The following is a 104,945-nucleotide window of genomic DNA, read 5'->3' as shown; positions in this document are numbered from 1 at the left end:
GCTTTTCTAAGTGTCGTTTTAATAAACTATTTGATAACTACGCACCATAATTTGAATGTTTGTACGTTTGTTATTCTTGTTTTTGTTTGTTTTTTTAAACTAGCTATAAAGTATAAATATCATCTACTTAATATTCATAACAAAGCAAAGCAACTATCCTCTACATGAGCAGTACCTTGCCCTAGAATACATTGATTTACGCAGTTTTGGAACTGTTGGGCTTCTTTAGAATGTTCCCTTCGTTACAGAGAACCAGAACTTTATTGAGAACGACTAATATCCAGTAATGTTGGAATCAAATAATTAATAAAAGAACAAAGTTTGTGTTTCTAGTTTTTCTAACTCCCAGTAATTTTCTTTTATAGACGTTTTCTGGCAAAAGTGCAGCAATGATGCAATCAAGCCATGCCTACCGAGTGTGAGAGCCCATTGTTCTAATAACATTCATCACGTTAATTTAATTATAATAGTTACTGGAGTTTAATGTCTTCTAACCTACGTCGGTAGATGTTCTTCAAAAGGTAGTTTCTGTGACGGGGGTTTCTATGTTGAACTTTCCATTAAAGTGCTTAGAAAATAGGTGATAATAAGCTGTAAATAATTGTGAAAAACAACTCCTATACTGCCAATATTCTGAGTTTAAGAGACCTACATACTTCTGTACTCTTCGGTACTGCAACTGTTTTGTTTTCTGTTCTTTTCTACTTCACTACAAAATCAACCATATTATCAAGCAGTGGGGGATCTCCTAACCACATTTCAGGTTGCATTGAACATTGATGTTAACTTAAAGAATCAAGGCCGACGTAAGCGTTTACGGGGCCAGTTCAGTTATAAAATGGAGGTTCTCCACCTTAAAGTTGTATTACTTAGTTTACACGATTAGAGATAAAATTGTACTCTTAAACAATAACTAAAATGATTATTTTTCTTTCTTCTAGACAAGAGAGAGTATTGCGTTCGTGTCCAATTTTTGTTTCAAGTTTGTCCGGAACTGCTCGATTTGATATTCCTTAAAAATAAACTATACACACAGAATTAAAGATATTGAGATGGTTGTATTACAAGTGATGTAGAATCAGTCGGAGGTACACAACACTATATCCAATTTTAATTTTTTTACAGGAGAGCAAATGAAAGATCTTTTTCGCGGTTTTTTCTTACTTATAAGCCGACAGGAGTTATCTTTGGTGATAATAAGTAACATAGATGCACGTTATGGTTATGCAATAAAAAATTTTTTTTTGGTTTTAGAAACATTAACAAAAATTTTTTGAAAAAGTGGGCTTCGTGCTGAGGTACTGAAATATTTTAGAGATGACAATTCAAAATTTTAAAACCGAACTAAAAAACAAGGCATATTTCGAATTATTTATATTGTTATGAAATAGTAAAAGGTTACAAGATAGGATCAATTAAATTAAAAAGCGAACTATAAATAATCAACATGTATATGTGATATGTGTTTGTGTGTAGATCACGCTACCTCAAAACCGAAGCATAACCATAATATTTCGTCTAGGTATATTTGATATCAAGTTAGCGGCAAAAATCCTTCACCGGAAATAACACTTTAATGAAGAAATTTTCACTTTTTTAAGAATTTATTCGAAATGATTGCAATGATTGTCTTAAAACAATGTAAACGCACTCTTAGCACTCATTTAGGTTTTATTGACTTTGTTAAAGCATTTGACTGTTTAAAACACTATGGTAATGTAAAAGTATTTATTCAGATGCGAGTTGGGAAAAAAGATATTGCGGAGAATTATACAAAAGCAATATTCTACATTTTGGATTTTAAATAAATGGTCCCGAGTTTCGGATTGAAAGAGGAATCAAACCATCTTACATTGTTAATCTCTTCATTAAACAATGAAAGAAGTAATCAGAGATTTGATTCGGAATTAATGATTCCATGCCAGGCTTAATAATCTTAAATTAGGAGAAAGTAAGAACTATTATTAAAGAAAAGCAGGATGAGAGGCTTGCCAAATTACAATAAAGCTAAGACAAAATGTGGTAAATAAAGAAGAAGAGGAAGAAATATTAGTCGAATGACATGATGATCTTTAAATTGAATATGTTGAAGAGTTTAGCACAACCTAATGATGTTGGTATCTTTCAATAATCGGCTACCCAAATAGGTATCCAAAAAAGATTAGCCTAGGCATGGGTCTTTCAAAAAAAAAAACAAAAAAAAAACGAATTGAAATAGAATTTAAGTGGCAAGCTATAGGATTAGAACATTTGCATCTTACTAGTGCTTACAAACGGGAGAAAATTGCACAAAATCGAGCAAACTGGAGGAAGCTAATTCAGGAGGCAGGCTCAATAAATGATGTCTACTTTATGCAATTACAATTATGCAATTTATGCAATTACGGCTCACTTATATCGCATCGAAAGAAAATTATCCGGAGATCGGAGCCATGTTTATCAATAACCTCAGATATTCCGCTTTATAAACTAAAACTTTAGCTCTTAACCAGCGATGCGAGATTTTATTTGTGCCTGGATCATTTCCTTCAGTTTCTTTGTGTTTAATAAAAATGAAATCAATCCTTAACAAAAACTTACAGTTTAAAATGTTAAGTATAAGGGTTGATTAAACGCCAAAAGGTACACAAATCAGCGAGTACCCAACATTTCATTAATACTTCATTAATAGTCAAGTAATTCTACTGCATTAATTTTCATTAATAAGTTATTTTTTAGAATTTATTAGATGTCATAGACCCTTATGCTGGCCATTTTCGTCTACAAAATATATGTTCAAGTAGCACTGTAGATTGACTGTAATATCTAGTTATTTATAATAATCAAACTATTAATTTACAGGTTAAAAAGAAAAAAAAATATGAGGCTAAAAAATTCAAAACTTTTTTTATAAAAAACTTACATTAATGATTTTATTTTATTTATTTATTTTTATTTTTAAATAAAAATCGTCGGTTTAAGTTCATTCTTCGATTAAAGTAATTGTTATTGTATGAAGTAGTCAAACGTTTATAATAATAGGTAATAATTATCTGGCTTTATCGCAAATAATATAGTTTTCTTCAATTACATTCTCAATCTAGGTATTCATACCACAATGTTGTATATGTGTAATATAAAGTAAATAAGATATGCATATTTTTAGGACAGCTAATTATTCCAGGATTTTACTACAAGGAAAATTAGGGGGACTAAATTAAATTACAATTGAGAAATGAATAATTGTTGTTGAATAATCTACATGTTATTATCTGTGTATTATTTGTGCTCACGAATATTTCGGTAAGACGAATTCAAGACAGTAGCCTACTCTAACTTAGTCTTTTTCTACTTTAACATGCATGTACGTATATATGTGATTTATCATAATTATAACAAAAAAATATTATAAATGAAGTGGCCAGCATAAGGGTCTGTGACATCTAATAAATTCTAAAAAATAACTTATTAATGAAAATTAATGCTGTAGAATTACTTGACTATTAATGAAGTATTAATGAAATGTTGGGTACTCGCTGATTTGTGTACCTTTTGGCGTTTAATCAACCCTTATACTTAACATTTTAAACTGTAAGTTTTTGTTAAGGAGATTTTTGTACCTTTTGGATAGATTTTCCTTTTTCTCTATTTTACAAAGTTACATATCTTCTTTACAGATTCTTTTAAAATTTGGAATAAGCAATTCTATCATTATAATCTGATAAGGTGTTAAGTCGGAACCGTAACTACCACTGGAGAGATCTTTTTATAGAATGATTATAGTTGCGTTCCCCCAAACCATCCTCAATAACAATTTTTTTGAAAAAGCGTTTTGAATAACATAGGAAGGTATTTGTACGTAAATAGCAAAATTAAACTGCGATTTCAGTACTTCCTTTTAAGAGGAGTAAGAAAAATAAACTACGATTGCAGTACTTCTCCCTAAAAGGCAAAGAGGAAAGATTTTTTAATCGAACGACAATTCATTGATTTAAACCGGTTCACTCATTGATAATTTAAACGATTGCAGTACTTCCTCTTAGTAGGTGTAAGAGCAAGATGGCACTTCACAGCCACGTAGAGGAGCTTTAACCACTTATTCGGGCTGAATTTTATCAAAATCGGACTAAGCGTTATAGAAATATTGGTAATAATAGTTTTAGAAAGGGTCTTATTTGGGTGGGGCAAACTCCCCTCCTTATGAGGCACGGCGTCGAGACTTTTAAAGTGCAAATCTGTACAAAATTTCGATTCGAATGACACTTCATTCATGAAAATCGGTTCACGTGTCGATAATTTGCAACGATTGCTATACTTCCCCTTAAAAAGTGTTAGAGCTGATCGTCGCTTTAATGTTACGTAGGGGAGCCCTAACCCTATCACCCTACCAAATTTTATCAAAATCGGGCTAAGATTTACAGAGTAATTAGTAATAATAATTTTGGAGGGGGCTTTACATAAAGGGGGCTAACTCCTCTCCCATTCGATGTTCAGCATCGAGACCCCCAAAAGGCACATCTACATAAAATTCCGAATCGAATGACACCTCATTCATGAAAATTGGTTCACGCGTTTAGGCGCTACGTTGTTTACAAAAAAGGTAACAACAACAACAAGAACAAGAACATTTTTTGAAAAAGCCGTTTTTGCTCATTTTCGGCAACTTTTTTCTCGAAACCTATTAGATCTGGGTGGTTGCAAAAAAATTACAGTTATAAAGGAGGGTTTGGAGTAAGATTTAAAGAAAATTTGGGAATTTTATCTTTTATAGAAAAAGAGAAAAAAATTGTCAAAGTTGGGTGTTTTTCAACGTTACGCTTTTTCGTGCAGTTTTTGATGGTCAACCCTTATACAACTGTCCTACCGGACAGTTTTAATCCACTGCAGTATAAATTCCAACTTTTTGATCGATAGTAATTGGACTAAAATAGTTAACTAAAATTACATCAACTTTCTTTTGGGAAACCAATGAAGCCACAATTCCTAAAATCGTTCCCTTTGTTCAATTTTTGTACTTCAATTTTGTTTTTTAAGTTAATATAACTTGAATGATGTTACTTATCTGATTACTAAAGTGAACAAACACTGATAATAGATAACGGTGACATCTACATGTTTTATCTCTCTCTGACACATAATGAGAATACTGCCTTCAAACACTCGAACTACAATAATAAAGCTATTCTGCTCTTTGCAGTGAGAGCAAATAGGCGATAAGGGTAAAAAGTAATCGACAATGTTTGCTATGATAATCGCTATAAAGATACGCTAGATTGGTAGTGAAGGGTGAAATTCGCACGAAAAACAAGCGTGCACGTTGCGCAACTTGATAGAGTACGCCAAAGTCCTCAGATATACCAAGCGATAAAATTAACTGCCTTTCTGAAAATTTCCCTCTCTCCTCAGTTGTGTATTAAGGACTAAATGTCGTCAATTTTATCCCCAGTTACGATGCTAATCCAATTGCTTTGATCAAAAATAATATCAATTACTAACTGGCTAAAATGTTTTGGAGCAAGAAATTCATTTAAACATAACGCCAAGAATTCTGTGACGTGGAGGGAATTATTTCAATTCCACAATGTTGACTTATTCGGCCAGCATTACAAAAGTGTCAATATTTTAATCATGCAAACTCCCTAAGGCAGTTTTATAACATCCACAATTGCGATGATCTCTTTTTGTGCGAAGTAAATGTGTGTTAGATTTAGATGATTGTTTTGCCTTAACAAATTAGATGGATGCACTGCATTGATCGCTTATATTGGTACTTAATACCAGATTCTCTTGAATGAATTTAAAAAAAAATGTATTCTGCATGGCCAAAGCTGATTTTGAATCAACTTTTATTTAAGTTTCAAGGAAGAAGGGCCCTTCTTCTGATGGATGAAAATTATTAATTACAAGATCAATAGTCTCACTTTTTTCTTCTTTTTTTTCAGGTTCTTAAATTCTTTAATTCTTTTTTATTTTTATTTAATTAATAACAAGTTTTGAATACACAATGTACTTATTGTAGATTCCTTGTTTATTAGAAATCATCGTTCAAATGAATTGGGTATCACGTTTTTGGTATTTGAACACTTTCTCTAAACCCATCAATTCATTCCTGTGAGCAAATTAATTTAATAATTTATATTTTCTTGAATAAAGCATAGCAAGCGGGAAAGTACTTTATTTAGTTAATGAAGTTTCATTTCTTTGTACAAAAAAAAACTTTTTTTAATAAATAAAATTATGTTAACAAAAATTGTTTCTTAATTACTAATTTTGTTTCTAAAGTCAAGAATTCTTCATTTTCCAGATAAATTTGCTGGGAGAATGATGGGTCCCAACATTCTGGAAGTACTTAGGTCAGTAACATTGGTGTGGTCTCTGAAAAAAAATGAGCAAAAAATGGACTTTTAAAATAAAATGACTCTCTTAGGTATTATTATATTTAATCAGAAAAATATTTATAAGTATTGTCTTATTCTTTTATGACTTCTTATTACATAGATTTTTTGATTGTTCTTTAAATAAGGCGAGTCATCATGTGACCGGCCTCCGAACTGTTTTCTCGAATTCAGACGACACTATCCATTATCGGAACGACAGTGTTTTGTGAGTAAGGACAAATATTTGGGCAGGCTACTGGAATCGAACTCAAGATCCCTTCCTATGAGACCAGCACATTTACCCTAAATGTGCATTTGCACTAAACTAATGAAAATCTTCCCTCTGATGTCAATTGTTGAGGAATTTACTACGGTTTCACAATATGTTCATGTAAATCAACCATACTAGATAAACGTTTCGTCAGGTTATTAAGACATCAACAAGCACAAAAACATATAAACACCACTGATATGGAACAAAACATTCTTTAGTTTTAATAACATTCATTAATCCTCTTCTTTTTCTTTTGTAAGATTATCTGCAGATGACATTAGTTTAAAAATTTATTTTTTGGGCTAAATTTTTCAAGAATCCTCCAACAGAGCTTTGCATAGAAATGAATTTTTATACTTAATAATTTAAATATCATTCAAAACTCTCTTTCCATCTCTCTTTTTCCAATTTTGTTAAAAAGAAGTAGCCAGATTTTGGTATGCCTGTAATATTTTCTGTTCTGTACTTCTGATATGTCTAAAAAATTAGACAGACCTATGATCTAGATGTTATAGTATCGTAAGGAATTTTCTCATCTACCAACTTTTGTTTTTTAAAAATATACACTTATAGCCATGTAGATTGTACAATCGTAGGTTTTGGAGTGACTATAGCGGGGATTATAATTGCACCGGATCTGAAAAACAAAAATGAGTAGGGAATTTTTAAATGGACATTTATACAATTCAATAAATCCTGAAAAAACTTCTGCGCAAACGTAATGATATCAGGGATATTTCACTTCATTCAAAATAAGTCCCCGATAGCATACGGTTATGAACTTAGAAAAATTAAGACAATTACAATAATTTGACCAGAAATTTGAATGTTAGGTTCTACTTTTCAAATGAAAGGATCACAAAGCAAGTGAAGGTTCCATACCCGGGCTGGGTCATGGTTGGATTTGATTTAATGGATTAATAAGAAAAATTAGTAGCATAAAGTACGTTTAGTTAAATAAGTTAGTTATTCGCTTCCATCCATGCACATGATCAGAACATAAAAGTATAGTCTACCAGAAAAATGACTACTCTACACTTAAGAAAAAAAAAAAAAAAAAATTATAAACACTGGCTCTGCACAGAAACAGCATCCAGCGATCCAAGGTTATATTTTGAGTTATTTTTTTTAAGTTTAATCAAAATTTATATTGAACACAAACCAATAAAATCCGCCTCATAAAATCGTTAAGCCCTAAAATGGTCATACACAATTTTATAAAAACCAATCGGCTTACACTCCCACTTTATTTCATTTTATTGTTCATTTTTTAAACCTAACGCAAGTCGATATCAATGACTGAACTGAATACTGAAGTGTACGAAGATAGATAATTTCGAACATTAACATGTTCCCTTTTTGAAAAGACAATAACCTCTCTTAAAAGTACATATATTATCAGTGTTAAATATACTATAGTCAAAATAAGAAATAAAAATATAGCCCATTCTAAAAAACTACCATCTTCACAAATACTTTCAGGAAGAACAGTCTTTTTAAAGACCTACGCGGAGAGGCTCCTCGAAGTGTGTCTATTAAGTTAATTAATACCTCTAATATTAAGCTACTTTTGTTATAGAATTCCTATTTAATAAAATATATTTCAGAATCCAAAAACTTAATTTCAATTTCAAGAATAAAATAGAAGCAATTAAACTTGTTTAAAAGAATGTCTAATATTGATTTAAATTTTTTATTTAAGGTTTTCTTACGGGTTTATATAAAGAAATCGCTTAATTATTTTGGGAATATCTCAAATAAATAAATTTCAGATCTAAAAAAACATTTTATCTTCTATCATAATTTTGAAGTTTATGTTAACAAATTTTGGACATTTTTACAGATGCATTTTAGGATAAAAATAAACAATATTCTACTATTAAAATTAAAGAAAAAATTAAGGTTCTCACAGAAAAAGTTCTCAGTAAAATGCAAGTTTTCTTAAAAATATAAATGTATGCGTAATACGTTAAAAGAAATAGATTTAAGTTTAAAGTATCTACTTAATATTTTAGTATATTTGTTATATAGTATTTTTGTTTTAAAATATGTTTTCAAATTTTGCATAATTTAGTATTTTTGAAACAGTGATCCCAATTTTTCTCGTTATTAATAAAAACTAAGGATTAATTTATCAACTTTAAAAACATTCAATTCCAAATCAAGTTTAAAAGTCAATGTTAATTTAAATCACTTTTATTTTGGACTTCAACTTGAAGTAAATTTTGTTTTATATAATCTCTGTTTTTTTGTTTGTTTCCCTAAAATTATTATTATGTATTGCACTTAATTTAAAAGTGAAAAGAATTTAACCCAAATGGATCAAGCCCACTTGTGATACATTCACAAAATATTTTAAAAATAAATAGTATTACAGAAAGAACTCAGATTCCATTTCTGGTCGCCCAGTCCTCCACCTAGTTCTTAACTCGACTAAAAGTAATATATACAAACCGTTATTTACAAATTGAGTTTTGCGGCTCTTGTAATAGGAAACTTGGATCCATCGCAGATACCCCTGGAGTCATCTAGTGCTAAGTCCAATAAAGCAACACCACCTAAGCCCTTCGCTTTAGAGTAGGCAGCGTGATATCCTGCAGTCTCTGGTTCTACAAAGCTCACCCACAATCCTTCAGATTCACCTGCCCTTCTGTCAGGCAATCTGAAAGCATATGTTCCCAACCTCTTGGAAGGGTCAGTCATACGACGTATCATACCAGCTGGTGCGCTAGGGTTGGTAGGTGAAACTAATTTCACGCAAGTCTCATAATATGAAAGAAGACCTGAAATGAAAATAGAGTTGTTAAATTATGGGAGTTTATTATTTAATTAATCAATAATAAAAATCAACAATTACTACGAATACTAGTTAGTATTATTGCTATTTCACTATTATATTCAAATAGAAATATCATTTATGATACCATCAGTCTTGGTGTGGGGTCCTGCAGGACCTGGTCCGTCAGCAACAAGTGGAGGAACACCAGATAATCCTGAATCTGTAGTTAATTTCCAAGATCTTCCCCATGTAGCAATGCCAAGATTCAGTTTCTGGCCTGTAAATAGCGTAATAAAAATTAATTTTTAAGCAGTGCAAAAGAAATTCTGCTTTTCCAATTATTAGCGTATTAAATAATAATAATAATAATAATAATACATGGTCGAATAAGCAACGGAAAACAATATTTTGTCATTTGTTTCACAAATATAAAACTCAAGAAATTATTTTGTCCTCACTTAAAGCAGACATAAAACAATCATAACAAAAGTAGTAGTGCTAAAGTAGAGTGCTACGTTGCAGTTATCACTTTCTTCAAGAAGCGCAGCGGAATCTCCACGTAGCTAAGGGAAGTAACTGTAATTACAATACATACTACTAGTAATCTCGTTTTTTCTGCTTTCCTGTAGGAAGTATGAGATATATAAATCATTATGAGCTCAAGAAAGAGATCAGATCCCGCTGAGAAAATAGGACTGGAGATGTATAGAAATAAGGACGTGGAGCCCTTTCAGGTCCCGGTAGAAAGCCGAAATAAAGGATGAAACGGCATTCCTCGAATACACCAAACATCCCTCGAAAAAAAAATTACAGCCAATCATCTCAAAATGTGGTTGCGACCAAAAAGTAGGGAAGAAACAGAATTAGAGTCGAATGTATCAACAAACTTTAGAGCTTAAAGTGAAAGAATTCAAAGCCTATAGTTCTAATCATTTGCTCCAAATAAGGGCTGCGGTCATGGGTGTGGACATAGACCTGCCCGAGAAAGAGATGAAACAGCTTATAGTCGGGGGCGAAAACAAATAGGGTGAAGGGACCAGTAATTGACTGGGCACCAGTAATAAAATAATTGACATACCAGAAATAAACTGGTATTATAAGGGATATGAGCCGTTTTTAGTGGTGATTCTTTCAATTTCGTTGTTGAGAAGCCTTTGGGCAGGAGTTCCAGAAAAATATTAATTATTGGAAGGTTCCTTGGTACCAGTGGAAGGTTATTTGTGTTAAAAGTTCAAAATCAAGGAAAAAACAAGCCGTTGCTAAGGAGGATTGATAAGAAAATAATTTTTCTTTTTTCTTATTTTTCGTTTATTTGTTCATATATTCGTGTGGTTATCAATGTTCTGTTATAATTAGTATTACTTGTAGATTTCATTTATGGAGTTTTTTTTTAACTATAAGAAGCATTGAGGATTAAAATGGGGCTGTCAATCACTGGTCCTTGAAACGGCAATCTGCCCAGTAATTGACATGTATGTCAATTACTAGTCCTACAGCTTTTTTGTTTGAGACCAGTGATTGACTTCCTGGGAAAATGATAAGATAGGTTGATAAATTTTATTATAATTAAAAATTCAATACATTGTAAAATAAAATCATTGATAAAAATCGGCAACATAAAATAAACAGTAAAACTTCCAACAAAATATGTTTAAATTAATGAATTAGCAAATGTACGCCTTATTTCAAGAGGGCTTGCAGAATGATTATTCAACAGAGAACAACAATGTATGAACAACAAACTGGAATAATCGTGATCGCCGAACAGCTTCCGAGGCCTACGTGATTGATAAAAAAGACGCCCACTTATCGGAGTTGGAAAATCTCTCATTCTCCCTCAGTTTTGGGTCCTAGCCACATGACAAAGAAGAAAGGGAGGAAATGGCTGAACCATAGAATTCCATCAAATAAAACGGCCAGGGGGAAAATGAAGCTCCCTCAAGAGAAGTACCAGGTGCGAAATCAAACATACGTGGAGAGTTGGTGACTTTGTGATGTTACACATTAATAACATAAAAAAGATTGTAAGATCTATTATATTTACCAATTGACAGACATGTTGACCGAAGACGAATATATAGCATCCCATAGGCTAAATAGGCTAAACTGTATTTAAAAAAAATGAAATCGGTATGAAAACCATTTTTAATTCCCAAAGACGTGAAGGTTGGATCGCCCTGTACTACTTTATGGAGAACGTTACCAATTTAATAAAACCGTTGATGTGTGAGGTTTTCAAATGGCTTGTAATTTCAAGTGGCTAATTATCAATTACATAAGATATATTATGATGTTCATTTCCTATGGATTCCGAAAGAATATTTTGTTTTTTCATTCATTTTTTCTTTTATGGTGTGCCTATTTTAATAACACATATTTTTGTCAATTGGTTACCTAGTTATGTGAATATCAGTGGTTTATTTGTAGGTATGTGTATATTAATACCTATCCTTTCCAAGTTAAAGAGTCAATAACAGATATATATTTTTTAATCTAGTGTTTTTTTCATTGACGTTTCATTTATTTATTACTGTTATAAGTGCGAATGCTTACAACCTGTGGCGGGACGCGATATACGTGCACACAATGTATAATATACATGTGCCCAAGAGGTAACTCAGTAATAATAAACAATAAAATACTGAATAGATGCAGAAAGTAAGAATGAATTACATTCAGATAGTTTGGTTTCGAAGCAAATGACACTGGCAGCACAGATTGTGGAAAATATTAGCGAAGCGCTCAAAAAGAAGGGAAGCGTAGGAGAAATTTGGTTCACTAGAAAGCACCAACAAATCGAACCCAAGGCGCGTAGATGCCATCGGTAGCAGCGTTATAGGCGGAATGAATGAAACAAGGATGTGACCACATAGTCTAATCGGAAGTAGAGAGGGTAGTTTGGTAAAGTGAGAACCAAAAAAGTTCCCCAAAAAAGGTTTAAGTAACAAAATACTTAGCGGAAACTTGAAAGGATAAGAGAGCGAAAGAGTTGAGAGAAAGAGATAAAAGCGAGCCGACAGACATTGTGTACGATCTAACAAGCATGTTAGCTAATATCTCCTTGGTACTGTTGAAAGTAAGGGCTGTTCTTCAAATTACCTGTCTGGGTTTGGACTTAATTAAAACTGTCCGGTAAGACAGTTGTGTAAGGGTTGATCGTCAAAAACTGCATAAAAAAGGGTAAAGTTGAAAAAATATTAGATTATTTAGGTTTGCCTATTTAAAAACTGATTGTAATTAATTACGGATAAGACTAATTTTTGTTATAAATCCAATTGAAAAAGTGATTTAGGTGATTTATTTAGATTTAAAAGTGATTTTGAATGCATACCTTATGTCATTTCATGAATATATTTGTATGTCAATTACTGGTCCCACACCATGTCAAACACTGGTTCCACCGAAAATTCGGTATGTCAATTACTGGGTCATTGACATACTTACAAAAAAAATCATTTTTGGTTGACATAAAGATCGAATTTACTGCTTTTAAAATATTAATAAAATAAAATACATCCTACTGGAGCGGTACAATTTTACAATCTACACCTGGAGCCAAAATAACGGAAGTTATTCTATCTTAAACTCGAATTTTTTCTTAAGCAGTCAATTACTGGTCCCTTCACCCTACTATGTATTCACATTAATTTAAACACACATATGAAGTTTACAAACATTTACGACCACAAGTCCTTTTAGAAAACTTCGTTACGAAAATTTCAAGAAGAGAAAGTGTGATTTTTCGCGCGATTTTTTAAAAAATCATTTAGTTTATTTTAATATAACTAAATAGATAATCTCAGTGTAATTTATTTATTTTATTCACCATTATTCATGAGTGCATTTTTTAAATTAAAAATAATAAATAGTAATTCTTTGATAAAATAACAGTAAGCAAGTTTGATTTTTGACACATAAAAAAATACTGACCGTCAGCTCCATGTTCCAACCAATATCGAACAGTGTAATCAGTGTTCTGAAAATCCAGTCTGGGGTATTCAAAGTACAGGGGAGTGGCAAAATCGGCCTTCTCTGGCGATCTTTCTGGGGTTCTGTAATCCGTCGTCCATAGGTTAACCATATCCACATAAGGCATTAGTTGTCTGACATCCATATAAGCTGAAAATTGTAATTTAACTAATTAGAATAGAATATTATTTGATTTGATGCGACAGATGTTTATTTATTATTTATTTTATTTGAGAGTCAAGTCTCTCTTTTTCAAGGAGTTGACATATTAACAATTTTTACAAACATTGTGCGTACAATTTACATACAAATTTAACTTCTAAGAATCATAAAATAAGAAAATGGCAAATTAAGGAAATTGCCTTCTTGCTTGTTGTAAATAAATAAATGAAAATTAAGAAAATAAAAAATACTAAACAAAGAAGAACGCAGAAATAAAAGAAAAAATAATAAGAAGAAAGGAATGCATAGATTATCATTAAATTAATCATTAGTTATGTTTACATTAAAATAGATCAGCCCAGTAATAAACCCTATGTAAATGATTATAAGTCTTCCAAAAATTCTAGTCTTTTTAAACAATTGGCAATGTAATAATAAATATCATTGAGTTTATCAATACTTGCAATTTGTAATTTGTTCACAATATTCTCTTCATCATTAAAATTATGAGCAATATATTTCCCTTAATATTTAAACCTAGCTTCTTTATGAAGAGGACATTTAAAGAATAAATGATATACATATATTATTAGGGTCTTTCAAGTTACAAAGAGAACATAGATTTTCTTCAAAAAAATAAGATACTCTTTCCTTTAAAATGTATTTTTAAATGTCCAAGTGGCTACAACCTTAGCTGGCTGATCATTCTTAATTTCCAAAAACTAACATGAAACGATTGGTAATATTCTCCCAAATTTAGATTACACATATTTCGGAAAAGGGAGTTATATCTGGACTGGCAGTACCGCTTCAATATCAAGGCAGAAATTATTATTTTTGACCTTCTCCACTAAATTTCGAATTATTGCTTTATGATATTCAATACATTCAATACTGGTTATATCAGATATTCCTACCACTAACAATTTTCTGCTCATCTAGGAGAACCAATTATAAGCATAATTAATCTTAAACTTTGGGAAGTCGCGTTGATAAGATAGATGAAGGGTTCCCTTTTCCGAAATATATGTAATCTAACTTTGGGAGAATATTACCAGTCGTTTCATGTTAGTTTTTGGAAATTAAGAATGATCAGCCAGCTAAGGTTAACGCCACTTGGACATTTAAAAATATATTTTAAAGGAAAGAGTATCTTATTTTTTGAAGAAAATCTATGTTCTCTTTGTAACTTGAAAGACCCATTAGAACTTCTTATCTTCTTACCACAAGTTAATTTGATAATTTATTTAAATAACGGGTTTAATGAAGTAGTTTTTTTTTTAGAAAAATAAGTATTAAGATATAAGAGCCAGTAAAATTGTAGGTAATAAGTTGAATAAATTACCGGTAGAATTGACATGAGGTAATAAAGCTATAGAAAGTAACTTTCCGTCCGCTCTCAAAACAGCTTTTAATTCTCTCACAAGCGCCACAAACTGGTCTTTGTGTTCGGCAGCCTTGCTGTCAACTCCAGCTCCAAAAGTCTTTTTAATTTTATGCCAAATAGAACCTGAGACAAACAAACAAAATCCTTATTTATAAAAATACACTCGAAATTCTTTACATGGGTGACCAGTACATGAAAATAATCAAGAGACAAAATAAAATAATTTTTATATTAACTCTATGTATCTTTTAACATAAAAAGATTCAATAGAAATTACTAACTTAAACTAGTTGTTTCATATTTTTCGTGCTGCGGTGGGAATTGCCAAGCCAAGTCAATACCATCAAAGCCGTACTGCTTTAGGGTCGTTGAAACAGAATTGATGAATTTAGTTCTTCTTTCAGCTTTCTCTAACTGTAACAGACAATTATCTAATTCAGAAAAATAATAATAATTAAATGTAAACTAGTTTAGTAAGAAAATATTTAATTTTACAATGTTTTTTTTTATAACTTCCATTTTTTTTTATTTGAATGTACGATCCTCTGAATTGAAGATGGCAACTGTAATCAGAACAATGTCCTGCCCACATTTTTATTTAAAACTATAATGGTCGAAATCATTGGACTTCTAGGACACACCGCAGTTATTGCAGGTTGCAGCCTGTAAAGGATTATAACACAAGGGTGTTATATAAGTTTATGAAATATGGCATGCAACCGAGTAGTTACAATGGGACTTCACTATGAAGTTTCAAGCTTTTAAAAGTTTCGTAAAAACTATATGGTGCCAGAGTTTAAAACTACGAATAAGTACAAAAAAAAAGAGTTCATGCCGCTTTAAATACACATCAGTAGGATGAATATTTATTCCCTTTTGCTCTAAGTCTTCGATCAAATTCTTGTCAATAATTCCAGTAATTGTGAGAATGATTAGTTTGCCACCCGGGAGAGTGATAGTCCTACTAATCGTCAATAAATCTGACCGCTCGCAAATTGCCAATATCAAAGTATGTTGCAGCAATATTGTCAGAGTATGGTTCGCTTACCATCCCGGATTGCACCCTTCCAAAACCAAAGTTTTGGATATGCCACTACTCATGTTGGATTTCTGCAACAGCTTTTAATTCTAGTTAATTACATGAACTCTTATAAAATATATATTTCCCTTCTTATTTGTTAAAAATTAATTTTAACTAGCTTTAATTCATAAAAATCACATTGGTCATAAAAAACTTACTACTTCAAAGTATTTCTCTGGATCATCATTGTCCTCATAGCCACCCACGGAGAGCATAACAGAGAGTCCTGGAAATGCTCTTTTAAGTTCAGCAACTGCTCTGTACTGACCTTTACCTTTTTCAAGATCTAATTTTTTGTCCACAGGTTCTAAATGATAATCATCATCATCAATTGCAGTAAACCCGTACAGTAAGTGAGTGCAATAAGACAGTCCTGGTTTCATTTCCTCAGTAGTCACTTTTGCAGTACCTAAAAACAAAAATTGGAAATAAAATATAAACTTACTGGATAAGCAAACTCTTTGGTGAGAAATGGTAAATTAATTATTTTAGAATTATAAATAAGGTGACCAATCGTCCTCCTTTTGTAGGTTCTGTCCTCCCTCGAAAAATGTCCTCCTACCTGTCCTCCTTTTCGATATGTTAATCTCTGTATTCAGAAATTGTGTTGAGTTTTTATCGAAAGAAATGCCTGATATTAAAATCGATGACAATTGTCTGTTTGAAGAAATTAGAAGACTGAATATATATTTAAATTCTGATAAATTAGAACAATGGGAAAATCAACATGTTGAAATTGATAAAAGATGGGTGGAAATATTTATCCATTTCAAAAATGAACACATTCCCTATGAAAATTTAGTAATTCCTGTTGAATTTACGTTGTGCTGCCCTGGAACAAATGCAGCAGTTCAAAGAGTTTTTTCAATGAGTAATGATTTTTGGCTAAGTGAGAAATCAAGATTGAATGTTGATACTCTAGCTGCAGCACTTACTGTAAAGTTCAATATGAAGGATATTTCTTGCTCCGAAATTTCCAATATACTGTTAAAAAATAATATATTGACAAAAAATATCCATTCAATGGAAAAATACTCGTTTAATTAAATAATTATAGTAAGCATAATTTGTAAATTATTGAATTAATAAAATGTTTAACTTATTTACGTTTACTTTTTTCTTAAATTTTTTTGTCCTCCTTTTCATTGTAAAAAAATTGGTCACCTTATTATAAAGGCACGGCAAGAGTAAATCCTGAAATCTTAATGCCAGAGTGGTGTTCTTTATAATTCTGTTACAGCAATACAGAAAGACTTTTAAAGAGATTTTCATCTTAATTTTTGTGACCCTTTGATACCAAGCACAATAGGATTAATAGAACTTTATTTGAAAGAATAGAAAATTGTATTAGCCTTAAACGTTACAAATGTAAATAATATTTATAACGATGAAACGTGTACAGTATTTTAAACTATCTTAATTTCAAAGATGTATTGTTCAAATAACTTCCTGCCTTTAACAATGACTGTTGGAAGCATTCTACATCATTCGTTAACCTTGGTACTGAATCACATATGATGGTAGAAACTTTAAGAAAGCTGAATTGCTTAATATTTGTTAATGTGTATATTTAACATTAATTAATAAAAATTGCCTTCTCTCTATATCTGACGTCATTAGCTGTGAAACGAAATAATTCAACATACTTCTACAGTGTTAATTAGTTAGGTAAGAGCTGTTAACGTCGCAAAAAGGCCGGTTTGCTGATCTGGCCATTTTTTTTACGGAGGGGATCTAAATCTCTCTGCATTATTGAAAGTAAAAATAATTTTGTAAATCCTACAAGCACTCTTTCTTGGCACAGCTGCACTGTCTGTTTAATAATCATTCTTTATTTACATATACCCACAAAAGAATAAATAAATATAAGAAAAGATCCAGTATTTAACGACTTGAATATCAGTACGTCTATCAGTCTGACGGACAGAATATCTTTAATAAGTAAAGGAAAATAAGAGAGAATGTCTTTAATAAGTACAGGAAAATAAAGTTTGCACAATTAGATCATAATTAAAACTGTCCGGTAGGACAGTTGTATAAGGGTTGACCATCAAAAACTGCACGAAAAAGTGTAACGTTGAAAAACACCCAACTTTGACAATTTTTTTCTATTTTTCTATAAAAGATAAAATTCCCAAATTTTCTTTAAATCTTACTCCAAATTCTCCTTTATAACTATAATTTTTTTGCAACCACCCAGATCTAATAGGTTTCGAGAAAAAAGTTGCCGAAAATGAGCAAAAACGGCTTTTTCAAAAAATGTTCTTGTTCTTGTTCTTCTTCTTCTTGTTGTTCTTGTTGTTGTTCTTGTTACCTTTTTTGTAAACAACGTAGCGCCTAAACGCGTGAACCGATTTTCATGAATGAGGTGTCATTCGATTCGGAACTTTATGTAGATGTGCCTTTTGGGGGTCTCGGCCCTGTACATCGAATGGGAGAGGAGTTAGCCCCCTTTATGTAAGGCCCCCTCCAAAATTATTATTACTAATTACTCTGTAAATCTTGGCCCTATTTTGATAAAATTTGGTAGGATGATAGGGTTAGGGCTCCCCTACCTAACAATAAAGCGACGATCTGCTCTTACACTTATTAAGGGGAAGTATAGCAATCGTTTCAAATTATCGACACGTGAACCGATTTTCATGAATGAATCGAAATTTTGTACAGATTTGTACTTTAAAAGTCTCGACGCTATGCCTCATAAGGAGGGGAGTTTGCCCCACCCAAATAAGGCCCTTTCTAAAACTATTATTACCAATATTTCTACAAAGCTTAACCCGATTTTGATAAAATTTAGCACGAAGAAGTGATTAAAGCTCCTCTACGTGGCTGTGAAGTGCCATCATGCTCTTACACCTACTAAGAGGAAGTACTGCAATCGTTAAAATTATCAATGAGTGAACCGATTTACATCAATGAATTGTCGTTCGATTCAAAATCTTTGCCTTTTAGAAAGAAGTACTGTAATCGCAGTTTATTTTTCTTGCTCCTCTTAAAAGGAAGTACTGAAATCGCAGTTTAATTTTGCTATTTACGTACAAATACCTTCCTATTTTATATAAAAAGGCTTTCTCAAAAAAATTGTTATTGAGGATGGTTTGGGGACCGCAACTATAACCATTCTTTAAAAAGATCTCTCCAGTGGTAGTTACGGTTCCGATTTAACACCTTATCAGGTTATAATGATAGAATAGCTTATTCCAAATTTTAAAAAAATCCAATCTGTAAAGCAGATATGTAACTTTGCTAATAGACAAAAAGGAAAATCTGTCCAAAAGGTACAAAAATCTCCTTAACAAAAACTTACAGTTTAAAAAGTTAAGTATAAGGGTTGATTAAACGCCAAAAGGTACACAAATCAGCAAGTACCCAACATTTCATTAATACTTCATTGATATTATTTAAGTAATTTTACCGCATTAATTTTCATTAATATTTTTTAAGAATTTATTAGATGTCACATACCCTTATGCTGGCCAGTTCATTCATGATAGTTATAATTGTGATAAAATGTATATTATATCTTCGTATAAATAGGTACTTTATTTTAACTCTATTCCAAATTATTCTTCTGATTCTGAAGTTGTCACATATACATGCATGTTAAATTAGAAAAAGACAAATTTAGAGCCGGCTACTGTTTAAATTTGAATCACGGAGGATTTAAAGCAATATTTCAGTCTTGAATTCGTCTTACCGAAATATTCGTGAGGACAAATAACACACAGTTAATAACAAGTAGATTATTCAACAACAATTATTCATTTCTCAATTGTAATTTAATTTAGTTCCCCTAATTTTACTTATGGTAAAATACTGGAATAATTAGCTGTCCTAAAAATATGCATATCTTATTTATTTTATATTACATATACACAACATTGTGGGAAGAACACCTAGATGGAGAATGTAATTGAAGAAAACTATATTATTTACGATAAAGCCAGATTGACTACTTCATAAAATAACAATGACTTTATCGAAGAATGAACTTAAACCGACGATTTTTATTTAAAAATAAAAATAAATAAAATCATTGATGTAAGTTGGTGTAAGCAATTTTTAAAAAAGTTTATGAATTTTTTAGCCTCATATTTTTTTATTTTTTATAACGTTTTCTTTTTCACCAGTGATTAATAGTTTGATTATTATAGATAAATAGATATTACAGTCAATCTAAGTTAAATGGTGTGCTACTTGAACAAATATTTTGTAGATGAAAATGGCCAGCATAAGGGTATGTGACATCTAATAAATTCTTAAAAAATATTAATGAAAATTAATGCGGTAAAATTACTTAAATAATATCAATGAAGTATTAATGAAATGTTGGGTACTTGCTGATTTGTGTACCTTTTGGCGTTTAATCAACCCTTATACTTAACTTTTTAAACTGTAAGTTTTTGTTAAGGAGTTGAAACAGAAATTCACTGAACAAATAATTAAGTAAATATGTTTCAAAGGTTACACAAAAATAAGACCTTAAACGGATACTTCAGAATCAAAGTGGTACTTAGAAATGAAACCTTTGACGTTACAGATGGAGAATTGCCTGTAAAAATTTGCAGATTGAGATATTTAATAATGGGAATTCAAATTGGAATTTTCGTAAAGGGAATTAACTAATCTCTGCATAAAGTTCAACTGTCTCGTTACAAATCAGTTAAGATAGAACAATCGGCTAGAATGTGCACAACTCAGTGCTGTTATTGAGCAAGGGTGAGAAATTAGGACACAATAATTCACCAAATAAATTGAACAGCCATTGCAGTGGAGACATATTTTAAGACCTGCAGAATATCATTTTATCAAATTAATAAAACTACTACTATTGTCCACAGTTTTATATAATAAAGACAATTCTCTGTGTTACCTTACTTCCAGATTAAACATAAATTCAGAATATTGGGCTTAACAAAAGAGAACGCTACAATGAGGTAAAACCTCGGTAATACAGCTAAGAAAATCGGTTTTAATAAATTATTAACATTGAATTGAAATTTTAGTTAAGGATTTTCTATCAGATTTAGTCATGTAGGGTAAATACTGAGACCTCAGTGGGTTATAATAAATCATTATTATTCCATCATCTGCAACTGATTGAAATAATATTTTCAACTAAATATTTTATCTGTCGTTTCGTTTGTGCTCTGAACCAAACCCTTTTCCAATTTAAAGAAAAAAAAATATTATTTATAATTTATCCTAAGAAAATAAATATTTATAGGAGATAATGTTTAATGAAGTAAATTAATAGCCTCTGCAGATGATAACCATAAATTTTTGACCTGATTAGGATAACATTAGATAAATGTTTCTACAAGTAAGCAACATACATATCTAATCAATTTATTCTGCCCTCTATAATAACGTTATTTAATAGATGGTTGTAATCTTCTTTTTCCAGGATCTATCTATTTTCTTTAAATATTTACCAGAGTTTAGGCTTTATTAAAATAATTTATTTAATTCATAAATAAAAACAAAATTGTACTGTTTTTCTTCGGGCATAAGAAGAATCAGTAATTACCTTGTTATTGAGAAACATGCACTTTGAATTTTAAAACTTGGGTAATAATTTATTTTATTTATTCCTAATTTAGAAACAGCTTCATTATAGATAATATCTATCTATATTTGAATATTTTGTGCCTCTTTGAAATGTAATGTTTTTGTTTATAAGGGTGATTACTAAATTTTTGAGATTTTAATCCTAGACATAATTAACTAGGAAAATAATGTCGAAGGAATACGAGGGTCGTTTGAAAAGTCCGTGCAAAGTCAAAGAGATAGCACTACTGGCGCGAATCGAGGTTATGTTTAGTTAGTAGCATCTCTTGGAAGAACACACACCGAGTTTCAGCCAGATCGGTCTATTTCTTTGTGCTTGGCATTCGTTTGAATCGAGGAGGTCGATTGATTTTCAAAAAATGGACGAAAAAGAATTTCGTGTGTTGATTAAACACTACTTTATGAAAGGCAAAACGCCTCAGGAGACTAAAGAGAAGCTTGATAAACATTATGGTGACTCTGCACCTTCGATTAGAACAGTTTATAAGTGGTTTCAAAATTTTCGGAGTGGCCATATGGGCACAAGTGACGCTGAACGTTCTGGACGCCCTGTTGAGGTTACTACTCCAGAAATCATTGATAAAATCCATGATATGGCGATGGATGACAGAAGAGTGAAGGTGCGTGAGATTGCTAGTGCTGTGGGCATCTCGAATGAACGGGTACATAATATTTTGCATCAACATTTGGACATGACAAAGCTATCCGCAAGATGGGTGCCGCGATTGCTCACGCTTGACCAAAAACGAAATCGTGTGAAGTGTTGCAAGGACGGTTTGCAGCTGTTCCAGAAGAATCCGCAGGACTTTAAGCGTCGTTTCGTCACTGTGGATGAAACATGGATACATCACTACACTCCTGAGACCAAAGAACAATCTAAATAATGGGTTACCAAGGGGGAATCTGCGCCAAAAAAGGCGAAGACTGTTCCTTCGGCCGGAAAGATTATGGCGACTGTCTTTTGGGATTCGCAAGGAATAATCCTCATCGACTATCTGGAAAAGGGTAAAACTATTACAGGTGCATATTATTCATCGTTATTGGACCGTTTGAAAACCGAGCTGCAAGAAAAACGCCCACGATTGGCCCACAAAAAAGTCCTTTTCCATCACGACAACGCACCAGCTCACACCTCAGCAGTTGTGGTCGCAAAATTAATGGAAATAGGGTTCCAACACGTTTCACTTCCCTCCTATTCTCCAGACTTGGCTCCCCTACTATTTGTTCCCCAATATGAAGAAATGGCTGGCATGAAAAAGATTTTATTCAAACGAGGAGGTGATTGCAGGAACGAATGGCTATTTTTCAGACTTGGACAAATCCTATTATTCGGAAGGGATCAACAAACTAGAGCAGCGTTGGACGAAGTGTATAAGCCTAAAAGAAGATTATGTTGAAAAATAAAAAAGGTTTACCCCAAAAAATTAAGTAGTTTTTATTTTTGCACGGACTTTTCAAACGACCCTCGTAAAGTTAAAAACAAAAAACCAGACCGAAAACTAATAATAAACAACATTTGTCTTTGTCCATCTAATTTATTCTTCACCAGCTAATTCTAAAATTACTTTAAGAATTTTGGCAATTTCTAAGTTTTTGAGCACTAGCTTTAGTAATTTTAGAGCTTTTTTTAAAAAGTTTAATCGAACATAAGATTTTAAACGTTTTGAGTTCCATGCAATTATGACATGTACGTTTTTATTTCATTATCTTCTTCGCACTGTTAATTACTTTTTCGAACCGAGATTCTAGTTTACTATTACAGTTTCCAATAAAACTAATAATGAACTGTTTACAATTCCATATCGAATTATTGTTTAATTAAGACAAAAACAAATCATTATGAACACATTAACAAATTTCCGGAAACTTTCTATTATGCAAACATAATGCATAAACATTTCTATTTATATTTATAGATTTTGTAGGAATCTGACAATTACATCGTTCATTACAACGTTATTAACCTTATTGTCACTGTTTTTGTTGAAATCGGGTGCGCATTTAACGTAAATGCTTGTGCCGAAATAGTTTTACAAAGAAATGGTTATTGTAACTTTTTAATTGTAAGAACAGGGTCCCACGAAGTCTTTTCCCAATACCTTGAGCCTGGAGACGGTTTAGCATCGAGCTTACTCACTCTTTCGTGATACTATTTTGATTTGTCGGGACCTAATTCCTATAAAACTAATTTTTTAGACGACAGACAAGGAACTTTATAAACTATTCCGTCGGCTTCACGCACGAGTCAAGGCGCACACTTGGACCTTCCGTTGCTAACTAGTTAAAACTATTTACTGTACCATTTCTGAAGACCCTTCACCACATCAATAGCCAAATTCATCCTAATTAGTGAAGCAACAAATACTTACACTCCGTCTTGCGTCTTCTCCAATTTTTTCACCAAACTAAACATGAAAAAATCCCAATCCAATAATCAAATACTAAAATATCCACACCATCCTTCTTCTTCCGCCATCTCCTTCGCGTCCCAGTCGAGCCCTTCCATTGGTCTCTGACTGGTCTGTTCTCCCATCCTTGCACGAAATTCAATTCTCCTCTTATTTGGAAATATCTTTCAATGTTTTAAATGAATTGCGCAATATGAGAGCGTTCTCTTGCCAAAGGTCAAGAATTTAGATCTGTTCGTCCTTGCATCTGCTCCGCAAATACGCAGAAGCAATATTAAGGCAGCTATTGGTCACCAATATTGTTCGTGGTGATTAATCAAAGTTCTTCTCTGTCTATCGCATTTCAAACACAAACTTATGTTTTTACCTAGAGTATTTATTGTGTTGGCTTATGTATCTAATACCTCCAACGTTCAACTCTGCATAAAAACATAGCAGTAATACAAACTTATACTGCACCAGCTAAAATCAAGGGCGGCTTTTCTGTAATCTGTAGTACAAATTTTTTATTTCTTCCTCTTCCAACGCCCTCTGACTTTTGTCTAAGCAAACAGCTTACAAACTCCTCCAACAATAGTAATCACCCATAATCCATTTTTTTATCCGCTCTGTCGACCTTTCAGCTTACACTCTTGAATAACTCTGAATTGAAACCTTTCTTCCTCACATATGCAGCTGCATCACAGTTTAAGCCACTTTCTTTTAAAATCCCCATTCTAATTATCATTATCATTTACCATGATCTGACTCCATACAAACTGATACTGTATAGTCATACTTGGCTACCTCTACCTGTTTCCTAGTACCCAGGCAGGGGTACATTTCGATAGGTTTTCTCTTACCAAGGGCCTCCTTGCACCTTTGTCTGGCAAGAGTATGCTTCTTAAGGCCGACCTTTTTCAACTTAAAATTAATATTTCCTCCAAAAATAATACAAACAAATTTTCCGAGCCATTACTTTTCTAAGCGACGTCGTCAACTTCGAAACTTCTTCTATTTTTACACCGAACGTAAAAGTACTAGTACTTGTGAATTGAATTCATGAAAGAGAGTTTTAAGCGAGCCAACCACTTCTTCAGTACAATTAACCTGCAGATTAAACTAAATATGGTTGAAAAATTTGGTTGGATTAACAATGATCGTTAATATTATGATTGTCTTTCATGTGTCGTGTAATAACTACAATAAAGAACAGTCATTTGATGGTTATTCATACCACGTCTTGTTTTTTCTTTTTTTTTTGCAAAATTTCAAAAACTGGTTTAACCGGTTCTCTAATTGTAAAACATTTTTTTCATGAGACATTTTTGTATGCAAAATATTATTTTCAACTATTTGAAAGTATTCTAGGGAGTTGAATAGGATTATCTCCTATAACTTCAATGAAGCTAGTGTTTGTACTTTTGAAGCAACTCAATTTGACTTAAATTCAGACTCTTCAAGAGATATTTTCTCAAATCTCATATCGCTATGGCGAAGGAGTAAGTAAACTAAGCTTTTTAGTCTGCAATTAGGTTTCTTGGTACCGCGATTACACTACTACTAGAAATATATATATATATTTTTAATATACCAATATATTTGTACAAAAGGAGTTAGTAACTTCTTCTAATTTTTTTTTTTAACCATTCAAATCAACTGAATAGTTTTTCGGAGCATCGATTGCAGAGTGTCCCCTATTCATAAAATTTTCGCCTTTTATTTGAACAGTTATAATGAAAACTATTGGAAATATAAAGAATATTAGTATTACTATGTAATTGATAAAAACTGTTAGAATTTATTTTTCTAATTACAATCATAAATAACTTTCTCATATAAAGATTATTTATTTAAATTAAGATTATTTGATGAATCATTTGTTTATTTCAATTCAGGTAAGTTCGAAGGTCAATATGATTCCCTCTTTTTATTAATAGACCTTGAATCTAATTAGTTGCAAAAATTACTTAAGGAAAATAAGATTATTTTTAGTACACTTCTCTAGAAGGAAAATTTACGAAGAAATTGTTCTACACAGATAATTATGCTGAACAGAATTAATTCATCTATCCTCTTTCACTTTCCTGATACCAGTGTTAGATGTTAGCTATTACATTTCAAGGGCATATTATAATTTGAGAGCGAAATTATTTATTCTATCTTGAAATTAAATATCTTATTCCTGTATTATTCTTACATACTCCAGAAAATCGGGTTACTTTATCTCATTTTATCATCTGTCAGTGTACTTATTGCTGATCTCCATGTAACATAGCTCTGTCAACGAGTGTCAGTAATTGGGCAACCCAATTTGGTCAATTCAACGACCTAATGCGAATAAATTCCTTCTCTTAATTATTGTTCAGATAAATGAGCAGATTTTTTTTTTTTTGTATATTTTAAAAATAAAGTGTTTCTCTAATCCCAAACTTAAAGAAATTGTTTAGTGTAATTGAAGTGTTCACATTACTGCCTTTTACCTGTAATGAGAAAAGTAAGTACTACATATTATTCTAAAAAAAGTAGGATAATATTCAAGAAAATGTGCTGCAACAATTCACCAGGTTTAGCTTATTTATTCCTCATTATCTAACCATACGAAATGGTCTCGTAACAGTTCCATGCTTGGCTCCATACGGCTAATTGTGTCTTGCTTCAGGACATTTCATTTCATTTTCCTTTAGCCAAAGAAATCTTAGTGTTCAGTGCAGGTTGTTAGCATATTCAGTAATTTATTGCATATTATTAGAGGGGAGGCGATTCAGTGTCTAACACGCCACAAAAGAGAGTGCCAATCATTAGGCAACATCCTACTTTACAAGAGAAATCCATTCTTTAGTGAAATTAAGCAAGTTTAGCATATCTAAAAAAAAAAAAATTACATAGTAAAGAGCTTTTTTCTTCAACTCAAGGAATAAAATATCAGCTTCTGACAAAATATTGCAGGTTACCCAAAAAAAAATATCTGAACAAGTTACGCTAGTCTGAAGACTTCACATTTTTGGACATTTGAATGAAAAAAAAAAAAAAAATAGAGGTTTCAATTAATGGTAAAAAAAGCAAAATAATAACGATAACAATGTCAATAATTTCTTGGAGTGTTAGTCATTTTGTTGCTAAGAGATGGTTGAAAAAAAAGTCAAATTTAAGATTAAAAAAGGTAAAAATTAAATAAATAAAAACATTGAAATTGAAAAGACATGCTTTGTCTCATTGCTTGCGAAGGTAGGAGAAATCACATTTTTCTATTGAATGAGAATATATAATTGGCAGTGCTCATCATTTACTTTAACGGGTAAAATAAAACAAGGAGATGCACCAATAAAAACTATTGCTAAGAATCATTTAGTGGCATCTATCTCACTTTTAGGGACGAAAAGCAGGGTATCAGTTCTCACAAGGTGAAGAATGGTAGTTTACTATTTATTCAGGAGTGGAAGCAGTTTTGAAGTCGTTAAATGCATCTATAAAATTGAGGAAGTCACACATTAATTGCAGTATCAAGAACCATTTACGTTAAACAATGGATATAAAAGCAGCAATGAAGATTTATAGCACTTGATACGTTAAATAATGGACGATGTTCGTTAAAAAAAAAAAAAAAAGTCAGCCCGAACTTATCGTCACATTATAAACAGCTTATAGTAACGTAGGAATTTCAATGCCAAATTATGCAAAATTATTTGGAAGCAGCCAGCTGATATCAGGGAAACGAGATCTACATTATTGTAAGAGCTAAGAGTAGTTTGATGTACCTCTTTAATTTTGCCTGTTTGATAATATTGCTGTGAACATATACATGCACTTTGGTCGTACTTTGTTTATTTATGTAATAATTGCAAAAAAAAAGGGTGCAGTAGACCTTTTTCATAAATAAATTAATAAGATTAAGTAAAAAAATAACAGAAGAAAATGAGAAAATGTGCGATGATTAGGTTACATTGCTGAAATCCTATCGAAAACACTTTCGAGAAACAAAAAATAAAAAAGTTATAAAAATGTTATACGCTTACATTCATAAAAAACAAACGATGAAATTCTTTGACTAAATGGGAGAAGTAACGAAGAGATGAAAGAAGTATTAAAAGGATTTAGGACATCATACTGATGACGAAGTGCAACTGCAGACAATATTGAAAGTAGGGAAAACAAGAGACATACCAAAATGATATCAATGGGATAAGTGAAAATCATGCAATCACAAATAGCAAAAACTTCTGCCCATTTTTGGAATTCCAAGCAAAGGACCTACTCCAAGGTATTAGAAGACAGATTGAGGCTAAGCTGGCTGAAGTGTGGGGGTTCAAATGTTAGAGGACATTTACAATTGCTTTCATTTCTGAAGTTGTAAACAATCAAGCATTTGAAATAAACAACTAAAAGTAAAAAATTGCTGTTAAATTGAACAAAAATAAGTATATTTATACAAACGTAATAAATTATTTCATGATGGCCGAGCTCGGCAACAATCTTAAATAATTTTGAAGACGGGCAATCCTCTTTAAACCATTAGTTTTCGATTTCTTTTAATCATTGGATACGGATTCGGGCAGTAAACTATCCACATAATTTATAACTGCCAAAAAAGACAATGTTTAATTTTTTTTCAAATTAGCTTTCATTAGAAATACGGTATTGGACAAAAACTTCTAACATCTTACATTAAGTATAGTGCATACGGTGCACAAACTAAAAAGGACTGCTACGTGAATCGGGAAGAGATCTAGAAAGAGTCAGAAATGTGGGGATTAGAACATCCTTCAAATGAACTGCTTAAATGCTTTTCTATTTTTTTGAGGAAGGGTACCGAAAATGTGTATTAATACGGAAATCCTAAAACCGGTTGGAATGTGCAGTTTAGAAGTTAGAAACTTCTCTGAAGAAGATCGAAGGTCCGAGAAGTGAGGAAAAGAAAGTTTTTGTACAGAAATAAATTTAGAAGGCAGATATCTAAAAAGATTTTTACATAAGTAATTAATTGTTGAAGTTTGTAAGGATCTTGTAGTAAATATACCTAAAATTTCCACTATACTTTAAACGGTAGACGAGGAAATACATACGAAGAAGGAGTTATACAAATAATTGCGAGTATACATTTTAAAAAATGTGCATAAATGTCAGCCAGACTCCATTTTGCAGTTTCAATTTTCCCTAATCATATCATAAATCAATTTATTAAAAATCAGTGAATTTAGAAATCTATAACATTATCTAAAGTTGCAAATAAGGAAAATCAAATTACTGTGGAGAGGATAGCTTGAAATAAATCATTTATACCTAGTGACAGTAGTGACATACTGTTCAACTTCTTCCAAAGTGACCAGAGAAAAAATTATTTATTAAATTTATTTATAATGAGAGAAGCATACTTTTTGTGGGGCTAAGTATAAAATAGTCACATTACTGCTGTTTATCTTTCTGATAAAATCATTGTAAGGACTGAAATTCATGTTCTTTGAAAGAGACTTAAATAAAAGCTAATACCATTTTGATACAAATTCTCAAAGCAAAATGGTTTTACGTTTTACTTATTACTTTTAAAATAAACCACCAATATCTAATTCCACATAAATTTTAAAGCAATAAATTAAAACCAACCTTCTCTCCAATATGATTTTCCATTCCAGTAACAGACTACTCGAGCTGCTTGCAAGTAAGCTACACAGCAGAGCAGCAGGCATGCGGTTAGTCTCAGCAACATTGCTCTCACAGTCTGGCTAACACAAACGACTGGATTTACTTCGTACGCAACTAATTTATAATGTTATCCCCACTCCTAAAGATGCAAAAGATTTCTATTCTACTACTGTCATCCTCTCCCTAACTTTGTACCTCGCTCTTTTGTCATTCCTTGGATTTATTAAAGCTATAAAACAGCTCTTAGGACATAACAAGTACTCTTCATTTATATATAAGTATTCACTAACATTGTTAAAATAATGTATGAAAAAGTGGTAAAAAATTAATGAGTTAAATTTCAATTCAATGAGTTAAATTGATTTGGATTTCACATAATCATTTATTCCATTTCTTTATTTTCAAATTCTTAAGTGAATAATTTTAGTTTAAATTGCTCCTCGATGGGTTTAAGTCTATTCAATTCCTAGAAGAAGAAGATATCTCTAGATCTTCTGTAATTTTATCATTTTTAGTAGTCATTAAAAATATATATTGAATTTATGTTTGTAGTATTACAGCAACATGTGTCAAAATCTGAAATTACATTGTTGATTTCATCTTTGAGAGCGTGTTTTCCTCTTTAAATATGACTGACTTTCTAATCATCAACTAGTTTGGACTTTCACGGACATTCGTTCTTCGTAACAGTTTTGAATTTATAAATTTTTCTAAATTTCAATAAAACTTGTCAATTTATTAATCATATGAGATCAATGAGACTAAGAGCCTTTTTTTAGTGCACTACCGGCCTCTATGCATTTGCTCCCTCATTAGAGACAACACTGCCTATCATTTGACACAGAGCTATAAACAGGTACTAACTTAATATTAATTATTTTGCTTTAGATTTAAGTAGCTTGAAATCCCTTGAAAGAATTGTTGTTCAACTAATTAAAAGTGTTGCTCACTAGCGAATATAAGTTTTCCGAAAAGATAAATTTTGTTTACTCCCTAATTCTTAAGTTATTAAGCAAAAAGAGCCAACTGAAAGCATTTATATTGTAGAATTATCTGGCGATGAAACCTTGATAGCAAGTTGTAAAATTTAATAAATATTAATCAATAATAAGGCCAAATTTAAAATTCAATTTTTTTACTAGAGAGAAGAGAATCGGAATCTTGATTGATAGCTGATCCTCTGGTGCTGAATCTCAAATGAAAGAAACTGGAACTTTTTAAACTATTCTGCTAAAGTGCTGTCTTTACAAATGCACCATTTTTATTATTTATAAAAATAGACTGTCAAACTCGCTTTATTGTGCTCTAAATTTTTTTTTTTCTATTTTTATATAGTTATATTTTATTCAGAAACTTATTGGATAGTCCTTGTAACTTCTCTGCAATAAAATGATCCAAATAGTAATAATTGTAAAAATTCTTTAAGTGTTCTATCTCACATCCATGGTCAGACTCCATTCTATAAACAAGTTCCATTTGCGCGGTGAAAAACCACAATACAAACAATTTTAAAACCTCATCTCGAATAATAATCTTTTCAAGTATGAAAAGAATTGTTCTGAAAGTAGACTTGCAAAATCTCTCGATGCTAAAAACCGCTTGAATTCCGTATTACTTGTTCTTGAAACTTATCCTATTTGTCCGGGAGAATTGATATAACTGAGTCACATGACTTGTTTGCTCTAAGTCGAGGGCTAATTAAGGAGAAAGAATCAGTGTGTTCTAAGATAATGAAAACGACAATATTATTGAACAGAATTTTAATTTAATTACTAAGGCTGAGACGTATCTTACCTTTAAAACCACGATATTGACAAAATCAATAAGTTAATAATGTTGTGCGGGACAATATAAAAAAACTCTGTAAAAAGTACTCGCTAATAACTTAAACATTAATTTAAAAAAAGTGATAGCTTAGCCAATAACTTTGTTCAATGAAGGAGCGAAGATATTCTCAAGCCAACATTATTATCCATTGTTAAGTTTTCTTCTAAACTTCCAGATATTAGTTGCTGAAAATTCTGACTTTACCAATAATGTTTAGGCTTCACTTTAACCTATTTTAGATCTTGTAGGTATCATCAGAAGTGATTCTTAATGGTCATTACTTAAGGCTTAAGGTATCGAGGAATCCCTTAAGACATCAGGTAGCTTAACTTAAGAAGCAAAGTTCTTATGATCTGAAAAGGATACCAAAATTTGTATGAAATTTGAGAGGAACTTAACTGTTATGCAGTACGATGCAACAAAAATGTTTGTGTTTTTGCAGTATAATACCCTTCTTCTGTACCCATAATAACGGATTGGTTCTCTCACATCTGAATTCTATTCTGCTCATTTGGAAAGGACTCCTGCTGTTCCAGAGGAAAATTAACACTCTTATGTCTACAGAAATAAACATATACGTTACACATTTCGCGTCAGACTGCAAAAAAATAAAATAAAATGAACTTCTTCACTATGTTCCTTCGGCGTGCCATTTATTCCACTCCATGGCTCATTTTTTTGTGGAATAAACTTTCACAGGAGAAGATGAAAGCCAATTGTATTGAATACATTGCCTCTAAAAAACCTTTGAGGTACCAAGGACAAATTGATTTACTAATACAAAGATAGGTTGAAGTGATTAATAACAAATGGATTATACTTGAAAGTATTGAAATTAAAGTAAATAAAGTATAATAGCAAATAAAAAGAAGACTTACTTTTCGCCCTGGTGAACATTCTAGCATTGAACAAAATCAGTAAATAATAAGAGAATTGCCTTAAAAGAGGACCACAATCAGATTTTTTCTCTACCATTTGTGGGAATAACTGTTCTGGATATTTATTTACAGTTTAGATCACAATTGAATCCTTAGTAAATTAAATTTACATTCAACTTTAACACACTTTAAAAAGCATTAAACAAAATTTTTAAGGCGGATAAGTTAGCATTTAAATTTAATTTTTGATGAATGTGAATTCGGTCATTTTCCAGTAGGCCTAGCAATTAATGTGTATTTACTTATATTTTAAAAACAAAGTTTAAATTAGCAGTGTATACGAGTTTATCAGTAATTTTTACGACCTAAAACTGCATCACATTCACAAAATGAGTAACAACTTGAAATGTAAGACTTTTTTTTAAATGTTTATTTGTATTGAGTTTTTAACATTGAAATCAATTGGAGACTATTATTGGACGACTGCCAAATCGTTGTTAGCAATATTAAGTTGCCTGCTTGAGTAAAGTAATAGCTTCATTAAAAAGGTCTCTAAGATTATTTAAACTAGATATTCCTGTTTTTAAAAGTTTATTAAAAATTATACTGTCCTGAATTAGACAAACTTAATGAAAAATGGAATTTATATTTCATTACAATTTTGCGCTAGGGAAAAAATTAAGGCCGAAACAGAAAGATAAAGGGTTTATAAAACCATGAAACAAATCTGGCAAACCTAAAAGTTTCTCAGAACTTAACGCAATTACTCCTCTTTGTGAAAACTTTTCTTTTTAAATATTTTCAGTTTTTGCACTGGAAACTTTTTCAGTACTCTTACACTTTCAGTTTTTGGCTTACATTAAAGTATTAACCAAAGATGTATCCATTAGCTGCGTTGCAAAAATACTGTAGTTTTAAATTAGGATAATGGTCAGCAAACTTTGGCAACTGTATTTATTCATCTAGAAAAGTATTTTCACTTAAGTAATGTTCAAAAAGAACTCCAAAATCCAAAGTGGTACTTTCTCGTTAATAAACACAAACAAAAATAAAATAATTCATGATGATAGGTCAAATCTCTAGTTTGGTGAGGGATATTGGAACAACAGAGGATAGGTAACCAGCAAGTATTTGTGATCATTCAAGTAAAGCATTTATTTCGAGTGTGATGCAGATAAAAAATAATTAAAGAGAGAACTTCTGTTATTCGAGCAATTTGGCAGCCAATAATATAAGATGCACAATAATTATTCGTGTCTTTTACAATTTGCGCGGTTTCATTAGAGCTAGTGTATGAGGGGCAAGGCGATCGTTTGGTTTACTGCTAAAATACAGCTTCAACGTCTGGGGCCACGATCTGGACTTACAAAAAATTATTCATCATCTATCTGAGGGAAGTTAGAAATTGTAAGCTAACTCATGGTCTAGTGGGCAAAATGGCATTGTAAGTTATACGAACATAAACGAGAATTACCGTAGCAAGTTTCCCAGCACCCAAACAATAAATAAATAAAAATGGGAAGAATTATTTAAACAGACTCAATTTGGCTCGAGAATCGGGTCGTACATGTATACCAGAGCATAGAATTGAATTGAGTTATGAATATATCAGAGAAAAGAAGAAATGATAAGAAACTCCTTTTCTGTCCGTTATTAAAACATGTTTCCCATTCAGCTGATTCCACTTCAGTTTAAATGCCAAAATTCACTAATTCGCTTGCTTGCTACTCCTGAAATTTGGAACCAATCAGTGATAATAATAATAATGAAAGATTACAATATAAAATGTGCATCGCACAGTTCATCGTCTGTCACTAAATGTAACCGAATGCGGATTCAACTGTATACTGCCGAAATATGCTAGTTGAGGAGATGCATAAGTAGCATAGAATACACAATAAGTCATCTTAAACCAAATCAATGAAAGACAGTTATTCTGATACGAACTTTGGTCACTCAAATCGAGAAACGACTTCAAAAAAAAAAAAAATGTTCTTAACTGGCAACACGTCTGGGCTGTGGAATAAAGGGCGATCTACAGAGTTTGGTTTTTGAGAAAGTTTATTATGAGAGCACCTGGAAAAATCTAATGGTTTAACAAAATATGTATGAAATATATTCTGCAGATCACTTCTGTTTTAATAGTTGTAAAACTCTTTGTGGTACCACGTTTACTTATTAAGCCTGCATCACGCTTCAGATAAGATTTTGATTATTTTTCTTTCTTTTATTCTTTCAGAAGAATTAAATGTTGAAAACAAATAATTGGATTTCATAAAATTGATATTATTATAAACACTTCTATCTCCATTAAAATCGTCTATTTTCAATAAATGGAAATAGTTTATTTTTATGATATTTTTTAAGAATATATCTCCAATACAGTAATAAAAACACAATATTTCAACAATGTCCCTGAGTGATTAATTTTTATTAATAAAACTGACATAACTATAACACAATTAAAGGTCAGAGAACAATTCTTAAGAACTTCAATGATGTTCACCCAATTTTATTTATTTTCATTTAAATAAATAATTTAATCATTCCATAAAGATTGTAGTATCTTTTTTAACAATAATTCACTTGATTATTGTAATTCTATGAAATTCGTGTATTAATTTTAATAGATCGTAAAATTTGTTATATAATGTAAAAAATAAAAATTATCGCTTAGGTCGATTAGATTAACATTATTAAGCAAAAAGAAAAGTAAATAAAAGGGGCCACATTATTTCTGACCGCTTTTGGCCTAAATGCCTGTTTTCATTTTTTTCTAATAATTTTTTTTTTCAGCTTTGAATTACGATGTTTATTTTTTTCTTTCTAAACATAACAGGATGATAAAGTTCATGGCAATTATATTGAGGAAGAAGTTATAAAATTTCTTTTATTAACCATAGTTCACTAGCCAGGTCGAAAACATTCTTAAATATTTTTTTAAAATATAATTTGGTCTGAACACTCACACTACCATCACTCATCAAAATTTAAGTTATTTAAGGTAAGTTACAATTTTTACCAAGAAGTAGTTGAATTCAATGTTAAACATATTCACTTTAAAGGGTAGCATTTTTGAAAAAATTGATTAAACTATACATATAAATATAATGAAATGCTCTTCTGGTAGCTAAATTTTCTTCATATTTGAAATAAATTTATACATACGAGTATTTAGTAGGCCATACAAATCGCTTTTTAAGGAATCTTGCTTACCCTTACGAAGATGGCTAAGATTAATCAAATTTTCCCAAGAAAAAAGATTTTTAAAAAGTTGTAGATGTACTTATAGGCAGTGAGTGTTCCAGTTTAATGAAAACTGTAAAAGAGGATTTTGGAAAAATCTAAAAAAACTGAAAAATCCAAACAAAATTTCTGATGCAAAACGAAAATTAGACAGACCGCAGTACTTTCTCTTATCTAGTGTAGTAAGATAAAATAGAAAAATAGTAAAAAGAAATTATAAATAAGTAAAAGCAGTGAAGTAATTATCAATTATTTTTTAGGCAGGACAACGTCCAGCTACCAAATTTGTGGACAAGGCCAAAGCACATATATTCTTTACTTTTAACTCGTCTTTTAAGTCCGTTGTCTTGGAGGACAGCTAAACGCAGGATTCGAACTTGGGATCTCCCTTTTACAAATCAACGCTTAATAACCAGCACTACACCAACATCCGCCCCAAAAAAAATGTTAATAAAATAACATTAATTATTAATTTTTGAAAGACAAAAAAAAATTCAATGCATATATCAATGTAGATAGACAGTTGGTGAATTTGATATTTGAATAATATGTTTTGTCGTGGGAACAACTCTCTCGGACGTTCTTTCGCCCTCAGTTTTTCTCATAAAAGAACATTTAAGTCATATTTAATCCATATCAACATTATAAAGTTTCTAAAACCGTAAATCATACTGAAACCTTAAATAGTTAGGACGTACCCTAAAACCTCCTTGAGAGCTGTTCTAAAACTAATTTTTCTAAAAAAAAAATTATTTAAGTTCAACTTTTGAGTCTATGTTCATGTCTATGATGTCATCAAATTTGGAAGTTTAGATCCACAATTATTTCTTATTATTATTACAATTATGGTAATATGTAATGGGAGGGTGTTGGTTCAGTGGTCAAGAGCGTGGCTTTATATGTGGGAGATCCCCAGATCGAATCCTGCGTATGACTACTTTTTATTTGTTAAAAAAAAAAATTGGTAATAGTAAAGTATGAGCTTCTGCCCCCGTTCACGACACCTAATTGTTAGTTGGACGTAAAGCGCCGCCTGAAAAAAATAGGCGATTAATAGAGGGCAGCTTAACCCCAACCATTGCCACAAAAGTGTCCTTAATTAAATTTATCTGGATAAATGTTTTAAATAAAGTTAAAATTTTACACTAGTAAAATTTGAATAAAAGTTTAAAGAAAATCGTTGGAGCCGTTTTTAAGAAAAACTGAAAACGTTTCAACTAAGTGGCACTTACCGATTGACCGATTTTAGCCTTAAACCTTGTAGTGGCATTTTTTGGTGGTATCTAAAAGAAATGTCTAATTTCAATTTCATGCGTCTTTTCGTTCTAGAGTTATGGTACAAGAACGCAGACATAGAGACGGCGAGTGATTGAAAAAGAGACAAATTTTTGAAAACAACTTTTTCGTCCCCAAAACGGATATTTCCCTAAAAATCTCAAAATCAAATCTACACAATTACCAGCTTCTCTTATTTACGATTAAACTTCTCTTTCTAGCAGATAAGATAAAGTAAAAATATATGTATATAAAGTCGTGAGTACAAGATTTGATTGAATTTGAATTTGAAAATGTTTATTTACAATTTAAAATTTTTTATACAAATATATATAAAAGGAGGTTTCAGGCTGCATGCCTATATCCTCTCCACAACATATCAACATTTACATTGGGTACAAGTCCAACTTAATGCTAAGGCAAAAAATTTAAAAAAAAAACCTTACTACATAAGATTAATTAAAGCAAGATATGCTTTAGCCTTTTGTGTTTGTATTTTCTATAATTAAGAGAACTTAAGTTGTAGTCCATAATACTTTTTATATGCGGGTAGGGACTATGTGTACAGGAAGTTACAAAGTTTTCCGTAGCGTTGTAGATAAATGTGGACACGCTGGCAACATCAAGTGCTGCATGCATGTAATCTATGGGTGTCCACCGGGGTTTGATTAAATATTTTCTATTTCAAAAGATTAGAATTTTCTCAGAGAATGAAAATTATAAAGTGACACTGAGGTTGATGAAAGAAGATCTTATATTTCGGAAGTTTTTAAGAGGTTTGTTGCTAATTTATATTGCCTACTATTGCAATAAATGCTTTAAAAAAAATAATAATAATATGTAATGAAAGAAAACAGAGGCTTACAAATTCACATACATTTTGAACGGCCCAAAAATAGTAAAGTTACAAAGTATACTTTAACAACCTTGTGCTAAGATCATGTGGAACACCTTGAAATGATATAATCTTGAGGATGACCTCCAAACAATTTTGATAAAATAGAACTTTCTGAAATAGGCATAAGGTTATTGTCACCACTCTTATTCTCAATGTGTGTTCTATTAAAACAATAAATATTATTCCAGCAAAAAATTTCCTTTTAACTACAAATTGTCATTACTTTAGTAGAATAAGTTTTTTTTTATTTATTTAACCAGCCAATTAAGTATTACGGAATCGCATCATTACCAAAATTATCAAATATTAGTTGTCATTCAGTAGTAGAGAATACAATTAGTATACCATCAATTAAAACTTTACAGTCATAAACAAATAAATCTTATTGTGCGATTATTGTTCGTAAATGAAAAGTAAAAATGGCAAAATATTTTCTTTTATATTTTGTGAGGTGTCTCGCCTGTTGCTATCTTCTGGTGATGAATAATAAAATATATGAAGCATGTTCAAGGCTGAAGTAATTTATTTAACTTTTCCCAGAATTGCTTCTTCCTTATTTAAAAGTGAGCAATGTCCTGTGTTTTACATTATAATTCTCAGCGCAGTAATTCGGTCTAAAAGTGAATTTTGATTTTATAAGATTTTTTCCATACACACAATGTATGATGCTTGAATACCATTCGGTAAGAATATTCTACTTCTTTTGACAGAAAGCAGGAATAGATTTTCTGAAGTTACAATTGCAAAAACTATTTCTCTCTTTATTTTTCTGCAATAATTGCACAAAAAATTGGTGTTTATTGAAATTACAATGCTCACTACCCATCTTTTTTTGTCAAAGCCCTACTTGCTAGGTTCAATAAAAGTCGGTTTTATTCAATTAAAACTTCAATGTTGACCCAAAGTTTCCTATTAAATTATTCAGTAATCTACAGTTCATGCTTGTATCAGCGTTTGAAAAACACCACAGAGATTATTAATCTGAGTTGCTAATTTTTTTAACAAAAAGTTATAAATCCACAAACGCAGCATCCGTTCTGTTAAGAATCTTTTTCCAATAATTTAGCAAGGATAATATGAATCTGAAAAAAAACTTCGCCTAGAGCTCTCAATTTATCTCTTTTTAAAGCAATAGTAGAAGCATAGAAGCGCCAGTAAATATTTAGATGGATAAAACGGGTTTCATTCAAGCATAAACCTGCAAACAGCAGACAGTATTTAGACGGAAAGTTAGATTTTTTTTTCTGTAAAGATAATTCCCGTTCGAATAATTGTTAGAGGAGTTGGACTTAAAGAAAATGATGGCGTATATTTCGAGCTGTAAGCTTACATAGGATGTGCATTATGGTCTAAGGGCCATAATTTGTACGAATGTTTTGATGAAGAACGTAACATTTCATATTCTAACTGGCCTGTATAAGCCGGGAATTGTAATTATCTTAAACTACTTGGTTATTATAATATAAACAATGGATACAAAAATTAATGAATTATTTTTAGGGTCAAATGGTGTTAGATTCAAAGTGTCTACTTACTTCTTTCCTTCTTGAACTTGTTAAACTACTCCATCCTTCTTATCCAACACCGAACTTCCTAGTACCTTTCCCAAAAATAATTTTTCCATAAGAATTTTTGAAATACTATTGCAGATTCAGAATCTGAGCACTCATTATAACAAGTAAAAAAAAAAAGAAAAAAGTAAAGTAGAACCATAGAAATGAGGTTGAGGCACTTAATAGAGGGAACTTATGTACTTCCGTAAGTACCACCAAAAAACAAATTTTCTTGGGGAAAATATTCAAATAAAGAATTAATATTCCAAAATACATTGAGTTAAAAAGTCATATTTAATTACTGTTAAGAAAATCCCTCGTACCTTAGACGAATTTTGGCTGAAGCGGTAGTGCCGTAAGCGACAATAGGACCAATACAATACAGAAAATAAAATTGGTACTCATTTTAATTTTTTACTTTTTCTCACTAGGAAATCATTGTGACCGTGACAAATTTCTAACTTTAAGTTTTCAAAGGAAATATCGGTTTTGAGGTCCGTTGAGTTTAAAAAAATGGTTTTTAGGAAATGGACTGGATATGCGTGTGTATGAACATAAATCTCAAAAACTAAAAATCGGATGAAGCTTAATATTTTTATAAGTCCCGCCAGAGGACCTGGATGTAACGGAGTGATAATCCTTCAATCGGAAGTATCACTTTATTGAATGTTTTTTTCATGTTTCTGAAGTTTTTGCGAAAATGCTAACAAGATTTTCTCTAGAACTAGATTTAGTATATAAATCGATAGATTTTATTGGAATAATGTTTCGATAAAATTCGTTGTGACATTCTGAGGAGTGAGTTATTGGGCTCAGCAATACTTCGAAATTTATGTAAGAGAAGTTCATGGACATTCACATCAGATTTTTTGAAATTGTTTCACAAACATTCACAGACCATGCATCAAATCATTATTTTCGGTAAAAATCAACATCGAAATTTTGAATATATCGCGAAGTGTTAAATACTTTTACAGTATCTTTTGAAGTAAATACGATTTTGGTAGTCAATACAGGATCGCAGAGAATATGGCTTGATGTAGTGTGCAGCTGGTGTTAACAATGCCGACTTTTGATGCACCCTAATAATTTACGTAAAAAATTATTCTAAGACTTATTAATGTTAAAGGCAATAAAGATAAAATGGATAGGTGGCTCTCTTCTGTCTACTTCAAAGTGCGTCCTGCATTCAGAAATTCCAGCGGAATTTACCAGTAATCAATCCATAGTCTAACGGATTTTTCAACAACTAAAATTAACTGGCGGTTAAATTGTGGTAAGGTTATATAGTATATACTATTATACACATGCATGCACAGTAAGTACTAGACAAATACAAATGAGATTGCTGTGAAAACTGTTGGACAAGATTGACGTGGCAATTTAAAACAATGCCTGCAGATCAGATTACTTATTCGGATAGATATTCTGATGCTGTTTATGAGTACAGGTAATATAATAATAAAGATTTGAACTTTTGTAAATGTGAAAAGGAATTACTGACCTAAGTATCAGAAGCTTAATTTAAAATTCATTTAAATAAATTAAATGTTAATTTAACATTTCAAAAGTCGGCATGTTCTTCACGTATATCTTTCTAATCGTTTAATGTGCTGTCCATAGCTTTGCACCGGAATGATCTTTTGTAGTTGTGTGTAGACAGAAGGAAATTCTTATTGGAGTTAATCACTGAAATAAATAAATTCCATTCCTGCCTAATGTATTCATTTCAATTTAGTCTTCTCTAGGACAAAAGAGTGGTTTGATTTTTATTAAGTTGTTTATTTTTTAGTTGAGATGATTTTTCGAGTTTCATGCAATGCAATCAAATTTTCCACGAGATACCTTTCTAAATGGGAATTAACCTTCTCCATCAGGTGGAAAGTAGCTACTATCTTCATACTCAAGCTTTGCCCTTCATGTTCGTGATTTCGGTGCTTTCATAAAGAGAACAGAGGTACTTCAGTCAAGAGTTGCTACCTAATTTTGGATCCGTATGGGTTCCGAAGAAGATTTACTCGGTACAAGTAACGAAGGCTTAGCAGTTGTTCCAATGGTCACTCATCCTGGAGCTTCTGGTAAGGATAGGGCCAGTCTGCGACTCACCAGGTCCCCATCTCTAAAGCAAACGGCACAACTAGCTCCCACCGGTAACCGCTTGCGGATCTTTACCCAAATCAAACATCTGAAAAATATCTAAAGAAATCTTAGATGTTTCTCAAGTTTCTATCCTAGGTGGAGAATACACTATTCTAACCTACTCACTTTACAAATGGAGAAACTGCCTTCGAAGATTACATTTCTTCCCATTATCCGGGCTCATATCGTTTATTTACAGATGGGTCCAAAATCAATAATAAAGTCGGAAGTGCTGTGTATGATCCGGTTCGGAACTATTTTACGACAATTAAATTAGAAGATGAGGCGTCCATCTATACAGCGGAGCTAATTGCTATTTTAACGGCTTTAAAATATATTTATTCGTTGTCGGAGAAAAAATATACCATTATTAGTGACAGCCAGAGTGCGTTGTGTAAATTATCACATATACACAACCAGTCTGCAGGAATGAATCACATTATCGCAGAGATTGTAGAAACTATTGCCATTTTTAAAGAGAAGGGAGTCTGCATTAATTTTTTGTGGGCAAGAGGTCATTGTGGTATAAAAGAGAATGAAATTGTTGATACACTTGCAAAGGAAGCCACCAATAGTGGGGAAATGGCTAATTATAAATTACCACACACCGATATCAAGCGTATAATTGCAAAAGCAGCACTACAAAAATGGCAGACAGATTACAATAATGGTGATAAAGGTAGATTCTATAAAACTATGGCAGATCAGTTACCTAGACAACCGTGGTTTAAGGGAACTGGCACTAATAAATGGGTTGTTACGACAATAAGCAGGCTGAGAGCGAACCACGCGGTGTGCGGATCGTATCTACACAGGATCAACAAAAGGTCCTCTCCTCTTTGCGTAGATTGCAATGAGGAGGAAGATTTCAAACATGTAATAATGATATGTCCACGTTATGTGGTAGAAAGGAAACGAATGTTTGACGATATATACAGGTATTTAGATGCACCATTTCGCTACGAAGACATTATATTCTCCACCAACAGTTATGTGCTTAAGTCGATAGCAGAGCTAGCAATGAAATATGAATGTATTTAGAAGCTATAGCCGAATTAGAATGAATGGAAGAAAATGCTTAGAGAAGGATTACGTGATTTTAATTTTGGTTAAGCGAGAAGGATGGCAGGAGCACAGAGTGCTGCTCCATCCATTAGCAGTAGTTTATGTAAATAGCGGTATATAGTAGAATGATGAATGTGTGAAGCGAATGTATTTGTAGGTAAGAACGGAGAGTAAGTGATATTCTAGTGATAAGCACCTAGACGATGCTGGCTGTATGGCGGAAGCCAATTCCAAAAAAAAACAACAAAAAACAAAAACAAACTGCTGAAATACTGCACTTAGTGAAAAATTAAAATAAACTATGAAAAAACTACCCTTCTTACTAAACGATGACCCATTATCGACAAGCAGTTAAACACAACACTTTGATCCCTCGGACTAATCACGTCAAGAACCTTTCTTAATTTTGGACAAAAATTTGACTTTTTCTACCCACAACCGGGACAAAATTAACTCCCATAAAATGACTACCAGAATACTTGTTCTAGTACTCTACTCAATACGAAAATGACTGCACAAACAAACTTCTTTCCTCAAAATGGTCATTAGACCAATGTTAGCCATTTTGCCTGGAGTGTGACCTGTTGTAGTAATATCAATTACTCTTGAAAATTCCTCAGATTTGCGATGATTCTCCACTCCTAGATCTCCACTAAAAATTTCCACGATCCCAGTACACTCTTCTATCCAAACCATCTACTAAATACAACCCTCCAGATTTTTTATCCTAAACTATTCTATCCTAGACGAAATGTCAACTATTCTTCCATTTATTACAGACAAACTAGCCTTTAAAATATCCTTCTTTAACATTCTACTATTAATTTTACAATAAACTGGAGGTGGGAATCTTCATCTAACATATAAATACAATAGTGATGTTCAATGTGTAGTGAATGGATCAGTGAAGGCAAGGATTCTTCTGGCTGTAGAATTAAGAATGTATGAGGAGAACTTCTCATTAGTTTTGCTGCAGTGGAATTAAAGATAACAAATACTTCCAGCTTTAGATGGAAGTGAATGAATTGGCACTTTCCAAAGAAATTTCAAAGTAGTCAACTACTAATTATTTAAGAAAGTTACAAATGCGAGAGTAGAAACATATTTTCCCTATAATTCGGACCTTACCTTGTAAATTATAAATTTAATTTAGAAAGTTGTCGTTCCGAATAACAACAGAACAAAGAACTATTCCCAATATAGATCTTATTCAAGAACCTTACTATTGTCGAACAGGAATTGAATACACAGAAGTCGTAAAAAAGAATTATGGATCTGCAAACTTTTGAAGCTACAATTTTAAAAACATTATTGGAAGAAGAGCGATAGAGATATGGAGTATAAATAAGTTTTTGCTAGGAACGCTAGTTGTATGAAAGTGCAGATAAAGAACAAAAATGAGAAAATATTGCAGCTTGTAGCGAAGACTTCGATAAAGGGAACCTCTATTATTAGTTTGGGCCAATTGAAATACGAGTATAACGAAGGAGTAAATAGAGAAGAATATGAGGAATCTTTCTTACCAATATAACAAAAATTCGAGAAGTAGTAACCCAATACCTGCCCTAGAGTCAAGCCATGTGACCCGAATGAAAGGTAATATATATATGGCTAGAAGCAGTTTAACGTAGTTACCGAGGACCGTAAGAAGAGGATGGAAATGCAATGGAATGAGGAGTCAGCATCAAAAGCGGTAGACTGTAGTAATGGCTAAGTATTTTGAGTTTGTCAGGTTTGTATGCTCTGCAGTTTTTTGTAGAATAATATTACTTTCTTTGCTTTTTCTTTAGCTTTTATGTTTTTATTTGGTTTCATTTAATAGTATTTCCTTTAATAATTATGTTTGGTTCCTCTTCCCCATTTTTTGTATTTATTTAGTGTTCAAACTAGACAATTAGAACTTGAAACATCCTAATTGAAGAGGATTTTGTATGTAAAAGGTGCATATGCCAAACGGTTGCTTTAAGTATAACAAATATAATTTTACATGTCGTTAAGTCCACGCCTTAATTAAATTAATGAACGATGACATGAATGAATACATTTAGGGTATTTTTAAGCTTTTTCTAAGGGTAACAATATAAGTTTTATTTTATTTTTTAATAAAAGAAGAACTCTGATAATGACTGTACTCTTTTCTTATTGCTTACAGTTTTTAAGTTTCACACTTTGCCATTTTATACTTCAATTTTTTAGCATTTAGAATTAATGTTTACTTTAAAATGCAATTACATTTTTTAAGGCACGTTATACTACCTCCAGAAATGGTCAAATATGTACCTAGGAATCACAGAATGACCGAAACGGAATGGAGAAATATAGGGATTCAACAGTCTACTGGATGGGTTCATTTTATGACTCATAACCCAGGTCGGTGATAATCTTATAACTAAAGAGTCAAGAAGTACGTACAATACTAAAATATTTCAATAAATTTTTTATTTTATTTTTTTCCAGAACCACACGTCATTTGTTTTCGAATGAAGAAAAATGAAGGCAGACAAGAAAATGGAAATTACATTTGATTTCTTTAAACATTTCTGTACATCCAGTTTTAAAGTTTTTAATATCGTTTAATTATATCAACATTATGTACATTTTTTTTTCCTTTCAGACAATATAAAAATAAATATATCCTTTTATATAAATAATTTAGTGAAAACAAGTTTTTGAAAGGAATGAATATCCACAGACAATTATTCTTGACGTATATATCAAGCAGTGGATTGATTATACACATTTCTACGAAGTTTTAAAATGACTTGTGTAGGAATGTTTTTTTATGTTTCAGAACTAGAGATTTTTTCTACATTTTCCTTTTTGCAAACAATTTCTTCTGTACTGTTGCAGGAATGATGAAGATCTTACCACTATTATATTGCATACTCGCAATTTTATTGCACCTCAAATTTTAATCGTAACATCTAAAAGTTAAAAAATATCTTTGTACATTTAATATACACATTATCTATGTACAAGTGATCCGGACCAATAACAAATGCAAAATTCTTCATGACAAATAAAATATTACATCTACTAAAACTTCAACTTCCATTGTGGAATGCACTTAAGTAATCGCATGTTATCAGATTTGCTACGAAATAAGAAACCAAAAGTTTTCTTTAATGTGCATTGGTTATGCAATTAAAAATAACCCAAAAAGTAAGCATAGTGCACAATTCAGGAAGTTATGTTTCATTGTAATATTTATATGTAGATAATAAATAAAGCAAGTTGGCGTAATCAAGATAAATTGGTTTTATTTACCCGTACATTTATTTGTGGCAGTGTACTCTATTATTTTATTTTTTCATTGTTTCATTGATCAAAAAGGGTCGGAAAAATTCAGTTGGGAAGCATCTATTTTAAATAACTTACTCTGCTAAAATAAATATGTTAGTATTATTTAAAAGATTTCAAAAGTTTTTAATATTACATAAATAAATAATTACTGTAACAAAAATGTCCCACGGTTATCAAAAATTTGTAAAAGAAATGAGAACTGCATGAATATGTTTCATAAAATTCTTAAGCTCAACACAATGGAAAAAAAATGGCACTAACATTTAAAAAAGTGTTAACCTAAAATGATCTCACTTTTGGATTGTTATTAACTAAAAAAGCTCGTACAAATATCTAATCAGTCTTCGTGGGAGGGCTATCATAAAACAGGACCACGTGGTACTTTACATTTTTTTTTAAACTTCCAAGAATTTTCCTTTTTTGTAATTTTAAAAGAGGAACTGGTTAAAAGAGCGAACTGAGTAAACATTAATTATTTTAGACACGTTCTTCACATATTTTTAACCGCTGTGAGTGGTTGGTGGTGGTAAAAATGATTAAAACAGTTTTTTTTTTTTTTTTTTTTTTTTTTTTTATAATATTAAAAGAAGGTAATCGACTAATTTGCAAAAATTTGGCTGATAGTTTGGTAAAGTGATCCTTAATTATTGCCCTTCAATGCCAGAATTTTTCAATTGTATAAATGCATTTATGCATCAAAGGTTTAGAGGCTGCTTTTGCGCAGGTGGATTTCGAGGAGATTGCGCCATCTGATACTTTAGTCCCTCAATAAACTTAAGCGATCCTTAAACACCTTGCTTTACTCAGGAAATATTTTGGTAAAAATAATAAACCCATCAAAGAATATATCAGAATAGAAACATACTAAAAACTTGGACGAAAGGTTTTTTATTTCCTTTCTTGTTCATGTACATGAATTCTCCCTCAAAAAAACAATTTTTGTTAAGATAATAGAATTCAAATAGGGACATCCCGCCTTCTCAACCTAACAGGATAGAAAAGAATATGTGTATACATAATAATATGATTCACATAATTTAGTGAATTTAACTTAATTTAATTTAATTAACTAAGTCAAAGCTTAGATAATTACAACCAACGCGGGTCCATTAACTTGGAAGTATTCATTACCCTAATTAATGTATTTTTCACATAACACTAAAGTAGTAAGCTATAGTGAAAACAGACTACACTAGATTTAGAACTAGTTTCAGTCTAGTACGGCCTTAAAATATGAAGAAGTTTACAATATCCTCGAATTTGTTATATTTCGCGTGATTTCCTAGATGTACTTAAGGAGCCTTTAACGTGTTTTTTTTTAAATGAATATGGTAAAGTTATGGTACGAAGTAAAGTAAAAATAAACTTACATCTTTCTGAAGAACACTGATTTTTTTCTGAAATGATTTTAAAAATTAATTACTATGTGTCTGGCTTTTTTTTTTTTCCTAAAGATTGTTATTTATTTTGGACAATGGCTAGTTTAATTTCGTGCACTATACTTAATTAGGGAATCCGTAGCTGCTGTTTAAAACGAAGGAGAATTCGCGATTTCGTGTACTAATCTGTTTTTAGATATAAAATGTGCTATCACATATAATACAAATGTCAAATGCGCAAACGCTATCATGTAGCACCTCCTCCTCCTTTTCTAACAGGGCACGATTGATGATGAACTGCTTTACTAGGCCCCGAGATATTGTTTCCTACCATTCCAGATTGGTAAGACACTGCACTTGCATGGCCTGACCTGGCTGAGGTCATTGATACACCATCAATCCATTGATCTGCGCTAGGATCGTAAATCTCTACTGTCGGAACAAATTCTTGCCCATCGTATCCTCCTGAAATTTTTTTAAATCATATTACTTTAAAAAAAAACAATCTATAATTCAATACGCAGTTTCACAGATGGACAAAATGAGAAAAACATTCGTTAAGAATGATGTTATCTGTTAGGTTGATTCCTCTAAGTTTCCTTTTTTTAGAAATGTTATTTTAGGGCATTGAACTGCACTATCTGGTTACTTTTTTCTCACTATTACTATGAGCGATAGAAAATCCAAATTAGCAGGCAATCAGCTAATAAATACTTTTAATTACATAATAAATTTAATAATTACATAATAAGACAGTTTAATTAATTCAAAATTCAATCATTCTAACAATTTTTGAACAATTAGTAAAATATACAAACCTAGTGCATATATTTTGTTGTCAATGACAGAAACGGATAAAGCAGAACGAGCTTTCGAGAGTGGAGCCATAAACTGCCAAATTTGCTTTTCTGTATCGTATCGTTCAACTGTTTCAAGTTGTCTAGTGCCATCGTATCCTCCAACTACATAAATGTATTGCCCAATAGATGCAACTCCTGCAGAAAAGTTACAATTTATTTCTTATCTTGAATGTTAATAACAGAATAATAGAGAATATAAGAAGACAATTTACCTGCTCCACTTCTTGGTACAGCCATGTCTGGGATGTCCCACCAAGTGTCTGTTTCCGGATGATAACATTCAACGGATTTCAACCTTATTTCACCATCAAAGCCTCCAACAGCATATAGTAGTCTGTTAACTACAGCGACTCCGACTCCTGAAAATTACGATTTATGGAAACATAAGAAAAAGTGCACTTTCGAACATCTTCAATTGCAAAATAACAAGAAAATTGATGTGAATCATATGTGAAGCTTAAAAAAAACAAAAATGATGCTAATAATCTCGAATTAGTTTTCTGGTCAGAGTAGTTAAACGAATTTAACTTCTTTTGTTACTAATCTCAACTTCTGCTAAAGAATATCAATACTTTTATTATCTAACTGAAGGATAAGTTTATTTAAATAGAGAGATTAAGTTTAGCCAAATATAGGCAGCTTCTAGCAAAGGAGGCAGAAGGAAAGATTGGCCCAAGTCTCTGGAGCCATTATGCGAATTCCCAGCATTTGCTCCACAACTCCACTTCAGGACGAGATTATCTGCAGAAGCATCCGAATTTTCTAAATACAATACACCACAAAAAGAAAAATATGATGCCTCGGTTGCACGACATAAAAGATAATAGAGATATGCATCGTATCGACATATCGGGCTGCAAAAACTCGTGTTGCTGAGTCGAATTACATAAATCTCTTTTTCAAAACACAGTAAGTAAACATTTCAATTTTATTTTTCAACTTATTTTATTTCAAAATATTTTAATTTGTACGTTGTTTTTCCCCCTACCAAAACTTACCTAATCTTTTTTGATTCATAGGTTTAACATTGTACCAACGATCTTCTTCAGGATTATATCTGAAAAGAAAATTTTACTAATTAATAGTTTCTTAGAATAATTTTTTTTAATTATGAAATTTTATTTTACGTTTAATGTTTTTAATTTTATCGTCTTTGAAGAGTGACTCAGACAAACTCTTTAAGCCTCCAGGACCCGTTTCTTTTGGGTTTACTTCGGAATATACATAGCTTTAAAAAATTATTTATTCCTCCATATGAAACGAAAGTTAAAGTTAAGCAAAGCTAAAATTAATTCTCTAAGAATAATAACTACAGCAATAATGGTAGTGGTAATGGTAATAATAATAATAATAATAATAATAATAATAATAATAATTTTGGGCGCTAATAATCTTGGCTATGATGCGCCAAAATTAAAAAGTAAATAAATAAATAAATATTGGTAAAGGCAGGTCATCTTGTTTTTTTCAGCCCGGCAACTGCCTATCAATGCGTAAAAAATTTTAAAAAAGTAATTAATATACTTGTCCAAATTCGAACTCCACTACTGTTACAATTTTTTGTTGTTTACTATTTTGTTGTTCTTCAAATTTGATTTTCTTAATTAACATTTTAGATATTTATAAATAATTGTGTATATTTTTACAAGAAAAGTGCCAAATATGACCAATCACTTCCATTCAAAACATTAACATCCATTCCTGATAATACGAAATTTCAACCTTATTTCACTCAGTCTTTAACAGACGGCAAAAAAGTGATATGTTCGGTAGATTATTAAAATTCATACTAGGAATAACCATCCAACCGTAGTTGGAAGCGCTTTCATAATCCAACTCATCTGGTCCTTATTGAGCTTATCACTTAAATAGTGGCGGCCCCCGAAGTCAAATATTAATTCCCTAATCACCGTGTATCGAAAACAATCACCAATTTTGTGTTTTAAATTATTCCAAAATTTCTCCAGGACACGCGTCTGTATGCTGTGAAAGAGGACCCTCATATATTAATATTTTCCAAACCCATCATAGTACCTTAATTTGTATTTTGCAATATTTTTATTGTATTTACTTCTTCTGCCCAATAAATATTTTTCCTTAATATTTCCATGGCAACCAGTATAGGAAGCCTGACGTCTTATATGTTAAACACTTCAATTAAGTACTTGTAGTGAAGTATAACTGTATGCAAAACAATGGGTAGAAAGTCCGTTCACCATAAATGAAAAGCGACGCGGAGTAAACACTGGCAGAGTAAACAATTTTTTGATGAAAAACCGAAAAAAACTGTTCCAACTCATTATAACAGGCACCTTCCCAGATTAGAGCTCCATAGCAAACTTCAGATCTACTAACGGCATTAAATAGTTTAAGTTTTGCAAAAAAGATACATCAGGATTCCTAACAAACCTATTCCATAATATGTTAAGGCTTAACTTTGCCTTAGAAACTTTTGAGTCAATCTTCTTTTGCATACATTACTTGATAGTAAGTTTTATTCCGAGATAGTTGTACAGGTACACATACATTCTAAATTTCCTCACCATTAAAAAACATTTTTCATTTTTAAACTGTCTACTTCCAATCTTAAAAATGATCATCTTGGATTTATCCATATTAACCTTAAGATTCCAAATCTGAACATATTTACAAAAAGAGTTTATCATAATTTGCATGGATTGGGGTTCGGAGGAGAGAAGCACCAGATCGTCTGCATAGGCTAATAACTTTATTCTTTTTGAAGCGATTAGCACAAATAATCCTCTAAATAATTAATATAAAATGCAAAGAAGAGCGGATTTAACAGGCAGCCTTGCTTTACTCCCAAGCTCGGCGCTTCTTCCCTCCTTACACCACACACTTGCAACAGTATCTGACAACAAATTACTCACAGACGCAATCAAAAGTTGTCTTCAAATTAAAGTAATTAATAATAATAAAGAAACAAATAAAAAACAAAGAAAGCTATAAATTCGCATTAGTCTCACAAAATAATTTTGTAAAATGAGATTTGCTAGCAAACAAAACTAAGGAAAATACCTCAAAGTAATAAAATTTTGTTATAAGGCTATCTATCAAAGTTAGAAAAAAAAACCATACTTTTCGACGGTATTGTAGTACTCAGCGGCTGCGGACCCTCCTACTGCATAAATCATTCCGTCTACAATTCCAACACCTACTCTATTCCTAAGAACGGACATCGGACTGCACGGCCTCCATACATTTCTTGCGGGGTCGTACCTGCAATATGAATTTGGCTCTATGTTTAAAGAAAAATAGCAAATTAGACAAAGCAATTGAAACATAACTGTTATTTTGAAAAGGTTATTTATCCACTAAAAACTGATTTTTTTACAAACCTGTCGACCCAGTCCGAATCATAACTACAACCAGGAGAATTGTTCCTACCCCCAACTGCGTAGAAGACACCCTAAAAATATATGATCAAACACTTACATTATTTGATTTAAATAAGAAAAATTATGTAATATGGGTGTACAAAATTAAAAATGTATAAAACAATTCATTAGAATAGGTAGGTCGGTCTCAAAGACCTACGCCACCGCGACCCTATGGATCTATTGTGACTAAAAAAAATCATTAAAAAGTATTAATAAATAAATTTTAACTAGTGAAATGATAACAACAAAGCCGTCAGGTGTGGAACATCCTAATGGCCCTTGTTCTCCACCAACAAATCTAACACTGTAAGTTATTTAATAAAATTCGGAGGTCTCGATGCTCTCTCTAACATTTACACAACCACAAATTTAACTATCAACTATATACCTTAAGGAATGCTCCACCCAGACCTGATCTTGGTATTGAAAGAGTAGCCAAAGTTGTCCACCGACCTGTGTCTACATTAAAAGATTCGACCGTATCTAGCGATTGCCTATAATAACCGCCTGCTACATAGATAACCCTGGGAGTGTTTGGAGTCCTTTCTTTAACGCTGGGCTTCTTATGTAGAGTTAGATCCTGCAAAAAATTTTTTACATTTTTTCCCACACAGATTTTTGACAACTTTCAGAAAAATAAATCATATTTGGCTAGCTTAGCTTAGAAAACAAAATGTTTGTCCAATTTTCTGCGATACTAAAATGGAAAATCAAAATGCATGGTAGATTTTAGCAAAAATCTCTCTTTACTAATCAATTACAGGATAAAGCAAAAGTTTGTGCATTTTGAAAAGTTTGATCTTTCATCAATTTCTGGTTTGTTTAACAAAAAAATTTTTTCAGAAGTCCGTTCTATTGTACTTTCAGTTATTGCATGCATCCATTTTATAAAAAGACTCACACGACCAAAAAAAAAAATTGTAATACCTAGAAAATAGACGATTTGAGTCACAACTTTAAAAAAAAAATGCAGGGTAACAATACGAGGGTCGTTTGAAAAGTCCGTGCAAAGTCAGAGAGATAGCACCTCTGGCGCGTATCGAGGTTATGTTTAGTTAGTAGCATCTCTTGGAAGAACACACACCAAGTTTCAGCCAGATCGGTCTATTTCTTTGTGTTTGGCATTCGTTTGAATCAAGGAAGTCGAGTGATTTTCAAAAAATGGACGAAAAAGAATTTCGTGTGTTGATTAAACACTACTTTATGAAAGGCAAAACGCCTCAGGAGACTAAAGAGAAGCTTGATAAACATTATGGTGACTCTGCACCTTCGATTAGAACAGTTTATAAGTGGTTTCAAAATTTTCGGAGTGGCCATATGGGCACAAGTGACGCTGAACGTTCTGGACGCCCTGTTGAGGTTACTACTCCAGAAATCATTGATAAAATCCATGATATGGTGATGGATGACAGAAGAGTGAAGGTGCGTGAGATTGCTAGTGCTGTGGGCATCTCGAATGAACGGGTACATAATATTTTGCATCAACATTTGGACATGACAAAGCTATCCGCAAGATTGGTGCCGCGATCGCTCACGCTTGACCAAAAACGAAATCGTGTGAAGTGTTGCAAGGACGGTTTGCAGCTGTTCCAGAAGAATCCGCAGGATTTTAAGCGTCGTTTCGTCACTGTGGATGAAACATGGATACATTACTACACTCCTGAGACCAAAGAACAATCTAAACAATGGGTTACCAAGGGGAAATCTGCGCCAAAAAAGGCGAAGACCGTTCCTTCGGCCGGAAAGATTATGGCGACTGTCTTTTGGGATTCGCAAGGAATAATCCTCATCGACTATCTGGAAAAGGGTAAAACTATTACAGGTGCATATTATTCATCGTTATTGGACCGTTTGAAAACCGAGCTGCAAGAAAAACGCCCACGATTGGCCCACACAAAAGTCCTTTTCCATCACGACAACGCACCAGCTCACACCTCAGCAGTTGTGGTCGCAAAATTAATGGAAATAGGGTTCCAACTCGTTTCACATCCCCCCTATTCTCCAGACTTGGCTCCCTCGGACTATTATTTGTTCCCCAATATGAAGAAATGGCTGGCGGGAAAAATATTTTATTCAAACGAGGAGGTGATTGCAGAAACGAATGGCTATTTTTCAGACTTGGACAAATCCTATTATTCGGAAGGGATCAACAAACTAGAGCAGCGTTGGACGAAGTGTATAAGCCTAAAAGGAGACTATGTTGATAAATAAAAAAGGTTTACCCCAAAAAATTAAGTAGTTTTTATTTTTGCACGGACTTTTCAAACGACTCTCGTATGTCCATCACCAGACAACGTGCTATAATAAGCTCCTGGAAAAAGAAAATGTAAGAGCCAGAATCCGGATTCGAGCCCGGGATCTTCGGGGGAACTCCATTAAAAATGACAGTTAAAGAGTCTAGAAACTAGTTGCTACAAGCAACATCCCAGAAGATATCTGTTATTAAACTGATCATTTTCTAAAGGCGCGTATCAACACCAGAAATATTAGTTGAATTAGCTATAATCGCTGATGTAGTTCTCAGAACTGTCGAAGAATTCCACAGTAACTTATGCCTCTGCAAGTCACACATTCGTTCAATCCTTCTACAAAACGAGTAATTTTAATTTCGCCAAAAAAATTATTTTTTTCGATGAAGACAGGATTTATAACGACATTCCAAATTAACAGAAACAATGGATTATATGAATCAGCCTACCATTCCCTTAAAAAGACATTGAGAAAAAAGTGCGCAGAGTGGATGTTAAAACTACATTCATCAGGTGAATGACAGCGAGTCATTCATCTTGAACAAGTTCTGCTACCATCTTTATTCTGCCCAGCTAAAAGCGTTAATTCCTTTTTGGCTAAAAATATTCTTCATCGATTAACCGAAAAAGCGACACCATCCATGAGACACAACTCAAAGTCGTCAAATGTTTTCGGTAGTTTAAAAAATATGAATTTTGATACCTGCAGCCTCTGGTATTGGGTCTAAGGCCTATATAGATATAAAAATAAATAAATTCGAAGGGGGAAAAACTGGACGTTGGGAGTGTTTGCTGTTGATATCGAAAGGGCCTCGAACTTTGGCTCACGAATGGTTACTCAATTAAAAAATGAGGTCCTGTATAGGTAATTATAAAACTTGAAAAACAAATTATTTTTGAAGTGTATGGTGAAAAACGCTCAAAATTTTGTTAAATCCGGTTATTCAAGAAATAATAAGAATATATTAGATACCTAAAAATAGGCAAATATATTTTTTATAAATTCGAAACAGATAAATAAAAAATGAATTGAAAAAAAATTTTTCAATAAAATGAAAATATTTTGATTATTGCCAAATAAACAAATTCTATTTATATACTAATATTTATCACATTTAAACTAATTTGCTTGCTTTATACTTAATAATTACAAATAATATTAATAAAATAATGATATAACCTTAAATATCTGAGCAAGATATTCCCTACATGCAGGTATTTTACTTATGACTTCACAGTTTTTCATCTGTTCATTAAGGAACTTAGGTGTCAGGAATTGACATCTTACTGCTGAAAGGACACAATGCATTTTCGGCCGCCTTTCTTCTTCTTCGTATCTATAAAGTAATGGAATACATTAAATAAAAAAAACCTATAATCTATATACATGCTGATGTAATATACAGGATGAAGTTTTTGCGGAAACTAGTTATTATCTGTGTGTAAAGTATTTCTCTGTATCTCAGAATTACTATCATTTCCAATATGCAAATTTAATCGTTAATCTTATCCATCATAGAACGCACGTCCAGTAAATGCAATATGAGAAGAAACATAACCAACCAAACTCCAAACTGATGGAGTTTAAAACTACTTTGATATTAATATTTCCGACATTAATAGTATTATCGGAATAAGGCAGCTGGAGAAAAGTATATTTCGCAGAAGAAACAAAGTAAAAATCTGAATTTTAAACCTAACGTATGGTTGAACAGTGAAGTAAAAAAAGCTTACGAAGATAAGCAAAAAGTAATACATTTCTACATTCCCAGTTCAAATTAATTAAAACCAAGCCCAAGAGTGATTCGAACCTAGTAATATGCAATTTCCCAAGTATCTTTTGTGTGATTTTTTTTTTTTTTTCTTTTTTACACAAAATCAAATCATGAAAGCATACTTGACCCATCTTAATACCGCATTGTACACTTCGGTTTCTTCTTTAACATTCAGTTCATCTCTCCTAATTAATTCTATTAACTGCTTAGGTGAGAGCTGCAAGAATTCTTCTTCTTGACACACCTAAGAACGATAAGAAAATTTTAGTAGGAATTTGGGTTAATACTTTTACTTTAGTAAAATATTTCTCCGATATAATTTTTTCGGTGCTTATACTGGCACAAACAAGTAAGAACAAGAAAGGTAATCATGATGTAATGTGGCAGATGGACAATCTAAATTTAAACTTCCAAATATTTTTTTAATATTCATAATTGTTACTGAAAACCCTATAGAAAAAATCCTTGCTAATTTAATACAGATTTTCTTAAACATTTTTTAACAAATTGCTAACGCTTCTTCAAAAAAAATATGCCCATACCTGGGCAAAATGTTGCATGATGTACTCATTTGATTTGGCTAAAAGTTCTCTACAACCATGTTGTTCAGCAAAAGATGCGATTCCAATAGCATTAACTGGTGAAAGCTGTCTTTGAAGAAACATGCAACATGCTTTAATCGCATCAGCTATCTGCAAACATACACTAAATTAGTTTAAAATTAACATAAAAATATCTTAACAAAAAATATAAAAGTCAACTTTAGGATTCTCTAATTCTTCATTCATTTTTTGATTAATTGAAACCTTCCATAACAAACTGATTTATTTAATAGAAAATTAAAGAAACATTTTTAATTTTACAATAAAGAATCTCAAAATAAATACATAAATCTTTTTTAATGCAAATATTATTCATTTACAGTATTACATCAACTAAATAAATTAGATATGAAGTGCTACAATTATACATACAACTGCAAGAAGCTATTTACCTGAAACATAGCTGCAGCAGGCAAAAGTTGACATACGGCAAGTTCTGTAATGTGTATATCGCCTGTATAAATAAAACTTAGAAGCCTAGACATGACCGTTGGACATACACCATGTAATGTTACTGTTGGACTATGACTTTCTCGTAAACCTCCAGTAAACATAGCCTAATAAATTAACATTATCACAATATGTTTACACATGACCTATAATTATTATTACATAAATATGATTATGATGAAATCATGAATGAGAAGAAAGGCTGCAAAGCAAAAAGCGATGACGCTCAAAATTGTCTGCACCTAGGTGATTAGGTCTGGCAAATCATACAAATTTGACCACAGCTTTGCTATGTATGATTCCGAACAATCATTCTTCGACTGCCAGAAAATATTATTGACCCTAACACAAAACTGAGGTATAAAGTACAAATAAATATCCATATTTAACCGTATCTTAGGCAGATCCTCAATCATTTGAAAATTCTATCGCTTTTCTGCGCCCAGCGAACTGGATAATAGGTACACCATATCTACTACATCCAGCCTTTCGCACAACTTAAAAATGCAAGGAGAGATTAGCCTAATATAGAGGTAGAGAGAAAAAAAATTCTAAATATAAGTACCTTGAAGTATGGGCTCGCTGCTGCTAAAACAACTTTGTGGGCTTCCATTCTCTCTGAACCAACCACTAGAGTAACATCAGTCAACATTTGGTGACATCTCATCATTGACAACGACTGTAAAATATGATAATTTTAAAAGTTAATAATTAATTTTTGAAATATTTTTTAGACTATTTTTTATTTCAATTAAAACATTTTTACAATTCTAATTGAAATTGTTTAGAAAATTTAGTTGCCTATAGGCAATTTTATGATTAGGTAAGTGATATGGACGTCCTCTCGTTAGTCTGATAATTAATTCATTCCCGTGATTTAGGATATCCGTTAAGGATAGGTGTTCACTCAGTACCATGGGAAAAAGTGGTTACAGGTGGTAGTAAAATCTAGAACTAATAGCGTTCAAGACTGTATGCTACTGTACAGGCTGGATGTACTATTTTGCCAAATTTGTTCTTTTTTTTTTGTAGTGCGGTGGTTACTTTTATCATTTCGCATGAAAATCGTTATACGGACGACCGGTCCCTTCGCCTGATAAATCTTCTGGTTTGATCATTAAGTTGCCATTCAAGATAAAACAGGCCTATTAAAGTCTGAAATCTGATATTATCTCAGGTGTTACTGAAAGAGTTCAAGAATAGATGGAACGCCTGGAACCACGGACTACTTTGTGACTAGTAGTGCTTTTAGTGAATGGACGGGCGACTATTCGAGTATTGTCCATGGATTCAGATTTGCCTATTGTATTTCGGATGACTTTTAAGAGATTGGTTTTTCTTTGGGAAAATAGAAGATTAAATTTTTCGTTGGTCCTCAAAATTGCTCTTGGAATCTCCAGAAATGTCTTTCAAAAAATACCCTTCAAGCCCAGAAAGCAGGCCTTAAGGGTATTTGGTTGAAGAAGTTGATCTAATTACTCATCAAATTCCCTGATATCTTTCTCTGTTTGCATATGTTCTTATTCTCAGTTGTAAAGGTTAAAGTTAGTTCGGGTCATCACTTTAGAGAATTTACAATAATTATTAATTATTGTATTATTAAAGTATTAAGGAATTGTAAATGCACATTACAAAATATGATTCTTGTTTTCAATTTTGCAATTATGTTATAAGAGTTTAATCTGTAATTAATTTTAGAAGAAATTAATTATGAAATTCATTTTCATGTTAGCAGTTGCAGAACATGTAATTAGAACAATTTTATACAATACAAAATTATGTCAAAGAATATTTGACGATTGACCTAATAAAATTAACATTTGATGACGCATCTCAATCAATTCTAATTGTTATGATTTTTTTTTTTAATGTTAATTTTTAGCAAACCTCATTCTCAGACATTTGGCACTTTTATTCAAAAAAATTGGAAACTTGTCTTTCCGTCATTACATTCACTTATTGTTAATCTTCCATTGTCTATCTATCTATCTATATTTATACGTCATTTAAAGTGGGACTTTTAAATTTAAATTTAGCTGTTAAATTTATACTTTCATGTTTTGCTCTACATTGATTGCTAATGGTCATTTTCCCATTACTTATTAAAGGTCATGTTCCCCAGAAAAAGCTTGGTCACTTAAATAAAATATTTTATTTATTGCCATTTGTTTTTTTATTTTTTAGATTGTTTTCCATGGAAGTCATTCAATAGGTACGGCTTTCAATTTTCTGTTGATGCAAAAGGACATTAATGATAAATTACTTAATTCTAATATTCTTTTTAGATTATTTACAATAAATTGTTTGATCCTAAATAAGAGTTACAAAATTAAAATCTGACGATCACCTCGAAATAAGTAATTAAGTAACTGTGAATTTATCACGTTTGAGAATACTTTCATCAAATAAATAATAATACATAATTTAAACATTAATTATAATTTCATTTTTAAATACTTCGATATTTTATATCGATCCAATTTAACTTCTACATATGAGCAGCTGATTCTAAGTAATTCAAAATTACATGAAAAATTGAAAAAATCTTTTTCAGGCAAATGTCTAAGCAGGTTTTACATTTCCTATAATTGGAGTTTTTATTTATTGCTTACAGATTCAGTCAGTTTTAACATACCTGTTTTTGTATTAAGTAACTAGGTATTTAATTGTTGTAAATTAGGAGTAACTACAAATCACAGTGTCATTGTTTACCTCCTTTCCATGCACTTTCAAGAGTGCAAACATTGAAATATCATATAGTAAGATAATAAAAACGATTAAAATTTTGGCTGACTCATTCAGAATTACCTTGTAATCATCAAGGTTGCCGTTAAAAATTATTCAAATTAAATTAAGGAATTTTAATAAATTATTCAGAATTTTAGTTTAAAAAGCACAATTCTAAACTTTTTCGTTTAGAACAAACGTTTTTCTTAAATACAAAAAATAACGAAAAAATCTTGTATCAAGGGTGCAACACTTCATTTAAAGGGGCTTAATTTCTTTGTACGCACCTTCAGCACATTTTCTTTATAGCTTTCCATTCGGAATGTCATATCAGATGTATCAACAGTTTTGTCCAACCCTTCAAACTCTTCACGGACTTTATCACACTCTTCCAAGTGATTTAAGTTCGCCTCCATGTAGGTGATGGATGGGGAACCAGAGCAAATGCTACGATACCATGTTATACACACTTCCAAGTACATTTGTTAAATATGCGATAGATAAGTACGCCATACTACTGGAAAAATACAAATCTTAAGACTTCATATCACGAAAACTCCACTAAAAAAACAATTATAACCACCACTGAAACCTTACTTCCATTGCTAACATAATTTAAACCTTTCCAAAAACGTCATTCTAATCTTATTTCGTCACGCTGATCGTGAGGTTGATAAGTCCTTTAGAAAAAAAAAACATTTATTTAATTAACTAATTTTTAAAGAGTTTTTGATGATAATGTTTTATGTAAAATAAATCGAGAAATTTATGGAACTATTTTTATTAATTTTATGCTGAATATGTATGAATACCCCTGAAGTATTTGGACAGTAGTCTCAGCAAAAACACACGCTATGTTCATAACATAGAATGATTAAAGCAAGCCATTATCTTGTTTTTTTTGCTTAGGTGTTGAATTAAAACTCCCAAATGACCCTTAGCTGCATTTATGCATATTTCGATGTTATGGTTTTTCGTAGAAAGTGATACTCTGGGACCAATCAGGCCCCTACGCATTGCTGAAGTCTGGCGCTTGATTTTGATGACTCAAAAGATTAAAGAATTTCTATTATCGCCCGTTATAAGGCGCAATACGACCCCATTTAAAAGTACCTACAAAGGGCCGCAAGCGACTACAAATTCAGTCTTGAATCCTTTGTTATCTAGGTAAATGGCACCTCTTAGCAGGCCCGCCGGTAACTTGTCGCGGGTCTCGATCTAACTCGATAGCCTGAGAAGCATCTCCCTCCATAAGGTGTCCCACAATGGCAGAGACAAAAGATTGTTACATGAATCCTCTGGCACTGGAACGCGAAAAACTAATGGGAAAATCCTGTACCTTAGAAAAAAAGAAAAAAAAACAAAAACTGAATAAAGTCTCTTTTGGCTGCAATGCCTGGAAACAGGAACCTCTCCATATTCTTATTTGATTCTACTGAGTCATGTCGAATCTTAGAGCACACTTAACTCATAACCTTTCTAGACATCTGCTCCTGTTTTTCATTTTTGTGAGAAGAAATACTATGGTTATTAAGAGAAACATTAAAGGAAAACCAATTCATTTACTTTAATCAAGTGCATCTCCTTTATTTTTAACATAGTATAAATAAAAGGATACCTATTTGCTTTTTAATGTTAATTAACTGCGTCGCTCAAGTTACTTTACATTGAAACACAATACTGTACTTAATTACTGAATAGTAAAAAATAAAAATTTAGAATAACCCTTGCACTTATATACACCTTTGTTTCGGTTTAAATTAGTCTGGAAAGGAATGTTTCTCTACAAAGAAAAAAATCTAAAGCTTAAAAAAAGTTAGAAAATTAATATGCTATTTTTAAACTGTTTTCAAAAATATTCTAAAAAGTTGCTTAATTTACTCTTCATTAATTAACAAAAATAGGTCTCTTTACAGAACTTATTTCAAAAGGAAAAATAATGTTGAAATATACAAAAAAAGGATTTTCGGGCATTAATCGTTGTTCCTGAAAAGTACCGATTCACAATTAATTAGTAATTTAAAAACATATTGGTAGTAACTGTATAAAAAAAACCACATAGGATCCCCACAAATTTAATGCATTATGTGGAAGTGCATTTAATTTGAAAATCTGTCACAGATATTTTAATTACTTTAAATTTCATTGTTAATTCTTATCCATTTGTTGAGCGTCTATTAATGTATAGTAGATTGATTAAAAAAAATCTCTTATAATTTTAATTGCCTCACCTAACAGCTGATTTTTCATTGCGAAATGGGTTCAATGGAACAGCTTGTGAGGCGAAATCTAACTAGTGAAATATCATCCAAATAAGCTTATGCAATTATTGCATGGCAGTTCTTCACCAAATGACAGAATAATTTTCTTCCTTTCCAATGTTCGATACTAAAATTTTATGTGTTAAGTATACAATGTATAAATGTACAAATAATTATATACATTTGAGAAAGGTAAATAGTTCTCTTAGAGCTAAAACAGCTCTGCAAAGAACATCTTCCAAGGTATCCTAGGGTTCCAATGAGTTTCTATCTAACTCCTTAAAAATCGTCTGTAATCCTTCCTCACTACATTAATTAACTAATAGTAGAGCAACTTGTAAACGCAGGCAAGTGTGCGGAATCTTGTTTTATGTATAAATAAGATTTATATGTACAATTAGTTTAAACAAAGTAATCGCGGAATGTCACGACGGTGGTCGGATTGATTTTTCACTGATTCCGTAAACTTCTTTGGCCAAGGTAAGATCAGCAGCTTCTTGCAGTCTTCTTCTTCGAGCTCTTTCCGCAGCGGTATTGCAAGGCGTTGCAGCTAATTCTGCTTTTAAACGCTCACGCCTAGCTTTGGCTTCCTCTTCACGTTGTCTTTCTTTTTCTTCAAACCTGCAAAATGCATTGCATAAATTGACTTCATCACAAAAATTATAGAATTATATTTTTCAAGTGCATTAATCAATTAAACATTTTAAACTTTAAACTAAAAATGTATGCACTTCGTTGAAATGAAAAGTAATAAAAGTTATTTATAGCTTTGAAATTTGTAAGTTCTTAGCAAGGGTGTTTTAACAAAAATAAGAATTACAAATCAGATAAGAGGAAACTGACTACATAATCATGGGGTGAGTACCTGAGCCTCTTCACCAAGGGCCACTACTTTTATTTTTTGTTATTTTTTATTTTATTTATTTATTTATTTTTTTGGTGCATCGGCTGCCTTGGTCATTAGCGCCAACTATTAATATTCTACTAATCTTATTTAAAGACAGAAGTAATATATCGCTATGGCGCTGAGTAATGATTTGTTTAACTGTTTGTCTTTTTTGTGAGTTTTCGTTATTGACTCGAAGATATACATATATTTAAGATTTCAGCTAAAAATAAAGTTTTTCTAGAGCACAAGTCATAAAGACTTAAAGATGCATAAATAGATGTTGTCGTAGCTTTGGCTAAGAGGAACTTGAGAACATCAGAGGTGAGAGGTGTATCAAGGTTAAAAAAATAATTATTTTTTCTGCAATATGAAGACAATGGTAAACGGAAAACATATCTCTAAGCTATTTTTGAAGGGAACTCTCCACACTCATTTTGCGATTGACCAAATTAATCAAGAGATTGGTTGTCAAGAAAATTCTGAGAATCATAGCTACAAATTGATTGTCAAATGCATGCTCAGCGGGTTCCACTGATGGCCATGTTTTGTTTCACTCCATCAATAATTTAGAATTAGAACTACATCACTACACGAATTGATTGAAATCAATAACCTCATCGAATTTGAATGTTACATTCTTGAGAAAGTCTTAGGGATAGGGCAATTTCAATACAAAGTTCGATATTTTCAAGGTATTCCCAAAATAATCAACAAATTAAACCTAAAAAATATGTGATATCTGGAAATATCTGATCGGTATGATCAGACGACTGCACAAGATGAGGTAAAACTCGGAATTCAGTCACTCCGATTTAAGTTGATGTCAAGAAGTGAATGGAAATAAAATAAGAGTCACGTTTAGAAAGAGCATAATACGAATTATCGCAATTTTTGGGAAAACAAATGGATTTGTACAATCAAGAACTCAGTTTCGAAATTAAACCTTAAAATGATTTCGCAGATGATTCTGGATGTCTTCCAGAAAAACTTTGCGGTGATCATGAAACCAGTAAAGAAAAAATAAGTAAGTTGGTACAATGGACAAATTCCTCTCAGCAAGAGAGTCAGAAAACTTTTAGCAGGTCAATATCAAACGATTATGGGCAATACTATGGACATTCGTCCTCAAATAACCTCCAAAATCGAAAACTGAGCAACGGAGTGTGCCATAGAAACCCTCGTTACAGGATAGACATTGTCTTATATAATAAATGCTTTCACAAGCGCTCTAACAATGCTACCAATGAAGACTGGGGTAATGGGATTGCGTAGTCAGTCTTTGCTAATAAAGGCGGAGGTAAAGTTTAATGAGAATAGATTGATTTCTTCTGGACAATTAATGGAGTCAACTATAGTAATACTATACTATGTATGCAACACAGGAGACCCAATCCATCCCAGAATCAGCCATTTGGCTAAGAATGGAAGTCTATCCTAAGGACTACTTTTGAAATTCTATTAGGTAATGGTATTAGAAAGATATCACGACAAATCCAAGGTTATTCAAAAAATCAAACTTAGTAAAAGCCTTACGCTAGAACTGAGGAGGAACCAATTTTGAAGGGAGGAACCAGATTACTCTAGTGACAGCACACAGAAGATTCAGAAAACATACACATAGAATAAGGATAATTAACCTGGAGTATCTTATAGACTATATCAGTGAGAGAAAAAAACGACTTCTCATTTTTTATTTGATTGCATTACCGTCAGGATATCTTCGCAACGACTGGAGTGGAAGGTCCTAGAATTCGCAAAGAGGGGAAGCTATACTTATTCGACCTTAAGGGTAATAAACTCATCCTGTGTTCCTTTAACAATCTACGCTCAAGAGAAGACCCAGCGGTCGAGTAACGATAGAAATCCATTTTCATGAGTGCATGAAACACTAGAACAAGAGCTTGAGATTTGCACCTACAACGCTCTATGATAAACTCGAAGATACCACAGAGTAAACTACAAAATAATTCCACTACTCGAAGAAGAGAAGTATACTTTTCTTGAGGATTACTATTGCATATTAACTGATGGCTCAGCATGATTGATATGCGAACATTATGACGTTCCACAAAAAAGGAAAACAGTGTTAATACTAGATCCCTGTACGATTTGAAAGCAATGACCGGACTATGAATCAAGTTAGACTGGGAAAAAAGTTTCTTATGAAGAATATATTCCCCATGCCAAAGACAAATTCAGGAAGAAATTGAGAGCAAGAGGAGTGCTGCCGAAGTTAATCTCTAACTTCTTTATTGTGGTGGGCATTAATGTATGAGTCTAACCCATAATCTTGGACTCTTGGGGTTCCGTACCACCATTTATACTTCTAAGTTTGTAAATGTAAATTGTTTTAGGTAATTGAGTACTGCTGCAGATTATTTATAATTTGTGATTTAATATAAAATAATTACTTCGTTTGTCTATACATATCAGCTAAGTATTTAAACTGTCAATTATAAATTATTTAATTTATTTGCTACATTTAAGACTGACTGGCGAAAACACTGACGAAAAACGTCCTGAATCATAATGAACATTTTATATTGCGAGTCTTATCATCAGGCAACATGCTTTGCACTGGTTTGGCAACCAATTTTTTTTTTTTTTTTTTATCAGCTCAAAGCGTTGCTTCTCTCTTCCCTAGCTGTGATTTCGTCACCAAATAATTACACGCAATAAAATTGTGAAGTGATGCGAGGATATATTTCTCATTTTACCGGAACTTTGTGATACACCGGATTCTGAGCTATGGAGGTTTCAAGCAAAGCTTTGTACGAAGAGCAGACAAAAAAAAAAGCAAAAGCCTCCAAGCTGATTCCTTTTAATACCACAAAACGTTTCGCCAACGTGACTTTATTAAACTGCGTAAAAGACAACTGTGGGGGATTCAGGGCAAAGCGATAGCGGTTTCAAAATGACCGCTGGATATAATTATCTAAACAAGCAATGTTCAATGGTTTAATCGATTACCAATGTTGCACTTTGCGCAGGAATGATGAAATGGAATTCACCCTACATAGGTACAAACTTTGATTAGATGTGGGTCTCTTTTGAGTGATTAAAAAAATTAATTACATCACAAAGAGATAACTGAAAAGGGAGATGTAACGCAACTTAAGAAAGTTTTTAAGAAAATCTTTAAGAAAATAATAATTTAACTTTATAACCTTTTACAAATTTTTTTCAATGATTTTTTCGATCCTGCAGGTTGAGCAGCAGATTGCTGACCTGGAACAGTTTTTTTCTCTTCGGCTTCTGGTTCTGAGTCCTGATCCCATGAATCTTTTACAGAGTCATCTTCGTCTTCACCTTCCCAAGTTTTCGATCGAGATTCCCAAGTATCCATCTGTAGTGAAACAAAAGAAACAAATACAATGAACTAATTAGATAAATCTATTACTACTTGAATATTCAAAATACTTTTAAGTGGCTATGTCATTATTGTTTTGCTCATTCATTTTACGTCAGATAATATTCTTTCTTACCTAAATAGTTATAAAAAAAGGTGAGAACTTTTACAATTAATTATCCTGATTCTGTTTTTATTTTTTTGATAACTTATACATTAATACTCTCTTATTCTTCAAAAACGTTTAAAAAAATTACCCTAGAATATAGAAAAAAAATGATCTTATGGGATATCACTAAAATTGCAGCACAATTACAAGAAGGAATTATAGTAGTAATTTGGTGCAATTCAATAATTCTGTTTCATTTAGATATTTTTTTCACGATCTTCTCAAAAGTTCTATGAGACAAGATTAGAAATCCCCATGTACGTAACCATTCAAAATATGTTGAAACGAATTACACAGAAATTTTTTTATGTTTATCAGCACTAATAATCTAACTAAAGTATTGAATTCATTCATTCAATAGTATTCAATTGCATTCAAAATTGACATATACAGATCACTATTAAAGGAGAGGAAACAAATGTACTTTACAAATTCTTCAAAAATGTTTAAAATATGACGTTAAAATGACAGAGAACATGACTACTTTTTACTCTAATCTCTACATATTTTCATTATCAAATACCTTCTTTGCATGATAATTTAAAACAATATATAGTCAAATAGTAAGGAATATTTTACCAATATATACAGAAAGGAATAAACACAGTTTATATCTTGTGAAATATTTCGTAAAAACCAGGAGATCGCGCTAATTGGTGCACTTTGATTTTACTTCTGTTGAAAATAACGAATAATAATTTTGAATGTTACAAAAATTAAAGCAAAATATAATGGTAGAGAATGTTAGAATTTAGAAATCAAAATGGCGGTCTGGTAATTTTTAATGCAGTCCTTTTTTTACACTTTTGCGAAAATTGAGTAAATTTAAACTTGATGAATTTATTATATAAAGGCGTTACACTAATTATCGAAATTACAGGGGCTCTTCAAGCCCAAAAACTGAGGCCGAATTGTCAATAGAGTAAAATAACCTGACAAAACCTCAATGTAAACAAATCTAAGTTTTGGAAGGCCATTTATTTATTTATTTTATCGAGACAACTGAGCATGGATTTCAAAAATCTTTTTTCTAAATCTATTTCTAGTAAAAAAGTAAAGACTGAGGATATATGTATCATTATCTGTTGATGTGACTTTTGCCATTTAAACATCCTTCTCATTAAGATGTAAAATGATATGAAGAAAGGTCTATTTGGCTAGTACAAAATTAGCCAAATATTTTTCTCTCTACTAAAAAATATTTTTACTATTTATATTTAATAAAAAAAAATTTACAAACTTCTATTGTTATAGAAACAAAAACAGCAGATTATGCCTAGAGAAATTTATTATTTTTAAATATTCTTGCATTATTATTTTATATTTATATAAAAAAAACAGTGTTTAACTGTAAATATCATTAATAATAATTTATCTAATAATTGAGATCAAACAGTGGAAGGCGTTTGAGTCGTGGTACCTTGTAATTGGTGGATTCAGCCAGCCAATAGCGAACTTCCATTTGTCTGAAGTCCCTTAACTTGAGATTTCGGATAGAATATAGCTCACACCGCTGCATTGTGTTCTGTTGTTAAGGTAAATCGGTACACTTTGTAGCAGAGAATTTGTGAAATTATTGTAGAAATGTGGACGGTAGTATTGAGTTATTTCCTGCTGATTACTACAGTATCTTCAGAAGTATATTTTGAAGAGAAATTCCCAGACTGTAAGTAAATTTTTTTGCCGGTGGTTTGTGTTATTAGCAACTAATGTTGCACTCTCAATTTACATTGTTATTTTTTCTTTATAGCTTCGTGGGAACAAAATTGGGTTTATTCCGAACATTCAGGAAAGGAATTTGGGAAATTTACTTGGACTGCCGGCAAATTTTATAATGATCTCGATAAAGATAAGGGTAATGTATGCCTTTATTTTAAAGTTTTTACGTTTAAAAAATAATGTACATACGTTTTGTCTGTTTTACTTTTTCGAAATTTTATTTATGTACTATTATGTTTTACAATACTGGTATGTTACAGGAATTCAGACATCTCAAGATGCTAGGTTTTATGCCATCTCAAGAAAATTTCCTTCATTTTCAAACAAGGATAAACCTTTAGTAGTACAGTTTTCAGTGAAGCACGAACAAAACATTGACTGTGGAGGAGGATATGTCAAATTATTCGATTGTACATTAGATCAAAAGAACTTACACGGAGAATCCCCTTATGAAATTATGTTTGGTAAGAAATAAATATATTAGGAAAATATATCAATTATATATGTATATACAAAACATAACACTATTTTTCTGGAACCAAGAAAGTTGGTTGCAGTAGTTATTTTCCTAGTATACTAGGAATTGTGAATGTGAGTTATATCTTACAAGAGAGATACCAGCGTATTTTAAATCTGGTGTTTTAATAGTTGCAAAAGTATAGACTTAATAAGAAATGTGTGGGAATAGGATCATAGAGAAGTAAGGAGTGAAGGGAAATGAATAGCTTCCGCTAACGTTGGTGCTAATGAAACCACCTTTGCCTACCTAATTCGTTGATTACATGTTCGAATTTTTAACGTCGTGGAATATAGCTTCTCTTAAATTGGAACTCCTAAAGCAGATATTTTCTTTTAAACAACCGAACTAATTGACGTTTCGACAAAGACGTTGCCTTGTTTAAAATATTTGTTAACAGTTCCAAACTCGATCCCACCTTTAAAAATTAGTAAAGAATATTGAGAGAATGTAAAAAATGGGGTATTTTTTTTACAAATTTGATCCATAATTATACTTATCATAGTAATTTGAATTAGGGAATTAGAATTTCTACTGTCCCATTGTTCTGGGAGCCGATTTCTTCTATTTCAGTTTTCATAGATCTGTAGTATCAAGGGGAAAGTCAAAGTTAGATCTACAGTGTCAAAATCCCAGGAGGAAAGCTTAAGTTTTAAATTAATTATTTTTCCTATCTCGAGTCAAGGTATGTTATGATTTCAGGTTTCGAGTTTTTACAGGGAAAACGTTTTAATAAAACCTCTAAATTAGTTTCTCTAACATCAGTATATTAGCCTCTCGTATTATTGTGTGAAACATGTGAAGCTGAGAATTCGTTTGAAACCGTTACTTTCGTGGAAGTTTTTTTAAGGGGCTCCATGAGAGGGTTCTCTTGGCAATTACCGCTAAAGCGCCTTTTTAGCCTTCTACGACCCCTTTAATTTTAGGGATATTACGTTCATTGCTTCCCTAATTCGGCGTATTAAGCAAGCCGCTTATTGTTAGTGTGAATCTGTTGAATACGTTGTATTACTTACAATATTCGTATTGACATCGCTTTTGATTCAAATCCTTTAATAAAGATGGATTTTAAGGAAAAATCTTGACTTCACGCATCTTTTAAAGTGCAATTTAATTACAATAAGAACTGAGAATGAAGTAACTGAAATGTTTTATAAATTAGGTCTAGTAAAAAATATAAGGGTACTTCGAAATGGTTGTGGCAGTTAATATTTATGTATGTAAACTTTATTGATAACCATTTAAGGTATACATTTTCAAAATGGGTTTATATATTTAAAATAAAATTGTAATTTAAAATTAGCAATTTTTATGATGTGATGAAATATATTTGGAAAATTTGCGAGAAGTAGGTGTCATATTGTATGAAAAATGAGGAATTGGAAATTGATCTAAAACAAAAATTAAGACAAGTTATGCCACGTTCATTACGTTTATTTGAATTGTTAAGTAGTTCTATATATTCGAAGAATATTTTCAGAGTGACTGTTCCTTGATTATACGTTTATTTCGTGGATTGCACTCAATGTAGCTCGCAAGTTTTTTTTCTATTTCTGACAGATTTCGTATTTTTATCCAACATAACTTTATTCAGCAACTGGGAGTAAATTTGGCTACCATTTACGATTCTATCGCATGTGTTCGAATAAAACATATAAGAAAAAGAATAGCTCTTTGATGTATTAACTATGAAAATTGCTAAAGCACTGAAACTGGCCAGAAATAGTCACGTGGAATTCTATATCTAATGTTCTGTTTCCTGTATATGGTAAACATTTAATACAAAAGGGATCCTTTCTATTCAGAAAGCAGTTTTAAAGTATTCATTCACTTAAGCTTTAAAATATATTGGAGTAAACAGGAAAGAGAACTGAATGGAATCGCCGCTCAATCTAGTTTCTCTAAATTCAATTTGTTTGCCACTCATATTTTTTTGTGAAAAATGTATTTTAAATTTTAAAAAATGTATTAACAATTTAATTAGATTTTTTTCCGGCAAATAATATATTATCCTCTGGCAATGAGCTTGTCTCTAAGCATTTGATTGTTAAAAAAGAAAAGAAAAGTTAATTCATAGAAGTACAATAAAGACGTAACAAATAATAAATTAATATCAATAATAATGTTTCAGGTCCAGATATCTGTGGGCCAGGAACAAAGAAGGTACATGTCATTTTCTCCTACAAAGAAAAGAATATTCTTATTAATAAAGACATAAGATGTAAGGATGACGTCTATACTCATATCTACACGCTTATTGTAAAACCTGACAATACTTACGAGGTAAGTCATCCATCAATTCCAAATAAACAATGTTAAAAGAATAATAGTTTTGTGAGTTGCTCTATATACATATCACTTGAAAATATTAATTTTTTTACACACGATACGTTTTGTGTTATCTGTTAAAAGGTATTGATTGACAATGAAAAAGTTGAAGATGGCAATCTTGAAAGTGACTTCGATTTCTTGCCACCAAAGAAAATCAAGGATCCAGCTGCCAAAAAACCAGATGATTGGGAAGATAATCCAACCATCGATGACCCTGACGATACCAAGGTGAATTTGGTTTTCAGTTGACGTGCTTAACATTTAATGTTTTAACAGTAAAATTAACATTTAAAATCTATTTTAATTAACAAAATAACGAAAAAAAAAACTTTAGCCTGAAGATTGGGACAAACCAGCCACTATTCCAGATCCTGAAGCTTCAAAACCAGCCGATTGGGATACTGAAATGGATGGTGAATGGGAACCTCCACAAATCGATAATCCAGAATACAAAGGGGAGTGGAAACCAAAACAAATTGACAATCCAAATTACAAAGTGAGTTGTAATAACATTCATAAGTAGAAGGCAGTCGATGATTATTAATGTCAGTTTGTTGAAATTTGAAATTCATACTAACTTACTTTTGAAACAGGGTCCCTGGATCCATCCAGAAATTGATAATCCAGAGTACACTCCTGATTCAGATCTTTATTACCGTAAAGAAATCTGTGCCATCGGTCTAGATCTTTGGCAAGTTAAATCAGGCACAATTTTTGGCAACTTACTGGTAACTGATGATCCTGAAGAAGCAAAAACAGCAGCCGAAATTGTTAAAGAGATGCAGGTTATTATTTTGAGTTTTTAATCTAAGATATACTCTTAAAACTCAAAACGAGACCCTACGGGAATATTAAGCTGTTACAATTAAAAGAAGCGTATTCTGTACAATATTTACAAACATATATTTTACAAATTCTGAAGCAATAATTGAATAAAAAGAATAAATGCACTTTTATAATTATGTTGAATTATTAAAAATCATAATTTGTGTTGTATCTAGGCTGGAGAGAAAAAAATGAAAGAAGCTCAGGATGCAGAAGAAAATAAAAAAGCTGAAGAAAGTATGGCTTCTACAACCAAAACAGACGACGAAGATGAAGATGAAGACGAAGAAGAGGAAGAAGAAAACGCAGTTCCAGAAACGGGAGAGGTAAGAGTTCGTTTAATTGATAATTATACTTAATTTTATTTGAAAGTACATCATATAAACGTTTAGCGTTCAGGGACTTAGATTATTTATTACTGCGGCAAAAGTTACACATTATTTAATATTCCAGTATACTATTCTTTTCTGCCTCCAATCTCCTTTCTCCCCACCTTTCCATTGGCCGATATCCTGCCTTCACTAAGGAAGTCTTTTTCTGTTTTCTCTGGGGAAACCTACTAGAAGACTGTGTTCAGGCAGTCTTAGTATAATTTGGCCATACCAAAATCATATCTTAGTTCCAATGTGTTAAGTCTCTTACCCTCAATTCATCATATTTTTTTATTTTCGACGAAACTCCGCTATACTTCACTTGTAGACCATACCTTAAGTGAAACGTCACATTTCAGTAGAACCCAGCTCCATATTTTTTCGTATCATAGTATATCTTTTTCCAGAAGATTGATCCGTAGTATCCCCAAAAACAACCTTGTGATTTGTACAATTCATAATCTAGATTCTGCACGAACGCAGAATTTGCAGAATAAAAATCAGAAGTCCACTATACTTTTCTTTCATCTCAGAAACTTAAGCTTGTGAATGAAGTTTATTTTTTGGAACTGTAGTTTAATTTCAATGTCACAAAATCTATCTTTTATGTAATTAATATTGATTCGTAATTGATTTACAGGAACATGACGAACTTTAAGAAGAGTTGAACTTAATTCTTGGAGCTAACTGCCTCCTTTAAAGCAAAACATTGAATAGGTGAGGTTATCGTGAACCATTGGACATTCCACGAATTTTTATACAAATTATTAAAGCGATCTACCTAATAATGCGCATCAAATAATTATTTTTTACGAAAAGTAAAAAAAAGTGACATTCGACGTTGTCAAGTAAATTTTTTTTAAAGACTGAGAATTAGTGGACGTGTGAAGTTTTTTCAATTGTGAATTAATTAAAATTTAGTGCAGTGTTCTGTTTTTTTTTCTTAATTTATATTTTTAATTTTTATTTTCGTTGTGTAAATGTGCACCTCATCACAGATACGAAACGCATCTTTGCGGACAGTATTTATGTATACCGCCTTAGGCGAAAACAAATTTGTATACTTGTGTATATTTGTGAATGTTTTCTAGTTGAACAAATAAGTAGAATGCAATGATTTTTGTTCTTTGCAGAATAAATGAACTGTTAATATTTATTTTTCAGGTGATTATGCTTGTTTTATAATCCTTTTTTTACAATATATATAAAGTTAAGATTAGGGTATTTAGGTAATGACTAGTAATGTATACAAAACAAAGGAATTGTATGTAACGTTTTGATTGGAATAACCATGCATTTAAAACACCTCTGCAGAGCGAAGGCTAATTAGACTGATGTATCTCATTTGACCAATGCTTTATTGATAAAAACCGCTTTCCTAGCTTCAGGAAAGTTGGTAAGTGAGATTAATTGGAAAATACTAAACATTCTGATTCGATTACTTAGAAGATTATTACTTAAATAAATATGAACTATGTGGGTTTCAAAAAAAAGGGTCTTCTACGGATGATGTTATTCGTGCATTGACAATAAATGGTAATAACCAGATGGTAAATGTTAATGACAGCCTGGATATTGGAGGATGAAGCCTAGAGTCATGAACACCTCAGTCCATGACCTTGGACCATGTTAGACTAATAAACCGTTTTTAATTATTGTAATAAATGTTTCTTAGAAGTTAGGTCATTAATGGAATTCACTTAAGAATAATCAGATAAACGAGTGTCTACAAGACTCATTTACGGGATTCCTTTACTTGAGACATATCCAGGAGTGAGCAATTAATGTTACTTACTGACGATTGGCTTCAATCGAGACGAGTGGAAGCAGGGCACTTGGAATGCACTATTTTTTCGTACACTAAGTTTTAAAGCTTTTAGCGGCTTGCTGTTCATTTATCAGTTATCCTTGAACCCGGGATCTCCTAAGCTTAAGTGCCCTTCAAAAAGTCCGTAGAAGAAAATTACAAATCAACCCATACCACAAATGGGGTTTTGTACCCCATATCAAGGTATTTAGAGTAAAATTCTAGCTTGGCTGTTGTTTCACTTTAGGATTTAAAAAACAACAATGACCAGAGAGAAGGTATTAGCTCCATGGTTAGCATATGCAGAATTCCAACGCGGATAGAAGTAATCTGGACGAAGACCTTGAAATATGAAAATCCCCTTAGGTCTTTTGAGGGAGGTCACTTTTTTCTTTAGGAGTTTTCTTTTGCTGCTGCCAGTTAAATTAGTTATTGTATGGTAGTTTTTGTGAGGGGATTATCGTTGCAATTGTGATGAGAGTGAACCCGCCGTACATTTAATTTAATGTCGCTTATTCGATGAATTCAGGTTGTTTCTATCAGGACTTAACATTGACACTCTTTCTTTAATGTTGGAAAATTAGTCTAGAACCATTCAGCATTTTTACATCGAAGGCTGTAACCTGTAACGATACTGAAGTAGTAAATTAGGAGTGACTGTTTTAAAAGTGTAACTTTGACGTCATAGGTTCTAGGTAAGGATTTTAGTAACAGTTGCTTTAAATGTTTTTATTTACATTAATAAATTTTTCTGTCCAACTTCTAAGGCGGCCAGTTATGTCCAACTTCTAAGGCGGCCAGTTATGTCCAACTTCTAAGGCGGCCAGTTATGTTGATTTCGTTTTTTTCTTCTGAGGGAGATCAAATACTTCTTCATAAGCTGTTATATTTTATTAATGTTGAGAACTAAAAAAACTTGGGAAATCATTAATACGAAGAATAAAAGATGATAAGTAAGAACTTGATACTCTTGAATTATTAAAAAGATTACCATCTGTGAAGTCTGTAATTCACACTCAATATTAAATAAAATATAAATCAAAATGTATAATATATTTATATTCAATATTGAACGCAAAATTCGAAAGGAAATTACAAACAACGTTTTATATGGTGCAAAATTTAACTTTTAATCTCCATTTGTGCTAAGCAAAAGCTAAACAAATGAGCTACACAAAAAATTTTTAATATAAGGCACGTGAATATCTGAGGCCATTGGCGCACGGAGTTTTTTTTTCGGTGCACTGCCAGTTTCCAGAAAATGTTCTTTCTTGACTGTCAGTCAGCTGTAAGATGCTCCAGGGAAGATAAAATCTAAGAAAACTTATGTTTTTTGAACCCTTGATCTCCTCGTGGAATCTAGTATGTTAACCACTGTGATAATTCCTTATTTATTATTTATAAATAAATTTTTTAAGTTAATTAAATATTTTTAATTTCAAAATTTAGTCTTTTCTTTATAGTTGAGTTACAATTAAATCAAGAAATCATATTTAATTAATTTTTAAGCGCTATGCGCTAAACTTTTTTGTTAACTCATAAAAAACGAAATTTTGCTAAATATTATAAAAAGTTGCGCATTATTTTTATTTTCGAATCACAATCAATCCCTTTTGCTCTACCACTTAATAAAAAAAGAATGAAACATTATTCTTTTAGCTAAATTTACTTGCTTTATGATCTTTAACGTAAAGAAATGTTTATACTATTACCACTAGTAATTTTAAAAATTGTCCTTGTACTGATATGAACATTTGTACATATTTACAAATGAATTATAATCATCATTCACTTAATTATGCAAGTCTTCATTTTCTTACGGGTGGAAAACAGCATTGGTAGAAAAAAGGTGTTATCAAGCCAGAAAGTGAAGGTCCAACCCAGTACACCTGTAAATTATAATACTTCATTAGCTCTTAAATTTTATTGATGTTGAGAACTAAAAAAACTTGGAAAATTAATATAACAGATCTATCTACCATAGAATTAGGGTAGATATAACATATAATTTCCTTTTCTTTACAACGAAACATTTATTAGTATGTTCTGAAGCACACCAATGGTGGATTTTCAATTTCTATGTTAATTAAACTCCTATACATCTACATAACATACCCAATTAGCTGTCCAATTGTGACTCCAGAGTGCTGGTGCAAAACTTCTTACAGGATTTACGCTTGCTCCAGTGTAGGGTCCCTGTAAAATAATAAAAATGAAGAATCTAAAACTGTAAACTGCTAAATTATTATTTTTAATTTTTTTGCATTGGCTTTCGCCATACATCCAACATCGTCTAGGAGCTTATCACTAGAATATCACTCACTCTCCATTCTTACTTATAAATACAATCGCTGAGTTATTGATCGTTAAGGTATTAGTGAACAAAAATAATATTGAAAGCTGCAATGAATATTTTAGATTACAGTAGTGTATTAGTGAATCCAGATAGCCAATCGAAAGAAAAATGTTTGAGCATTTTCCAAAGAGATTTTTTCGTCAAATGAAGTAAAGTGAACCCTCAAATTTTTATCACTCACTCATTCCCTCTCTCTTTCTCAGCGATCTCGTAACGTCATTTAGAGTTTATGTGGAGTGAAAATAACCACTAAGATGGTCAGAACGAAATAATGCTATACAAAAGTTTTGAAATCTAAATATTCTATAATCTGCTTATCAATAAGTAGCACCTGTAGCGCTAAAAGTATTTTAGCTATAATGAATCCTGATGCGCTACGAATTATTTACAAATTCATTAGAGGGAATAAAGTAAAAATATAGGATGCAGCGAGACTCCATAGTTTCGATTTTAGTTCTTAATTACACAAATACTATCATAACTAGACTACTAATTACACCACTCTAAGCTCACATCAAATAACGAAGTCGCATTCAGAGACCATTGTGTTGTTCTAGGAAGGAATGCCAGCTTTCATATAAAGTAATTGGTTAATGTGCAAACAAGACCACAACAATAAATAAATAGCAGAATTAATAGAGAGGATCAAGCGAGATCGTCATAACTGATTTCCCTTTAATTTATGAATTATACTTAATCGATCGTGGATTCCGGATGAGTCAGTATTCTAGTCACCTTTCAGGGATCACTACCTATTATGTGCCAGCCTAACACTGAGACATCCTAATATTCACGCTATACAAGAGGTTTCATGGCAATAAATGTGGGCAGCTACTTGGGTTTATCTATCATTACTAAAAATTACAGCTGAGCACAAAATATATTCAAACGAAAAAATATTGCAACATCTAAGGATCTTCATAGACTTAAGAAAACCTCTCCCAAAGGCTAATAATCAATCATGGAGAGGCATATTGAGTGAAATTAAAGCGGACAGATTTATTGAAACTGTCTTTATTTTAACTGAGTATATTATTTTTAAAATTGTTCATTTTGTAACAGTTGTATTAATTTAATAAGATGATAAAAATTAATTAATTGTACTTCATTAACATATGTAACAGTAAGAGGGCCACAACAAGTACGGCAATCACTAGAATTCAGTTATTTATGTTTTCTTTTTAAGTTTTACTTTCTCTTATGCTGTATTATTCAGTCTTTGTTGCAAGAGAGGGAGATAAGAATGTACTTTATTTTGGTCTCACAGTCAATCAGAGATATAAACCAACATGTATCAGTGTTGAATTTGTAGTGTTATTTCTATTTCATTTATTTATTTATCTTTTCTTGTAGTTGGTTTCTATATTTTCTTTTCTTTTTCATGCAGTTAAAATGTAATATTTTATAACGTATATATTGAATTATTCCAACTCCCTGCGACAAGTATTTGTATTACTTTATAAGCAGAAATAAATTTATTATTATTATATATTTTTAAAATTGCAATTAAAATAGCTAGCACCCTGCTAATTAAATAAAAAAAGCACCTCCACTAGTACATAATCTACTTAATAAGAACAGAGAACACTACTTACACCAAGAAGGGACAAGGTAATTATGACACCTGCGAACTTAAGTGGTACTGAGTCTTGTTTATCAGCATTCCTCACATCAGAACATCCAAGTAATACTAAAAGTAGCAAAGAGGTACAAACAAATTCTACGCCTAATGCTTGAAAGCTATTTAATGTTGGATTTGGAATCGTGGTGCAAACATCTCTTGATCCAATAATACCGACAGGCGTGACAAGCTAAAACAAAGACAGTATCTGCATTAACATAATGTTTACTGCACTAATTTTTTTATAGGAGATAATTATTAATTAGAAAATCTTTTAATGAGATATTATGATGTAAATTTTAAGTAATTGCATCTCACTAAACAGAGCATTTGTTTTGACTTTGTGCTAACTAGTACCCTATACATTTTCTTTAAATTGGATTTTATAAACATAATTCATAAACATAGAAACTAGTTTCTTTTCAAAACGTAAAAACATAGAAATCATTGCGGTGGACAGTAAGTTCAATTTTTTGTTTTTATGTCAGAGCAGTTTTTTGAATGTTGCAATATTGTAAATCACTTTACAGTGAGTTATCCCCCCAATACCAATGCTACTCTCCAAAAAGTGATGTAAAGAGTAGGTAATGGGAATATGAGAGGCACTATAAGATTAGGATTAATCTTTTGAGAGAGAACACCCTAAAAAATATTATTAATGGAGGAGTGTAACGGCGGGGTATGTTGTTATCAGTAGGTTCCAGTCTGGAGGAATATGGTTTTTCTGGCACTATAGCGGGCTGCTTGGCCTGAATTAAGGGAGTTCAGCGGTTCGACCCCCATTCCCACGGCTTTTTACGCTGAGATCATTGGTATCATTAAATGCTGCAGCTGTTAGAGAGCGTCGAGAGATTAAGTAAAGTAATACGAAACTATTCTGCTTACTCAAAGGCGCTGGCGTAGTTAGTTATTTGGATTCCTCAACACATTTCTGTGATCTAGTCGCAATTTTCTGATAGAGAAATTAAAAATACAAAATAAGAAAATTAGAGAAGCACTGCAGGGCATCGGAAGGGTTCTCCAGATCAAAACCTTTTTATTCGGGCAAATGCGGAAAATCTTTGCTCTACAAGGAGGATGCAATTAAATATTTTTGTTGCAGTGTGACTGAGAATCCATTGGAAGAGACCATTCATCAAAAACATACAAGGCTGTGTCAATGATGCAATTACTAATAGAAACTAAGTTTTATGTACCTTTAACATATTCTATTATGATACTTTCTTGGTTATGAGAAACTGGAAATGAAAAATAGTTTTTTTCCATCCAGATTTTGCCCCTCATTTACTAGTTGATTCAATAATAAAATCATGCTCTGATAATAATAAAAGAGGCGAATCCTCTGATCACATCTTGCTTTTATAAGTAAATGCTTTAATAATTAATAATCCATCATTCATTTTGTTTTTATTTGCTGAAAACGATTATTATCTTATATTGTTATAAAAAGGTGAAAATTAACAACTGCTCTTTAATTAAAATTAGTAAAACATTTTCTCAAATAGTTGTTTTCAAATAGTCAATTGAAGCACCACTTTAAATTTATGTTAATTGGACATAATTCTAAGGCATACATTATTTTAGTTAATTTGATTTACCTTCTTTATTTTTAACTGCACATTAACAACATTTTCATTCTGACTTTTAAAAAAAATGTTATTCTTTCATTTTATTTTCTTTATGACTCTTCTATGCTAAATGCAATTAAATAAATTTATTAATCAAAGAAATTATTTACTCTACACTTACTAAAAGTAATCCCATTCCCAATACAGATCCTATAATTTCAGCTGCTAGGTAAATCGGTATCAAAAACGCTTCGATGGTCCCCATCATGTAAAAACATATTGTCACTGCTGGATTCATATGAGCTCCGGAAATATGACCAAATGACTGAAAAAAGAAAATAATTTATTAATTGTGCAACGAAGTAACAAAAAGTTATTGTTGTTTTAGTACTGTGCAATTGAAGATTTCTTCTTTAAATTAGGTGTATATTCTACTTTAATTGGCAGGGCAATTTTCTGATATTGAGATTTTCTCGAAAATAACTCCTAGGATTTTCTGTTAACTGTGTATATATCTATAGGATCTACGTACATAGTATTACACACTCACTAACACATAGAGAGAGTGAGAGATTAATAACTTTAATTTTAATCTTTTTTTTCTTTCAGAAAAAATCGTTTTAGTGCAGTTCTTGGGGGAAAGGCTTCACAGTAGGTTTCCTTTCGGTATATCTACGGTTCTACTATGGGTGCGTTCCACTTGGCGACCACAACGACCACGACCACGACCGCGATTTTGGCCGTTCCACTTGCTTGTGAGCGTTGCGATCGAAAACCCAAGTGGAACGGACTGTGGGCGTTTTAACCGTTCATGTAAACATTGCATATGGCGGCCTCGAAAATAAGTTAGAAGCTTGAAGAGGTTATTTTTTAATTTATACCCCATTTATAAGCAGTTATAATAAACTTTATTAATTATTGGTAAAGTTGACTTATATTAAAAGAATATATTTAATTCAATTTTTTATATTACATTTTAGTGGAGTATTTATCAAATTTACGTTTAAATAAAATTAAAATGTCTTTTGTGGCAACAGTTGGATATTTATTAATAATGCTTTAGAAAGTTCTTTATCTAGTTCCGATTAGAGTGGAATGCAATTTTACAAAATCGCAATGATAAAAAGCGAAAACTTAGGCCACGTATTATTAGCTATCAGAGTAACTGATCTTTATTCAGATGAAGAATTTAAAAGTTATTTCAGGTAAATGATTTTGTGTTATTCAGTGATTTAGTGTGCAAAGGGATAAGTAATTATTTATTTATTTATTTTTTGGAGACTTTCGAGAAACACATTCTATTATTTACATGAAATAATACTTTCATTTACATGAGATAATTTTTTCGGTCGCCATATTTTGTTTTAAAAATTGCGCCAACTCTGAACGCCAACTTCGACCCAGCTCTATAGATGGGGCGTTGTGGTCGTTGTGTGGGCGAAAATAATGACGTCATTAGTGACGTTTTCGCCACGACCACAACGACCGCGGTCGCCAAGTGGAACGCCTGAAAGTATGTTTTGGTCGTTGTGGTCGCCAAGTGGAACGCACCCTATTTAGTTGAAATAAGAAATGAAAATGATTTAAATATTCAGAGTTTTAAAAAAACTTATGAGTTAGTACCATCATTACGGTGACCATTCGTACTGTTTTTGGCAGGACAGTACTGTTTTTTAAGACGCTATCCTTCTTTTTTTTTTTTAAGCATAAGTGTCCTGTTTTTTATTTATTTGTACTGTTTTTCAATGAAATTTAAATTATACTCAATGAAATTAATGAAAATATGAATATTTTTTCGAAGATTTATATATGATTTTGTTAAGATTTGACCTTCATATTGTGAAAATTAGATAAGAAGATTAGATATATTTGTATTTTACTTGTCGTTAGTATAGTTTTAAAGAATGTGACATTAAAACAAAATTTTAGAAGACTGAATATTTTTTCTATTTACAAGAGTTACTCTTTACATTTTGTTACTAACTAACAAGTGTATAGTTCAAGTAGTCGCTCAGTTTCGGCTGAATATTGGCCATATTATATGGCCATTGTTTTGTAATAACCGTTCTCGTGTTAATAAACGTATTAATATATTTTATAGGTTTTTTTTTGCTCCTTGTCCTGTTTTTTGATAAAAAAAAAAAAAAAAATGGCCACCGTAACCATCATGAAAATAGAAGTAAGAGAAAGTCGTGTATTTTTTTATTTTGCCGTTTTTAGTCTTCAATTTTTGTCGAAGTGTTTTAAAGGGTTTTTAGAATAACAATAACCTGCTCAACAATGTCTTATGTTAAAAAAAGTCAAGCTATTTAACACAATGTTTTTGAGAACAAACTAAACGGCAGTAGAATTTCCGTGCGGTTTGCTTCATTTGATACAATTTTCTTGAGAATGTTAAGGGTAGAACTGGCATGCAAGACTATTCAAACCAAATGCCTTTAGTTTATAGATATTTTTACCAAATTTTTCTGAATGTAAACACATGCATGCCAGGTTGGTTAGTTAGTAACTAACTTGGTATTCATATCAATAATAAAAAAACGGGATTAGTTCCAGTGGTTATCGTACTGTATTCCCATGTTGAGAACCTGAGTTTGATTCAAGTTGTCGGCCCATAGATTTTCTCTTCCTAGGAACGTCTTCGAGCTCACTCCTCTGAGTAAGATAGAGTTGTATGTAATGTGAGAAACTGTAGGCCGACCTTGTACTGAAAAAAAGCTCAAAGTTCGAATACCATAGAATTAAAACACGCCTTAAATTATTTTAAAAAAGTGTTTCATATACTTACACGACCCTTTTACCATTATTTATGTAATTAAATTTTCTAACTTAGAAATCATAAAGAACTCGTTTATTTGGACAACAATCAACGTATTGACGCTGTAACAATGATTACACTGAACGATAGTAGTTACAAACAAATGGAGAAGTTACCCAATAATAACCTCTAAAACATTAAACTACTGTCACTTTCTTCTCTAGAGAGGAGATCAAGAGGCTACTGTCTTGTTGGGTTGTCAGGAATAGTTCTAGAACGTTCTACATATTGAGCTAGAGGATTCATGTATGATTGCAGGTTGAAGTGGAATTTCCTGTATCGGGTTTTGGCGACTTGGGTGATAAAAGAAATGTTAAATTCTCTTCCTGAAATCCGGTGAGAGACATAAAAAGGGAGCGTTCACTGTAGATCGAAATACGTACCTAACGTAATTGTCGAAAGCGTCTATTTAGTTCTGTTCTTTTAAGTCTAGTGAAGCGCTAAAAACTAGTAACTTGTAACTCACTCCTGACCATCCGATTTTCTTCCTTTGAAATTTTACAACATATTGAATCCCTGGTGAGTGTAGTGGTACTTTTGTGGGAAGTTTAATGCGACCTCAGCCCCTCTACTACGTTAAGAAAGATTTACTCTGAGAATAATTATTTATTGCGAGATCGTGCGTATTTTGAGTTTTTAAATATTCCTTTAGATGCCCTCTGAGTTCGAAGAAATGGTTTTTTAAAAATGGTTGTGGGTACGCGTGAACTCAACATATCTTGATAACGGAAAATCCCAGGAATTTTAAATTTGAATTTTTTTCAAAAAAAAAAAAAATTTCAGAGGACGCGACAGTAAGGGTTTGGACTGAATCTGCAAACTGCAAGTGCCTGCCTCATTTCTCACTGGATTTTGCCCTTCATATTTTTGATAAAGAGGCTCCAACAATTTAAAAATAAACCTTTTTGCGAAGGTTTAGATTAATAATTTTTAGTGTAATTTAAATTTAAAAAAAATCGGTATACTTTCTAGAATGAAGATTCTTGATATTGTACGTAACCTCTGAAGGTGGAAAGGCTTTTGGTGGCAGTGAAAGAGGAGGTGGAATGCTAAGTTCATTTTGTATTTTAGGAAGTCGTTCGACATATCTGGATCAGGTGATGAGCAAGAGCTTATCTTTATCGTCGTCAGATTTCGCCAAAGTCCCATCGATGCCGTCTAATTGGCGAAGGTTTTTATTTATAGTAGAGTAGCCTGCTTGTAGCTGACCAGTGAGGTTCACGGTTGGAAACCAGGTTTTCTAATGAATGCATCATATTTTTCGGTTCTCAGTTTTTTTAAAAAATTCCTTACAGGGGGATCAAGTTCTGCTTTTTACTCTTATAAGTAGAAATGTTTCTACATGTAAGTTATACTGTTTAGGTTACATGTTGTGAGTGAATAGTCGATTCTCAAATGGAAGTCTGTTCAGCGTTAGTCAGAGTGTAAACTGCTTCGTAAACGTCTTCAGCGGTTTTTAATGATAGAGATAAATTAAGTTTAGTGTCGGTAAAGTCTGGAAATTTTCCTAGTCAACAGGTTCCGTAATTAGAGTAGGGCGATGGAGAAGTGTCTCTCAGAAGTCGCAGTTAGTACCGATAACATAGGACTGTGGTCAGAGACAAAAACAGAACAACGATATTAAGGAAGTATGGCCGACTTGCCTCTACAAGGAACATTTTCCTAGCTGTTGCAAGACACTGGTTTAAGCTAAAGATAAGAAACATCCGTAAAAAAATAAAAGTTTATAAAAATACATACTTAAATTCTTACCGTAATTAGTGAAGAAACAAGAAAGCCAAAAGCTAAAGCCGGTTGTAGCTTGTGGACACTTTGAGAACCATCAAATCCAACAACTGTGCTCATACAACCAAGACATAGGAGCAGTGACGTGGCCACTACTTCTGCAATAAATATCTCAATGCATTTTCTCCAAGAGAATGTTTGCACCGCTAAGCTTGCTGTAATAATAAACAAATTTAAATAATACTTTCAATTGGCAATGAATTATAATTAGAAAAATAAGGTCTATACAATAGTATAGAGAGACGTTTACCTCAATAAATTTATGAGGTATCCAGATATTTAACGTGATTGATGAACCTACTAGGAAAACTGGCCGAATTGATCAACTTAAATAGAATTGGCAGTATTTAAATCGATTAAAATGATGAAGATTCGCCGCGATATGAGATGGTGACAATAAGCAAAAGAATAATTACTGGGATACTTCTAAAGGTAAAAGGTGAAGGGCAGAGTTAATCACGCTTACTCTAACTAAACATATGGAAGGACAAAATATTTCAAGTGGTAGTGGCAAGTATCTTTACTAAGTGTAAATTCTTTGCGCCCATCAAAAAGAAGTCTTTATTCTTCCGAACAATAGAGCTTTCCCCAAAATCAAATATCTTCTAATTTTTACTTTAGTCTGAGAAGTCGAGATTAGCTCTTGTAATTAGCCACCTAATTGTCTATAAGACTTAGGCATTTGATCGAATTCAAAATAAGGCTTCTCAAGCAATTCATGTACAGACTATATCTTACACCACCTCTGTTCTGGGAAATTTAGACATTCTATCCTGCTTCCAACATTGCCATTTCGTCTTGAACAAACTGATGTGAAGTTCTTTTTCAAACTCTTTCTTAACACAGTGGGTAAACTTTTTTCAACTTCTCATCTCCCATGTTCCTTTTCATTCCACTCGAAATTCTTGAACTTTCTCTTTTCAATTCCAAAGATACAATTATCCTAAATTCTCTCTAATCTATCTAAAATAATGTGTAGAACTAACTCCCTTACAGTAGGTAACTTCCATTCCTCTAATAGTTGGACGCAAACATTTCACAACTTCTTTTAAGTCTTCAAAAAATTTATTCTCATATAAATAAAAAAGATTATCGTAAAAATTAAAGAAAGGGAACAAACGCAAGCACAGACTAATTCAATTGGCAATATGAGGTAAAGAGATATAAAGGCAATATGAGATATGTGAATAATTTAGAGATGGGATGAAGGAAACTTATGATTAGTAAAATTGACAATTGTCTGTGTGGAAGATATTTGGTTCCGGCAAGACAGTCGGTTCTGTTAGCAATAGAAAAAGCAAATGCAACTGTCCACTGTTATTTGATTTCGAAGAATATTTAGCATGCATTTCTAATAATAGGGGCTATATTAATTTTTAATTATAAATCAAATGAGATTATTTTCAGAACCACTAAACGTTGTTACGTTTTTGCACGGCTAAAGTAATTTAATTCCTAATAAAAAAAATCCGTAAGTTGTATAACAGTGAAAATAGATTCCAATAAAGGAAATTAACCATCTTTTATTCATTTTAGTTTTCCAATTGTTATGCTTACATAAATATAACGAACATATATCATATTTCTGCATGATTTATACATTTATGTGATTTGAATGAACTTAGTTATCTTTTTTCAAAAGCTTTTAAAGAGATTTATCTAGACAGTATCGGACTAAGGTTAACATTACATAACTATGTCTAGACAACCAGTCTTGTTTTTACTTAATTTCTCCTACAAATGAAATAAGTTTCAATGAATGGACTCTATTATTATATTTATTTATAAATGTATACTCCGATTATTGGGGACAACGTTAGACTTTATTTTATTTATTTTGAAGGGTGGAATTGGTAGTTCGGGTTGATCACATGTTTTGTGACCCTCCTAACATAAGTTTGGTGCTAAGGACCAAGTATGATGCTCTCATTTGTATGCACTTTCGCTTTAAGCAACGAATAAAGATAATAAGGTTTCTAATTTTCTTGATTTCCCCCTCATTTTTAAAGTGGAATTTTTTGACAATCAGGCTTACGTGATTTATTTTGTCTAGATGCATGGCCTTAAATTGTGAACTGAGAATGAAGAAAGTTAAATGACTTGGAAACGTCAAACAATTGTTGCAAAAGAGGATACCAAAGAAGGCCAGGAGGTGCAAGAAGACGAGATCATTATCTGTTAAGATGGTTGAATGATGTAGAAGAAGAATTTGACAAGCAGGACGACAAAAAGCGAACAACCGAAAAGTTTGGAATGAAAATATACGAGGGGTTGCAGGCTTCGTATTAAGGACCACAGACAACAACGAGTAAGAAGTTTTCTGAATGCTAAGATGAGTAAACTCTTTTACTAATTCAAAGTTGTAGATATCAATGGTTACCAACTGCCTCTTTGCTCATGGTTAGTACAAACATATAAGGATTGATTAAATACAGACATAATTACAACACAATGACTTACCCTTTCAACACAATTCTTTGACACAAAATGAAGTTTTTTTTATTGAAGACGGATGTCAAACTTAAATATTTACTTATTACAGATTTTAAGACATTTCTATAATGGTAAATTGTTATATTAACATTCAAAAATGCTGAAAATATCTCGAGTTCATAGGCCTTTAAAAAGGTACATATTTTAGTGTTCGTTTTTAATTGCTGGGAAAAACTTTCGAAGCTCCTGTACCGAATTTACAGTAAAATCCGGTTGAGGAGACAATCAAGGATGGAATTGTTTCTTTCATTTTAAGGCACTAACGAACAGATTTTTGCTGCCGCAATATGCAATAGAGGAAGGGCTGACTGTTGGAAAATAAAACCATTTTTGTTGCTTACAGCTATTATTGTCAATAAGTTTTTATTAAATTGTGTTCATACTAACGTCGATGACTCAAGTGATTATCTTCTATCTTCAGACTGGATTCAATCTCCACATTTGACATATCCTTGGTCTCACCGATCCTGCGAAAAACAGTCTCTTAGTACAGTGTACAAGGTCACTTTTGTTTGTTTTTCTGGTAAGGCATAACAGAAGCAATAACAACAATTTGGCTGATATTATTCACGAAGGAAAGGAGATATTATAAATTTTAATTATCTTCGTAACCTTAAGTCAGTTACCACGGGACAATGTATTAGAGAGATTTGATAACTATTTTCGAGCAGATGAGGGTCCTAAAACAATTTTTGACATGGAACGATGAGATATCAATAAATGTAAGGAATAAACTGATTGATCTGACTAGCAATCAAAAATTAAAAAAAGAAATTTAAAATCACATCTTCGCTTGCCTCTTTATGGTTCGAATATAACGAAATAGTGCAGAACCATTTCAATTTTTGCGGCATTATCTTCAATTAAGGCACGATTAGATAAGTTGTCTAATAACAAACAAGCTCATCACATGTCACATTACTTTAACAAGGGCACAATCTGTGGAAATTGGAGGACAACCTAGCTATCTGTGAACGCACATAAGGGATGTTCCATTTTGTATTTCTTTAATTCAATGAAGTCGTATTTATATTTATGAATGTATAACTTCTTTCTTTTATTTACATTTTATGTAAACACTGGTCGGCCACCGACAATTGGACTAGGAAATGTGATTCTCTCCTTTACTGGCCCGTTTCACTCCTACTCAATTAAAATGTTTTCCTTCCAATAATGCGAATAAATTTTATGTTCATTACTTTCATTTCTATTTATCTTTTTTCATGTTTAGTTTTATTTATTCTTTTTACAAGTTGGTAGATGCCTAGCTTTAGGGCGTCCTCTCACCCTATGCCAACGTATAAGATTATAGAAGTATTCAGTAAAAACATTAAAAGCGATTAAATAGAATGGTACCATTCCAACAGTATTGCAAAAACGTTTATATAGGAAGGAAATAAAGTTACAAAACTAAGTAACTTGGACTAAAAACAAACATCTGTTGTAATTAGTCTCAGTTTTCAAGGTGCTAATATTCTCTATATTGAAGTACAATATCTCGTTTATTGAAGTGAGTTGCAGGGAGCCCAACTGCGCAGGACGCCCAGGAACAATCATAAAAATCATTGTAGATGAAAATGTTTTATTTAAACAAAATTAAATATTAGTTTTCTCATAAAAAAAAAAGAATTGAATTCGCTGCTATGAAATATCCAAAATAATGAAAAGGTAATTAGAATTTGGGATGGTGCACTTTGAATTGAATTATTTGTTTAAAAAAACTTAGTTCTAACCCTGGCGACTCCTGCAAGTTATATCAAGTTTGAGATTCATGCCTGTATTATAATCGTATCTGTAAAAGCTCGCGTTTCCTATCGCAAAGTTTAGATGTATTGTGGTACCGAGTTCGATTCTTTCATTACAAGATTGGACAGTATAAAAGAGATTGTAGCATACCAAGTTAGGTATATCATGACACCTGATCAGTACTTGGTCGTAATAGGCTTTACACTACATGCTATTCCTGCTCAGTAAGCTATAAAATTGATTTTGTTATAAAATGAAAATTATATTTCATCCTAGCAGTAGGGGCAAGTAAAGATATTAAGCATAGAGTCAGTATTTTATTATCACTAGTTTTTTTTTTCTTTAAGGTCGTGTTTACTTTAGGATATTCAAAAAATGTGATTATAATTAACACTTTTGACAAGCTATTATGTTATCTTTGTTTTGTGAGAATGAGTAAATAATGTTAAAAAGGACTTCCCACCTGATTGTACTATTTTAAATTTCAATTTTATGTTATTGATCCAGTTTTAAATGAAATAATATTTTGCTCTTTATAAACTAGAGAAAGGTAAATAATTAAGAAATTAAAAATCAATAAAGTAACTTGGCATAAACCAGGCTTAAATTTCATTACATAACTCAAGTGGTTTGTCATAAACTGCGCTAAAAAATGACCTTTAAAAAATAAAGATATGACAATTCGCAGATAAAAAACAAAAACAAAAATAGCAAATGGATATTTATTGTAAATGTATTTTTAATATAAGATATAAAATTCAAATAACAAGACTGTAAAAACTATTAATTTCTAAAAGGGGTCAATATTAAATGCTTAATGTAAGTGCACCTTCCATTGGTTGAATAAATTACTTGGCAAATAGCGCCTCTTAGAACACCATTGTTGAGTATTGTATTATTAGATAATCTTAAAATTAATGTAATTTTAACATTATCATATATATTGACATTGCTAAGTGAAACCGTATTAGTGAGTAGTTCCGAAGAATTTGAATAAGTCATTTGTAAGCTAAGTTAGCAGGAGAGAGTAAATAAAACAAAAAAACTAGACATTTGGGTACTTTTCCGTTAGCCGGGCGCAAATGTCGCTAATTGTGAACCAAACCGAGCCAAGTCAACGGAATAAAAGTCGAAAACGTTCAACTATAAACAAATATTAATTAATAGTAAGCAAAACAAGTTCAACTATAAACAAATATTAATGAATTGTAGAGAAAACCTCTTTTCCCAAAACTGTTTTTCGCTTGCGCCCGGCTAACGGAAAAGTACCGTCATTTGTAAGCTAAGTTAGCAGGAGAGAGTAAATAAAACAAAAAACTAGACATTTGGTATGTTAAATGCAGGTTACTTAAAATATTTTGCGTATCAAATGAAGTTAGGCCAACTTGAAAAACAAGTTTTCATCTAGATTCACACAGGGTGAATTATTATGGATAGATAGCGAGAGTCCTGACTACTACAAAAATTTGTAAGAATTTTTTGACCATTTCATAAGAGATTTTGCCTATTTGCTAGTTATCCAGCCAAACAGCGCGTGCAGATCTTGAGCCTGGTACACGCCTAGAAATAGTTTTAACCTAGAAACATTAGTGGACATTCGTGCTCTGCTTAAAAAGAAAAAACCTGGAGGGTTTGGATCGGTAAACATTTGTTTATGTATTTGCGAGAAAAAGTTTAAAAGTATTATCTAAATAGATACACCTTTTTTATGTTAAGGTGTTAAATATATATAAAATTGTCTCTAAATCTCTTGTGAAATTCTAAGTGAAAAGTGGACTTTCTTTTCTTATTAATTACATTATATAAATTTTAAAAACCTACCATTTTCAATCGAAGCGGTATAAAGCGGCGCGGCACCTTTAGTGCTTTTATTAAATGTTGTACACTGGCAAATTGTGTATCTTGTTTGAAAGTCGGAACGATTTAAGGAGTCGCCACACTATTATTCTTTATTGTATTAGTTATTAATATTATTTTTATTGGTTTCATTTATTTATTAAACTAGATGGACTACATGCAACGCGTGAATGAATATCACTGTATTGTATTTATGTGTATGGCGACGCGCATAACATTAGCATACGACGAACTGGTGCTAAGCTCGGTGAGAGGAATGTTGGCCTTCCGTGACTATTCCAGTTCCTACTTAGTGTTATCTAACCTCCTCAAAACAAATTATAAGAACCTGGACAGAGTAGGAACCTGCAACTTGAAGGAGTCACCGTTTCTCAGAGCTCTCCAAATACCTGTTCTCTCTTTCTTCTCCATTTCGACTCAAACACTTACGCATATAAATATTTACTCACAGCATATTTATACAATTCTGTTCCAGTTTTGCGTTAGCAACAAGTTTGGAAATATCCCCGAATATGTAGCAGCATTTACAATCACTTGGCTTTCTCTTACCATTATTTAATGAAACTAAAATTATGGCTGTATCCAATATTATATTTGCGCTCCATTATAAAATTATGCTGTTGTAGGAAGCGCTTTTCCCTTAGTATCCACTATCATCAACGTAAAACAAAAATGATAGACCTGTCATATGTCAGGTTCCAAATTCTAATAAAGAGTGAAAAAGGAGTCAGCAAGTTTATTGTGACGTGACAACATAGTCAAACATCAAAAGTCAAATTGATCGGACCTCTAATGATGGATGAAAATTCAAAACTGTCTGGGATATGAAAAAAAAAAAAAACGTCCAGGAAATAAATGAAAAGTGAAAAAAGCTGTTCTATAAGTTGCACTTCTCAAAAGCTATTCTTACAAATCGGAGGTTTGACCAAGCGTTCGATGCACAGATGGTAGTACCGTACAATATACTGAAGCGGAACTTTAATAATAAAGCTTCACTCCATCTCGCCCTAATAATCCTGTTTCAATGATATGTTTTGTAACAGTGTTTCAAATATCAGTTATAGACCTACATGTTGTGAGGTACCTACAAAATTTGTAGATAAGCACGGAAGTTTATTCCAAGAAACTGAAAAATTAGTTGATTAAAGTGGCTTTTTTAGTCAGCTTATTTTAATCAGATGCAAACCATAACTAGGAAAACTAGGGAAATTACACCAGAAGTCTCTAAATCATCTACTTTTGCTAAAAATTTAAAGTCGAAAATCAGCACGATCGAAATAGTTCCGCTTATTACAGGATCAGAGAAAGTAAAACTCTATTAATTGGTCTATCACAATGGTTTTAAGGGCATTTGTTCAAATGAAAAGTATGTTCAAGATTTTCAAAACCATTTCAACGGTTTTTTTTTATAAATTTTTACCTCACCAGTTTTATTTGAGGAATTTTAGCAAAGTGCCTCTCGATGATTCCTAAACTATCATAGATTACGTAGTTTAGTTGCTCTCATTGAACTCCCCAGAAATCAATTTTTTCCAAAAAAAGAAAGTTACTCGAAAAGAAGGTTTAAAGAAAGCCTTTTTTCTGCCAAATCCAATGTCAAGGTATAGAAGAACGGAAATGCAAACCGTACGATCTTCTCTCAACTTCGTTGAATCTATAGCATAAGGAAATATTACTTTACCATATGTTTTTAATTAAAACTTGAACCGCTATTTCTTAAATGCTGATTTTTTTTATTTTCAAGTAATACATCATTTTCGTACAAAATGCTACTAAAAATTATAACAATACATTATTCAGATTATTACATAAGGTATATATGAGAAATTTAAAATAACAGCCCATTTTAACGTAACTTTGTATAGTTCAATGTCAATATGTTTGAATTTATTAAATAATATTTGTACAAAAGTCATGCAAGATACCTGTGTTTTAAAAATTGTACGCTACCCAAAATCTGAGAAACGCTTTTTTTCTAAAGTATCATTTTAGAGAGTTTTATGGTTTTATAAAGTTTTAAATACTTGTAAGATTTAAGCCCGTTGTTAAAATAAAAAAAAATTATTTTGACCCATGAGAATGTAGCAATAAAAAAAATGTCTTTTTATTATTTGTAAGATTTATAAATTTCCTTAAGCATCATTTTAATGAAAACTTTAAAAAAAATGTCTAAAGCCATATTTTAAATTTATCCGAAAATTTCGTTTTAGATTCAATTATCGCCTTTTTTTTTCTATTTTAGATATTTATTTCACTCTGAAACTCATACTCACATAATTACAGTAGACCAGTCACGCATTTTTGTTATCCTACCTTAAAGTTAAAAGCGGGTATTTCCATTTACAGTAAATGTATAAATTATGAAACGAATTCTTTCACAAAAAGGATAAGATCAAAAAAAGCACACATTTTTTAATGAAATAAAATACAAAATTACACGGATCAACTGAAACTTAGAATTCTTTTATTCATTTGGAAATTTGGATTATTATTCACTAAAACATCTTATAATATAAAGATATAATATTTAAAAATTAAAATACATAATAAAGAATAAGATAATCTTACATAAAAATCGGTTCTTGACTTCCACACAGAGCCATTGTCTGTGTTACATTGCGCAAATATTCAGACTACATCTGGCTGGCAGGTATTACCCTTGCGATTAGATTAATTACCATAACCTAATTTCTGGATTTACTCTTTAAATAATCAGAATTACGCCTCTTTTTATTATAGGATTTTTGCACGAGATTCGTATTCGAAAAATTCATCTCTTCAAATAATTTTCATTATTTTTTTTATTTAAGTGAAGTGAGAAGGTTCTGGGTTTCAAGATATATGAACGAATTCAATTTTTAATTAGAATGGTTTTAATCGAATATCATGTTTGTAAAAACAGAAAATATATTGTACACGCCCAGGATTAACCATGCAGAAAAAAGTTGTGGGTCTTCTTCCCACATTCATCATGCTATTTCAATTCGAATGAGCACATTTGAAAACAATAGCGTAGTCTGGTTATTTTTTCTTGATAGGCTTTAGCGTGGGTGATATTTCAATTTTATATCAGAAAAACTTGGTAAGAACCTCTCCAAACAAGGACACATTTTATCGAGGTCATAAAATATAGGTCATGAGAATATAGGTTAGGAGATGCCACTCCTTTTTAACGGGTTGTAGGGGAACTCCCAGTAAAATTTACTTTAGCAGAGATTTGTAAGTATAATATTGTCAATTTCTTGTTCGAAATACATACGAAACCATTTTTGGGAATGTAATTTCTAATCAATGTGCATAATGTTTTGAGATTTGGTTTCGTTTAAAATAATTTTTCATTTTTTGAACTATTCCTCAAAAGAAAAGAGTTGGGTTTGGAGGTTTCTGTGTTCATCTGGATCAACGTGTGGAGAAAGTGTAACAGTGTTATCTGCAAGGTCAGTTTCTGGATGCTTTGGTAAGTCATTCCATAGAGGATACGTTCTAAGATGCTTCCTTGCGGAGTGCTAGCGTAGGCTTTATCGCTGAATAGATTTGAACTTGTGAGTGGCAGTCATACAAAAAGGGTTTCAAGATAAGAAACTATGTGTTTGGAAGAATCCCCTTGAGTTTCCAGAGCTATTCCAGTTACCACACCCCATTGAAGGCTTGCTTCACGTCAAGTAAGACTCCAAAGCAACACTCCTTCCCAAGGGAGGAGAGTTTGTAACCACTACACTTGGCATTGGTCACCGTAGAGTGTTATCCCCTAAACCCAAACTGATGGTCTGGATTAAAATTTGAAGATTCGATTATAGAAAGAATTTATTTAAAAATAAGTTTCTCAAGAATTGTGCCAAGAGTTGGTAGAAAACTTAATAGATAGTAAAAAGAAGAAAAATGCATTTGTTTGATAATTGTAGAGTGGGATAAATTTAGGAGAATTTCCAAATATCGGGAAGTAAGTTGTTCTTACCCGAATTATAGATTGTAGTTAAGAGGACTTGGTGGATATGGATATGGTGGAGAATTTGTGAAGTTTTAACGATAGAACCCTGTGCTATCTTAAGAGAAAGATATTTAACAATGAATAGAAAGTTAGAAGGTTAAAATGTTTTGGTTTTAAGGAATGAGAAAGAGATATGCCGAAATCTTATTGTAAGGATTCGTGATTTGAAATGTTGATCATATTTTGATGGTGAAAACAGAAAACTTGATAGGCGAACAATGAGGCTTTGTCTTCGCCAGTTGAAGCCCAAGAGCTGTCCCCACGATTATAGAGGTGATGGAGTGGTTTTATGAGAAAAGATTCCTTTATAACAGTCCAGAGAATTTGTCTTGAGTAGTCTGTGATAGTGCAGATTTGGAAGAGTTCATCTTTAAATTATTCTAAAAGGGATCAATATTAAATGTTTTATATAAGCACATCTTCGATTGGTTGAATAAATTACTTGGCTAATTGCGCCTCTTATAACACCATGGTTGAGTATTGTATTATTAGATAATCCTAAAATTAATGTAATTTTAACATTATCATATTGACATTGCTAAGTGGAACTGTATTAGTGAGTAGTTCCGAAGAATTTAAATAAGTCATTTGTAAGCTAAGTTAGCAGGAGAGAGTAAATAAAACCAAAAAACTAGACATTTGATATGTTAAATGCAGGTTACTTAGAATATTTTGCGTATCGAATGAAGTTAGGCCAACTTGAAAAACAAGTTTCGGTTCTAAGTTGGTGAGTTAGTTTATTGAAAGTTAATGTCACTTGTCATTATCTTCTTTTTATTTAAGTGGTATAGCCTTATTTAAGCTTTTCTGTGTGGAATTTTCCCTTAAGTACAGAACCTGTATTGAGTGAAGTCGAGTATAATTAAGACAACCAACAACGAACTCGAACAATAAATGCCCTTTATTTGTCAATCAACTTAATAATCAATAAAAAGTCAATCTTTTATTGATTGACTCTTTATCAATCAATGCACTTATTACGGATAAGCGGCAAGCAAGAGCTAAGTGGCGTTGAATTCTGAAGCTGGGTTACAGCCTGGAGAAAATGCTGTTAAAAGTTGAAAATAGTGAGGAACACGAATAGGCATGAAGAAATGAAAAAGAAGGCAGGTGGGACAGGTAAAGCTTATTGTAATGTTTTGAAAGAAGTGCATTCAAGAGTAAGCTACTTCACCAGGCAATTAAAGGACATAGATAGTTGATTATTCACTTTTCTGTGTTTTTTTGGAAAGTGGGTGAAACAATATTTTAATTTAGAATACTCGGAAGTGCGACTGTCATAGGACATTTTCCAGTTTCTGTTAATTTTAAGGCGGGCCCTTAGGGTTATATTTGTCTTGAATGAGATAGGTCTATCTATCATAATTTTTTAGAACTTCTCAAAATAATATTGATTTTAATTTTGTTAAGGAAGATCTGTAATGTCACACAGTTTTTATGTATTGTAAGATTAGTGCAATATTCGTTCGGTTGCACAGATTTTCTTACGCAAATTATAAATTAAAGAGATTTGAAAATGTTTATTTTTGAATAACTCAAGTGAATTTGAACATTTAAAAACTTGTAATATTTTGATTGTGAAGTTTCAAAATTTAACCGTAACTTAATACTTTTTTTTTTGTTGTCAACGAGCACTTGAGACAAGTTTTTAAGAATACATTATTTTCTTTGTGATAAGCTAATGGTTAAATACTGTATTATTTGACGCTGACTCAAAAAGTTTTACCAACATTTCCTTGATCACCTAATAAGCATTTCTTATTATCCTCTAAACAACACTTTCTTAAGCCCAAAAAAATAAAAATAAATAAGAGAAAATAATAAAAACTTACTCACCTGGTCTTACAGATGCTACTCATTCGTCTGTTCCTAGTTGCCGCTGGCATTGGAATAGTGTCATGAGCAATATTACTAAGTCAAAACAATGATTAAGAAGTAAAAAATGAATGAATACTTTATGTAAAACATACATTTTACATACAATTGACATATTTGAGGCACTCAATAATTTATAAATATTATGTAATGTACTTGTATATTATCTTTTAATTAAAAAAGAACATTTGTAATAATTTGGCAATACTTGTAAACATTTACTGAGAAATTGTAAAAAAATACTTTGCTCTTATTAATACTTGTTTCCGCTATGTTGCACTGATTAAAATAAATAATATACATAAATATTAATATTGATTAAACATGGCTTCAATTTGCAAACTTCCATTTCATCATTCGGAGAGTTTGGCACAGCAAGACGAGCTTTATTAACCATATTGATACTTATTTTATTTATTTACTATTTTTGGTGGATAAGGTAAAATGCATTAATGCTCGCAGGCGGTAAATGTTAAGAAACCAACTATATTATGGATCTTCCTCTTTGAATAGACAACTAAACACCCTATTATCTACTGAACACTGCCTATTTATCGCATTATTTCTGGGTAGTTCCTTACTACGCCCTCTCTCTTCTCCCTGGCTTGATCAAGGTTACTTTCCTATTCCGGAAAATTTTCCGGGCGGATATGGTTACAGGTATCTAGAGTTCCCATCCCCATCAGTCACTCCCTGTCTCTCACCCTAAAGATCGACACAGAAACATGAAGAGTGTGTGAACTGCAACATACAGTTCACCTAGGAAGTACTGGCAATTTGGCGAATCTCCTTATTCATTTAATGGAAGTACGACCTAGAATATCCAAGGTCCCGAAGTCCCTGGACAAGATAATAGATAATACCGGATTATCTTGCGTCCAACATCCTATTTGCATTATTATTGTGGTAGTTAAAAAGAAAAAAACATGATGAATCTTCTTCAAAAACAAGAAAAATTGTATTAAGCTAAACCATGTTGCATGATTATTAGCAACTGAATGCATTTAGAACCCACTCTAATGACTACATGCTCTTTACTTACAATTTTAAAAAAATTGATTAATGTCAAAAAAATAAAATAAAAATGAACTAATAACTACCCTACATTTTTTGAAATTCCAAAGAATAATTTACCCATGATAGCTTAGAGTCGTGCCATGATCTATTTCAAAATTTCGCAGCTCATTTATTCCTCGTTATTTTTATATCACTGATAGGGATCATATTTTCTACTAAATGGCAATTTAGAAGCAAGTGATAATCTATCACTGGGCAATAAGTTGTAATAGGTTGCTGAGAAGTAGAAAACTGATTATGTATTGAATTAATAAATCAATCTAAAAAATCAGTCTTTAAAAATCTTGATGATATTTTTGCTTCCACTTATACAGCATTAAGAAAATATAATTTTATAAAGTGAATGGCAAAAGTTTATAAAAGCAAATAACATTTAAGTTCGTAGTATTTTAAAAATGAAAATATCGTTTACCTGGACGTGGACAAGGCTGAATTACTGGTTATTAGCTATCTACTAGCACACTGATGAGGAAAATTGAACTGTCGTAACTTTTGCGTATTTACCAGAATTACATCACTAATTACTTTAAGGAAAATGTTAAGAAACCATTCTGCCATTAAGTGTAATACAATGCGACTGATTTGCTATTGATTTGTTAATTTCTTTTATGAAAAGTGGATGTAGTGTAACTGTGAATTCTGTATTGTAATGGAAATTTTAAAACAGGAAATAAATGTTTTGAGGTCCTCTGAAGAATAAGATTCTAAGAATATTTTTTTAATTTTCTGTTTTCTTGCAATTTACTGTTAGAAGATACTTTGCTCTCAGCTAGTCATTGTTTACCATCAAAGAGAATTTATTACTACTTTTATCCGCAATAATTACACGGATTGAAATAAATAATAAAATCAATATAAATATTAATGTATAAATTAAGAATAAAACACAATTTCATACGCGCTAAGAAATTTCGCGTTATAATAGAAATTTATGAGTCTTTCGAGAAGAATACGAAATATGGATCATGGTCCATTATTCAAAGGTAAGATGAAAATTCTCGATATGCCAGTGAATCTCTCTGTTTAATAATCCAATAGTCACACTCACACGATTTCTCTTACTACTTTTCTCAAGGATCTAACTCCCAAACGTCGAACATTTGAGTAATATTTCATTCTTACCCAAATTATACATCCGTTATACATTATACATTTTTTTTTGCATAGATTATACGGAAGTGTAACCTTTTAGAAATGCTTACTTCCATCGAAAACTGTCTAAAACGAATTTTTCTAGAAACATTTTTAACGAAATAGTTAATATACATCTATATGAACGATGTAATGTGTATAAGAAGTCATGTGGTCTGCGTTCTGGACTTATTCTGCCATGACCGCTTTACTTGACTCAACTTCGTTCAAAATTTCAATTGGAAATGAGTGGGAATCGGAGGGTGCCAAATCTATTCAATGCACATCAAGTTTTAATGGTACAGTGTACTGCGGAAGATTTTTTTTTTTTTTTTCTTTTGCAACTCGAGCCTCTTTTCACGACTTTTTCAAACATGTTGACGTAGCAGACTTGGTAGTATTCGAAAATAGTTGCTTTGTAAGGTAGCAAATAAAAGCGTCCATCTTGCACCCTAAGAAATGTCATTAATACCAAACCAATGAACTTTATAAACCTTCCTTTTGTTGTACGTAACTATTGGTTTCAGCTGAATTGGTATACGTAGCTTTTAAACATTTAATTCTCAATGAAAAATATACTGCATTTTTTCTTTAGTAGCTCTTTTCAGCCTAAGACCAAAATGTGCAATATCTCGATAGATTGCAGTTAGATTATTCGATAGATTATTTAAAGATTGAAGTAATTACATCAACAGATATTTGTGAATCAATAACAAAAAATTAATTACCAGGAGACATTGATAAGGGACAAAACATTGAGGACAAACTTCGTTTCTTTAAATTAATTTCATGAATTGGTTTTATCACAGCTACTTACAAATTTTTAATTACAGCAAGAAAATATGTTTTGTTTTATTTATCAGTGATACTGATGCAATCATTGATTTTTACTTTACTAACGCGATTCCAAACGAGATTAAAAAAATTTTAATTTTTTTGTAGAAGAGCGTGTATTTCTTTTGAAAACAAATCTTTATTAATTAATTTATTTACTTATCAATCTGGCTACTGCACTTTTAAACAATAAATGCCTTGAATGAACAAAAATTTATCATATTCACAGAACGGTTCGAGAAAGAAGGAAAGAACAATTTATATAAGTATTAATTATGAAATATACCCAGTGGAGTAATTTATTTGGTCGAGAGAATTGTTAAAAAAATGGATATTTTTAGATTGAAGATTAGCGTGTCTGTGCATGTGTGGCAAGGGAGAATGTTAGGAGTAATCACTAGAATGAACAAGTCTAGAAAAATTATGTTTACAACGGGTTGGTACAAGAGAAAAGTGGAAATGGATTGGGTAGAAGTGAACAATCAATCAATGAAATCGTTAACTTTAATATTTAATCGTGATGATATCTCAACCGGATTCCTGCTTTTTACTTTCACAGGTTCAAAGCAAGAAGATGAACGATGATATCATCGCCTGAACAATTGCAAACCCTAATTTATAGCCAACACTTTTTACCCATTTAAATTGAATCTGTTCAATACGGTTATGTATTTAGCTGCCCAGCAGATAGAAAGGATAGTGGGAAGTTCTATTTAATCTCCTCACAAAAATTAAATTTTTTGAGTTCAAAATCTTCTTAAAGTATTCATTGTCACTTCCTAATTTTTTTAGTTGGAAGTATAGACGGGTGTATAACTGTGGAAGCAGTTAGATTCTACTGAAGAACTATTCTTGTTGCTATCAGTAACTAGATAACTGGAAGTTAAGATGAAATATTTGGCGTTAAACTATTCGCTTCCAGGCTAATTAGTTAAATCCTAGGTTAGAATAAATAACTCTCAGCTACAACATGAGAAGTTACTTTATTTTTTTTCATTAGCTCCACAATTTTGTTTATAAACTTAGAACTTCTTTGTAAAGAAAAAAACTTATTCTAAAAACATGTGAATTCCTTTAAAGCCACTGGAAGTAAATTGAGAATGTTGGAATATCGCAATTTCTTGCGTACGAGCAAATGTAGAATCAAAATTAATTTAAAACTGATTAACCGTAAAAGCTCTCTTTTATATCAATTCGATAGATATTTTCAACAATATAATTAAATTTACTTACATGCATTCATCGTCAAATAACTTGCCAGAATATTCCATGCTGGATATGTTTTTTTATTTTTATTTTTATTTGAGAGTGTTTGGAAGAAGCTGCACACCAGTAAAATGCTAATTTATTTTGTATGACAATGTTATCTCTCATTAAATGATAATTTGATAAAGAGTCAGTCATTTTATTTTGGTTTTATTTTTGCTATTCGTTTAAATTCGTATTTGTGTTATTACTTTAACTGATGTGTAACAAAAGTCTGTACGTTGTTGAACCACACTTTACAAAACTGGCCTGTTTTGGTCCCTTTTAACTTAATCTTGTAATTATTTCCTATAACCTAAAGTTATCTGTGTTCAATAATTCGATAATGGCAGTTATAGCTCCCGCTTTTACCTCTACCATATTTATAAATTTGGTAAATTTATTTTCATTTAAATTTTGTACCTACTTATAGAAGTTGTAGGAGGTACCAGTTATTTTAAGTGAGGAATTCAAAATTGATTGTCTTGACGTTCACAGCCCTGTATTGTCTTCTTTACATAACGAAAGGAAAATTACTTGCTATCCTGACATGTGAAGTGTTTTATAGACTTCATGTTTAAACTTGCAGCTAATCCTGAAGCATAAATTAGGAATGCTTCGGCAGTTTTGCGATCCATGCCGGTTTCTTGCGGGTAGATGTTTATGTTTGAATGGGGCACACCGAATTTTTCTGCAAGTTTTCTGGTACCGTTCGCTAGCATCCGATTCTATAGATGCCGTCAGAAGTGTATGCATGGGCCCAGAGGGACTTTAAGTGCAACAGGCTTAGTCCCTCCCTGTAGGCGATTAATAATAACATTAATTAGAAGTTGTAATAATAAGTATTCAATTTTTGACAGACATCTGGATTCATTGGACTGTTAAGTTCACCAGACGTGTTACAGCAATCCAACAAAAATTACTAGTCATAGGTTACTAAAATAACTGGCAATACTCCTCATTTGCGTTAAAACAATCATTAAATCATGTAAACAAATCATTTTCTGATTTTATCCCCCTACAGAAGAAAATGTCCCAGTCATTTTTCCAGAGAAATTAGAGAGTACAACACAACCAATACTCTGGTCGGGATTAGCGTATCCATAGGCAATATCTCGCAATCACAAACGCTCTCGAAAAATACCAGTATACTACGTACTCTGCTGAAGCCTAAACTCAAAGTAAAATCACTGATACTTTAGGAAGTCACAAGAGGTCTTTAAAACGCAATGGATTCGGCTTATAGTCACACGCTTTATAATCTACAATCTCTACAATCTACTTAAAGCTGTGAGTGCACATTCCGTTTTTTTTTTTTATAGTATTGAGTTTAGCCCCGATAATAGAAATATTTTTTTTTGTCCATGAAAATAACAGGTCATGAGTTCACTGATGCTATTCACCAGAAAACTGAATTGCTTGAAATTGTCAAATTATTTTGGGAGATCAAGTGAAGATGAGAAGTACTTAGGGATAACCTTAATAGAGATTTCGTACAGAGGTGATTTGCATTAAGATTAGAAAGATCATTTGAGAGTGTAGGAAGATGGAAGATAGTAGGGCGTCAAGCTATGTTATTTCCATTGGATTTTTAATGCAGTCATAAAAACTAAAAATGCTCTATGCCACTGTTGAAGGTCAGTTGCTTGTAGAAGAAATATTAAAGGTTTGCTTGCTTGTAAAAATCCACAATAACGATATTTAATCATTTCTTAACTCTAAAACTCTAAAGGAAACTTGCTTGGTTCGGCCATCTGAAAAGAATGTCAGAGAGCAGGGTACCCAAAGCAGTCCTAGAATGGAACCCTCCAGGCCGCCGGAAAAGGGGTAGACCCAGAAATAACTGGAGGAATGGTGTGGAAGAGATGATGATTGATAAGGGACTCTGCGAGGAGGATGCAATTAATAGGGACCAATGGAGACGCGCTATTGATCAATGATTGGTCCGGTATAGTTGGTTTTTTGTTGGATGGATGATCCTTGTTTTTACAATTTTTTGTTTTTTTTAAAATTTATTTGTAATATTTATTTAATTTATTAGAGATGGCGTTCAGTAGGTTTGTTTTTATATATTGATAGTATTGTTGTTGTTCATTTAGTTTATATTAATAACAGTTTGTAAGACACAAAAGCATTTGGTCTGAGGGACCCTCATACTTGAGGAAAACACCTATAAAAAAAAAAAAAAAAAAAAAAAAAAAAAAAAAAAAAAAAAAAAAAAAAAAAAAAAACTCTAAAAATGGATGCACTGAATCATCTTCAACTCCTGGCTTTAGTATTCTGTGCAAATATATGTAACAGTCGATATTCAGAAACTCTGACCTTAAGTAAGCATGCACATTTTTAAACATACCAATAGTTGTTTTTCTAAGTTAATTTTTTTTTATGAATTATCGAATTTAATCATATTTTTTTCATCAGATTTAACCAAAGGGAAGGTAAAGGCAGCGAGAAATTCCAGGAAAACTAAATAAAAAGCAACTCCAATTTTACAATAAAAATGTTAACAGAAGCTTTTATTGATCACATGGTTTGATATTTATATACATTTATAAGAAACCTAATTGAATTTAGAGAGACTAACGTACAAATAAAAATAACTTCTATATACATTCTCTTAACCCATACTTATTTATAAAAAAAATACAAACTAATTTAAAATTAGAGTTTTCTTCCATCCCTACAATTAATGATATTTGGTACACAAATCCTAGAAGGAACTTAAGAGCTCATATTACTAAAGTTGACAAAGTCAAGAACAGATTCAGAATACACTAAGCTTTACATTCCCTAGACATTCTATTATCTTAGTACTGTTAATAAAATAAAGACAATCTTCTATATACGGAATGGAAAATCTTCACTTTGTTTCCAAGCAGTATTGAAGTTCTCGTATTAACTAAACGAGTATTATTTCTTTAATATCATTTTCTTTGAAATATTAGAGGGCTGGCCAATGATTTTTGTATAGACATTAATATTTTTCTTAAAAATGTTCAGTAGAAAGTACGATAGATAAATAAATGGAATGTGAACTATGATTTCAAATGATATTGTTGAAGTTCACATGTATCAAATGAAAATAACAAAGTACAATATATTTATGTCATAACAATATATATATAAACTTTATATTATTAATTTTTAATTGAACGCAAATTTTCTTAAAAAAAATTAAGGTAACCATTTTCCAGAAATTGTTTAATAGGGATTCATAAGCTTGCAACTTGATTGCTTGTTTTCCAACAGATTTGTTACAAAGCTATTTAGCTATCAGAAATGCAATTAGTAAATTAAAAATAGAATATAATACACTTTCCGATATCCGAAAAGTAGTGACATCATTTTGATCAGATAATAAGATAGAGAAGAATTAGAGATTTCTGAGTGTCAGTTAATGTTGGGCTAATATATTTTATAATCCGTAATCATTGACTGCTGTCCAATAATTTTTATATTGAAACCAATTATTCTTAAGATTTAAGGCTGAAGGAAACACAAACTCGAGTTTTCATTTAAAGAAAAAGGAGAATGTATTATTCCCAATAAAGCTCATGAACCCCTAAAATGTTTACTCCAGTTTGCATCTGCTTTTCTAAATGTTTCCCTTCTTTTTCTAAAGGATATAATAATTTAGAAGACATTCCTGGTTTTTTTATCGCTAAAGAAAACCTCTGGTTATCTGAAATCTCGTAACGACCTATTATTATCTACAAGAATAATCTCATTTTTATTTACAATCTTTGATTTGTACTGCCTACAGAAAATTGACTAATTTTTATTTAAATAATTATGCCTTCAGAAATGAAGACATCACTATCTAGATAATGACTAAATGCCATTTTTGTCTAATTATAAATCTATTGACTTTGTTCCAAGTATTTTATTTATTTATTTATTTTGTTTAATGCTAAAAGCGAAATAACTTAGAAATGCTTTATATGGGATGAACTTCATCTCTCTTTGGATTGGCAGGAGGATCTTCATAGATTTCTCTTTCGAAAAATGCTCTATAAAGGGATGCTGCCACTATTGCGCCCAAACAGGTGGCTGTCCAGTATATCTAAAACATTGAAAGTAATTTTTGTGAAACAGCTGCACAACACTATATTTTATAATGAAGATAAGCAATAAAGGTGAAGATAAGTAATAAAAAGTAAATTGAATAATTCCCTTACCCAATGGAAATCCCAAGTGGAAGAGAGTAAAGCAGGTCCGAAACTTCTGGCCGGATTCATACTACAACCTCCATATTTTGCCTGGAATAGAAGTACACATGATAGCTAAACTTTCTTTATTAGAAATAAGAGATTAATATTATTGTTTATAAGGTAAGAGCAGCATCTCGAAGCAGAAGATTGTTTTGTTTTAGTAAGAAATTATGTCTTAAATAAATTAAATACAGCCATTTCTGTGATAATTTACTCATTTAATACAGCGATTGTACAGAAAATTGCTTACAAAAAGCTTACAAGATGCTATTGATAAAATCACTATTAAGTTTTACAATTTATTTCAAGTTTAAATCTCTGGATACACTTGCTTGTATTAATCATTCTTAACCCTCTAGGTTCTGACATTTAAATGTGAGAAATTTGATTGAGCATTGGATTGGTTATTATTACAGATTTTTGCAGACATAATTAAAAATTTCTGTAAAAAATTAAAATGTATTCTTTAAATATAAACGCTTAATTCATTACAGAGAAAGAGAAATTGAATTTATTGAAGGGAGGAAATCTTTTATGAAAATGAAGTTATTGTCAAAGATAGAAATTTCACTATCTGGTCAAATTACTCACAGGTTGATTAGAGAGGAAATAACTAGACGGCAATGAGAGATAATTTGTCAAGTTAAGAATTCATTCCGATAATTGTTATATATCATCTATTTATCAAATTTCAGGAAAGTAAAGGATAATTTATGGTTCTGGTTACTTCATTTATAAAAATATTGTCCGAGTATGAGCGTTATCTACCGGCTCCAGAAAGAACTAAAGTGTCAAGCTTTTTTTTCAGTCAAATAAACTAAAAATAGTAGAGATTTAACAAAACTTAGTTTACTTTTAATTATATTAAA

At 31.7% G+C, this 104,945-nt stretch overlaps 6 protein-coding genes and 1 long non-coding RNA gene across 17 annotated transcripts; 3 read left to right on the top strand and 4 right to left on the bottom strand.

Moving 5' to 3' along the window:
* Window positions 1-6,127: 6,127 nt before the first annotated feature.
* LOC141449291 (chitinase-like protein EN03) lies at window positions 6,128-29,726 on the bottom strand. 4 transcript variants are annotated; one of them, XM_074118558.1, is made up of 8 exons: window positions 29,568-29,726; window positions 16,167-16,417; window positions 15,209-15,341; window positions 14,886-15,050; window positions 13,340-13,528; window positions 9,555-9,686; window positions 9,085-9,413; window positions 6,128-6,354 (listed from the first exon to the last, which is right to left on the bottom strand). In XM_074118558.1, exons 1-7 carry the CDS (start codon window positions 29,668-29,670, stop codon window positions 9,091-9,093), a joined length of 1,296 nt encoding a protein of 431 aa, XP_073974659.1. In that variant the 5' UTR covers window positions 29,671-29,726; the 3' UTR covers window positions 6,128-6,354; window positions 9,085-9,090. The 4 variants fall into 4 exon arrangements, with proteins under 4 accessions (XP_073974659.1, XP_073974657.1, XP_073974661.1 ...); XM_074118556.1 differs by having other exon boundaries at window positions 9,095-9,413; XM_074118560.1 differs by lacking the exon at window positions 6,128-6,354 and adding an exon at window positions 6,403-7,267.
* A 10,836-nt stretch (window positions 29,727-40,562) lies between these two features.
* On the top strand, window positions 40,563-45,082 carry LOC141450506 (cyclin-dependent kinases regulatory subunit-like). The gene is made up of 3 exons (XM_074121011.1): window positions 40,563-40,733; window positions 44,730-44,857; window positions 44,945-45,082. Exons 1-3 carry the CDS (start codon window positions 40,675-40,677, stop codon window positions 45,010-45,012), a joined length of 255 nt encoding a protein of 84 aa, XP_073977112.1. The 5' UTR covers window positions 40,563-40,674; the 3' UTR covers window positions 45,013-45,082.
* Window positions 44,910-59,839, bottom strand: Keap1 (kelch like ECH associated protein 1). Its single transcript, XM_074121001.1, has 13 exons — window positions 59,521-59,839; window positions 57,072-57,185; window positions 56,449-56,613; window positions 55,997-56,146; window positions 55,577-55,698; window positions 54,860-55,016; window positions 51,819-52,010; window positions 51,389-51,459; window positions 51,129-51,269; window positions 49,028-49,086; window positions 48,242-48,388; window positions 47,988-48,164; window positions 44,910-47,634 (listed from the first exon to the last, which is right to left on the bottom strand). Exons 1-13 carry the CDS (start codon window positions 59,713-59,715, stop codon window positions 47,417-47,419), a joined length of 1,908 nt encoding a protein of 635 aa, XP_073977102.1. The 5' UTR covers window positions 59,716-59,839; the 3' UTR covers window positions 44,910-47,416.
* A 955-nt stretch (window positions 59,840-60,794) lies between these two features.
* Window positions 60,795-66,857, bottom strand: LOC141450505 (uncharacterized). Of its 2 annotated transcripts, none has more exons than XM_074121009.1 (3): window positions 66,481-66,857; window positions 65,551-65,729; window positions 60,795-62,115 (listed from the first exon to the last, which is right to left on the bottom strand). In XM_074121009.1, the coding sequence occupies exons 2-3, from the start codon at window positions 65,727-65,729 to the stop codon at window positions 61,920-61,922; spliced, it is 375 nt and encodes a 124-aa protein (XP_073977110.1). In that variant the 5' UTR covers window positions 66,481-66,857; the 3' UTR covers window positions 60,795-61,919. The 2 variants fall into 2 exon arrangements, with proteins under 2 accessions (XP_073977110.1, XP_073977111.1); XM_074121010.1 differs by lacking the exon at window positions 66,481-66,857 and adding an exon at window positions 65,869-66,089.
* A 445-nt stretch (window positions 66,858-67,302) lies between these two features.
* On the top strand, window positions 67,303-72,820 carry Calr (calreticulin). The gene is made up of 9 exons (XM_074121002.1): window positions 67,303-67,567; window positions 67,652-67,756; window positions 67,881-68,084; window positions 70,269-70,420; window positions 70,550-70,696; window positions 70,803-70,964; window positions 71,062-71,253; window positions 71,470-71,619; window positions 72,305-72,820. The coding sequence occupies exons 1-9, from the start codon at window positions 67,486-67,488 to the stop codon at window positions 72,320-72,322; spliced, it is 1,212 nt and encodes a 403-aa protein (XP_073977103.1). The 5' UTR covers window positions 67,303-67,485; the 3' UTR covers window positions 72,323-72,820.
* Window positions 72,598-99,993, bottom strand: LOC141450504 (aquaporin AQPAe.a-like). Of its 5 annotated transcripts, none has more exons than XM_074121004.1 (8): window positions 99,854-99,993; window positions 95,540-95,614; window positions 86,500-86,579; window positions 83,587-83,774; window positions 79,198-79,341; window positions 77,423-77,638; window positions 75,587-75,667; window positions 72,598-75,360 (listed from the first exon to the last, which is right to left on the bottom strand). In XM_074121004.1, exons 1-8 carry the CDS (start codon window positions 99,889-99,891, stop codon window positions 75,280-75,282), a joined length of 903 nt encoding a protein of 300 aa, XP_073977105.1. In that variant the 5' UTR covers window positions 99,892-99,993; the 3' UTR covers window positions 72,598-75,279. The 5 variants fall into 5 exon arrangements, with proteins under 5 accessions (XP_073977105.1, XP_073977106.1, XP_073977107.1 ...); XM_074121005.1 differs by lacking the exon at window positions 99,854-99,993 and adding an exon at window positions 97,068-97,145; XM_074121006.1 differs by lacking the exon at window positions 95,540-95,614 and having other exon boundaries at window positions 99,854-99,992.
* LOC141450507 (uncharacterized) lies at window positions 83,774-102,403 on the top strand. 3 transcript variants are annotated; one of them, XR_012456129.1, is made up of 6 exons: window positions 83,774-84,129; window positions 85,673-85,927; window positions 100,890-101,155; window positions 101,243-101,502; window positions 101,598-102,192; window positions 102,287-102,403. It is a non-coding gene; the product is annotated as an uncharacterized lncRNA (long non-coding RNA). The 3 variants fall into 3 exon arrangements; XR_012456127.1 differs by lacking the exons at window positions 83,774-84,129; window positions 102,287-102,403 and having other exon boundaries at window positions 85,434-85,927; window positions 101,598-102,105; XR_012456128.1 differs by lacking the exons at window positions 83,774-84,129; window positions 85,673-85,927; window positions 102,287-102,403 and adding an exon at window positions 100,010-100,259 and having other exon boundaries at window positions 101,598-102,105.
* Window positions 102,404-104,945: the final 2,542 nt, after the last annotated feature.

Source organism: Rhodnius prolixus, unplaced genomic scaffold (assembly GCF_049639745.1).
Source record: "Rhodnius prolixus isolate KJV_2025 unplaced genomic scaffold, Rpr scaffold_2, whole genome shotgun sequence".
Taxonomy (NCBI): Eukaryota; Metazoa; Arthropoda; class Insecta; order Hemiptera; family Reduviidae; genus Rhodnius; species Rhodnius prolixus.
The sequence above is the reverse complement of the archived record's forward strand: the minus strand, read 5'-3'. Positions and strand labels throughout refer to the sequence as shown.

Bases quoted from the DNA above. Each gene is read 5' to 3' on its own strand.
- LOC141450506 (XM_074121011.1), top strand. From the start codon at position 40,675: ATGCCTGCAGATCAGATTACTTATTCGGATAGATATTCTGATGCTGTT. The intron at 40,734-44,729 runs GTAATATAATAA...ACATTTTTTAAG, and splicing joins GATGCTGTTTATGAGTACAG to GCACGTTATACTACCTCCAG. The intron at 44,858-44,944 runs GTCGGTGATAAT...ATTTTTTTCCAG, and splicing joins TTTTATGACTCATAACCCAG to AACCACACGTCATTTGTTTT.
- LOC141449291 (XM_074118556.1), bottom strand. From the start codon at position 29,670: ATGTTGCTGAGACTAACCGCATGCCTGCTGCTCTGCTGTGTAGCTTAC. The intron at 16,418-29,567 runs GTTGGTTTTAAT...TTTTGTTTTTAG, and splicing joins AAAATCATATTGGAGAGAAG to GTACTGCAAAAGTGACTACT. The intron at 13,529-14,885 runs GTAATTTATTCA...TACAATTTTCAG, and splicing joins ACCTCATGTCAATTCTACCG to CTTATATGGATGTCAGACAA.
- Keap1 (XM_074121001.1), bottom strand. From the start codon at position 59,715: ATGTACTTGGAAGTGTGTATAACATGGTATCGTAGCATTTGCTCTGGT. The intron at 55,017-55,576 runs GTATGCTTTCAT...ATTACTTTATAG, and splicing joins GCGGTATTAAGATGGGTCAA to ATACGAAGAAGAAGAAAGGC. The intron at 49,087-51,128 runs GTATGGTTTTTT...TTTTCTTTTCAG, and splicing joins TACTACAATACCGTCGAAAA to ATATAATCCTGAAGAAGATC.
- LOC141450505 (XM_074121009.1), bottom strand. From the start codon at position 65,729: ATGGATACTTGGGAATCTCGATCGAAAACTTGGGAAGGTGAAGACGAA. The intron at 62,116-65,550 runs GTTATAAAGTTA...TGCATTTTGCAG, and splicing joins TTGAAAAAAATTTGTAAAAG to GTTTGAAGAAAAAGAAAGAC.
- Calr (XM_074121002.1), top strand. From the start codon at position 67,486: ATGTGGACGGTAGTATTGAGTTATTTCCTGCTGATTACTACAGTATCT. The intron at 67,568-67,651 runs GTAAGTAAATTT...TTTTCTTTATAG, and splicing joins TGAAGAGAAATTCCCAGACT to CTTCGTGGGAACAAAATTGG. The intron at 70,965-71,061 runs GTGAGTTGTAAT...CTTTTGAAACAG, and splicing joins TTGACAATCCAAATTACAAA to GGTCCCTGGATCCATCCAGA.
- LOC141450504 (XM_074121004.1), bottom strand. From the start codon at position 99,891: ATGGAATATTCTGGCAAGTTATTTGACGATGAATGCAT. The intron at 77,639-79,197 runs GTAAGTGTAGAG...TCTTTGTTTTAG, and splicing joins TGGGAATGGGATTACTTTTA to CTTGTCACGCCTGTCGGTAT. The intron at 75,668-77,422 runs GTAAGTAGTGTT...ATTATTTTACAG, and splicing joins TTACCTTGTCCCTTCTTGGT to GGACCCTACACTGGAGCAAG.